Here is a 144179-nt window from a genome sequence, read left to right as displayed (position 1 = left end):
AATTTGTTTGAACAGCTTTTTTTCAACATTTACGCTGAGAACTGGAATTTTCAGAGCGTTGTAAGAGCTATATAACCGTTTTGCTCATCGACCAGAATTGTTAAATGAATCGATCGCACAACCACTCTATTCTATCAATGAAGAGGCTTTGAAAAAGTTCAACTCTATCTGTTGTTCTCGATAGATCCACTATTTTTCTTGTCTTTTCTGCTTTGGCCTGAGAAAGGTTGCTTTTCGAGCTACAAGGTTGATTACTGTTTAATGGAAAGGACATGTTTGTTCATCATAAACCTCCTGGGAATTTCGGTTATTGCGAATTTATAACGCAACTCTTGGTAGATCTCTGGAACGACCGTTGCTGAATTAGCAAAATGGTACAAATATCTGATAAACAAATCGGGGAAAAATAATCAATTCCTAAGACAAATTACTGTAGACGCTTGAAATTTATCGACTGAATGGAAAGGGCAATAGGGTCCTAAAGCCCTGTCCCGATTTTAGTGACAAACGCTTAAGTTTAGGCCAAAAACATATGTTTACTCAATTTTCCAATGTTTTCCGTTGGTTTAAGTCCGAAAAACATTGTTTTATGTTTTTTTAGATTTTGTCACACCCTTTGGCTTAAACTCAAATTTTGGATGAATTTTGTTTTCCGTGTCCCTTCCGAAATGTCAGATAGGAACAACCCCAGTGTTAAAACTAAAACCCCTGTGGTGTTTTTGTCGACTAAGCGAACGTCAAACATGATCTCAATTTTAAAATTAATGTTTAAACATGATATAGCCGTTATTTGAGCGGGAAAAATTGCTAAAGGAGTTGAAGTAACATGCTCTTTCGTGTTGTTGAATAAAAACATTCTATCAAACATTTTAGGACCCAATTGCCGAGCAACGAAGTCAGTGTTCACTCCACAGCACGTTCAACGACTCCACATGTCGTCCACTTGTCCAACATTCTTAGACTGAGAGAGGCCGAAGTTTTGAAGAGTTAGAAAAAAACAGAGGAAATCAAGAAGTGTTAGTTGGAGAGTATTCAGAGAAACTTGAAAAAGTGGAGGCCGTGTCTCGGCAATGAAAACACTGAAGGGCGATCTGGTTACATAACGGGTGATTATACCATTCTGTAATTAAAGTAAAGAGCGTAAAGTTTTTCTATCCAAGAGAATTGCTTACTGGACTCCCCCTGTTTCTTTTCGCTCGGGTGCTGTCAGTTTAACCCCTCTACCAGCAAGTTTCTTTTTTTACCACAGTAAGATTATTCAAATCGCAATATCTTTTTTGTTTCTCAATATTTTTGCACCATTTCTTCACAAGTTATCAAAAAACTCTTCTAATTTAAGAATCCGTGTCGATATTAATCATTGGGGATCTTGAAGATATTCCGATGAACCTTGGGGACCGACATTCTCCGTATAAAATGTCATTGGCGGCCATTTTGTTTTTGATCAACTTATAAAAAAAAATAGAACGTGGACTATACGATACCAGTTAAAAAGGAGCTACTCTGAAAAAAAAAAACATACAAAACGATTAAGAGTCTTGAAGATATCTGAAAATGATCATATGATGTTTTTTGAAGTTTTCAAGATCTTTATTCGGCCAGCATGGTACCTGTAAACTAAATGGTCTTTACTCAAAGAAGTCTGCACCCTTTTTTCTTAGTTTTGCGCATTAATGTATTTTGTGTATTAATGTAAATTAATTCTGTAGCCTGAGAAATTCACGTGGGTTATGGCTACGCGTCGGTCCCCCAAGGAATTTTGGAATATCTCCTGATCCAGATGACCAATGATCAAAACCGATACAGATTCCAAAAATAGTAGAGTTTCTAGCAGGGATGCCAGGTGATTTTTTTCAATTTCTTCCAATAGCACGGAAAAATGTCTTCCAATGTCTTCCACTTTAAACTTTTCAATTATCATGGTAACTTAAGGGCAGCATAAACGGTGGTCAATTTTTTGGTCCAAATTTACTCCAAGTATGTCAAAATTATTTGGACCAGTAAAAATAAAACAAACCGCCCGCGGATGCACCGGTGTTGTTTTTTTTTCTGATCAATTTCAAACGTGATCAAAAAACAAACATGTTGGTGATGCTTGGAAAAGCAAAATTCAAGACAAATTTTCGTAGAAATTAACGTAACCACCGGAGGAATGCGCATTAAATATATCGCGAAATTTACAAAGGAGTTCCTGGCAAAGTTCATTCATCCTGAAATTTCAGGCGGACTTAGGAATTATTGAAGTTTTGTATATTGGAACTCCTGGTGGAACTTCCGGATGAACTATGACCTAGGAGACGAACTTAGGAATTCTTGATGGAACTCCCGATAACATTTTTTGAGGAACTCCTGGGAACGGAAGCCTCAAAAAATTTTGGAGTATCTCCTAGAGAAATTTATGGAAGAACTCCCGGGGAGATTCTGGAAAATTCCTAGAAGTATTCCAGTAGAAACACCTAGCGGAATACCAGCACGCACTTCGGTAGAATTCTTGGTGGAGCTGCCAGTGGGATCATTGGAGCAACTCACAGAGAAATTCCTGATTGAAGTATGGTGGAATTCCTGGAGGAACTCCAGTTTAATTTTGGAAGGAACTTGTTAGAAATTTCCGGTGAAATCCTAAGGAATTTCAAAGGAGTAGCTGGATAAACTCCAAAAACATTCCCGGAAGAATTTCGAGGCAATCGCAGCGGAGCTCCAAAAACATTCCAGGCGGAGTTCTCAACGAAATCCCAGGGGGTATTGCTATTGGAATTCCCCTGAGGAATTCAAGGATAAAATACCCGGAGGAGTTCTTGGATGATATCTTCGAATAAATCTTTGAAATTCCCGGAGGAAATCAGCGGAGGAATTTCTGGAGGGAATGCCGAAGGAATTTCTTAATAAAAGCCCCTGAAGATATGCTGGAGAAAGTCACCGGAGGAGTTCTTGGGGATATCTCTGGAGAAATCTTTGAAATCTCCGGTAGATTTCCTGGACTTGATCCCCGGAAGAATTGCTATTGGAATTCCCCTGAGGAATTCAAGGATAAAATACCCGGAGGAGTTCTTGGGTGATATCTTCGAATAAATCTTTGAAATTCCCGGAGGAAATCAGGGGAGGAATGTCTGGAGGGAATGGCGAAGGAATTTCTTAATAAAAGCCCCTGAAGATATGCTGGAGAAAGTCACCGGAGGAGTTCTTGGGGATATCTCTGGAGAAATCTTTGAAATCTCCGGTAGAATTCCTGGACTTGATCCCCGGAGAAAATGCTATTGAAAATCCATTGATGAGCTATAGGGCTGTATACCCGAACGAATTCCTAGATGCTATCTCTTGAGGAAGTCCCTGGAGAAAATCCCCGGAGAATTCCTTATGCAAATCCCCAGAAATATATCTGGAGGAAATCTCGGGATAAATCTTCTGCAAGAATCTCAGAAGGAATTTTAAGAAATAATCTCCGGAGAAATTTATTAATGAATTGCTGAACAAAATCCCCGAAGGAATTTTTATTGGAAATCCCCTGAAGAATTCCTGGAGAACATCCCCGGAGCAGATCTTGGTGGAAATCCCCGGAGGAAATCTTGGTAGGAATTTCTGGAAAAAATCTCCGGAGAAATTCCTGGTGCTAATCTCCGGAGAAATTCCTGGAGGAAATGCCCGCATAAATTCTCCTTAAAAATTCCCTAAGGGATTCCTGGAAGAATTCCATAATGAAATCCACAGAGAAGAACTTTAAACAAAATCCTGGAGAAACTCCGCAGGAATTACCGTCTAGTGTAATCCACAAAGAAACTCTTGAATTTTTTTTGAGGAACTCTGGAAGATTACCCGGAGGAAATGTAGAGAATTTTCTGAAGTAACTTCAGGATAGTTCGTAGTGAAACTGCGGAGGATTTTCAACGAACAACTAGAGGAGCTCGGAATAATTCCTGTAGAATTGCGAAAAACTATCTAGGAGAAAATACGAAGAAAATCCCGATGGAGCTCCAAAAGAACTTCCGGATGAAATTTGAAGCAACTCTTGGAGGAACTTCAGAGAAATTCAATGAAGAACTCCGAAAAAATTCCATGAGGAACTCTGAAGAAATTTATGGAGGGTCTCCAAAGGAGGAGGAACTGAGGAATAATTTCAAGAGAAACTCCGAAGAAATTCCTAAAGGAACTATGGAGGAAATCCCGGAGGAACTCTGGAGAATACCCTGGAGGATCTCCAAACGAAATCCTGAAGGAGCTCCAAGAAATGTAAGGAGGAAATCCGATAAATTTCTGAAGGAACACTGAAAGAATTCTATGAAAATCCATGGAAAAACCCGTGGGAGTTCTCGGTAAAGCTCCAAAGGAATTCCCGTAGTATATTGAATTCTCGGACAAACTTTGAAGAAATTACAGATGGACCTCCGAAGGAATTTTCCGCAAGTATTCTGAAAAAAAAAAGTCTTGAGGACTCTTAAGGAATTCCTAGAGGAACTGCGAAGTAAATTCTGAAGGAACTACGAAGAAATTCTGAAGACATCTCCGGTGGTGCAAATCCCCAGAGGAATTCCTAGAGGAAATTTCCGGATAAATTCTCTGAAAAAAAAAAACTTGAGGGAGTATCTGGAGAAAGCTCCTGATGAATTGCTTTTGGAATTCATGACAAAAATCGCCGGAGGAATTCTTAAAGAAATCCCCGGAAGAATCCTTGAAATCTCCAGAGGAATCACTGGAGGAAATCCTGGAGATAATTCTCGGAGGAATTCCTGGACGTGATCTCAGCAGGAAAATCTGGAGGAAATATCCGGGGGAATCCTTGGAGGAAATCGCCGGAAGAATTACTGGACGAAATCCCCGGAAAAAATCTCCGGAGGAATTTCTTTTTCTAGAGGAGTTCTTGGGAGAAGTCCCCCGTGGCATTCCTGGAGGAAATCTCTGAAAGGAATTCTCGGAGGAATTCCTGGAGGAAATCCCTAGGGGGTTAATTTATGGAGGAGTTCTCTGGAGGAATTCTTGGAAGAAATCTCCGGAGAAACGCTCTGAAAAAAATATTCTTGACGAAATCCTCAAAGGAAGTCCTAAACAAAATCCCAGGATGTATAAATTGCTGGAGGAAATCTTTGAAAAAAATTCTAAACTGAATCCCCGGAGGAAGTTTTGAAGAAAATTTACAAAGGTTTTTTGGGGGGGAAATCCCTGGACGAATGCTGGGAAAAAATCTCCGGATGAATCTCTGGAGAAAATCCCCGAAGAAATTCCTGGAGGAAATTCCCAGAGGAGTTCTTGAGGGAAAACCCCGTAGAAATTCATGGAAAAAATCCTCAGAGTCAGAGGTCATCTTGGACGAAGTTCTAGGAGAAAATGCTATTGAAAATCCACCGGGGAGTTCTAGCTGGATATCTCCGAAGGAATTCCTGGAGGAGATCCCCTGAGGAAGTCTCTGGAGGAAATTCTCTTAAGAATTCCTGTAAGAATTCCTTGGAGGAATTCCTGGAGAAAATCTCCGGAGAAATTCCAGGTAAAAATGCTCAGGCCTGTGTTGGTAGCAAAGATCAAAGCCTTAAGCCAATCTTACTCCATTAGAGAAGCTAAGTAGAACACAGAACGCTTCGATGCTTACTGACTTTAAAATGGCTTGCTTAATTTTCACCACCTAATAAAATTTCAATCTTGTCGCTCCCTTGCGACGCCTATCCACCTAGTCATTTCCATTATTTGCAAAAATCTGCTATAGGCTCCCTTTACCTTTGAGTCCGGAGGTATGAGTTACTCTAAGAATTTCTTCAGATTTTTTTAGGTTTCTATACTTCTTGATATTTTTCATTGTTTTTTTTTCTCAAGATTTCAAGGATTAGGTAGCCGGATCCTATTCTTGGCACTTTTGATCCACTTCGGCAGTGGGGTTTTTGAAAGCTTCTAATCATGGAAGTGCCCAAGTAGCTCTGTACCCTACTTGGATAATTTGTGCACGAAATGCATGAAATTCATTCAAAAAAATATCAAGCTAGCTCTTTTTATGTTTGGAATTACATGAATGACTTAACTATATTTCATTTTAAAATCTCCCAGTAAATCTTCTACGGATTTTTAAAAGAGTTTGATGGGAATCAGAGCAGGAATTTAATTGAAATTTCTGTCTTTTTTCTATCTTCAGGGGTTTTGTTTTTCAGGAATACCATGATCCAATAAAATCGGTGAAAGATCAAAGATTTTCACCAGACATTTTTCTAAGGACTACTCTTTTCCGAGAATATCTGAGGTAACTAATAAAAGAGCACTTCATGGAAAGTTTCGAGACAAATACACAAAAAGTTACCAGTATTTGAGCATCTTTTTCCTCTGCAAAAAAAAAATGAAAAACAACCTGAAAATTTCGGTTTTAGTAGAAGTCTCTTGAAAAATCGGTGAAGATCTGGTTTTTTATCTAGTGAAATTTCATCACAGAAAATCCAGATAAATGGTTAATATATAAAAACTTATAAGAAATCTGTGCCGATTTTCGGACTTTTATATAAAGCCAAAATTGTATGAATGGGTCGAAAATTCGTGCTCTTCCCCTAATTGTTTAAAATCTGGGTAGAATTTCATAGAAAACTCCATAATTTGCTGGAAAAATTTGTTGGAAATTGGAAGAATTCCAGACAAACAAATCTGAAGAAACTTCTATAAGAATTCATGAAGGTATCGCCAGTGGTATCTCTGGACGGATTTGTGAAGGAATACTTGCCTTTATTTCACTGGAAATTTTCGGTGCAGTGTAAGTCAAATTTTAATACGGTATACCTTTTTTTATTCTGAAAAGTCTTTGGAAGTGATCCTAAACATTCCATAGTGGAATTATGGATAGTATTCCAGGACGGAATGCCCAAAGAATTGTTTTAAGAATCTCTAGTGAAATGTTTAAAGTAATGACTAGTGGAACTCTAGAATGAATAATTGAAGATTATATTTCAACTTTTAGAGAAACTCATGTTTTTGAAAAAATAAATCTTGTTTAGATTTTGAAATAGTTATTTTTTAGAGAAATCTCTGGAATATGAATTATTATTTTGGTGAACTACAAGAAATCTCCAAGAACTCTGTTCCACAGTCAAATTATTCTGTTAAAATGCATGTTGAAGAGAATGTTCAAAAAATTAAGACACTTCTAATTAGCACACTTGTTTATTTTTGCATTGCCCAAGATGTGTGTTTTTTAATCAGCAATAAACTTTATGGAACAAAATTTCAATTTCAAAGTACTTTTTATTACACCTTCACTTCTGGTTGTTCAGGATTTCTCTAGGACTTCCCAAGTGAATATCAGCTATGTACTCTAGGATTTGTTCCCAAGCATCTCGTTCCCAAATTCTCTGTATTCCATTGAGCTGTTTATCCGAGTATTTTGATAAGGATTTCTAGCAAGATGATACTTCCATGATATTTTACAAAATCGATAAAGAAATGATGTACAAATTCTTAAAAAAAAGAAACTTTTAAAAATTTCTCCAGACAGTTTTAAGAACTTGCAAAAAGATTTCTGCGGGTTTTTCACTAAAATTGTTTCAATTAGTTTCAGCCCAAAGTATCTAGAACAATCCACAGACTCCTTTGAAACATACCTAAGAGTATTCTTAAACATATCTGATATAATGTCATTGAAATTTATTAAGGATATTTTTTGCAGATATTGTTTGAAATATTCGTGCCTATTCTGCGCGGCGTGTGAGGTGACACGAGTCGAATGAGGTGACGATTGTCGACTCGCTCCCATTTGATTAACATTAGTCGTCTCACGTCACCCGCGGTGCGAGCGAGTCGTCTCGACTCACACGCCGCGCAGAATAAGCACAATTATCAAACAATTGTTGAAGGATTTCTGAAGAAGTTTCCGGAGGAACCAGTGAAAAAAACCTTGACAGATATCCCGAAAGTCTCTGGGATAATTTTAGAAGCAAATATTGTAGCAATCTCAGGAAAAATCATATATTTTTATGAATTCGTAAAATAAATACACGAGAATCACTGAAACAGATTTAAGAAAAAAAAAAACATTGTAGGAATCCCTGAATACCTTTGATGAATCTCTGGAATAATTTAAAATTGTCAATAATTTAAAATTGTCTTCCAAATGTCTTCACAAATTCTGAAAAGTCTTCCAAAAATCTTCCGTCTTCCAAATGTCTTCCACACTACTCAAATGTCTTCCAATGGAAGACATGTCTTCCAACCTGGCATCCCTGGTTTCTAGAGGAATTGTGAAAAAATCGTGTAAATAAGCATATAGCATAAGCATAAGCATAGATGACCTTACAATTCGTAGTTGCTACTCCGTGATTGACCAGAATAATCGAAGTTGCACAGAGGTGTAATGAATGGGGCTTGGGATTAGCTTACCATTCTCAATGTGCACAAATCGAGAGCTCAAATTTTAGAAGTCAATTACGGCGCCGGACACGTTCTTACGGTCATCGAAGATGGGAAGAAATGTTAGTACGACAACCGTTGTTACTAGAGATCGAGATCACCTCTGCATCTCCACAGTTGCCATGAAAAGGATATGGGGTTAGTGAGATAAGGTAAAGATCTGGGAGTCACCAATGTTTGGTGAAGCGATCCATGATATAATCACGCCTAACCTGATTCGCGAAATAATTTGATAAACGTCGAACAAGTGTTCGTTACTCGCCCACGCAAGAGCATGCGACGCGATCAATAGTTCAAACACTACTAACGATCCGCGGTGTTTTTTCATTCCACTGAGCAAACGACGCGTGACAAATTTGATCCTGCCTACATCGCCCGCCCCCGCAGGAGCAAGCGTCAAGTTCGAAGGATCAAATGCTACTCTTGTGAAAAATTGTTCAGAAACAGGAAAGTTATCGTGATTTAAATATGTTTTTGTGGTGAAAAAATCGAAGATGGCGTCGAGAAAGCAAGCACTCCGCGAGCGTGTTGTACGGTTTTACGAAACGCGTGGTCATCGCGGAAACTGAAGAAACTATTTGCAAAGAAACGAAATGTTCCAATTGCAATTCCAAATGTACTGTCAATGTCATTCGAATCTATGTCCTTTCGACGTTTTGTCTTTCGACCTTTTGTCCATAAACCGTACTGTCAATGTCATTCCAATCGAGTAGCTGACTTGTCAAACACTTTTTACGAGCACTGAAAACAGCTCACACAAAAATGTTACAGGTCGGACTCGATTATCCGGAGTATCGATTTTTTTTTTCACTCCGGATAATTGAATCCTCCGGATAATCGAATCACTAAGAAAAAAAAAAAAATAAAACTTTGATAAAAAAAACTTGAATATAATTTTTTTTCGTTGTTTTATTTTTATGATGCGGTGGCGCAGCCAAACATTTTTTCTTGGGACGGTAGAGGTCTTTACAAGAAAAAAAAATTGACCAGCGTATACAAAAACACTTTTTCAAACCCCCTTTTTCTTAAACACGTTTTAAACTGCAAAACCATTCATATTGTATATTGCAATACCAAATTATCTCAGATTTATGCATGAAAATTGAAAAACAATTTCCGGATAATCTAGTCTAAAATTCCGGATAATCGAATCCCGGATAATCGAGTCCCCGGATAATCGAGTCTCCGGATAATCGAGTCCGACCTGTACCATCTACGAAAATTTTGCTTCTTCTGAAGACGGATTCCATGTCAAATCGATTAGTCACAGAACTCGACCATCTTCGATTTGGATTAAATTTTGCACATATTTTTGGTATGGTAGAATAAGTGCTTTCCATAGAAAAATTGATCATTTTGACTCAAGTGTATGAAGAAATTGTAGTAAACCGATAGGACTATAAGAAAAAAAAATATACACTGAAAAAATATTTTATTTATTTTCATAGAAAAATCTATATAAATAAAAATGGAATGGTGTTTGTATGTCACGAAATGGATCAAGAACAGTCTATCGGATTTTGAAAACTCTCTCATAGTTATGATCCTGAAATGCTCCGACGTGTTTGTGTGCATAAAAATCTCAGGATATTCACCGGAAAAGTTGTAAAAACAAGATTCAACGGAATTACAAGTTTGTATGGGACGTTTCATGACATTTTTCAATAGCCTACTTGATGGCAAGACGAAGTTTGCCGAGACCACTAGTTATAAATAAAATTTGAATTTTAAATTACACAAAAACCCCATTTTTAATATTTTTTAAATTTTCACCGTAGAATCTTGATAGTAAAAAAAATGTTTAGGACAATGTTTCATGATGGAGAAATTTTTAATAAAAAAGTTTTTCTAAGAACAACTTTTGGTCAATTTTCAAAATTTTGATTTTTTGTCAAAATAAATACGTTCTGATGATACAGCAAGCATCTTGAAATGATTGTAAGTCATAATGATTATATGAATAATTTCTCTAGAGGTAGCCATTTTCGAATTATATCGAATTTAATGCAAAAATTATTGTTTAAATATTAGAATAGGCCATTTTCATTATTTATTCGCGTTTCTCCATAATAATCAAGGGTGGAATTGGCGGCTCTTTATTGCTACCCCAACGTGTAGCTGGTTCTAAAATGTAAACAACCATACATAATTACGACCAAACAATGGTTAAGCCTTAAAACTGGTTCTGGACTTAGGTTGGCGGCTTTTCAATTTTGCTCCCATTTGACAGCTACCCTCCACCCTTGATAATAATACGTTTTCGAGAGTAAAGACCACATTTTCTTTCCTCTTACTTATTTTCCTTGATGGAGAATCACGAATAACTAATGAAAATGATAATAAATCTTCGAGCTGTTTAGTAGAATACCTATAAGTAGATGAAAAAAACGAATTTAGTACTATAACTCTAGTGGAATTAAATGGTATAGTACTAAATTCGGTTTTTTCATCTACTTAATGAAAATGGCCTATTCTAATATTTAAACAATATTTTTTGCATTAAACTCGATATAATTCGAAAACGGCTACTTCTAGAGAAATTATTCTTATAATCATTATGGCTTTGAATCATTTCAAAATGTGTACTGTATCATCAGAACGTATTTATTTTGACAAAAAAATCAAAATTTTGAAAATCGATCAAAAGTTGTTCTTAAAAAAACTTTTTTATTAAAAATTTCTCCATCATGAAACTTTGTCCTAAACATCTTTTTACTATCAAGATTATATGGTGAAAATTTAAAGAATATTAAAAATGGGGTTTTTGTGTAATTTTAAATTTAAGTTTTATTTTTGATTTTTCCATGAAAATATATAAAATATTTTTTCGGTGTATATTTTTTTCTTACAGTCCAAATGGTTCACTACAACTTTTTCATAGAACATTTTTCTCTAAAATCAACAGTTTCGGAGTTAGAATTTTTCAAATAAGTTGCATGCAAAAATTTATAGGCCATTTTCAAAAGTTACACTTGAGTCAAAATGATCAATTTTTCTATGGAAAACTCTTATTCTACCATACCAAAAACATGTGTAAAATTTAATCCCAATCGAAGACTATCGAGCACGATTTTTATTTTTTTCGACTCATTCTGGATGGAATTACTTCAAAGTAAAATATTTTCCGAATAGGGTGCCGGTGCCATTAGTGGACTACCTAAGCTATAAAAAATCATAACAAAATAACAAAAAGCCCAAACAGAGATCTTTTGGCGTTAACAGAAAGATTTCAACCTCTACTATATGGGAAAAATGTAAAAAGAGTGATAAAACTGATTTTTTAACATAAAATCGCTTGAGCCACTATTGGTACACGTGTTCCAGTAGTTGCGCTAGTGCTCCAGTAGTAGACGTTCGGGAATGATACAGGGAATTTTAAACAAAATGGTAAATTTATACATAGGTTTAACATTTTTCCCTCGGAACAGCAATTAATATCTTTCGAATGAAGCACAAAGATCATCTCTAGGGCTTTTCTTCATTTTTATACATCCATTTTAAAAACTGCTTCCAACCGTTGATCCACTACTGGAACACGACGGCTACTATTGGTGCAAGGGAGCCAATTTTTTACGTAAACTTAATTATTTATATGACTTTTTGATAAGATAAAAAGCTGAAATTTGACAAATCAACAAAACTAGAGGCGATCTATCCACCAAAAATAGCACATGTCGATTTTATCGAAAAATGTACGTTTTATTCCATAGTCCAATCTACTGGTACATTACAACCATTGGTACCGGCACCCTACACGATGTCGGTTGCAATTTTCTTTAAAGTGTGCTTTACTCATTACATTGGTTTTCCACACATTCAGTCAATTTCGCATTCGTTACCCAAACATGTATAAACTCAACACATGAAATCTGTGAACCTCTTTTAGCGTGGTATTCAACATTGGCAGTGCTGCGTTATAGATTTGACATAGTTCCTAGCTGATTTATTTTCAAAATGATCAGATCAGGCTCAAATAAAAAAACAATCGTCTCTTTATATTTTAGTCTCTTTAGTGAAAATAAGTTTACTTTCGAGACAAAAACGTTCACGTGAGTACAGTTTACCGGATCCTGGCATCCCTGAGCGTGGAGCGGAAGGCCGGTAGCGGTCGTCCGGCGAAGATAATGACGAAGAAGAAGGAAGCGTTGAAAAATCTGTTCGACAACAAAAACTGAACAAGTTTGCGTGACGTCGGCCGAAAATATCACTGCTCCCTTGATTCACCGTACCCTCAAGATGGTGGGCATCATCTGCCGGAAGAAGACTCGGTCCTCCGAGTACACGGACGAGCCACCGTTAAGAGGAAAATAACCATCATCGTTTTTCAAATTTTCAAAACCAGTTTTTTCGCTCAAAATCAAAGCAATGTTCATGAAAATCTATCATTGCATTGCACTTACTATCTGTAATTCAATGATAGATTGTCATGAGGATTTCTTTAAATTTGAACGAAAAAACTGGGTTTTAGTTTTCGATGATTGCTGATGATTGAATGATGGATTCTTGAGCCTTAAATCACAGTGTTGGTGGATGACGAGGAACTACCGCGGGCCGTCGTTCATGTTGGACGACAAAATTAAGGGTTTTGTCGGCTCCCTCAGTGCCCTAGTGTACAAAAATAATTAGCGAACCAAGGATATGAAGCAGTTGACTACGAGGTCTACAAAGCCCATCCCAGGAGAGTACACTATTGAATGCTAGTTCAGCGATCAAGCACTGACAGCTTCCGTTTCGCGTCGTCGCGTAGATCCAGGAAGAAGTAAGATGTTAGAGACCTGATACCAACTAAATGGTGAGCTCTGGCGAAAAGTGAGGAATTGGAGACAGCTTCTTATAAAATCACCTGTGAACTTCTCCATGACATGTTTGCTTGCCTACAGTTCTTCGACTGAAGTGGTCAAAAGTATGAAGAATGGAACTTTTTTGAAGAGTGAGGGAAGCCTAAGGAGATCTAGGGGAGTTAGCTGGATAATGTTTGAAAGAATTTGAAAGAGTGAAGGCGAAGTGAACTACAGGTAATTTCGCTGTCGATTTAGGAAAATTCCGTCAACGAACCCATCAAAGGCTAATCCCACCGCATAACGACAGGGCCATGAAGCATGGGGGTCTACGAAGCCCATCCCCAGAAGACCACGTCATTGGAAATTCTTAGCGTTAATACTACTAGTTTCCGTACCAGTGAACGATCCACGAAGAAGTGAGATCTACCACTTCCACTACTAAAGAAGATCAGATTGGAGGTAAAAACGGAAGAGGTGGCTAGCCAGAGAATGAAGTGTTCAGATGCGAAAATTTCCCGTACGCGAGTTTTAGTGGTGAACAAGCTGGCCCTGAGGTCATTCCGTCTGGCTATATCAGTGACTAACTTACCAATTATGGTTCAGTCATCATCAATAATAGTTGTTATAGATCTAGAAGAACCTTTGTAGGCTCACGACAAGTTTTCTCAACAGGTACCGATTCAATATGACCCCCTACGGACGGAGATAACGCTCCTTGAGCAGCTCAATGCTATCTGACGGAGCGGTGAGTTACCTGCATCGTGTCTACTCCACCATTATAGGAAGTACAAGCTGGATTGATTTGCGTTACTCGAGCGAATCATCAATCGTCACCGTCCCGACGATCTGAACTCGATTGGAGCGCTTTTCCATGCGAGAAGCAGCACTTAATTGGAGAGGTCCCTCTCACCTACAGATGAGCAATGTACTTCAAGCTTCCAGAATAATGAATACCTATACCTTGAACTGCCATGAGAGGTAGCGTGACTAGTCTATTAAGACAATGGAAGGTCGATCACCGAGGAACGAAGTCATGAACCTCATGACTGTCGTTGACTCCATAATTATCCCGCATGCCTATAGAGTTTGTAGACCAATTGTATACAGTGTCATTGTGATATCTAGTGTTGATAAGATTTGTCGTGTGTAGATTCGTAAACAATTTGTAGAGCAAAACGAAAACGCTTGCAAAAATGTAGAAGTAGAATGTCCCAGAAGCTCCCACGAACACAGACAACATTGCTCCACCTTATATCAGAACGACGGTTGTGCCGCTAGCTACCACCAGGGCTGCACTAAATCACATGAATAGCTGGTCATATGAGGCGGATTACACCATAAACGATGATGGGTCAGCGGCCCAAGGTTCGAGGTCAATGATCACCAAAACGACGCTTCATAAGCCTGGTGATGTTTGAAGACGGCAGTTGTGCTTTATCAAGGAGAGTGAAACTGGACATTCAGGTAGACTTCCGACCCCAAATAACCTCAAACCTAGCCGAACCGTAACGCGACTAACTTTCACCATTTTGCGTCCTCGTCATGACCACAGGACCTCACCGTTTTTCGTTCAAATCCATCATTTCGGTTTGTATTTTAAAACACTATCACGGTTTGGCTTGTGACCACAATAGCCTACCTGCGTTGACCCCCTACTCGTCAGTAGTCGAGTGCGCGCGGAAACCCAGGCTTTCAGTGAATCCACGGATCACTGAAGCCTCGCACGAGTCCGTCATCATACTCGAGGAGCGTACGGGACAGGCAGGAGGTCCACGAGAGGCTGCAGCCGAAGGAGGAGAGAAGTGAAGGAAGCATCGTCCGCCCCCGGCTATGAGAGAAGGAGAAGTGTTAGCGGTCGGTGAAGGAGTAGCGGAGAAGGTGCTGCATTGCGCGGGGTCCCGAAGAAGTGAAGAAAGAGTAAGGTAGAAGTAGTGATAAGAAAGTGGAAGGCGTCGTCCGGTGTTGAGGACGGACGCAAAAAAATATTAGAAGTCAGGAGTAGAGGAAGTAGAACGTCAACGTGTCACTAGCGTAGCACCGACCCTGAGTCTTGGAGACGGAAGTCTCATCTAGACAGGGAGTAACACGGCGTGTAAGTTACACAATACAGGCTTGAATTTTAAATAGTGGTTGATAGCAGATTGATAACTAGTAAAAAGCGTACTCCAGAACTTCATCATTTTTGAGTTTAGTCTTTCATCCGTAGGGTTATTACGGACAGTGATTACCCTAGACCCTAGACCCAGGTGAGAGCTTGGGATTTTTTCCTGTTCCAAGCGACACACATTCATACATCCTTATGAAATACCACCTTTGGCACTTCCTCCGGGAGGTGGCCGAGCTTCTGGTCCATCAGAACAGAAGCTCAAGCAGAGTCTGCCTAGGGTGTGTGGGGGTTCAACAGTGGGTTCTGTTGAATCTCTAACAAAAACCACATATCTGCAAGTACTTCTGAACATGCGACCTGGTACCGCTTTCAAAGTGCCTTAGCCCCCTGGAGTGCCAACCGGCACATCAGGATGGATGCCAGTAAAATCCTGATTATGGTATACTGGTCACGGCGTTCAAATAGGACAAGGCAAGGATTTTGGATTGGACAGCGATATTGGGCTGACAGTCGTGTCATTCTACTCCCCGAGTAAGGAAGGGTGACACCTGGGAGGGAGAAACCAATACAAAATTTCTGTACGTCATAGTGAGCCGAGATTCCGCTGTCACGAACTGTCACTGTGAGCCCAGATCTCAAACATTGGACTAACATGAAAAAAGCGCGTAACTGATTAAAACACATTTTCGTATTTCATCAAAAGTGATAAAAATCGAATGAAAATCAATTCATGCACATAACGCAAGTAATGTCACGTGAGCACCATTTAATCTGATTGAACATAAAGCATTGAAAAACGCATCGTTCTACTTTTTACAATGAAAATGAATATTTGGTGCATAGAAAACTGTAGCCCTTTTTTCATGTTTGTCAGGAAAGATCGAAGGTGCACAACAAAAGGAAACTACCGATTTTCTCGAAGCCTGCCTTGATTGTTGTTGGCAAGCTGGAGTTATCTTGTAGTTCAAAATAACGTTGTCTTATATTTCGTGTGTAGTATCGGTGCCTCCCTCCCAGGGTGACACCAACTTGAAACGGCGAGTAGGCTCATGGCGCGACTGCCTCCGTCCCGTTAAAACCTTGGCAGGCCTCTGGATACGTTCAGAACCCGTCCATCTTAAGTGATGAGTACTAGGCTCGGATGACCATTCCCGACCTACGCCGATCCGGCTCTGAACACGATCCTCATAAGGGATCGTGTCAACCCTAGCATGGCCTCCCTGCTCGCATAGATAACCATGGGATCATGAAAGGCGAATAGCGGTCTGGAGGGGGGACCCTGAAGAATGGAGAATATAAATAACATCGGAGAAGGCGCGGCAAATCCGTTTGCCAGAAGCGGGTTGGTAAGATCACCAACGCTTCAAACCCAACAAGCGCATCAGCAGCACGAGGGCGAGCAGGAGCAAATTAACGTGCAGCAACAGCAGCAGTTTTGTATGTGGTCGAAAGTACCAAAACTACCGAAGATAGTTACAGCGAAGAAATTTGTGGAGGAGCTGCACGAGTATGTCGACAAAAGAAGCAATGTGTACAAAGACATCAAACTGTTGGTTACGAAGATCCAAGGAGCCCTTGGAGCGGCCGTCAAAGAATGGAAAACCCTGGAGGCGAGGGCTGATACAGCCGAAAAAGAGATTGCGGTAACCAAGTCCGCGTTAGAAGCAATGCGAGCGTCTGCATCGCGAAAAGTGGAAACGAGTACTGTAACGGGGGAAGCCCCAGTGTCGAACAAAAATATCAGTAGCGTGCAAACAACGCCCTTCTTCACGCCGAAGAGGGCAAGAGCGTCACCAGAAGATGTTAGATCAGGTGGCCCAAAAAAGCACAAGGACACCCCCGGTACTGGGGTATATCCAACAACCGAGGAAGCTACTGAGGAAAACAGCCAAACTCCGTGGCAAGTGGTCGGAAAGAAGAAAGAGAAGACGAGTAAAAAGAACCAATCCGAAAATCGTGTGTCCATTAAGGGGCGGAACAAGGGCGAAGCGCTCATTCTTAAAGCAAGTGACGATTCGTACATGGAGATTTGCGTGCTATGCGGTCGAATCCAGATCTCAAAGAGCTAGGAGAAGACGTTCAAAAAGTCAGGCGTACCCTGAATGGTGAGATGATCCTCGAGTTAAGAAAGGAGTCAAAGGCAAGCAGCTCCTTCTATAAAGAGCTAGCCGAAAAAACCATGGGGGATAAGGTGGAAGTAAGAGCTGTGTGTCCGGAAGCGACTCGCGAATGTAAAAATATGGACGAGATTTCAACGGAGGAAGATCTGAGGTTAGCCATGCAGCAGCAGTGCGCATTGGGTAACGTTCCAATGTCAATTCGCATTAGAAAAGGCCCCAGAGGGATGCAAGTAGCCTCGGTCAGGCTGCCTATTGACGCAGCGAAAAAGGCCCTCAAAACCGGCAAGATCAAAGTCGGCAGGTCGGTTTGTCCGATTAGTGTGTCTGAGCGTTTTCAGCTGGTAGCGTGCTTTAAGTGTCTCGGGTTTGGTCATATTGCACGGTTCTGCAATGGGCCAGACAGAAGCAAACTGTGTAGAAGGTGTGGAGAAGAAGGCCATAAGGCGCAAGACTGCCAGAAATCACCGAAATGTCTGATCTGTGCTAACAACGGAGACAACAAACACGTCACAGGAGGCCCAAGATGTCCGGCCTTTAAACAAGCGTCTGCAAACATGTCACAGTGGAGATAGCACAAATAAACTTGAACCACTGTGAGGTTGCTCAGCATTTGCTGGGGCAGTCCGTAGCGGAAATGAAGTGTGACGTAGCTATCATTTCTGAGCCATATCGAATCCCACCTACAGATGGGAATTGGGTAGCAGATACAAGTAAAACAGCGGCAATTTGGACGGTTGGAAGATACCCCTTTCAGGAAGTGGTGGAATGCACAGAAGAAGGCTTCGTAATCGCCAAAGTTGATGGTGTGTACATCTGTAGTTGCTACGCACCTCCGCGATGGCCGTTAGAAGAATTCAACCGTATGCTAGACAGATTAACGGAAGAGCTTACCGATCGTAGACCATTCGTCATAGCCGGCGACTTCAATGCTTGGGCGATCGAATGGGGAAGCCGCCTCACTAACGCAAGAGGATGCAGTCTTTTAGAAGCATTAGCAAAGCTAGATGTTCATCTAGCCAACGAAGGTACCATCAGCATATTTCGTCGGGAAGGCAGAGAGTCCATCATCGATCTCACTTTCTGCAGCCCGGGGCTAGCAAGACACATGAACTGGAGAATGTGCGAAGAGTATACCGGTAGCGACCATCAGATTATCCGGTACCGCATCGGGGGCAGGTTCCAGCCAGTATATTGCGAAAGTCAGACAGACGTACGAAGGTGGAAAATGGCGAACTTCAAGAAGGACGTGTTCGTCGAAGCGTTTAGACTTGAACACATCACTTTGAACATCAGTGCAGACGAATTAACGGCAGCACTAACTCGTGCGTGCGATGTAACCATGCCGAGAGTTGGGAAACCAGCTAACGGTCGCCGTCCAGCCTACTGGTGGAACTCGACCATTGCCGATCTACGTGGGAGCTGCCTACGAGCCAGAAGAAGGATGCAGCGGGCTTGCAACAACGCTGAAAGAGAGGAACGGAGGTTAATCTACAGAGCAGCAAGATCCGCACTTAAAAGCGAAATCAGGCTTAGCAAAAAAGCTTGTCTTCAAGAACTCTGCGACAAAGCAAACGCGAATCCGTGGGGCGACGCGTACAGAGTAGCCATGGCGAGGTTAAAAGGACCAACCATGCCACCGGAAAAGTGCCCGGAGAGAATGAAAGTTATTATTGACGGACTGTTCCCGCAGCACGATGTCACAACCTGGCCGCCCACTCCTTACGGAGTGCAGGATGGAGACTACGAAGAATCTCGAGTAACAAATGAGGAGTTGATCGGTGTGGCGAAAGCCTTGGACACAAAGAAGGCCCCAGGACCAGACGGAATCCCAAATCTGGCTCTGAAAACAGCGATCCTCGAGAACCCCGATATGTTCAGGACCACACTACAGAACTGCATTGACGATGGCAGCTTTCCAGACTCCTGGAAGCGACAAAAGTTGGTGTTGCTACCAAAGCCGGGTAAACCGCTTGGCGAATCTTCAGCGTATAGGCCGATATGCTTGCTGGATACGTCTAGCAAACTGCTCGAGAGAATAATCCTGAACAGGCTTACGAAGCATGCGGAGAACGAGAACGGGCTGTCGAATATGCAGTTCGGCTTCCGGAAAGGAAGGTCTACTGTGGACGCCATCCAAACTGTTGTGGAAACCATGGAGGCAGCTCAGAAGCAGAAAAGGAGAGGAAACCGTTATTGTGCGGTGATCACACTAGATGTGAAGAACGCTTTCAACTGCGCTAGCTGGAAAGCAATCGCCAATTCGTTGCATAGCATGAGAATACCTGAGTACATATGCCGAATTCTGAAGAGCTATTTTCAGAACCGGTTACTGATATACGAAACAGACCAAGGAGTAAAAAGTATTCAAATTACGGCTGGCGTTCCTCAGGGCTCTATTCTCGGCCCGACTCTGTGGAATATTATGTACGATGGTGTCTTGGAATTGAATCTGCCCAGGGGCGTGAAGATTGTGGGCTTCGCGGACGACGTGGTGCTATTGGTAGTCGGTGAATCAAGAGAGGAGGTGGAGGTACTCGCCACCGAGGCGATCGAGACTGTAGAAGATTGGATGCGGGACAAAAAGCTGACGATAGTTCACCACAAAACTGAAGTGGTTATGATAAGCAATCGTAAGGTTGTGCAGCAGGCAAAAATCACGGTTGGTGATTGCATCATCGAGTCGAAGCGAGAAGTTAAGCATCTGGGGGTGATGATTGATGATCGACTTAACTTCAACAAACATATCGACTACACAGCTAAAAAAATGTTGTAAATTTAAGTTTATTTTCATGCACATATTTGGAGCATCAAAATAAACCTAAATTTCAACGACCAATCCATTATTTTTCAATCGAATTCACATTAAATTTACACGGTCATGTAATATTCAACCATTTCTAGTTGAAAATTGAATGTATATTCATTTAAATTTACATGATACTGTAACAACACACGAATTTGAATTATTTTTACAGTAGACTTCAAATTACATCACATTGAAAATTAAATATTTTTTTCTGTGTATGTATGTGAAAAAGCAGCGAAGGCGATAGGGGCATTATCCCGGATCATGGCAAATGACTCTGCGATTAAAAGCAGCAAGAAGCGGCTGCTAGCGAGCGTCACAACATCGATCATCAGATATGTAGGTCCAGCATGGGTGACTGCACTGAAGACCGAAAGGAATCGATCGCGTCTGAGCAGTACGTATAGGTTGATGGCTATGCGGGTTTCAAGTTCGTACCGCACCATTTCATCGGAGGCAGTCTGTGTGATAGCAGGGGTGATACCTATCAGCCTTCTTCTCGAGGAAGATCGCGAGTGCTACACGGACCGCCACACAAGAGGAGTCCGAGAAAGAGAACGTGCTGACACCATCAGAAAATGGCAACATCAGTGGGATCAAGCTACGACTGGCAGATGGACACATCGTCTTATCCCAAGTCTGTCGATGTGGATAAGAAGACCATATGGTGAAGTAAACTTTCACCTGACGCAGTTTTTGTCTGGACATGGTTGTTTCAGACAATATCTGCACAGATTCGGTCACACAAGTTCGGCATTCTGTCCCGAATGCAGCAACACGGAGGAAACTGCGGAACATATATTTTTTGCATGCCCGCGGTTCGGCCTGGAACGAGAGGAGATGAAAGCCATTCTTGGTGAAGATGTAAACGTTGACAATGTCATCCAACGGATGTGCAACGACGCGGATATGGAATGCGGTGAACAGGATAGTAACGCAGATAATGTCGGCACTACAGCGGAAGCAGCGACATGAAGCGTAAAGATCAGTGCTTGGCTTCGGGTCGTCGGAGCGCCAACGAATCGGAAGCCATTCTCCAACCGGAATCGTCGGACCGACTTCGGCACTTGAATGTCAGCCTGACGAAGAAAGAAGAAGAAGAAGAAGAAGAAGAAGAAGAAGAAGAAGAAATTAGTGCGGTATGGCCTTGGGTCGTCGGGGCGCCGATGAACCGAAAGTTATCCCCCAACCGGAATCGTCGGACCGACCTCGGCACCTGACAAGCCAGCCGACGAAGAATGAAGAGGAGCTTCGGGTATGTAGGGCACCCACAGTGCAGACGTCATCCCCAAACCGGAACTGTCGGACCACCTCTGCAACCCGGAGACGAAGACTGCGCGTGAAATTTCCCCTGCGATATCCGCCGGTAAACGGGGCCCCACAGTGCGGTAGTTTTCCCCCACCGGAACTAGTGGACAACCTCCGTCGCCGGGGGGAGACAGGAGGACCAAAGAGAGCGAGAGGGAGTCAGCCTAAGAAAGCAAGAAACAGAAGCGGAGATCTTAAAGTATGGCGGCGTTAAAAATTTGAAGCCCCCGTTTCCCGAAGTAATACCATGAGGTAGTTCCGGGGGACACATAGGCTTCTTTCCAAAAGCTGATTATATGTGGTGTGATTGAGTTTTTTCCCCTTTTTTTCCTCTTTCACAACAACTCAAGCGAGCCGGAGTAGTTATAAAAGACATACGAATGAGAAACATAGAGCCAAATCCCAATCGGCGTCAAGACAGCCGTGGATGGTGAATGTTTCTAGCTTTTGCTAGAAGTGCGAGAAATCTATAAAAAAATAAAAATTACCCTAGACTTGTAGAACCTAGACACATATAGATGGAAGATTGGGCAGTAGTACCATGAATTACGCATTTACTGCAGAAAGCCTGAACTAGACTTGCTCAATGAAGAAATCAGAAGTAGTAGATTGCTATTAGTCAGATAGAGCACATCGCAATGTAAGAAAACAGGAGTAGAAAGGAAAATAAGCACCTGAAATTTATCGGAAATACATTTTCTACAATATAAAGTGTTGTTCGTTAGAGTGCTTTGAATTGTCTGCTCTAAGTGCGATAATTAAGCCCTTAAATTAAGGAAATCTACTTCCGGCTAATCAGTCCAAAACTGATAAATTGGTGCCCAACATAGGTTAGTAACGTATTCATGCAAATCCAATCCCACTGATTTCGTTGAACATCCTTTTTTTCATTGATCATTACTTTGAAAATTTGACATTTTGAATTCACTCTCAGTACTGACGGCCAAATCGGTATGTTTTTGAGCGACCGATTCTCATCACCAATTTGCACTGCGTCTTACTCTTGTGTTGGAGTTCCTGAAACCGATCTTGAAGATAGCTCGAGTACATTAAATACGGGTGAAATTGATCAACGATATCATTTCTTACCAATAATCAACATAGTCTGCCGTACATGATCGTTGTGTGAAGTAATTATTACAGATCTGAAGTAATTGTGTAAACAATGTTTCATTTATATCTGATATTCCTACACTGCCGAACAATCGGCATAGTAATGACAATAAGACGTGCTTACAGTTTCGGTAGATGCTTTTCTTTGATTTGGAAAAAGTCTACTTTTTTATTCCATTTTAATTTAATTATCAAACATTAGTTTATGAAATCAGTGTTCATGAAGTATTTCCATAAATAATTAATTGGTAACAACGTTTGGTTACCCGAAACTTAGTATATCGTGTTGTTTTTGAAACAAACCATCATCGTACCAGTGATCAATTTCACCCAGTAAGGCATTTACATATTTTATAAGTCAATAGTTAGTTTTTACGCTAAATTCACTTATGATAGACAATTCCGGTACAATAGCCTATGAGATACCGTGCCGCCCTGCCTAACTTTTTTACTTGTATTCAGTTGAAATTGATAGCTTTTTAGAAAACAAAAACTAACAATTTCAACAAAAAATTATGGTCCTGTCAAGACATGTACACATTAACACTTTCAGCCCAAAATGTGTCCTTCTAGTGAAGCACTACAGTATATAAAGGATCCGATTGAGCTGTCGGATAACATGTTCAATGAACAAATCCATGACTGTGCGGTTAGTTCCGCCTGGCATTTGAGCGTATTGTGCTAAAAGTTGTGGATTCGATCCTCGCTTTAGCCCTGGAACTATTCGTCACGTATGTTTTCTGACTATGCTCAAACCGAAATGTGCAGCAAGCGTTTTGTACAATGGACGTAATATGCTTGAAATGTGGAAGCAGTACCTCGGCGAACATTTGAATAGTAGCAAGGATACACAAAAATCTTGCAGAGTACGTCAAAGAGTCCATAGCTTCGAACAATTGTCGACAAAGCTGTCAACAATGAATGTCTTGTATTTTTATCGTTCAATTGTTGAAGTGACTCTTTCATTGAGAAAGTAGTTATCAACTAAAGAATGTATAACTTAAGATGTATTGATTCAATTCACTTCAGATGTTGCTCCACTTAGCACTAGATAATATCAAGATTTCTCGACAAGGCGGATAGTGTTAAGGTTCTTGTACCTTAAACGCGATAGTAGTACTATTCGATCATCTGGAGTGTGCATGAGAGAAACATAGAGTTTCTGTTCTTCATTTCCAACTTGAATACATGTTCCCACGTAAAACTACGCCAATGCAATACTTAACATCGTAATATCACCAAAATACAGCTTCTGTGATGCTTTCATGGTGTCTGTCTCTAAAAGCTAGTATTCTACCTAAGCACTAAAAATGCTCACAACATTCACAATTGGGTTTCAACAGCTCAAACCCCCCAATTAGATCTTCCGTCGCTCGGAAATGATCCTCAGAATCTCGCAGGATTCGGATTTTCGCACAGCATCGTAACTTTCGTCCTGCACCTTCAGAAGATCGTACGAGTGATCGCCACCAGAGCCGGCTGCATTCGATACCGAAGGCAGCAGGAGCGAACTCTCGTTGGTCTCATTATCTTCGTCCAGTGCCACTTGTTTGAACAGTTGCTTTGTGCTGCCTGAACGACTTTTTGGCTGCAGTTTGGGTACGGATAGAAAGGAGGATTTATTGCCACCGAGGTTGTTGAGGGCAGTGGAGGCGTTTGAGAAATTAGAAGAACTAGTGTTGGGCGCAAGCGTAACGTTGTCGTGCTTGGCGTCTTGATCAAGACTTAATTGACGATAGTCGGGTTTGTTGCTTTTCGTCAACGATTTGTTGGACGAAATGATTGTCGACAGTTTGGTATTGCTTTCCGCTTCTTTCGAGGGTTGGTCAGACTGATTGTCTTTCCATTTGTTTGAACCCTTCGTTGAGCTCGGTTTATCGGGTTTTCCCGATTCCTCCACAATTTTGTGCGGTTTGCTAAATTCATCCAATGAAGCTCGCTTATCTTCGTTATTTTTACTAAAGAAAGATTTGTTAATATGGATTTTCTTGTTGGTATTCTTTGTACTAGAGCTTTCATTGACAGAATTGAAAGACTCGTCGTCTTCATTCGGAATATCGTTTTCAGCAGTTTCGTCATACGAATTGCTGTTTGTATAAGAATGTTGTACATTGAGATTCTGATTAATGTATTGAATAGTTTGCCGTCGATGAATGTTTAATTTTTTCTCCGCAACTGGAGTGCTATAAGTAAAGTTAGATGGCAAAGAAGACACTTTAGTGAGAGGCCGTTTTTGCAATTGCTTTTGGTCGTCATTAAGTTGCATACACAATGCTTGTTCCTCCTCAAATTCTTGTTCACGTTCGAATTCCCTTTCCAGCTCTGTTTCAATATCTAACTCATCTTCCATCTGTTTGTGGCTTTCTTCAAGATGCTTCATAAGAACTGCAACCACCACGTTGACCAGTACAAACTGAGCCATCAGTACAAATATAACGAAAAATATGGGAGCTATTATAGTACTAACACAACAATTCTTAACACAATCGGCAGCATCGTCACAGTCGTCTCGAAGTGTGTCCTTCATGATCCCATTCCAGTTATCTCCCGTCGCAACTCTGAACAACGTCAAAAAGGCCATACCGAAGTTTGCGAAGTGGGCATGCTCGCCCAATCCCTGGCATGGCACCTCTTCGGAACATTCCAGTCTGCCGAACAACTCCACTCCCAGTGCCGCAAAAATGAAAAACAACAGGAAGAACAATAGTCCCAAGTTTCCGACCTGCAATACAAAATTAGTATTATACACTTAGTCCTATAAGCTGAACCATAGATAAGTACCTGTGGCAACGCCTGCATCACCGTGTCCAATAATGCTCGTATACCTTTCGCCATTTTGAGCAGTTTCAGAACTCGAGCTATTCGAAGCACTCGCATGACTCGTATGATCGTAGGATTTATGGGGATGATATTGGTCTCGAGCTCCTCCAGCACGATGCCCACAATGGACAGAATCACAATAGCCACGTCCAGTTGGTTCCATTTGTCTTTCATGTAGATCTTCAAGCCCAGCGCCACCAGTTTCATGATGGCTTCCAGTATGAAAACCGCGGTGAAGAAATAGTTGAATATCTTTAGTGCGTATTCCAACGCTCGAGGCATCATGTAGTACTCCATGGCCATCGTCACCACGTTCAAGCCTATGACGGCGGCTATTGCCAGGTCGAAGTACTTCGATGTTACCACGTTGTGCACGAACATCCGCAGTGGCGAGTAGTTGGTGTAGTACGGCGGTTCGTGCATTCCTGTGGGAGGAAATAGCGTTGATTAGAGTAAACAATATAATTTTAAAACTAAAATTTTAAATTTACAAAGCAACATTAAGTTTGAGAGTCGTTTCTACAATAATTTCAACGTCATCCCTTTATTTTTGAAATTGTTATAACAATTTCAATATCGTTACATTCACTCAATTATAATAAAAAATAACCGTTTCTGCAAAATAGGCGAATATGGAGATTTCTGGCAGGATGAAGGAGTTGCTGAACAGAATTCTGTAAGGTTTAGCATCCTCACCTTTATTTTAGAAGATTTTAGTGATGCATAGTGGGACGCGATGGATTCCGAACAACATCCTGAATTTTCCTTGCAAGATTATGTATGTTTCCAGCAGAATATTGTACTGGATCATTTAAATGAATGATTCGAAGTGGCTTCCTATGAATTGCTAACGGACTTTTGAGAGCTTTTATCGGAATCTTGAGCGTTTCAGTGGAATCTTATATCTAGTTGACCATGAACATTTTGAACAGGATTCTGATAATTCTTACTCAGCGGAATCCTTTCAGTCAGTGCGAGGAAATGCGGAAATGTTATTTTGGTTGCGCAGTGATATTTTAGTATTCTAAACGATTTCCTAGGACTGCTAGTGGAATCCTTTGGATCTTAGGATCCATTCACAAATTCCATAACGCTGGAGGGGTGTCCTTGCGTTGTTACGGTTCGTACAAAAACAGAAAAATATCAATACAAAAAGCGCCACAAGGGGGTTGGTGGGTATTCAAAATAACCAATTGGGGGTTGTAAACTTGAGTTTGAAAATGTATTTTTTAATATAATAAAATCGACTTGAAGATTTAAGTAAACTTCACTATTTTAACACGCATAGTATACCATTGTTAAACAAGTTTACAATGCATTGACGTGATACCGTTTGTTCGTCCATATGTGTACTTTAAATGTTTTTTTCAAATTTTTCAAAGATGAGAATCATCTTTAGCGCAAAATTTTGCAATAGAATCATTGCAATTATTGTTACAGCCGGAATTGTTGGAAGCCAACCAGCATAGCAAAACTTAACTTCCAGTGGGAACATAATTATCTAATGTTCAAGAACCGACAATCCAGAAAATCGAGTCTAAAAGTCAAAAACGAGCTTTTCTTTCACTGTGAAGATTTAGATAACCAAATATGTGTGAACATCTTTTTACTTTTTTTCAAGTAGGAACATCAAATTGTGGTTTTGAATGATTTTGCATACTTCGATAGCAAACTATTTTTTCTGTAGGCATGGCTTATACGGGAGTTCATATGCTCTAACAATAGTTGTAAAATTTGGTTAAATACTACGCTAACTGAAATATTTTTGATGCTTCGGATTCTGCATCTTATGTTAATTTTCCGTTGAACACTTCACAAGCACCGCGCTGATGCTGAGTACAAATATAGATCGATGTTGTACAAAATACAAAAGCGCCACTACTGAAGTATCTAAAAGTCCCCAGTATATCTAAATATTGGACAAACTTCCCACACAAAGTTTCCTATAGTGATACCTCCATAAGTCGATGTTCCATGACTCGATATCGACTCATGGAACCATACTACAAACAAAATTTCATGGTTACTACGATGGTCCCTAGAAACAAAATGATTGCTGTTCCATGACTCGATATTTTCATGAGTCGATGGTCCCTTCGATATCGACTCATGGAGGTTTCACTGTATTTCCTATTTTTTTTCCTAGTTTTTTTTAATAAACTCTTCAGAAGATCTGAGAGATATAACTTCGAAGATATAACTGTAAAAATCACTAAAATTTTAGTGCTAATTTGAACCGAACTAAATTACTGCTGCGAAGTTGCATAAGATGTGTAGTGATGAGTTTCAAAAATATACTTGATTTTCCTATTTTTTTCGGCTCTGGGGGGAGGGGGGGGGTGGGTTGACCCCTAAATCCCCCCCCCCCCCCTGGTTGCGCCACTGAAACAAGCCCTTAAGAATTTTCAGCGGAATATTATTTAAAGCAGTGGAATACAGTAATTGCTCGATTATATCACAGATTCAAAAAAAAATGGCATGATTATACCGAAGCGTGATATAATGAACATGTTTTTCTACCATATAATTTTCATGGTTTATGTTGCAGAAATAGAACAATTGAAATGAAAAGCACGTAAAAGATGGTTCAAATAGATATTTGTTGGTTGTTTAGGTTTATTTTTCAATGAAAAATGTATGAAATTCTTACAATTATTGTGGCGTGATAAAAACGAACAGAAAACCGTGCTAAAATCGAGAGTGATATAATGAAGCGATATTAAAACGAGCAGTGATATAATCGAGAAACTATACTGTACTTAGGGCTCTGAGGCTGGCCACCCCGAAAATATTTTTAAAATTACTAAACTCTTGAATTGCATCCAAATTTCAAACTTTTCTAATGGCCATTGGTAACCCATCAACATCAGTGGTGCTTCTAAAACTGCTTAATAGAAATTTTATTAATTTTTATTATTTTATTATTAAGTATTCAGTAAGAATCTCTCTATGATACCCTTAGAATCATCGTTCTAAAATCATGTTTTTGAACCAGTGAGATATTCATCCTAGATTTTATATTAATCCTGTTCAGAATTCGGTTGGAGATCCACCCAGGATTAGGTGGAAACTCGGCCCAGAATTTTGTAAAAAAAAATAATTGAAGATTTTTGTGGGAATCTTGTCCAAGTTTTCCGTTAAATTAATTGACAGGATTATTAAGAATCAACCTTTTCCCATCATATTTTGTTAAAACTTGTTTGGAGTTCTGCTTTTCTGGCTTTTCTCAACAAATAGTGAGGGAAGTAGAAACATACTTCTTTCTAATGTTAATAAAATTATTCTGACTACTAAAAAATATGGCTTCTTATTATGAACCTCAAACGCGTATCGGCTCCAAAGGGTACATTGTTCCGGATGATTGGAGACAAGTGAGTGTTACTGCCATCCAGGAAAGCCTGCGTCGGACTACAACTCTTACCATCCTATTGCGATGTTGTCGTGTCTTTGAAAGTTGTTATCAAATGGCCTTCTCTAAGATACTCAATTTGGATTCCGCAGAGTCAAAGGAACGAGCATTGCTTTCTACTGAAATTCAACTGGCCTACGCTCAAAAAGAACAAATGGGTCTTTCTCGATATTTGTACAATTTGTTGTCTGAGAAGCACACGTTTTTCTCACATTGAAACTTAACAACTTCTCGAATAAGTTACATGGTTCACCACCAGGGCTCATGTTAAAGCCCTTTTCTTTGCAAATTTAACGTAACAGAGATTGATGATTGTCTCATGGGAAATTGTTCGCTAAGCTAGCTTATGGATGACGCCCTTGTTTCTGTTACAGGACCAGAGGCGGACAATCTGCAAGGACCATTGCAAGATACTCTGGACAATTTGTCCGCTTGGGCTGTAAGCTGGGTATCGGAATCTCTCCGAAGAAAACTGAGTTAGTTGTCTTTTCTAGGAACCGTGATCCGTCGGAACTAAAGCTTCAGTTTACGGTTAAGGAACTCACTTACTCTGGTTTGATTCTAAAGGCACCTGGGGTATCTGTATCAGAAGTGCCAGCAACGAATCAACTTCATGCGAACACTCACAGGAACATGGTGGGGAGCCCACCCGGATGATCTGATAAAACTATACCGCACAACGATTTTGTTGGTTCTTGAATACGGTAGTTTTTGCTTCCAATCCGCCCCGAAAACACACATTCTGAAGCTCCAGCGTATTCAGTACCGCTGTCTTCGGATCGCGTTGGGCTGCATGAATTCGCCTCATACCATCGATTTAGAGGTATTGGCAGGAATACTGCCTTTATCAGATCGGTTCGAGGAATTGTCGTTAAGGTTCCTCATCCGCTGTGAAGTGTTGAACCAATTGGTAATTGAAAATTTTAAGAAGCTAATCGAACGAAATTTTCAAACAAGATTTATGACATTGTACTACGCGTGCATGACTGTGGAGGTTAACCCTTCTTTGAATCTTCCCAATCACGGTTGCTTCCCTGATTTCTCAAGTTCCGCTGTAATTTTGATCTGACCATGAGGCAAGACATCCGTGGAATTCTAGATCTGTTTAGTTCAGAGCAAATAACAAAAAAAATGCTAGCAAGTACGGTCACATCATCTGCGATAGAAGGTTTTACACCGACATGTAAACTTCAGAAACCTTGCTCCGTATATTTAGCAGAATAAACTGTTATACAACACGCATTACAGGGACTTGCCTCTTTTCCCTCTGATCAATATTTAATTTTTAGGGATAGCCTTAGCTCCAAAGAGGTTATACGTTCAATGAAACCAGTGAAGCACTCCCCGTATTTTCCCAGTGAAATACGATCTAAATTGAGTGCAATATTGAATGATTCATATACTATACTATACGTTTAGGTCCCTTCACATTGTTTGATTGCGAGCATTGAGAAAGCGGACTCGCTTGCCACGGTGGGCGCTATGGAAGGTGATATTTTTGACCGACAACTCGCCTCCAATGATTTTTTTTTTCAATTGCTCGTCAACATGCATTGGTCTGCTGGCCGAAAAAATGGGGTGTCGGAGAATTAGGCAGGTGGTTACATTCCAATCTCCCGCAGGTATCGAAGAAGCCGTGTTTCAAGGGATTGGACTTACGTCGAGACTTTATTAAGATAATGTGTCGACTTATGTCCAACCACTACTCTCTAGGCTCTTATTTCTATCGAATAGGGCTCACAGATAGCAATCACTGCAACTGCGGTGCAGGTTACCAAGATATCGTAGTTTGGGAGTGCCTCGAATACGGTATTGCCGTATCTAATTTTTGTACATCCCTCAGGGCCCAAGGGAAACCAGAAAAGGAAGACATTAGAGATGTGTTGGGTAACCTTGACCTTATGTACATGAAGCTTTTATACTGTTTTTTTTTTTAAATAAGCTGACATCTGTGTGGGATTCCCCCGTCTAGTCGGTCTACTTGTTCACCTTGTGTCCTTGTCCCGAAAACCGTCTTGTTGTATCGTTACAGATTTTCATTGCCTACTCTGCGTTCGATTCGGAACGACGTAAAAGGAAATATCCCATTATCCTATCCCTCCCTTCAAAAATATTGTTACCCCTAACCTCGACCAAACCGCGAGTGTTAAGGTTCCCCAATATACCTAGTATATTGATTATGATTAAAGAGCCGTGTCCCTCTTATAGGTCTTCAAACTCTTTGCGGGCCACACAAAATGACGCCACGGGCCGGATGCGTACGTTGGGCAACCCTGTTTTAGGGTATAGAGTATTCTTGATGGTACTTGAAAGAAGAAGAAAAAAGAAAGCTCCCAGTTAACCGTTTGTCTGTGTTTTGGGGCCAATTTGATGGGCTGCAACTTTTTTGTTAGTGACCCGATTTGTGAATTATTTTCACACGTTGGTGCATTTCGGCGAGTTTTTTTTTTATTTGCGCATGAAATCTATTAACTTCTTAATTTTAATCTTAATTTAATTCAAATTCAAATGGGGTTTTCAACTTTTCCACAAGCCTTATTAAAACATGCTTAGTAGATTACTGTGAGATATTTTACGGACATACTCAGCAGATTTTCTGGCGACACGGTTGGCGAAATCCTCATGAATACTTGAGCAAAATTCTTACAATGCGGGTTCCTAGAGAGATTTTATGCACAATACAAACAAAATTTCTTTACAAATATTTGTCAGATTCAAAAAGAAATCATTGATGCACGTTTGATGAAATTTTGGCAAAGTGTTTGATCCTTCGACCTTTTCGCTTGCTCCTGCGGGGGCGGGCAAATGGGAGCAGGATCAAACGTTTCGCGCGTTATTTGCGAAGTGGAATGAAAAAGTTCCGCAATTCGTTAGTAGTGCTTGATCATTTGATCTTGTCGCTTGCTCATGTGGATGCAGGCGACGAACACTTGTTGGGCGTTCTATACGTTCACTGAGTAATATCGCGAATCTGGTTAGGCGAATTCATTTCAAATTATACATTTATCGTCTACCAAAACGAATCCTTTACCCAACCCTTTCCCATCTCCATACTCCTTATGTTTACTTGTGGAATTGCAGAGGACTCCTCGGCTTTCAAAAAACAAGTAACACGTCTACATTTCCCTCCGATCCCCGAATTGACCTGCATTCGGACGCAGCCGGCGCCGTGCTGTTAAATGTCAAAATTTTTGGAAAAATTGAAACGCTCATAGAGTTTTTCCATGCAAAATATAGTATCAGCAAATATGGCCAACCGATAGTAATTCAGAAATGGTACCAGGAAAAACAGTTTCAGATAACTTGTAACGTGAAATTCATAACTTTTAACAGCACTGGTTATAATAATGAGAGCACCAGTACTTAAACATTGAGGATGCTAATGGTCCTGAGTAGCGTCTGTTGGTTCCTTGAATAAGTACAGCTATTCTTGCAATACCGGAGTTGCAGTTACTGCTCAACTCATGCTCGATTTTGGTAAGTTATGAGATTCAGTTAATTCATATACTTCATGTTATATAGAACCAGAGTAGTCCGCGGCCACAAAGCAAAGCTATGCTGGAAGTGCTTGGGATTGATACCCGGTTGATCTAGGATTTGTCGTAATGAAAATTGCCTTGATTTGTCTGTGCATATGGTATCATTTTGCCTACCACAAGCAAACGATTGTTGGAGAATTTCTGAATAACTGCTTAACAATTTAAAAAATATATATCCAAAAAATTTGAATTTTGAATGTCACGCAAAACAAATATCGAACAAACAATGTCAAAACTTGCACAAATAATACAAATATGCTTGGACAACTTTTGTAAAATAGCATTAACTTCCAAGTAGTGCTATTTGTGATCAAAGTTGGTATTTGGTTTGTTAGTTATTTTATCCCAAAATCACAAGTGTTGTGTAGTACCTAACACTCATTGTTGATGTCAGCATTGTATATAATATTAGAGTGGTTTAAAAAATCGTTTTTGCTCCACATCGCTCATTCAATTCAAGATCAAATTCTTAGTGTCCTCCCAACACTTAAGCTCATTCGGGTAAAAACTGAGACCGCACAAGCCTTATGTGAGAAGCAAGCAATTCATTCAATCGGTCTTAGTGTTTGCCCATGTGCTCTTGGGGATTAGAGCTACGTTAATACTGTGAGACACATTCGTCAGCTACAACTTTGCCCAAGACCGTTTCCAAATCGAACGCTTCAGTAGTTAGTTATTGGTTTCTGTATGAATTGAAGATCTTTGGCTATAATAATTGAGCTGCTCTGCAGGCATCACTGGATATATGCAGTGAAACATAGTAGCCATGATTAGTGTGTGCTATCTTTCGCTCCAGATTAGACTGGCCCTTAAACAAAAAAGTTGTAAAATTCAACGGGGCACCCCCTAGATATGTGCCTTAGGGTAAGAAAAAAGCTCTCTCAAAATTTCAACTCATTTGGTTGCTCTCCCAGCTGGCGCATTCAATTCAAAGTTTGTATGGAATATTCGTCTCAAATATATTGAAAATTGACCCTTTGTCACTGTTTCGTCTCGTACACTAGTTGATCGCGTTCAATTGAGCCCAGAATGACAAATTCACTAGTTGATACGCTAATGAACATAGTTGCCGAAGGTTGTATCTGGATTTAAGCTCATTTTCATTAAGCTTTCAGTTGTTGAAACTTAGGCTTAGATCAGCACTCCCGTACAATCACACATGTGCATGCACCTTATGCCGCAGCTCGCCCAGCGTCATAGGTGGCTATGATGCGCTTAGTGGCTACCACCCAGCTAAGTTGAAGAAACACTAAGCAATATTGTAAATCTACTTCAGATAGTTAAAACACCAACTTTATCAATTTTAATCATCATACAACCTTCTACAATATTGTTTGCTATAGTATCAAGTAGTATTTTTGACATTCTGGGTTCAATTGAACGCGATCAACAATTTTCTTGACTCAAACAAGAGATGATGTGCTGTTTCCTATATGTTGGAGCTGAAAATCCCATATTAACTTCAATTCAATTGCGCCAGCTCATGGAACGACCAAATGAGCTGAAACTTTCAGGAAGTCTTCCTCTAACCCTAAAGAATAATCCTGGCGGGTGCCCCGTGGAATTATACAACTTTATTTTTCTCCCATACTAAGGTGGGCCAGTCTATTCCAGATGCAGCAATGTTGCCTGTTCAGAAGATAAATTAGCACTGGTGAAGAATTTCCTATTAGATATAAATCAATAACTAATTACTGAGACGTCCGATTCGAAAACGGTATTATTTATTTGAATACTCAGAATTTGTTCTAGAATCGAAAGAGTGGTGCACGGTGTCCCGACAGACCGTTATTATGTAAAAAAAATTGTCCATCAAATCTGAGCACAGGGCTCGATTCCTGAGGTCATTCTGCACCTCTGGGCCAATTTTAAAATCTCAAGAAATCATGATTTTAAGTTTTTTACTTTAAAATTCAATATGATCCATATTTAAATTTTACAATACCGTCGTGCGGGGTGACATTGGGCCACAAGGTTAACTACAAAAACGCTTAAAAAGTTGGCCAAACTGTTCTCAACTAGTATACAATTGTTATTTTTGTTACAATTAGAAATATTTACAACTGGCTTAACTTACCAGAGTGGCTTGAGTATATTTTTACATGGCTTAAACCTGTAACCTTAGTTTAACCCCTCTACCGGCAGCTTCATTTTTTCCGCAAAATTCAAATTCAAATCGTTATAACTTTTTTGTTTTTCAATATTTTTGCACCATTATTTCACAAGCTCTCAAAAAACTCTTCTAGTTTAAGGATCTGTGTCGATATTGATCATTGGTCATCTGTTTTTGAAAATACTCCAAAATTCCTTGGGGGACCTCCCGTTAATTTCTCAGGCTACAGAATTTTTATCGTATTCTGATATTCACTCTACAAAACAATACATTAATGAGAGTATGTTGTGAAAAAATTAAGCAATTTCGTGCAGCCGTCTTTAAGTAATGACCATTTAAGTTTCTGGAACCACGCTGGCCAAATAAAGATCTTGAAAACTTCAAAAAAACATCATATCGTAATTTTCAGATATCTCCAAGAATATCGAACCGATTTGTATGATTTTTTCAGAGAAGCTCCTTATTACCTGGCATTATATAGCCCATATTTTATTTTTTTGATAAATTGATCAAAAACAAAATGGCAACCAAAGACATTTTATATGGAAAATGTCGGTCCCCCAAGGAACATCGGAATAACTTTAAAACCAGATCACCAATAATGAATATCGACACGGATTCCTAAACTAGAAGAGTTGTTTGAGAACTTGTGAAAAAATGGTGCAAAAATATTGAAAAACAAAAAAGTTATAACGATTTGAATTTGAATTTTGCGGTAAAAAATTAAGCTGCCGGTAGAAGGGTTAATAGAATGAAATCTAAGAAATAAATGTCAATATACAATTGATGCCACATTCCATATACGTGAAACATTCATTGCAGAATATTATTAATTAACAGCTTATTTTACGACTTTCATACTAAGTGACCAGCCCACCAAAGTCTGCCGTATTTATTTTGCTTAATTAAAATTGCTTTTTGTACATCTGGTACTACTCTTGATGTTTACGTCCAGTTTTCCACGTTGTTTGTTTGACCCCCAAAACCCCCCCTTGGTTGCGCCACTGTGACTCATAAACTTCAAACAAATTCCCAATAAGTACTATTTAAGCATCAACTTCACTAGAAAGTCCTCTTTAAATCTGCAACCCTTCACTTCGTTTTATTTTTTTTTCGGGATTCATCGTCAATCTTTTTATTGACTTCTAAGTCGCGTTCGACTCAGTAACAAAAAAATAGATGTTACAGGTAATATCAAAGACTTAAAAATAAGACTTAAAGCTGATTAAGCCGACAAATGCAATCAGGTGTAAGAATTATAGACGAGGAACTTTTTTTTTTAATTGCATGGAATAAGAACAGATGAGTTTCTGAATGTGCTGTTCAATATTGCGTTTTGTCGCATATACTCCTTGATTCACTATTTCAAACATGGACAACTAGGATAAGCTTGTAATGCCATTTACTCTACCCAAACGTATATGGTTGCATGTAGAGAAAGAAGCAGGTTCAGATGTGTTGGTGCTGAAGCAGTGCTTGATTGAGATGTGGATGAATTTGTTCAAGAGCCAAATAACAATTGTGACGTATGATAATAATGTTTCCCTTGGAGTAAAAACACGTGTCATGTATAAAACGCTTATTCTTGGCTCCCTTAACACATTTATTTGAGAACAGGAGCGAAAACTATTGAGCGAATAAAATAGGCAAACTTCAGTGAGCTGGTCATTTAGTGCGAATGCCGGAAGAAAAAATTGCATCAATCAGGTGAAGCTCAGCGACCCCGTGAAAGACATCAGCGTATGATCATTCTGTTATTGATTTGAGCGTACCAGAGTAACCAAATCATTCAAAATTTGAAACAACCGGCTCTAATATAAAAGTATTCACATGACTCATCTGCTAACTATTATTGTGCAACATTTATTCTCAGATCCTTTTTTTAATAACAACATTGTTAATTATTGATTTATTTGGTTTACTTTTCAATCGGTTTAATATGGAAAGCAACAATCAATGAAATTTGAACCAGTAAACTATGAAGAAATAAGTTAAATCGAAGCCAAACATTAAGTTTTCAAGATCACGAATCTGGAAAACCAAACATCCGTTTAAGCTGAAAACCTAATCGACTGGTCAATAGCTGGAGGAGACCAATCGATGAAATCCTCTGCTCAAACGAGTATTCGGTTCTCCAGATTTGTGTTTTTGAAATTTGAAGTTTGGCTTCGATTTAACTTATTTTATCATTCATCTTCACCTTAAGGAGTGGATTAAGTTAAGCCAGTTGTAAATATTTCTAATTTTAACAACGGTAACAATTGTATACTAGTTAAGAACAGTTTGGCCAACTTTCTGAGCGTTTTTGTAGGTTTTTTTAGTCCCGACCAGACTGAAGAAACAAGATTATAACAGAATGTGTTCCCCTGATATGATTTTTTTATATCACCAGTTGTTATAAAACATGTACCGTTAGTAGTTAAAATAACAAAAATTCTAACAAAATTTGCACCAAATTAAACTAAAATATAACAAACCTTGTTACAATTATATCAAAATTATTACAGAATGTGTTGCAAGGATGTTACAAAATAACAAAATTATTAAAAACTGTGTTACTGTTTATGACATCGGATGTTATTTGCAACAAACTTTTAAATGCGATGTCAAAAATATAACAAATTTTGTTATAAATTTGTTACTAAAAATATAACAAGTTGAGAACCAAGCCATCTTGATAACAAAATTTTATCAAATTCTGTTATTTTTAACAGCTGCTGATAGAAATGCGTTATAATCTTGTTATTTGGTTCTGGTCGGGGTGCTATTGCAAAATTTTAATTTTTCAAATCAAGATTTCTCGAGATTCCTCCTAGGGATTTTTTAAAAATTGGCCCAGAGGTGCAGAATGACCTCAAGAATCGAGCCCTGTGCTCAGCTTTGATGGACATTTTTCTACATAATAACGGTCTGTCGGGGCACCGCGTACTGTGGAGCAAAACCGATTTTTTGAACAACTCTAATGTTATATATAATCTATTTTTAACAACAGCAACTGTAACCTGTCACCTCACGGTAATAGAGCATGTTACGGTATCTACTTTGAATGGTGCCGTTAAGGTCACCAAGAAAAAGTAATCTCGGAAGATGGATTAGAACGCAGAATTTGCTGGAAAACATTTTGGGTGCTGTCGTTGTTGTTTGATAGACGTTCAACGCTCCGTCATCGTAATCATCGTCATTATCGAAACTTCAAAAGCAGTTCTTCTATTCAAAACTAAACATTATTCGATGAAAATGTGTTGACTGTGTTTCTTTTGAAGAATAGAATACAGTGAACACATTATCCTGTAAATAGTCTTAATTTTGAACGCAAATACTGCTTTCGAAAATTCCGAATACAATGATGGATCCTCCCCCTTTGAAGGGACTTTAACCCAAAGATCTTTCGTGTCGTAAGCTTTGGGTGCGTATTGCAGAACTTTCCTCTGTTTGATATATGATTCAACTTTTCATCGTTTCCTTAGAAGGGAATCCATGGAGACGCGTGGTTGCTCATATGTATGTGTTCTCCAGTAAGAGCATTGAATGATAAATGAATCGTTCTGTTCGTCATGACTTTGGAAAATGAGAAAAATTCATATTAATTTTCTAACCCAGTAGATGCATTGAAACAAGTTCATGTGGTAATTTTTAAGTTCATCATTCCTTTTGGAATAAATCCAATCCGAATACCAACATTTAGGTCTACTTACGTCGCCGTTTCTTCTCCATCTGCAACGCCCGCTTAGCAGCGCGACGTATTTTCTCTTCCTTTTCCTGCTCTTCGCGGCAGCGATGAAAGTTTTCGACCACAACTCCCACAAACATGTTCAACACGAAAAATCCCACCAGCAGGATAAACGCAATAAAGTACAGCAAGCGCCACTCGTTGTAGTTTACGACTGGCTGAAATTCAAAATTTTATTAGTATTTGCGCATAAAATGGTGAAAAGGGGTTTCCGGTTACCTGTTGGTCAACACCGACCGCATCAAGTCCAGTGTACATAATGTTCACCCAGCCATCTCGAGAGGACAGCACAAACAGAGACATCAACGCCTTACCCAGATCGTCAAAGTTGTACTTCCGGTTTACCCAAACATTTCCTTCGATAGACAAGCACTCGGTCTTGTTCTTGACACCTTTGATGTTCTCCCCTTCGCAGTAGTAGAATGTTCCCTTGAACAGCTGGAAATCGATTCAATAGGTTAAGTGATTCCGCATTCAACTATTGGGATTGGATTAAGAACCTGCACTCCAAGAATTCCAAAGATGATGAAAAATGTGCAGCATATCAACACTATGTTTCCGATGGGTCTCAATGATGAAAGCAGTGTTTGAACCACCAACTTCAATCCTGGTGCTCTGTTGATTACCCTTAGAGGTCTAAGCGACCTTAACAATCGAAAGACCTAGTTGTCCAGAAATGCATAGGGTTAATCCAATATTACCTCAAAGAAACCTCTGAATGTTACCCTCAATATGCCGAAAATTCTCGGACTTGACTCGCTGATCAAGGACATCAAAAGATCGACGATGGAAATTATGACAAGCGAACCATCCATAATGTTCCAACCGGAAGTGAAATACGCATCTCGACCGTAGAACATTCCAGTAGCGACAACCTGCAATGGTGAATTATGCGACTATGAGCATCATTTACTAACACAGAACCATTGTAACTCACCTTGATGAACATCTCCACTGCAAATACAACCGTAAAAACATAGTTCGCAGTGGACAGGAAATATCTCTCGGTGCAAGTGGGCGGGATGTTGGGTCTCTCCATGGCAAGCGTTATACAATTCAGCGCTATGAACAGCAATATCACATTGTCGAACCATTTCTGATTCACGAACCAACTGCAAATCTGGCGGAATCTGTAAATTACGTAGTTTATAGTGACTATTCCTTGTAGACAGACCTTTAAAACATACCTGTTATCCTCCGGGAAAATATACAAAGTGTACAAATCACGTTCCTCGACAAAATTCTTCGGGGTGACGTAGCGGAAGAACTGCTTCAGGCGACCCTTGGATTTGTTCTTGATGCGGGTATCAGGTGCATCGGGCAGTACATCCTGGACCGATGTCACCGAAGCGTTGTTCAGCTTGTTTTTCGTTAGTTCTTCTTGGATTTTCCTCAATTCCAGATTGTGCACGCTTACCCTCGAATGTTTGTGATACGTGTGCTCTATGGACGACATTCGCCGGGCGTTGTTCGGAGATTTTATGTCGCTCAACCGAAGGGAACTCTTCCTATCTATGTAATACTTATTCTTGTCGTTGTAGATGTACTTGGAGTACGATGGAGCGCTTATATTGCTGGCGATGCTTCCGGGTCCACTGTCGATCTTGATGGACGACGATCGCCTTACGGAACTTCTTCGGGACGAATTTCGTCTGTCTCTTTGGGTATCATTCTGTATCCTGTTACTCCTCTGCGACAGGGGATCGATTTTGCGGGCATCTAGTGGCGTGATTCCTAAAAATGGATTTTATGAGAGTGTGTAGTTTGTTAGATACGTTATGAAATTTCTTTTGAAATTGTGTCTTAAGAGACGCCCTTATTTAATAAATCTTTTATAAAAATTACCAAATGCGTGACGCATTTAGGCGCCCTTTGCGGGTGCCACTGTGACCAACCCACACTGTTGCACTGCACAGTGGTCCAGGAATCAGTTTTACGCGGAAAGATGCATTTTGCGCTTTAGAATGAAACATTAGACGAAAATGATGTTCTACAAAGTTGTTTGTATTAATAAGGCCCTTTGGTTGATCCTATTGAAAATTAGGGTGGTCCACGTTTCCATAGAAAAGGTGTAACTAACTTTCTTATTTGTACAAATTGTATTATATACGCTTCAGCAAAGTTGTAGACCATTCAATTTCAAGCAACTTTGCAGAAAAAAGTTTTTTTGTATCTCTTAAATTGACCGATTTAGAGCATTTTGACTACGGTGACATAGGGTGGTCCGAGCAAAATTGGTTTTCTGGCTCTAGCGTTTTCGTTTCTAATATCTCATCAAAGTAGTCTATGAAACACTTTTAGAGCTTTGAAAATTTGCATAATTTGGTAAGTAAAGAAACTCGCTATCTGCTTCCGTTTGGGAGTAATTGTTGTTTTTCTCTCAAAAATATGCCTACTTTCATTGTGAATATCTCTGATTGGGGCAAACATAAAAAATATCTTTTGACGGCATTCAAAAGACAAAACAAAAAAACTCTAATAAAATGCCTTGGAAAACAAATATTTTTTATCACAAACATTTTAATAACTTTTGAAATAAAGTCGTCTATAAACGCAAATTTTCATGTTAAAAGATTGTTCATATATCTATTTTATTTCAAAAGTTATTATATGATGTATATCGAAATTATATACTTTGTATAAAAACATTTATGAGTGTATTCAGCACCCCATAAACTATTCAGCAGAAACTGGCAACACTGCTGTCGAACTATATTTACAATAAACAAGCCCAAAGAGGCTCTCTTCAGTTTTACACCTCAAACGTACAAGTCGTGTTTATTCCCAAGTGAGAAAACCCCCAAGTTCCCCCTGAATTAGTTGAGTGATAATCTCCCAGTTTTGGTTTGCCGTTGTCCGTAGAAGTGAGTAAAAGTTACACCCCAATCCGGTCTGGTTCCGGAACTTAAAACATTTTAGTGGCGACGAGGAAAACGGCGTCCGAAAGTTGGATTTTCGGCGCGCGATCAGTGCAACAGCTCGGGCGGCAGCCATCACGGTGAGATTTTTTTCCCATCTCCCGCGGGAAGGAGGATTAGGCTGGTCCAAAATTGACTGGAGCGGTGGTAAGAATAAAGTAAAACTAAATACTCGGAAAAGTGAAATCAAATTCCGCGAGTGGAAATTTTCCTTTTTCGTTGGTATTTTTTGACGGTAAGAAAGCATAATTGTATTTTAACCGCCATTTGCTTTGCTGGCGTCGGTTTTGGTTAAACAATAGTAACACAATTAACATAATTGAAAGCCTTTATTGTTTTCAGGGAACAATTATTTTACAAATTTATTAAGAGTGTTTTTCTTTTACTCCTAGTAGGCATCTGCGCAGTGAATTGTGCGGCGTCGGTAGCTGGCTTTGGCGGGAAATTTCCGGCTGTTCCTTTATCGCTGGGTGGCGAGTTGCAAGCCTTCCTTCCGCTTGTTGGCTGGTGCGTTGGTGAGGTTACGTTGTGATCGGGTGAGTGTAATCATTCTTTTATATCTTTTTCGACTCAGTTGTGAAGATTAGGCCGGTCCAAGTTTATTTTTTTTTTGAATTTGCATTTTAATTTTGTGAACTTTTTGTAAAATTTAATTTTTTTCGTTGTTGCTTAGATATTGGCAAATATGTCATATGTAGTGGCCCCCAATATTGAACCCTACCGTAAGGGACAATCGTTTGCTTCCTGGGTCAGGCGATTAGCTTTCCATTTCCGGGTGAACAGGGTCAACGAAAATGATAAGAAAGACCAAATGTTCTTATTAGGAGGAGATTATTTGTTCAGTATGGCTGAAAAGCTCTAGCCGACAGAGGCACTGATGGACGAAGTGTCCTACGAAGTGCTAATCCAAAAGCTTAAGGAGAGGCTCGATAAAACAGACTCAGTTCTACTCCAGCGGTACAATTTTGGTACTAAGGTACAACAAGCTGGTGAGTCGGCTAGCGATTTTATCTTTTCACTGAAGCTCCAAGCAGAACACTGCGAGTTCGGTGACCAAAAGAATCGACTCATTTTGGATCGCATTCTTGTTGGCTTAACGGATAATAATCTTAAGCATCGTCTTCTCACTGAGGACAGTGCAAAGTTTACGCTGGAGCAAGCGGAGAAGATTATTGCCACCTGGGAAATGGCGGCGACCCATACAAAAGCTTTGGCGAACAACGAAGATGTCGGCTTGGTAGCTTCTTTAAACACAAGATATCCTTTGACTGGAGGAAGAGGCGCGGTCGTTCAGCGAATGAAGGAGGCAGCACAAGGTTTTCGCGGTTCGGGGAAAAGCCGACTTGGTGTGCGACCGGATATTCGACCAGCGGAGGATCGTTATTATAATTCCCGGAAAAACTCAAATTTTCAGCAAGTCAGGTATCGAAATTCATCTGCTGGACCTGCTCATCGGAGGTTCAACCGAGACAACGATCAATGGCCCTTGGATCAGCGCTACTGTGACTTCTGCAAACGCAGTGGACACGTACGCAGAAAATGCTACAAGCTGAAAAATGAGCGAAGTCAATCGTATCGATGCCCAGGAAGGAAGCAGTACAGTCAGTTTGGCCGAACGACTGGATAGGTTGAGGTCGGTGAACTGGGATACGGACGAAAATGATTCAGGTGATTTACAATGTATGCATGTTACTTCAATCAATAAGATAAGCGATCCCTGTTTATTGAATGTGTCTATTGAGAACAATATTGTACAGATGGAGGTGGACAGTGGTTCTTCTGTTACAGTAATGGGCAAAAATTTATTTACTTCCAAATTTGGCCTTCCTCTAGTAAAAAGTTCTAAACAACTGATTGTTATAAATGGTTCCAGATTAAAGGTGTCTGGGGAAGTTGGGGTTAAGGTTAAATACAATGGTAAGGAAGCTAATTTAACACTTTTAGTACTTGATTGTGATTACCAGTTTATTCCTTTGCTGGGCAGACCGTGGTTGGATGAGTTCTTTCCCAACTGGAGATTTTTTTTTGGTAATTTGATGCCAGTGAATAATATTTCAGTGAAGGAACATGATGCACTAATTACAGATATTAAGCTGAATTTTTCTGACGTATTTGTCAAGAATTTCTCTAAGCCTATAAAACATTTTGAAGCCGATTTGGTTCTGAAAAGTGATATTCCTATTTTTAAGAAGGCTTACGACGTTCCTTATCGTTTGAGGGAGAAAGTTTTAAATTATTTGGACAAATTAGAAGCAGAAAAAGTGATAACTCCTATTCAAACCAGTGAGTGGGCATCACCTGTAGTTGTAGTAATGAAGAAAAATAATGACATACGACTAGTAATTGACTGCAAGGTCTCGATTAATAAATTTATCATACCAAATACTTACCCATTACCTGTTGCTCAGGATCTTTTCGCTTAATTGGCGGGATGTACAGTTTTTTGTGCTCTTGATTTAGAGGGCGCTTATACACAGCTATCATTATCTGAACGATCAAGAAAATTCATGGTAATTAACACAATTAAAGGACTTTTTACCTATAATAGATTGCCACAGGGAGCTTCCTCTAGTGCATCTATATTTCAGCAGGTTATGGATCAAGTATTGCATGGTATTGATAACGTTTGCGTCTATTTGGATGATGTGCTTATTGCAGGAAAAGACTTGAAGGATTGCAAGAAAAAACTTTACATGGTGCTAGATAGATTGTCTAAAGCAAATATCAAAATTAATTGGGACAAATGCAGGTTTTTTGTGACTGAACTAGAGTATCTTGGTCATATGATTAGTAGCAAAGGTTTAACTCCTTGCTCAAGCAAAATTGCAACTATAAGAGAAGCTGAAATTCCAACAAATGTGACTGAATTGAAGTCTTATTTGGGACTTATCAATTATTATAACAAATTTATCCCAAATTTGTCTTCAAAATTGTATCATTTGTACAATTTATTGAAAAACAATGTCAAGTTTGAATGGAACAGTAATTGTAATGAAGCATTTGAGAATTCTAAAAAGTTATTACTAGAAACTGATTTTCTTGAATTTTATGACCCGGAGAAACCTATTGTTGTTGTCACAGATGCATCTGGCTATGGTTTGGGAGGAGTAATTGCTCATGTAATTGACGAGGTTGAGAAACCAATATGTTTCACGTCTTTTTCGTTAAATGCAGCACAAAAGAAATACCCCATATTACATTTAGAAGCACTTGCACTTGTTTGCACAATTAAGAAATTCCATAAATATTTGTATGGTCAAAAATTTACAGTTTTTACCGACCACAAACCTTTAGTTGGGATTTTCGGTAAAGAGGGCAAACATTCAATATTTGTGACAAGAATTCAACGCTACATTTTAGAACTTTCGGTGTATGATTTTGACATTCAGTACAGGCCTTCTGCAAAAATGGGTAATGCGGATTTTTGTTCGCGATTTCCATTAGAAGTGTCAGTTCCCAGTGAATATGATCAAGAATTTATTAAAAGCATAAATTTTGGGGACAACTTGCCTATTGATTTTCTGGTTATTGCTAGAGAGACTAAGAAGGATGACTGTTTACAGAAAATCATAGATTGTATACACCATGGTTGGCCAAAGAAGATAGACAGACAATTTGCTGATGTTTATACCAATCGACAGGAAATAGAGATTATTGAAGACTGCTTGTTATTTCAAGATAGAGTCGTAATACCACAGGTAATGCAAGAAGAGATTCTAAAACTTTTACATGGCAACCATGCGGGTATCGTCAAAATGAAAAGACTGGCGAGAAGAACAGTGTACTGGTTTGGAATAAACACACATATTGAAAATTTTGTTGCTGCTTGTGACGTTTGTGCAAGTATGGCAATAGTACCAAAACAAAACATTACTTCAAAATGGATACCTACCACGAGACCATTTAGCAGAATACACATTGATTTCTTCCATTTTGAACATCGTACCTTCTTATTGATGGTGGATAGTTTCTCTAAATGGGTGGAGGTAGAATGGATGAGAAAAGGTACAAACTGTTCAGAGGTATTGACGAAACTCATTGAATTTTTTGCTCGTTTTGGATTACCGGACGTCATAGTGTCGGACAACGGTCCTCCTTTCAACTCACATTCTTTCAAAAGTTTCCTTCAAAGACAAGGTATAAAGGTTTTGAACAGTCCTCCATATAATCCTGCTAGTAATGGCCAGGCGGAGAGACTTGTAAGAACAGTTAAAGACGTACTCAAGAAATTCTTATTAGAACCTGGAATGTTGGAGTTGAGTTTGGAAGATCAGATCAACTTGTTTCTATTCAATTATAGAAATAACAATTTGACGATGGAAGGTAATTTTCCTTCTGAGAAAATCTTTACGTATACTCCTAAGATGTTAATCGATTTGGTTAACCCTAAGAAACATTATAAGCAGATGCTTGTACCACAATCCCCCAATGATGAGGCAAATACTAGTCAAAATGTTGCAAGTTATCGAACAGATCCGTTAGATTCTCTGATACCAGGGGACATTGTGTGGTACAAGCATAACATTCCACGTGTACGCGAAAAATGGATAAAGGCATCCTTTCTAAAACGATTTTCTAAAAACGTATTGCAGATCATGGTTGGAAACGAGGCGACAACTACCGCACATCCAACACAAATCAGGCTCGTTAAGGATGGACGAGGTCTACGGGACCAGCCAAGACGTACAGTGCGAGTAGTTGACACTGGTCGGTCGTTGCCGACTGTAGCCGAACCCGAAAGACCATCTGAGGAGATCGATGTCTGGCAAATACCGGATCAGAGTGTTAGTGAGTTAAGAAAGGATCAAAATGAAATAGTAGAGCGTATGAATAGGAAAAGAAAATTTCCGTCGGAACCGGTAGCGCTTACTGGCCTACCCCGGCGTTCAAAAAGAATTAGGAAGTCTAGAGTAGAAAGTGAATTCGAATATTATTAAAGTTATTGTTATTGAATTACTGTTCAATCTTTTATAAGAAGGAAGAGCTGATGTATATCGAAATTATATACTTTGTATAAAAACATTTATGAGTGTATTCAGCACCCCATAAACTATTCAGCAGAAACTGGCAACACTGCTGTCGAACTATATTTACAATAAACAAGCCCAAAGAGGCTCTCTTCAGTTTTACACCTCAAACGTACAAGTCGTGTTTATTCCCACGTGAGAAAACCCCCAAGTTCCCCCTGAATTAGTTGAGTGATAATCTCCCAGTTTTGGTTTGCCGTTGTCCGTAGAAGTGAGTAAAAGTTACACCCCAATCCGGTCTGGTTCCGGAACTTAAAACATTTTATTATACTCTTTGGGATAAAAAATATTTGTTTTTCAAGGCATTTTATTAGAGTTACAAAAATAACACACATGTAATTTTTTGTTATAATATACAATTTTTTTTTTGTCTTTTGAATGCTGTCAAAAGATATTTTTTTATGTTTGCCCCAATCAAAGATATTCACAATCAAAGTAGGAATGTTTTTGAGAGAAAAACAACAAATACTCCCAAACAGAAGAAGTACTCTCCAAGTTACGCATTTTATAAAGCTCTAAAAGTGTTTCATAGACTACTTTGATGAGATATTAGAAATAAAAACGCTAGAGTCAGAAAACCAATTTTGCTCGGACCACCCTATGTCACCGTAGGCAAGATGCTCTAAATCGGTCAATTTAAGAGATGCAACAAAACTTTTTTCAGCAAAGTTGCTTGAAATTGAATGGTCTACAACTTTTCTGAAACATGTATAATATAATTTCTACAAATAAGAAAGTTAGTTACACCATTTCAATGAAAACGTTGACCACCCTAATTTTCAATAACACCAAACAAAGTGCCTTACTAGTATAAACAACTTTGTAGAAGACCGTTTTCATCTAATGTTTCATTCTAAAGCCTGATTTGCTGCTGAACAGGAATAGCTGAAGAAATTTCTCGCCGATTCCTTGCAAAAATTTTCTACAGCGACTCCCGTTCGAACTGACATCTCTTTTCAACTGCGTACTGCGATCAGAAAAAAAAGCGCATTCTTGATCGATTCCTTGCAGAAATTTTCCATGTATCAAGATAAGCCAAGAAATTAATTGTCAACAGCGAATCAGGCTTAAACGCAAAATGCATCTTTCCGCGTAAAACTGCTTATCAAATAAAACATACCATCCAAACGGCAGTCGGCAGTTGATTACTGACGTTGTTCTGCACCTCTGGGTCGAATTTAAAAAAAAATCCTTAGTCAGAATTTTGAGTTACGCCCTTTTGAAGTTTATATGATAGAAATCACACGAAATATGCCACTTTAACTTGTTTAAACAAAGAGATTATAATAAAATTTTGTAGTTGTAGATATTAAAAAATGTATTCTTCTAAAAAAAATCTCGACCGACATTTGAAAAGGGCCAATGCTATGTTTAGTTATTACTAATAAGCCAATACACGAAAAATGATATCTGCCAAATTAACGCCTGGTAGTGATTTTAGGAAATTGACTAAACCATTCAAATTTGTATGGAAAATTCTTGGCCAGGATATGCAGATACGCCCTTTTGAAATGTATGGAAAGAATATGGAATATGGTGGATTCTGCTCTATCTATAATCAACGGTTTTGAACTTTTGCGGTTCAATTTAGCAAGTTGCACAGAAGGAATGATTCAAATATAATGTAACGCAGAATTTTCCAATTTGACACCCCCACGTTACAGCTTTTGTGTGGAAAATGTATGAACCGTAACACTACCGAACTCCCTCGTTACGTAATATTTGAACGATTCCAAATTTACACGTACACATATTGTCTATACTGACATTGAAAAAGGACCAAAGTATAATTGAGGTATACACATTTCAATATGGCTGAACAATGACTCTATCAAAGTTGACCGAAACACTCGAACATGACTTATCTGTATCTATATTATATAGACCTGTGCGCCGAAATATTTTTGGTCGGCGGCGGCGTCAGAGCATTTTTGTACCGGCGGCGGCGGCGCCATCAGCATCACGCCGTTGACTATTTTCGGCGGCGGTGGCGTACATCGGCGTGGACAAAAATTGAACATTAAAAAAAATGGAACATATAACTTATGAAACCGTATGCGTACAAATGCAATCGACACCAAACTTGAAATTCCATTTCCCATATGTGTCTTACAATCTTATGATTGAAATAGAGTGCAGGAATACTTTCAGTCATTTTGGTAAGAATTCAAAGTTTGGAAGTTTATATAAAAAATCCTTGTTTCAACACTAGTAAAACTATCATATAATATATTATATCCCCGTTGTTGCTACTAAGATATATTATCTGACCCGATCATTAAAACTTTTTATTTAAGAAAATTGAAAAAAAGTAATTTTATTTTGTGCAAAATTTTGTTTGTATTTTTGTAGAAGTTAACTGGACTTTTCGCGTTACTTTTGAATTAACTTATCTGATATCCATATCTATAGAATCGTTCACAATATTCCACAATAAATAATCACAGCTTTGGATATTGTCGGTATTTTATTTTCTCGGAACAGAAAAAATGTACAAATTTCTATCATAGTTTCTTGCGTGCTGTTTAGATTACTCGAGCAAAGTTCAACATCATGAAGAAAGCATATTGAAAACATATCTTGTTTTCAGCAGTAAGATGATATCTTTGTTTGGTATCAATTTATTATTATCTTAAGTTCGATATCATATTTTGTTCTTCTACCATTTTTTTATTATTGTAACAATTTTACATAACTATAACTCAAAAGTGCTACATACTAATAAAAAATAAAGTCTTCATTTTGATGACTTCATTTCAATGCCAGTCAAAAATATGTGTAACCTCAATGAGTTCTCAATGTCCTTAATGCGGAAAAAAAAATCAAATATTTAAACTGCTTTCACTGAGAGCTGTTGAATGTCGAAATTTCGGAAACATTGAAGTGCTTATAGCGTTTTTCTAAGCCAATATATGGCCAACTGCAAGTAGTTCACATATGATCACTAGAGAAAAACATTTTCCAATGACTTTTTCCACGGGGATGGAAGATATTCGCATTATTCAATCGTCAGAGTCACGTGATGTTCATGACATTTAACATCACTGTAACTTATGGCAAAAATCGTTTTTAATTTGATTTTTTAGGAACAGGTTTCTGCTTTCAGTTTTGATATTTTAACTGTTAAAATGATCAAAATGATAAGAAGCTGGGTAATCAAAATCTGCGGCATCACAGTATCAACATTAGCTTCCAATATAACTAATGTTTATTTTGGTGTCATTTCACGTAGTTAAAATGTTGTTTACATTAGAGGCCCAGATTTTGTCAGCCTCTTTTTCAAAACTTTGTGAAGCTCTCCTTCAAAATGTAAACAATTGATCAATATTCTATATTTGCCTTGTTATGAATATTAATAGTAGCTTTAACATGACTAAATAATCAAACAGTTGTTGTTGTCAACAACAAGATTTCTGAAAAAGGGACTAACAAAATCGGGTTAGTACTGTATTCCAAAATTATATGATGAATAATTCTGTACTTCATCAAACATTGATCCAAAGCGGCGGGACGACCGCACTCAAGCGTCTGAAATTGTTATCCCGTATTTGTTCCTGTCATACTAACGGAAGATACCAAAGACACTTATTCGAAGAAAAATCCATGTCCATTAGGCCGTCCCTTATTTTTCGAAAATGCGAAATGTTATAAGTTCGTCATTGTAAAGTGCTCGTTTTGGTAAGAATAAAATCAGGTAAAAATTTGAAGTCCGTACGTGGACGCCAAGTGGTCCCCCAACGGCCCTGAATTCATTAGGTGTAGATGACCCCTTGCGCGTAATCGTGCTCGCTGCTGAGTACGAAATACCACCAGTAACAAATTGTTCTGCGCGCGTTGATAATCAGCATAGAAGTTTGTTTTCTTTGGGATGATTTAAATATTACGTAACGCAAAATTTGTCAATTTTAGACCCCCTCCCTCTACCACATAACAACTTTTGTATGAAAAAAAAAATTGTGTAAGGACCGTAACACTACGGAAGACCCCCTCCCCCTGTTGCGTTACGTAATATTTGAACGATCCCTTTGTAGTTTTGAATTTTATATCAGCGTGCAGTGTTATGAAGATATCCACAATATAAAATATTATTTTACTTAAAAGTCCATGCTGATTATCAATTTGTTACTAGTGGCTTTTCGTACTCATGTTGCGTACACTAGAGCAGGGAGCTCAATTTGTCGCACAGGGTTCATCTCTACCTAATACCTTTAGGGTCGTTGGGGGACCACTTAGCGTCCCCGTACGGACTTCAAATTTTTACCTGATTTTTTTCTTACCAAAACGAGCACTTTACAATGACGAACTTATAACATTTTGCATTTTCGAAAAATAAGGGACGGCCTAATGTCCATCCATTTTTTTAAGGTTTCCAATGAGAATGACAGAATAAATTACCGTCAAGCTACAATTCACCGTGCATTAAAAAAAATATATGCATTTCAATAAATTATATTTTTTTACAAATCATTATAAGCGAACTAGAATACCACTACGAAGCGTGCAATTATACCATAATTCAGGGAAAAATAAAAAATCAGTGATGCAATAAAATACTTAAAAATTATGTTTACAAATATCATGTTAAGATCGCCTCGCACCATTCTATATCACCATTCACCGTGCGTGTTGTTTTTGACATGATTTAATTTTGTACCTTGAAGAAACGTTGTTGGTGGAAAAAATATGTTGCTAGTAGTATGCGCACTCACTTTTAAGGGTACTTAAATCTTATATTAAAATAAAAATCATAAAAAGTTTGAAAAATAACTAAATCACTAATTTTTCATCAAAATCGTTATAGGAGGTTTGACTGTTTTGTTCAAACCATTTCATATTTGCTCAAAAACTAAATATAAAGTAGTTAAATCGCGATATAACGATAAATTCAATATTACCCAATAATTTCAAGCCTTTTATACTAAAGCACGGTAAAAGGAACCATAAATATTGAAAAGGGTCCATTCACCGTGCATTTGTGTTTCGACTGAATCGCAAGAAAAAAAATCTGATTTGCATAAAACCTCATGGCTCACCTCGGCGAGACGTTGATCATACGATGAAATACATCTTACTAGAAGTATCTGCAGCGAAAACTTGTTGAAATAATGAAAAATGTAATACTCTAACGTTGAAATGAAAAATGTTAATTTTTGGCGTTTCTACTAAGAGTATTGAAAAATCGCATTATTAAACGGAATTCACATGATTTTGACTGCATACACTAGGTTTTTCAAAATGTTTTGTGACAAGAACTACCTCATTTCATCAGTTTTATCTTATTTTGCTGCCAAAAGAATAATTTGCGAATATTGTATAAATATTCTGTAGGAATTTGCATATCTTCTTCTTCTTTCTGGCGTTACGTCCTCACTGGGACTGAGCCTGCTACTCAGCTTAGTGTTCTTATGAGCACTTCCACAGTTATTAACTGAGAGCTTACTATGCCAATGACCATTTTTGCATGCGTATATCGTGTGGCAGGTACGAAGATACTCTATGCCCTGGGAAGTCGAGAAAATTTCCAACCCAAAGATCCTCGACTGGTGGGATTTGAACCCACGACCCTCAGCTTGGTCTTGCTGAATAGCTGCGCGTTTACCGCTACGGCTATCTGGGCCCCTGCATCTGGGGAATTTGCATATGTGCACGGTGAATGGAGGCCGCACGGTGACTGGTGACTTAACGGTACTATAGCAAACCCTGAAAAATATTTTTGAGAATTAATAGTAAAATATTTTTTTATAGGAGTTTTCATGAATATTGATGGCATGACACTTTTTTAAAGAGAGAAGAGCAACTCACTGACTTATGGAAATATTCTTCAAATATCAAAGAAACACTGATTTTTTTACGAGATCCCCTGGTGGAATATCTACAAATTTTATTAGAGGATTTCTTGCAAACTTTCTTTATAAATCTCTGAACATGCTCAAGAAATAGTTCCCGTAAAAGACTCTGGAGAAATAATTCAAGGATTATATAGAAAAATCCTTTCAAGCATTCGTGGAGCATTTAGTGAAAAAAATGTAAGGATATATTAAAAGAATTTTCAGAATGAAATTTTGGAAAATAAGTGCATGAAGCTCTGCAGGAATTCGTGTAAGAATATTCAACAAAATTCTGACTGAACCACTGAAGTAATTCAAGCATAATCTAGAAAACATCTCAAGATTACCGTGTAAGAACTTCTGGAGAATAGGATCCTAAAGCCCTGTCCCAATTCTAGTGCCAAACGCTTAAGTTTAGGCTAAAAACAAATGTTTGCTCAATTTTTAAATGTTTTTCGTTTGTTTAAGTCCAAAAAACATTTGTTATGTTTTTTTAGATTTTGTCACACCTCTTGGCTTAAACTCAAATTTTGGGTGTATTTTGTTTTCCGTGTCCATTCCGAAATGTCAGATAGGAACAACCCCAGTTTAAACTACAGCCCCTGTGCTGTTTTTATCGATTAAGCGAACGTCAAACATGATCAAAAATGTCAAGGTTCATTTATGGACCTAATTTTTAAATTAAAATTTAAATATGATATAGCCGTTATTTGAGCTCGAAAAATTGCTAAAGAAGTTGCAGTAACATGCTATTCCGTGTTATTGGATAAAAACAAGATTTCATTAAACATTTAAGGACCCTATTCATCGGAGAAATCCCAGAAGAAACTCCAGGAATAATAAAGAAACATATTGAATAATTCCTGACAAAATGCAATGTGGAATTACTGTTGGAATTCTTGAAGTGACTATTGTACGATTTATTAAAAAAACTCCAAAAATAATCAATGGTAGGGTTCCTTAAAAAACAACTTGGAGGAATAGTTGCACAAATTTTAATGAAATTTCTAGAGGAAATCTCACAGGACTTTTTAACAGAATAAATGTGCCGTAAGTTATTCATTCTCCTAGTTCATTGTAGTTTTTTTTTAAGGCGATATTTTTCTCACACGCTGGTAAGGTGATTGAGATTTTTGAATAAATTTATGCCGCATCGTTAGAACAGTTTTGAAGAAGTGCTAGAAACAACTCCTACAATAGTTAGTTTTGCAATTCTTAGAAAAACTCCAGAAGAAATTTCTTTAAAAAAATCCTAAAGAAATTACTATGAGAATTTCAAGAACTAGGTGTCTCAGCGATTCTTTTCGAAAAAAATAATAGAGAAATCCATTCAAAAATTCTGGACAATCAATCCTTGAACGATTTTACATGAATAAGGGTGAATTCATGATAAAAATTGAGGTGGAAATCTATTGATGTATACATGAGCTCTTGGAAAGTAAGGAATTTTTGGAGAACATTTTTTTGAAGGAAACGCCGAAGAAAATCTTGGTAAAATCACTAGAATAATTTAAATAAAATTTCACGAAAGACTTAAACTTAAAAAATAAAATCCTGGTGGAATCTCAAGAATTATTCACTTCCAGAAGGTATTCTTAAAAGAAACTTTGAAAAGATTATCCATGGGATCCGTAGAAAAAATTCTGAAGGATCCACTGGGCGATTTTCGAACTTTTTGAAAAAAAATCCCTTGAAACATTGATGTACAATTTTTTTTATCCTCAGACGATATCTAAATAACCTTGGTTATTTTTTTATTATTATAAATTATTTGAGTTAATGTATTTATCGGCGTGAAAACGCAAAATCGGCAGCGAGACGTTGATCGGCGTATGGCGCGCCGCCGATGTATCAATCGGCGTCGGCGTTACGTGAAATGGGTCGGCGGCGGCGGCGTGGCGCGGCGGCGCACAGGTCTAATATTATACATCTTAATGTTTTATGGCTATATCGGTCATGCGACTCAAAGGTAAAGGGAGTCTATAGAAGCAAATGATGGAAACGAATAGGTGAATAGGCGTCGCAAGGGAGCGACAAGATTGAAATTTAATTAGGTGGTGAAAATTGAGCAAGCCATTTTAAAGTCAGTAAGCATCGAAGCGTCCTGTATTTTGCCTAGCTTCTCTACTGGAAAAGGGTTGGCTCAAAGCTTTAAGTTTTGCTAACGCTTCGATGCTTACTGACTTTAAAATGGCTTGCTCAATTTTCACCACCTAATTAAATTTCAATCTTGTCGCTCCCTTGCGACGCCTATGCACCTATTCGTTTCCATCATTTGCTTCTATAGACTCCCTTTACCTTTGAGTCGCATGACCGATATAGCCATAAAACAATAATAATTTAAAAAACAATCACGGTCGAAACCTTCTCCTATATTATACATCTGTATTCTATTTTATCTATTTAATTCTTTCCTATTCTAATCTGTTCTATTCTATTCAATTATACTCTACTTAATTTTTTTCTACTCTGATCCACCCTACTTGTTCTCATACATATTTTTACAAATGGACACTGTATGAATTAACAACTGCGCGCAAAAGATTTGTACGGTACACTTTCGATATTTGTACGGTTTTTTAGCGCTCCCAGCTCTGTAAAAAATTGCTATGCACAGATTCTGACTCCTGATGCGTGCTTCTCATATGATCCATATAAATGAAAATTTGGATTATTATATCACAGTAAGTCCAAATAAGGATTCCAACTTATACATGATAATTTTTATGTATTTTCAGGAACTTTTTTTTTTTTTTTTTTTTTTTTTTTTTGTCGGTAGCGATAGGGGTAGTACTGGCACTCTTAATCTGCCCTAAGCTCCTTCCCAGCATTTGCTTTTATAAGCCTCTATTGCGTTCATCACACAGACGTTCCTAAGCAATGTTGCTCAAATGGTCACTGTGTACGCTAGCAGCAATCAGCCCTTGCCGTAGTTTTGCAGTCTAGTAGTTCAGACTACTATCAAACTATGATAAAGCCTGAAATGCTACTAGAGTGGTTAAAGTGAAGAACGAAATAGTTTTATTAAAAGATCCTCATTCCCCATTTCATTTCATCACTCACTATCGTCACTTTTATTTTCGACACTATCACGTATATCACCGATTATCACTCATCAACATTCGTAATACACTTCAGATATACTTTCTATTATATCACTTTTCACATCACACCATTTTCATATAAATCTTTTAGCATTACCATCTGTTAGCATTACTAAGTAATTTAAAGATATTCAATTTAAATGTATCATTATTTTTGTTGCTGTAGAGTCATTACTATTCAAACTACGATTTAGAACTATGATCAAGAAAGTTACATTGAAAAAAAATCACTTCGATCCATTCTTCTGCACTCGCTGTCATTACATATTAACACTTTTATCATGCACTTTTGAAGAACTAGGCAATTGAGTTTATATTCAGAAAAATGATTGCACAATGTATTATGGTCATTATTAAATTAGTAGAGTTTACATCATTATTATTATATTTTTAACAAAACTATCAGAATCACTTCCACCTTAATTTTCAAATTTTCATCACTATAGATTTAATTATAAAATCACTATTAGCACCTTCACAATCACTAAATTTAATAACGACGAGTGTAACGCACAGTTCCACCAAACACCCATTCTTATATTGCATTATAAAACGATTGATCACACGTTGGCTTCGAAACTTAACCACCATTGCTGATTAGTACAAAGGATGCTACAGCTCGTGTAAACGAATTGAAACATCAAACAAACAGCACTGGTTTATAAGTAACTAATGAGCCCTGGCGGTCCCTCCGTTCGAAGAGGACCTGATAATATGCCGAGACATATTAACAGATCCTCCGCCTGAATGCAGCCGTTTCATGATAAATCATGAACCGTTGGAGGTGTGCCAAAGTATTGGGAAGGTGATATGTTTCACAGACGGGTATTATTATGGTGCACCTTCTACTTTGGCACCGTCAAACCCTGTGATCGTGGCCAGGGAATTTTTATGTATTTTCAGGAACTGAAGCTTTTTGTATTAAATGATTTTCATTTGAGCTGGATCCTTGTTTTAAAGGTAATTTGAACAAGTTTGTCGAGAGCTGGGAAGATCTGAGTCTGACAAAATCTTCGAAAAATTTCATATCTCCAAGTTTCATGTAAAAGACTTCTGCAATGCGACTGGTCGATGACTAGGCTGACATAATGAACTGGCGTCGGAGTCTGTGCATAGCGCTGTTTCACAGACCTGTCAGCACTATAAAGTCGAGCAAACATCAAAAGTGCATCGTTCAATTCTTTTGCGCGCAGTTGTTGATTACAACATTGGTATTTGTAAAAATATGTATAAGAACAAGAAGGGTGGATCATAATAGAATAAATTTAAGTAGAGTAGAATTGAATAGAATAGAACGGATTAGAATGGAAAAGAATTAAATTGAATTGAATAGAATATAAAATGTAGAATTATGTAGATACAGTGTACATATGTTATGCTCGAATGTTGCGATCAACTTTGATGATGATGTATGCACCTAACCGTTTCCATACACTTCAGAAGGGCGTATCTGCATATCCTGTGCAAGAATTATTCATTCATATTTGAATGCTTTGGATAATTTCCTAAAATCACTATCAGGCGTTAGATTATTAGATATAATTGTTCGTGTATTGGTTGATAAGTTATAACTAAACATAGCATTGGCCCTTTTCAAATGTCGGTCTAGAATTTTTTTTAGGAAAATGTGTTTTTCAATATCTAAAACCAGATAAAAAATCGTTTTTTTTTTTTGTATAATCTCTTTAAACAAAGAGAAGTAAAAATGGCATATCTTATGTGATTTCTATCATATAAACTTCAAAAGGGCGTAACTCAAAATTCTGACTAAGGATTTTTTTCAAAATCGGCCCTTAGGTGCAGAACAACGACAGGAATCAACTGGTGATTGCTGTTTGAATGGTATATTTTATTTGATAATAACGGTAATTGGAGCACCGTGGGTATATACTGTCAATCATCACAAATCCCTTACCTCCACTACGAGAAACGCATTTGCCGTTGTTGAGTACTTCGCCTTCTCGTGGGGCATCCTTCCTACTCTTCAGACTAGGCTTCCGCGTAGTTTCCGACTTGCGTGATCCGTCTTGCGTCGACTGCTGCATCCGGTCCGCTGATTTACTGTCACCTTGAGAACCGGTACCCTTATCCGACTTTCTGCGCATTTCACTTAGCACCGGCATGCCTTCGAAGTACGTTCGATCGTCCAAAGCTTTCAGAGATCCCAGTATTGGTGGGGGACGAAGTAGCGATGAGCTGGAACTTTTCTCCAGTTGTTCAAAGTCCAGGTTTTCCCAATCTTTGAAACTGGCACCTCCTTCGAGGGTTGCGTTCGGCGAATCTTGAGGAGTTGCGGCAGTTGTCGTTATGATCGGAGGATCCGTCACTTGGATGTTGTACAGTTTAAGGGGTTCGCATTTTTTCTGGATGTGTTGGAAATTGTATTAATCGCGATATATCGGATTTCATGAATTACTGAGAATACCTTTCGGTTGGAATATAGATCTATAGAATTGAGAGCATCTTTCTCCGAGTTTAGCTTTGGAATCGACAGATTTATGTCATCATACCCGGGTTGCAAAAGCCTTTGTTTCTGTATGTTGCACTTTATGTCCCTTATCTGAAATAGTTTCCAATATCAGTGATCTTATGAGTGCTGACCATGAAAATAATCTAACCTTCCGAAGCTCCTCAGCGCTGAACCATTTCCCCTTGGACTCATTATAGCTATCACTAGTGGTTGACTCTGAAAAGCTTTTGGGATCATCGTAGATCTCGCTCCCCTGCTCTTGAGCAGCCAAGGACTCGGCATTGAGTTTGGCCTTCACGAGTTCCCGCTGCTCTCGTTCCCTTCGCTCGTTTCGCTAGGATTTCACGTAAAACGTTCAATATTGAAACCTCCACTTTCTTCAACGAAACTAATTACCTCTGAGCTAAACCCTTCAACCAAAATAGCAACCAACAAATTGAACAACACATAATTCCCGAAGGTCATGAGCGTTACAAAGTACAAGGCGGCCCAATGGCTGGTCTTCTCCATCCCGTTGAACAGGACGACGTTCCAATCTTCTTGCGTAAGGATCTGCATCGGTGAGAAACGATTGAGATTTGTGCAACAAGGTCGATGTACGTGAACAGTGAACACACAGTGGCTGGGCTGGGAAAGTTACAAACGTATACTACTGCATGCAAATTACCGACTCGAAAATGCACATTGATCCGGAACGAATTATATCACAATTGAAGGTAAACAATACAAATAGGTATTAAGTAGAGGCAAATACAGAATATTTATGCACAAGAGAGCAATATTTCCGATAGACACAACTATAGAACATTGATTTGAAAAATATTTTAAAGTTTTCGGATTAGGTTGTGGATAGACAGATATAGACCAGAACAAAGATAGAGGTATTCTTATTTTTGAAAGTGGAAAATCTAATTTATGATATACAAATATGACTTGTCCTTAAAAATGATTCACCTAGAAACAAAATTATGACCTTAATTTTGAAATTGACGATATATTTCAGCAAGAGATAAAACAACTTCATTTCTTAATTTTCGAACAATGTGACTTTTGGGTTTATTCTACGAGTGGCGTGAGGTGAGAATTGTCGGTGTCGTATAGCGAGGTGACAATTCTCGACTCGAGTGAAGTGACTCTCCATTTAATTTGCACTTCACTCGAGTCGAGAATGTCACCTCGCTATACGACACCGACTATTCTCACCTCACGCCACTCGTAGTATAAACCCAATTTACTTTTGCATTAAATGTTTGTTGTACCGTAAAACGGGGTATCTTTGATAATGCGGGTAACTTTGATATTGCGTAACCCACCACATACTAAACGAAATATCATAATTTCTGTTAATCGGTTAAGCAAAACGAATGCAAAACTGAAGAATATAAGTATGACACTCCATATAAGAGCTGTTTTCATTTGAATCGAGACCATTTGAGGCTTTTTACACGAATATTAAAAATTGACACAATTTTAGCATTTTTGAAACGCTTACAAACAATCTGTTCTACGATCACTATTTGATATACTTTTGATTAGTTGGCCACTTATATTTGGCAGCCTAGTTATCATAGAACTTGAATACGGTCTCAAATCTCTTAGCGAAAAGCATTTTCACAAACTGCGACCATTTTTGTAATCTAAGTCAGAAATTTCCATATAACGTTTAACGCCTATAGGTATGCAATGCCCTACAAATGTTCGTAATTCATTCAATTTTGTTCGATACATACTCCATTATCAAAGTTACCCCAAAACAGAAAACCGACTTTCGATTATATGAAAAATTATATATCCATTCAAAATAAATCTTTTGGCAATCTATCAACTGCAATCGATAGGTAGGATGCCAGTACTTGTTTTAAAAATATAAATTATAATTCTTTGAAACAGCATGCATAAATATTCAAGTTTTCTTCGAAAAAACTATCAAAGTTACCCCGTTTTACGGTAACAACTTTAATTCAGCAGTAGGGTGCGGCTTATTTTTCAAACGTTCTCAAAACCAAAAATTCGTGTGCTCTACTGAATTCAAATCACATTAAAAGAGAAACCTCAAAATCTGAGCCAAAAATATTAACCTTTAGAGGTGGCGCAAGCGTCTTGAAGGTGAATTTTCAAGTTATAAAAAATGACCTTCAGTGAAGTAATCAAAACTTTGTTATTTTTCAACCAATTTTTCAACTTTTAGCACCATTGTCTTCATAATTAAATATACAAAAACTTTGTAGAACATCAAACTAGTTTCAGTTAAACATACTTTTATCCAAACTTTTCCTCATTTTTCTAAAAAAAATCATTTTTGTTTGACCATAACTTCATAAATACTTAATAGATTTCGAATCTTTTTACATGTTTTTGAAGAAAATTTAATTTTTCTCAAACTGTTCATACAACACATTTTTCTAAAATATGGTTTAGACTTAGTTATTTAACAAAAACTACCCAAAAACATGATTTTTTTAATGAAAAAATCAATTTTTTTTTGATTATTTAAGTTTTTACGACGGAAATTGCACTTTTTCTGTAAAACTCAAATTTATAAAGCATTTTGCTTTAATTACGAGTTGAAAAGTGCATATAATTTTTAATATATGCAAACATTTTTTTTTTAATTATTTACAAACAAAGTCCTACTCAAATGTTTAACAAATGAGAAAAACCAGTTTCAGCTTTAGAGATAATATATATATGGCAAAAACTTGGAAAAACTGGAATTTTTCGTTAGAAAAACATGTTTTTGTGCAGTTTTTGCTGAATAACTTGGTCAAGACATTTATTTTAGTGAAATGTGATGTATGAAAGGTTTGAAAACAATTGGATTAGCTTTAAAAGCATGCTAAAACATTAAGAATCGGTTGAGTGGGACCCTAACAAATGGCGGAAACACGAAAGGCGGAATCACAAAAGGTAGAAACTCAAAAGTCAGACTGCCTTAAATGTGTAACATAAGGCGGAAAATAACATAAGGCATAATCTGAAAAAGCGGAATCAGCCAAAAACATATTAAAACTATTTACTTAGGCTTCCAAACGATAATTAGAATGAGCTATTTGCGTTTCCTATTCATGACAGCTTTTTCAAAATTTCCAAGAGGACTTAAGACTCCCTTTTTGAAATACGTAGAATTCCTGAAATTTAATAGTTTTTCATCTTATATGTAGGTATTAGCCTATTAATACAAAGGTGATGAGTCCATTACGCTACAGTGCCCCCACTATAACCGAAAAATATCTTCCCACACGAGGTTTATGTTGGGTGAAATAGTCGCGCCTGTTTTTATTTCTATGAGCAATAGGTGTGTTCTAAATGTTCCATGAATCTAGCCAGTTTTATTGCTTTTTGGCATTACGAATTTGATTACCTGTGCACTGACTCACACAAACCGTTTATTTTGAATTATGAATACGAATTTTTCAATTGATTTTTTAAAATGTATTTCAGCTTTAAATGGAATTTCTTATTATTAACACCTTAAAATATAATTTCTAATACTGTATGCAATCTTGAAGTGTCTGGAAGCTATTATATTTGTTGCTTATTGGACGTATTTTTTGTTTGTTTTCTTCGTTTCAATCACTAGTTGTAAGTTTTAAGAATTTTGGATGATTCCAATATACAATGTTTAGGGAAAAGGAAAATTCTCAAAATTTCGCTGATACCAAGGCAATGAAAGAAAAATTTTGCGTATCAATCGCGGTCCCATAGTTTGATAATATTTGACATAAAAATGTATATTTACAGTAAAAATGACCTTTATATGCATAAATTTCAATCATTTTTCGTATTTTGCGAACTGAGATAATAAGTACAATATCATATTATCAAATTTAAAGCAGAAAGAAAGATGCTTTACTTGAAACTAAACGATTGGCACATTTTTTTTAAATGAAACTCGGCTTACAAATAAATAAACCATTCTTATGAGCAAAAATATGAACTTTTCTGAGATTATCATATAAACCGTCAGAATTCAACTATTTACGCGTTATTTTCCAAGTTTCGCGATGAAGGATAAATTCCGTGGATTTCGTGGCTTTCACGAAATTCCGAATCTCCATTATTCCTAACGTTGTTATTCTATATAATAATTCTTATTATTCACAGCTTGTCAATTGTATAACGATATCTTAGCTTTTTGACGATGTCCAGCGCTGGTACATCTCTTTGTATACTTTTGTGGATACATCAAAGCTTTCAAGTGAAATGATGACTGACTGTTGAACGCTGAAACCCACTTTACGCCCACCGCAATTTATTAGTTGTCGGTCTGTTGAGCAAGAAAAACTATATTCACACATAGTTTATGAATCAATTCAAAGCCACATGAATTTTGTGTATTTAATAAGATAAAACATAATCAATTTGGCCAATATGTTTATAACATCTAGTATTGGTTCCAATCAATATAGGGCGCTTGCAGCAAACAAAAGTGTGCTCAACGGCTCCCTTTGATTTTGCTGGGTAACGGTTTGAAACGGAAAACACGTTACGAAACGTTTCCCAGCAAAATCAAAGGGGTCCGTTGGGCACACTAAACAAAGGCTGCAAGTGCCCTATTGCGCCTACTATCGCGCGAAACCTGGAAGCTCCATGCAACATACATACACACAAAGCATGTATGGCGTTGACGCTTTCTCTTCCAACAGCAGACGTCGTGACGCCAGTTGCGCGCGCTTTCTCAATTCTTGCAAACCAATGCGAGCGTCATGGGCAATTTCTCTCTCGGGTGCACAAATTGGAGTGAACCAGATTTTACCTATACAACGCCACTGTTGCTCTAGAAATGTCAATACAAATGCACATTCCTGCTGTGTCCATACACGCTATTTTCGTGCACAAGAAAGAGTGCACGGCTGAAATGAACATTCTCTGCAATACGATGGAGACGCATGGCAGTTTGTCTTGTTTGCTTCGCTGTTTTCGCTTACTGGTTGAGCAAGACCATGGGAGGGAGAATCAAACGGTTTGTTCACTGAGGGCGATGGACCAGTTGAAGGTGAAGAAATCAAACAACATTTTCAAGCAACTACACATTATGAATGTTGGAAGTATTGAGAATATTAATATATATTTTTAATTTGTTAGTTTGAAATCTTTGACTGTGCAGTGCACCAAGTGCACCTTAGGACGAGACGCCACTGCTTATTTGCAAAAGTGACAATTTTTGTCTTCGTATGTCCTGTGATTCTACGTCACTTGCTCAAAAGTAACATTCCCGAATACCACTTGCCCGAATGATCGATAAATAACATTCTACCATTTATGCGAAAAAAAAAATCAATATATTGTCAATGATTTTTCCTTCTTTCAATCATCGGATATTCTTTCTAGGCTTTGGCGCCACGTGCCACTAAAGAGTCAGGTCAGCAGAGCAAACGGCCGGCCGTTCGTTCTGTTGGTTCAAAAATTCCGCCTAATTTAAATTAGCCTTATGTGATTCCGCCTTTCGTGGTTCTGCCTTTTGAGATTCCGCCTTTCGTGATTCCGCCTTTTGTGCGTAGTCGCCTTTTGTTAGTTCTGCCTTTAGAAATTCTGCCTTTTGTTTTTCCACTTTTCGTGTTTCTGCCAAACGTAGGACACCCGGTTGAGTAATCATAAAGTTATGGTCAAACAAAGTTGAATTTTTTAGTAAAATGAGGAAAAATTTTGAGTAAATTACTTTTAACTAAAACTAGTTTTAATTTTAGACAAATTTTGTGTTCTACAAAGTTTTCATAGATTTTAGCATAAAATCTATTTTGAAGGTATTGATGCTAAAAGTTTAAAAATCGGATGAAAAATAACAAAGTTATGTGTACTTTACTGAAAGTCATTTTTTATAATCTGAAAATTTACCTTCAAGACGCTTGTGCCACCTCTAAATGTTAATATTTTTGGCTCAGATTTTGAGGTTTCTCTTTTAATGTGATTTGAATTCAGTAGAATTTTTGGTTTTGAGAACTTTTGAAAAATAAGCCGCACCCTATTCAGCAGTTATTTTTGCTCTAGTACCATTTCAAAGCACCTCAGGTAATTGTAAAACGAATAAACTTTCGACAAAAAATAATTCTCTTGATATGGTAAATATTTTATTTCAGCACAATTTTGAAACATTCTTATAAATCTTCTAAATATTATTTTACTAGCTGAGAGTTTCTCTCACGATCACTCCAGGAATATCTAAACGGTTTTCAGGAATCAATATTTGAATCTCCAGAAAAAAATCTGGATAGATTTCAGAAGAAATCGTTGATTTTTTTTTTCTTCCAATTTCTTTTCTTGGGATTCCTGATGACATGCAGACAAACATTGCTAAGAATGTAGTTGTTTCTCCAGTATATTCTTCCAAAAATTTATCCTGATATTTTCCTATGAATATCTCTTGCAGTGAATTCTTTCAGTGGAATTAATAGAAATGTTCTTAGAAACATTCTTGAAAAAAAAAAACACAAATCAAGTGTTAACTTCAATGGATTACGCGATAATATTTGTGAGTCTCTGAAATTTATCTAGATTATTTTCTGGATGAATTCTTGAATATCCCGGGAATCTCTGTGAGAATCTCTCAACGGTTTTCTAAGCCTAACTGAAATTATTTTGAAATTTAAAGTAAAAAGCAAAAATTCTCGCATCCTGCCCAATGCTTCTCCTTGACATAAAAACTGTTGCATTTGATTTAATACAGCTTTTCCAAGAATTCTCTGGGATAAATTCTTCTAGCCTTTCTTCCAGGAATTGGTCCAAAATTTGTAGGGATCAATGACTTCATGAAGTGTTGCTTACATATATTCATATCGCTTTAAACGTCTGGGAGCCCTAGCTCTTGGTGCGATATAAAAGAATATGGATGAAGATGGAACTCTGGAATGCGTGGAGCGTAAAGTTGACCTAACATTCAAATGACGAAGATAAAACTATCTTTAGGGTGTTTATCTGAAATATCTCAGCAAGTATTAGGAATATTGATGCACAATTGCAAATTACGAGATTTATTTAAAAATCAGCGTTTTTGATCCATTCTAATTAACGGCGATGGTATGATTCGCGTAGAAATGGCATTTGCCCCCTCAGCACCCCCCCAAATCCGAGCCTGCCTTCACCGCATAGAAACCTTTTTCATGCATATTTATGCTTCTAAGCTTTTTGCACACATGCATTAGATAAGCGCTATATTGGCTCTATATTCGTATATACGGCATGTTCCAATGCTATCCAGTGTTTCGACAGATATACCACGAGTTTAGTGTTCATATGTAGTGGTATGAGGGAGCAAAACATAATCTTCTCACTACCACAATCGCAGATTTTATGACGGGAAGAAATTGGTTTCTTCTCTCCACAACAATATTCATCTTCTGTGGTCGTAGGAGTAAATGAGCAGGACTTCTATCCTACATTACTGGTGTCGCAGATTTGAGACGGGAATTTTGATTCGATGTATTACGGTTGTTAAGAAAATTTTCCGGTTTGCGGTAGCCGCAGAGTTGTACCGCAGCTGTCAAAGATCTACCGCAGGCTTCGAAATCATTCCATCATTGCAGCAAACAATTCCATCATAGTATGCTTGAAAGAGAAAACGCTATGAAAAATAGCAACATACAACAATCATCAAGGTGGTATCCAAGGTGTCATTGAAGCCTACTGATGATTTAGCAGTGCAAATCAGTGATGTGACAGCTGCGGTAGCTTTTCGTTGAACCGTAAAACGGAAAGTTTTCTCTAAAATTGCAATACTTTATACGAGTTTACTGAACGAAACAAAATGTACAAATGAACTAAGAAAAAAGCGTTTTATGCAAGGAAACTCATCAATCTGACGATTTTATCCAATATGTTTTGGGGGTTTGATTTAATTTGTTCGAATAAACGAGTTATCACGTGATTATTTTTGCGACTTCTGGTTGGCTTGGAATGAATATATGATATAGCATAGCATAGCATAGCATAGACTGACTGTACATGTCAATGGTTGCTACTCCGTGATTGATTGGAACTGGTAAGAATTGCACTACGATCCAAATGAATAAGGGATGGGAGTTTCCGCTTACTCTCGAAGTGCAATTTTAGCAGATCTAATATTATTGATCAATAACGGCGCCGGCCAAGTCCTTACAGTCAGTTGGGATGGGGAAGGAATGTTAGGGTGTAATGATTGTTGCTTCTAGAGACCGAGAATACCTCTGCATCTCCACAATCACCACGGGAAGGGTGTTTATTAGTGAGGGAGGAAAAGATCTGGGAGTCACCTCTGGTCGGTGATGCGATCCATGGACAAGGGGGAAATATACGACTTGTATTTAAAGCTAGTTTTGTATTTTTGTCTCGAGAAGTTTTTGGAAAAAAATACGTCAACATCTATAATGTCGAACAATTCAAAAGACGTTTTTATTAATAACGAAAACTGAAAATTACATGTATATATTTTAACTTATATGAAACAGGAATAATGCCGACACTTGTAGTGACGAACCATACATAGTTTGTTTGAAAATTACATATGAGTATTACTGTGCATTTTGTCTCGATATGGTAGAAGTTTTAGAAAATACGTCAACATTCACAATGTCGAACAATTCAAAAGATAATTTTTAATAATGTCAAAAAGAGAAATATATATGTATAATCAAATTGTATAAGAAAAGAGCGTAATGCCGACACCTATAGTGACAAACCATACAAAGTCTGTTTTAATATTACATAAAAGTTACGCTTTCAAGAAAATATGTGTTATCATAAGCATGAAACGAACTCACCAGTTGGTAATCCATTCTCGACTGAACACAAAACTGACACTGACAGCAAAACTTCTTGGCGTCCCGTAAATAAACAGTCTTGCTTGGGCCTTCCCAAATACGTACCCAGCAAGACGCTCCAAAACAGGGAAAAAAAAATCTCTGGCGACGAAAACACGCGCGAAACCGTCAGCAAAATCTATCGGACGACGCAAAACCGAACTGTCCTGCTTGGGCTTCACGAAGCACTACCCAGCAAGACGCTCCAAAATAGGGGGAAAAAATTCTCCGGCAACGAAAATACGCGCGAATCTGTCAGCCAAATCAATCGGACGACGCAAAACCGAACTGTCCTGCTTGGGCTTCACGAAGCACTACCCAGCAAGACGCTCCAAAACAGGGGGAAAAAAAATTCTCCGGCAACGAAAACGCGCGAATCCATCAGCAAAATCAATCGGACGACGCAAAACCGAACTGTCCTGCTTGGGCTTCACGAAGCACTACCCAGCAAGACGCTCCAAAATAGGGGGAAAAAATTCTCCGGCAACGAAAATACGCGCGAATCTGTCAGCCAAATCAATCGGTCGACGCAAAACCGAACTGTCCTGCTTGGGCTTCACGAAGCACTACCCAGCAAGACGCTCCAAAATAGGGGGAAAAAAAATTCTCCGGCAACGAAAACGCGCGAATCCATCAGCAAAATCAATCGGACGACGCAAAACCGAACTGTCCTGCTTGGGCTTCACGAAGCACTACCCAGCAAGACGCTCCAAAACAGGGGGAAAAAAATTCTCCGGCAACGAAAACGCGCGAATCCATCAGCAAAATCAATCGGACGACGCAAAACCGAACTGTCCTGCTTGGGCTTCACGAAGCACTACCCAGCAAGACGCTCCAAAACAGGGGGAAAAAAATTCTCCGGCAACGAAAACGCGCGAATCCATCAGCAAAATCAATCGGACGACGCAAAACCGAACTGTCCTGCTTGGGCTTCACGAAGCACTACCCAGCAAGACGCTCCAAAATAGGGGGAAAAAATTCTCCGGCAACGAAAATACGCGCGAATCTGTCAGCCAAATCAATCGGACGACGCAAAACCGAACTGTCCTGCTTGGGCTTCACGAAGCACTACCCAGCAAGACGCTCCAAAATAGGGGGAAAAAAATTCTCCGGCAACGAAAACGCGCGAATCCATCAGCAAAATCAATCGGACGACGCAAAACCGAACTGTCCTGCTTGGGCTTCACGAAGCACTACCGGCTTGGAATGAATATATGATATAGACAAGAACTCTAAATCATTTCATTTGATTTGTTTTTGTTATTTGAGATATCTCTATTCATTATGTTTGGCTGCGTACGCAAAAGCCCGAAAATTTCGCCTTGAAAATCAGGTGAAAACAACTGACGTTTCTCATATGGTATTATATTGACATTAGTGGTGCAGAGAAGCACAGTTATATCTTTGCATTATACTAGCACACTATTTCGCCTTTTCTGACATTAGATTCGTTTATAAAGCTGTCAGGCATCGAATGAATACCCTATATGCGCATATGATGCGGTTATAATCCTATATTTTCGTGCTTACTGATTACTTGGGTAGTATTGTCATCGGGGGTCAGAATGGGTCGAAAACGCATATGTACAAGTTGATAGTTGGGTAACTCTCGTAATTCGACTTGTTTCTGCAGTGCATTTTTAAATGTTGGAAAAATGTTTAAATTCTTTTTTTTCACTAATTTATACTCAAAGGATTGGAAATAGCTTCAATCTCTCTATTTTTTAAAAGCAATTTTTAATGGTAATTTATTTTTTGTTTATGACTGAGACATATTTATGAACTTATTAGCTATTACATTTTATCTGTATGGATTGGACCATAGCTGAGAAATTACGAGTATTACTGAGTATTTACCAATTGCAATTTATATTTGTATACAAATTCAACATAATATTTATCCTCCTAAAAACGTGTGGCAATTAGAGAACTCCAAAAAGCCGTTGCAGTCAAATCTCTATAACTCGATATTGAAGGGACCATCGAGTTAAGCTAAGTATGCTATTTCGCTCAAGAAAAGTAAAGAAATTCCTTGACTGAATGGGTCATGAAATTTCCAACAGGGCTCTCTGCTTTTATTTTAAATGACATTTTTCTCAACTGCATACTGCGATCAAAGAAATGTAATTTTCTTGACCATTTCTGGTACAAAATTTTCGAGATAGACGATTACTTTTCTTGACAACAGCAAATCAGCCTTTAGGGAGGTATTGAGTTACATAATACAAAACCAGTGACACTGTGATCCAAGGGATTATTAAGTTAGCCATGAAAACCAACTTTTACTATGGACCAATGCACGAGTTCACTAATTTGACGTTTGAGCGGTGCCGAATTCACTTGTTGCCATGGTCCCGTAAATAACACGGCACCTCTCAAACGTCAGATAATGAATTTATGCATCGGTCCATGGGGCTCTGCGCAAAAATGTAACTCTCACTTTCACTCTTTCACGAAATTTGTAAACGACAAGGCCAGTAAACGTCAAAATCCCATACAAAATCAAAACAGTGCATAGAGCTATAGTTCTCTAACTCGATATCGAGATACGGAATATCGAATAAAGGAGAGTTGACTGTATTTCCTTTTATTATGGCCTTATTGAAATCTCATATTTTGACGTTCGTAATGAATAAAACTTGTACATCGATATTCCAAATATTTGCTGAGAATAAGTTTTGACTTTTTGACCCATATTGCATGTTTCTTAGCAATCACAGATAATACAAAAGCGGTGATGTTTTTTCGAGCATTTGGCTGGTGAGGGTTTATTGAATAATTTATTTAAAGTTGTTTTGAAATTGAGCACAATTTCCGCAAACTACGCCATGGTGTTATGAGGTTCGTAAGTTGGGTGACAAACAATTTATTTAGTACAGAAACAACTCGTACAAAGGTGGTGTAGCCTCAAATGTCAAACGCTCAGTGGTTCTGATTTGTATGAAAAATTTCCGAAAAATTATGTTCTACACTATGCCTATAGAATTCCAGAAAACCTCTATTGTGAAAAGATCTTCTTCTTCTTTCTGGCGTTACGTCCCAACCGGGACAAATCCTGCTTCTCAGATTAGTGTTCTTATGAGCACTTCCACAGTTATTAACTGAGAGCTTTCTTTGCCGATTGACCATTTTTGCATGTGTATATCGTGTGGCAGGTTCGAAGATACTCTACGCCCTGGGAATCGAGAAAATTTCCTTTACGAAAAGATCCTCGACCAGCGGGATTCGAACCCACGACCCTCAGCATGGTCATACTGAATAGCTGCGCGTTTACCGCTACGGCTTTCTGGGCACCTTGTGAAAAGATCTTCGACCGAGATCAGCCGCCTTCGATTTGGTGGTCGAGTATTCCGGTTGCGTCAACCAGGAATAGTTGTAAATATAATTTTCTGTGTACAATAATTTGATTGTTTTGAATGTTTCTTCGTTGATAAATATTGAGGGCATGACCTAACATCCAAATATGTATAACGCGAAATCATAATATTTATAACAGTATAGTCCATATTTTATTAATATTCAGTATAAATAGAACTACCGTACACTAAACTAAACAGATTTCATCTAATATATATTTTTATGTTTGACGATAAGCACCATCGAATGAATGTTCGCAAATAAAATGAAATGATGACAAAAAAAAGTTATACAAAACCAATACAAAATTATTTCAAAATGAATGGCAGACGCTTGAAATTTCAAATAAACTGATTGTAATCAAAATATCAGTGAGAGAGTATAAATGTTTGGGTCAAACCATGTTTTATCGCATACCTACTTCTTTTATTTTATAAGGTGTTTCTTTTTTCACATTTACGCAATATTTTTACCCATTTTGTTTTTTAATGGATTGTTTGTTGTAGAATGTCAACGTGAATCATTTGAATATGTTCTCCAAAATCACCCAACCCTGATTTCTTTGAATTAACTTTGTAAATAAAATATAAATACATTTCCACCCAGATTGTGTCAACATGGTTTAAACAAGAGGCAACACGTAACTTGGAACGTCAGTAAATTTTGGACTACAATTGATCAAGTTCGAAATTATGCACATAGTGAACAGTCATGCAAAAGCGACGCATTGCTCGAATGTTTTAGCACACTTTGATGACATCGAATTGATTAGAAAGAAGTGGCACAACAATGACGACTTACTACACCTAAATTGTACGTGTGGCCGCAAATAGTACGTGGGACGAGCTTGCCATTCGATACTTACTTGAAACACTGTCACCGTGGCCCAGAGAATGTTGTTGAAATGTTTGCGATCACATTCACACAGAGGATGCTTGGAGACTATTTCGGGACAAGTGCATTCCCTCTCTTGTCCAGTTTCATCGACAAACTTACAGAACTTACCTCCAAACAAGTACATGCCAAGTATGCTATAAATTATTTTGGAATGTAGAATGCTGATTGTATTGTGTATAGGTTTCTATGTTGTGGTAAAATATTGTTGATTTTATGGGTGTTTTTATGGCAGTGGTATTTAATGTCAGAATATTAGCATTGGCTCCTATTTTTTCATTACTAATTTTCGATGTACGAAACTATCCAGAATGTTATTAAACATAATTGTAGGACTGATTTTCCTCAAATATTACATTTCTGCAAAGGGATTAGGCAGATTGTGAATGAGAAAGGAATGCTGTTGTTGGTGACGAAGCCTTCGATGGAAGAAAGCTAAATTGTTTTGGACCTGTACCATCTACTATGAAGCTACTGTATATTTAATTAGGTCTAATTATACCTATAGGGCCATCCATTAAGGGAACATGGGGAGAGGAGGTTTTGAGATTTCTATTAAGAAATTTGTTCTAAGCGTTACGTCTGTTTGTCTGTGGTTATTTGTTCGGAATACATATTTATGGTGGATAGCAATTCCGTCATGTTTGATTGTGTAATAATTATTAGTAGGGATAGCCAATAGCCGCATAGGTGAGATCAAATATTCGTATAAAATCGAAAAATAGCGCTGGCGTCATTATTTTTACATCATCTGAAAGTTTTTTATCTTGGTTTTGTTTGAAAAATATGAAAACTACGAAAACTCATATGTTTGCATTTATTATCGCTTGTGCCATTATAGGAATACATGTGCCTACAGTAGCACTATTTATAATTTCTGTTCCTATAGTAGCACTAGCATCACGGCGTTGGCAAGATACTAATTAAAACCGTATTTTTACAAAGCTTTTATATTTTTCCTTCAAAGTGTGGATCAAAAGCTTTTGTTTGATGTAAATTAAAAGTTCTTAGTTTATTAATTATTTCGTATAATAAAAAATAGTTTCTCTCAGTAGTGCTACTATAGGATCAATAGGTTTAGGCGCAAGGGAGCACAAATTTTAAGCAAAAATAATTATTTCGATCATTTTTTGAACAAAATCAAGCTGTGTATCAATGGTACTTAGATAAATAGCTTTTGACCTTCATGTCAAACAATATTTTGAAAAGATTTATAGCAAAACGGCCGAAAAAACCAACAGGTGCGACTATAGGGGACTGCCCACTAAGGGAACACTGACCCTAGTCATAGAAAACATTATATTCGATGATATTTTGACTTTCATTTTGAGTTTTTCCAACCCATATAATTAAAAACAAAACTCTTCAAGGTGAAGATGCATTGAAGCCAAACCTATAAATTTCAAGAGCACAAATGTAGAGAACCAGACAGCCGTAAGCGCTGAAAATTTGATCGTCAAGTCACTCAATGATGGAGACCAATCAATCAAATTTTCAGTACATACGGTTGTCTAGTTCTCTAGATTTGCGTCTTAGAATTATAGGTTTGGCTTCGATGCATCTTCACCTTAAAGAAGGTTTTCATGTAGTAGTGCACAGTGCACATCAAGTTTTGTTGCAGCAATGAAGAGAATAATTATTGGCTGACGTTTCTTCGTTAAAAGTTTGTTAAGTTCGTTTTGTATGTAGTTTTGATGATTAAATTTTATTTGTTGTTACTTTTTCCACGATACGTCGGTTTTAGAAAGGGTATGTGTTGAAACAAGTGATGTAATTAAATGGGCTTGATCGAAGATAAACAAAGGTATTCAACTCGTGTGGGCCTCGTGGCCGTGCCGTTAGTGTCGTCAGGCAATAAGCGCAATGTGTCATGGGGCGTGGGTTCGATTCCCGCTTCAGCCATCGAAACTTTTCGTCAAGAATGTTTCGATGATGTGCCACTGGAGCATGCTTGTCCGTTGTCTGGTGTAGTTACAGTCTGTGCAGCTAAATGGCTGAAGAAGGTGTCCGTGTCTTTTTTTAAACTCTCTTGTGCAATCTAATTTAAGCCAATGGTTGTGCGACAGGGCTTACTTATTAAATTCTTGATTAGCTCAGATGAGATTATGATGTATTCAACTTAGTTCCCCTATAGGGCTTATGTATGTGTGAGAAAAGTTAGGTGATTTTCTTTTCAAATCGCTATCCAGCAAAAAAAAATGTTTTTGCTTCACACCGCTCATTTGATTCTAGATCGATATCTGAGACTAGGACTGCACAAGCCATACAAAGTTTGTATGGAAATAGTTATGGGAAAAGCTAGCAATTCACTCAAATGATCACAGTGTTTCCTCATGTGACATTAGACTGGCCCAGCTCAGTATGGGAGAAAAATAAAGTTGTATGATTCCACGGGGCACCCCCCAGGATTATTTTGGGGTTAGAGGAAGCCTTTCTGAAAAATTCAGCTCATTTTGTTGTTCCATGAGCTGGCGCATTTGAATTGAAGTTAATATGAGATTTTCAGCTCAAACATATGAGCAACAGCACATCATCTGCTGTTTGGTTCAGGAAAATTGATGATCGCGTTCAATTGGACCCAGAATTTCAAAAACACTACTTGATATAATAGCGAAGAATATTGTAGAAGATTGTACCACGATCAAAATTAATAAAGTTGGTGTTTTAACTATCTGAAGTATATCATGCAACACTGCTTGCATTTCTTCGACATAGCTTGGAGGTAACCACTAAGCGCATCATAGCCATCTATGACGCTGGGCGAGCTGAGGCACATGTCGCATGCATATAAGTGACTGTACGGGAGTGCTGATCTAAGCCTAACTTTCAACAGCTGAAAAAGTAATGAAAATTAGATTAAATCCAGATACAACCTTTTGCAATTATGTTCATTAGGGTATCAACTAGTGTATTTGTCACTCTGGGCGCGAACAATTAGTATACGGAACGAAACAGTGACATAGGGTCAATTTTCAATATATTAGAGACGAATATCCCATACAATCTTCATAACGATTGCGCCAGCTGGTGGAGCAACCAATTGAGTTGAAATTTTGAGAGAGCGTTTTTCTTACCCTAAGGCTCATATCTAGGGGGTGCCCCATTAAGTTTTACAACTTTTTTGTTTAAGGGCCAGTCTAATGTGACATTGACGGTTGGAGCTACGCTGATACTATCAGAAACATTCATCAGTTACAACTTCCCCAAAAACGTTTTCAATTTGGACGCCTCAGTAATTGGTTAGGGTGATGTGCTAGTATCCATCGTATTAAGCATTGATCAGTGAGAACTGCAATTTTCCCAGTATTGCGGTGAATGATGCTGATACAAACCGATGCCAAACAATTCTTTCTCAAAACGGCTTTAGCATTGTACAATAACATTTTGATAAATCTTGATCTCTTTTTGGAAATAATGCAAAGAAAATGCATCTTACCGTATTCTCAGTCCGTCGTATCGTTTTCAACTCCGTCGCAATCAGTTTCCAGATTCGTCTCACAACTTACGGCTCACTGTGTGTATTGAATGGTTAAAACACAACATATCAACGCTATAATAAAAACGGGCATCTCCCTCCATTCCTTCAGCATGATGGAATATACTAATTTCCTTTAAAATTAATTGTTCGTTATCATAATTCAGCCCAAACATATGAACACAATACTTTTTGACCGTACAATTATGGCATTTGCTCACAGTACAGCGAAAATAATACAATCAAAGGAACCGTATTTTTACGTCGAGCGTCGCGCACACATTGATGCGCTCAAGCTTTTTATTTCTCAGTACGACGGATTGAACTTTGTTTACATTCTCAATTATACGCGGCGGTTGAGGAAATTTCGTAAAATTTGGTGATTTATTGAAGTTTTACGGCGTGTGATTGGAATGAAATCCTTCAGTGAAGAAGTACAAAGGTTTTCCATAGTGAAAATAAGTGCCCGGCGAAGTAAGTCACCCACGGGGGCGGGAAGAAACTTGTGTTGGAAAGTGGTGAGGCTCAGTCGATCGCTAAGCATTTCTCTCAAACCGTGTTCGTTCATGCGATTTTGGTGAAAAAGTGCAAAGTGGATAATTGAACTTAAGTTATTTACCGAAATACAGTAGTTTTATTGCATTTTTGGTGTACAAGTGTACAAACCATAACAGCTTTCACAAAATTACACTTGGATAATGAATCTATGTTGCAGGTAAGTTTGAATATCCGCCGTAGTGGAACATTTAAAGTTTGATACGACGAATAGTAGCGCTTACGACGAAGTAGAACAAAACCCTACTGATTTTTGTAAGAATTGGATACCATTGTCTAAAAAAAATTGAGCGGCACTGCAGGCATCACTGGACATGCAATGAACCAGCCATGATTTGTGCGTTCTCTCTTTCGCGTCAGATGGAGCAATGTTGCCTGTTCAGTAGTTAAATGAGCATTGTCGACGAATTTCCGATTGAATATAAATCTATAACTAATTACACAGCGTAACAAAAATGACATTTTTGCGTGTCTCAAGGAGCAAATTATGTGCCTCTAGTAGATTTGGGGTTGCTGAATCTGGTGCCATTCTCAGAAATGTTCCAGCACGTCACAATTTTTAACTACAGGTCGCCAAAGTTGTATAAAACACTGGTTTTATTAATGTTTACATGAAATTTAAAGTACAATTTATCAAACTTTTTTGTAATCTTATCCACCAAACATGCAAAATAGAACTTGAACTTTCATTTCAGACATAATTTGATTGAAATTGCGCGATTAAATTTCGATTCAATCGATTTTTTCAACATGCTTGCAGTCTCCATACAAAATTCTTCGTTTCTTCTATATGGCAAAATACAACAATTCTCTAAACCATCAAAAAATAATTTTTCCGTATTGAAAGTATTACAAACTTTAATGATAAGTATTGTTATACACATAAAGTTTGAATTCTGTGGCAAATTAAGCCAATATATTACCTTACAAGCTGGCAAACTTGCATGCAAGTTGGCTGAAATAGACATTTTTTGCATTTTAAACAGTCGTTATCTCAAAAACTAGACGTGCTATGATATTTCTGACAACGGCAATGGATTCAGCAACCCTTAATTAAGTGAATAGCGGTATTTTGGTGCTGGAGACAAAAACGTGTTCCGCAGTGTTATTGAGATGTCCGATTGAAAACCGGTCTTCAGCAAAGTTGTAGCTGATTTGTATATCAGAATATATCTAATCTTCAAGGGACATGGGCGAACATTATGACCGGTTGAATGGATTGCCTGCTTTTCAAACTTTGAAGGGCTTGTGTAGTCTAAATTTTCATCCAAATGAGCTCAAGACGCACACAGTTTGGTTCAGAATTCAATGAGTGTTGTGGAATAAAACAGATTTTCTGAACCACCTTGCCATATATACCAGTCGTAAGTGCGAAAAAGTATTGCCACATTCAATTAGGCGGCATCCACAAATTACGTAACGCTCTAGGGGGAGGGGGGAGTAGGCTCAATCGTTACGGCTCATACAAAAATTTGAAAATTTTCATACAAAAAGCGTTACGGAGGGGGGGGAGGGGGTCCAAAATTTTCAATTTTAGCGTTACGTAATAAATGGACGCTGCCTTAAATATTTTAAGCGCGCTTCTCCAAATTTGCATCACCACTTATTTAACACTAATTCACTTCCTAAGTGGATCCGCACTGAATCACTTAACCCTTTGGGGCCGGCGCGGTCATATATGACCGCAGTACAAAAAAGGCTGTAAAAAAGAACCAATGAACAAATGTATATACTGTCTTCGGCAAAGTTGTCCCAAATATACTCTTTTATCAGAGAAAAATATGAAGTATATGCCTTAATGACCTAATTGACAACCTAGAACATCCTGAACACCCTGAAGTTTGGATAATTGAACTATTAGTACATACGAAGCGTGAAATGCTGTTTGTGAACATAAATGATGTTCAGGCTAGATAATACAGAATTACTATTTTAACGAAAACACTATTTCACTTGCTTTGCTATGTCCTGGGATGTTCTAGGACGTCCAAACTGTCCTGAAGCACACTCTTTGAAATCTACAACCGTAACAGTAATTGTTTGGGTTAAAAACAATAGCATTAAAAATTCAAATAGAATCTACCAACCTCTGAGAATCTCAAGAGCTATTTCAAGGAACGTTTGGGTATTCCAGGCCCTCCAAATTACCCTGGAGTTCAGAACTTCAGGTCTACACTTGTTCCAGTAGTTATTCTCGCTAAACTGAGTGAAGTTATATAATCTACAATGTTTACTGAACCTTGTCACGGATCAAAAGGCTACTTCAAGAAACGTTTGAGGTATTCCAGGCCCTCCAAATTACCCTGGAAATCTGAATTTCATGTCTACATTTATTCCAGTAGTATTTCTTGCTAAACTGGGTGAAGTTATATAATCTACCATGTTCACTGAACTTTCGCACGTATCAATAGGATGTTTTAAAGAACGTTTGGAGTATTCCAGGCCCTCCAAATTACCCTGGAGTTCAGAACTTCAGGGCTACACTTATTCCAGAAATTTATCTCGCTAAACTGAGTGAATTTATAAAATCTTTCCTGTTCACTAAACCTTCTCATGCATCAATAGGCTGTTTCAAGGAACGTTTGGGATATTATAGGTGCTCCAAATTACCCTGGAGTTCAGAACTTCAGGTCTACACTTATTCCAGTATTTTTTCTTGCTAAACTGAGTAAAGATATATAACTTACCAAGTTTACTGAACCTTGTCACGGATCAATAGGCTAATTCAAGGAACGTTTGGGGTATTCTAGGCCCTCCAAATTACCCTAGTGCTCGTAACTTCAGGTACACATTTGTTTCAGTAATTTATCTTACTAAACTGAGTGAAGTTATATAATCTAACATGCTCACTAAACCATCTCATGGATCAATAAGCTCTTTCAAGGAACGTTTGGGATATTCCAGGCCCTCCAAATTACCCTGGAGTTCAGAACTTCAGGTCTGCACTTGTTCAAGTAATTTATCTCGCTAAACTGAGTGAAGTTATAAAATCTAACATGTTCACTGAATTTTCTCACGGATCAATTAGCTGTTTCAAGGAATGTTTGGGGTATTCCGAGCCACCTAGATTACCCCGGAGTTCAGAAATTCAGATCTACAATTGTTCTAGTAATTTTTCTTACTAAACGATGAAGTTATTTAATGTTCACTGAGCTTTTTCACGAATCAAAAAGATATTTCAAGGAACGTTTGGAGTATTCCAGGCCCTCCAAATTACCCTGGAGTTCAGAACTACAGGTCTTCCCTTGTTCCAGAAATTTTTCTTTCTAAACTGAGTGAAGTTATATAATCTACTATGTTGACTGAACCTTCTCAAGGATCAATATGCTGTTTCAAGGAACGATTGAGGTATTGCAGATCCTTCAAAATTTCCCCAGGACTTCAGAACTTCAGGTCTACTATTTTTCCAGTAATATTTCCTTCTAAACTGAGTGAAGTTATTTAATCTACCATGTTCACTGAACCTTCTCACAGACCAATTGGCTATTTCAAGGAACGTTGGTGATATTCCAGGCCCTCCAATTTACCCTGGAGTTCAGAACTTCAGGTCTACCCTTGTTCCAGTAACTTTTCTCGCAAAAATGATCAAAGTTTTCCCTTTGGGACCGGCACGGTCATTTATGACCGTAGTCGGAAAATGGCTGAACCAATGAACCAATGAACCAATGAATAAAATTTACTGTCTTCGGAAAAGTCCTTGCAAATATACTTCCCTGTCAGGGAAAAATTTTAGGTGTATGCCTTAATGTCCTACTTGGCAACCTAGAACATCCTGAACATGCAGAAGTCTGACAAATAGAATAATTAGTATAAAAGTAGCTTAAAATGCCTTTTGTAAATACAATTGATGTTCGTACTTGGTAATACATACCTATTATGTCAAGAAAAACGCTGCTTCACATGCCTTTTCATGTCATGGCAAAGAGTTTACCAAGTGCTTAACTGACAATAAGGCAATCCATGAGACAGCTGTGATCAGCAAAATTTTTTTGTTTACCATGAATTTTTGACAATCATCGCTTGGTAAGCACTGATGACGCTTAACGAAATTTCGGTAAGTTTATTGTTCACTGTGCTTGCACTTTGAGCTGTCAACCCAATCGCGAAGTGTCCTCATGGATAGTCTTATAGTCCACACTGCCATCTGTTGCAAGAACCGCGCGAAGCACTGTCTGCCATGATGGATTTTTAGTTGACGTTTGCCTAACACGCACACTACTACACGAATTGCCTGTAAGTTTTGTTCGCATCATTCAGCAACGTGTACACTATAAAAAGTCAAAGCGGTCGAACACTAGCGCCTCTGGTGGAACGATCGCGTCGGTCAAATGAAATTCAAATTCATCGTTAAACGCATGTACCATGAGCTTCTCAAGAGTGTTACGTCTGTTTGTCTGTGACAGTACAGTAGTGACGCCTCTACACGGATAGTCGTGTTGCACGATTGCAAAAAAAGAAGTAGAGCTCGAGATTTGTATGACGATTACCGGATCTTTTCGTAAAGGAAAGAGTCTTGACTTTCTTGGGCACAGAGTATGGGCCCATGCAAAAAGGTCATTAGCTGAGAAAGATCTCAGGTAATAAATGTGGAAGTGCTAAACTAACACTAAGCTGAGAAGCCAGCTTCCTCCCAGTGGGAACGATATGCCAAGAAAAAAGAAGAAGATTCGTCGACAAACACATATATTCAAAACGTGTTTCTACTCGTTTACGCATTTAGACTCTACTGACGTTTTCACAAATTGTTCTCAAACAAAAGGTGAAAAGCAGGGGGGTTGAAAATAGTATATTTTTACGTGACATAATTTATGGATGATTCCCAATAGATGTCGCTAATTATGACTGGAAACTTTGTCGGAAGTGCTTCGTTTCGGGGTTATTAATTTATTACCACTAAATCCTGACTCTCATCGCGTTGTAGATCTTATGTACTGAACATCCCGACAAGTTAGATAATCTAGAACATTCGAAATGATCTGATAATATTTGCTGAACACTCAGAAGGTTCAGAATATACGGTAGATTACAGTTCATCACCTTGTATGATGAACAAGGTTGTTATTACAAGCATAAACTTCAAGTTATGAACTCAGGAGCAGTTTGGAAGACCTAGCACCTCCCAAAAAAATATATGTCATCATTTCTTGTTATGTTTAGCATTTTGAGCACCAAAACTATTGAAAGGCGTTCAAAAAACTGTATAATAGTTCTTGGAAAAAATCAGGCCCCAAAGGGTTAATCAATTTTGTAAAACGATTTCAATGAGTAAAGAACATGATGATATGCATTGATATGCATTGATATATCAGCCTACTATATTGTCAGTGAACGTAAAACAGGCCTACTTAAGGTGAAGATCACGGCATAAAAAATAACAAGGCAGGCTCTTTACTCATATAAATAGCAAGTTTGATTGTAAACATGTGTGTCACTCGTATCGTACCATATACCTTCCGGACCACTAGATCATTTTTTTTCGCAAATTTGTTCGAGGTGGATAGGAATGACGTCGTCAAGTAGCTGTCAGTTTTCGGAATATATCACCTTCTTAATATAGTACACCGTGGTGAAGATGAATCGGAGCCAATCCTCAGATCTTCAAGTGCACAAATATGAAGAACCAGACAACCGTTTACTCGCTGGTGAAGAAAAATCGATAAAATTTACAGCATAAATAATCAACAGGTTCACCATATTTGTGCTCTTCAAAATATGAGGTTTGGCTTTAATGCATCTTCACCTTAACTGAAATAGAGAAAAACTGTGTAGGGTATTGGAAATGAACGTATGTGTATATTTGATCAGAATTATGGGTGGAATGCATGTCATTGCACTGTATGACAACTGTTTGAGACTAACAGAATATCTCTAGTGTCAAACAAGTGTTGGTTCTTTGGTCCCATAACTTTCTAATATTTAGAACTGAAATTTGTTTGTACAACTCTTCCTCTTCTATTCTAAGTTTTTCTAAGTATTTGGCTCTGTCTACATTTTACAGAAATTTGCTTGTTTCACTTTTCCCATATTACTGTTGTTTAGCTATGTGGATATCTGTTTGAAGTTGTTTCAGTGGATTGCAAATCCAACACGTCTCTATGTAATATTGAGCAGTTGGTAAAAAGTATGTGAATTGAGACAAGCTTAAACTTATATTGGTTAACGATGGCTGCTTCGATAACTTACCTTTAGAACACATTATTATATGAAACCCTCATTTAATAGGAATTGTATAACAAATTCATAGAGATATTAGTAAACAGTAAATAAGGTTTTAATTTTGAGAAGCCAATTCTGCAATCATATGTCATACGTATGCGCTCCCATTCATTTTAGTCAGATAACAGTAAAAAACGTGACAGTAACAAAGCATTTTCCATATGATAAATATAACAAACAACCGTAAATCATCGAGAAAAAAAATAATTATAAAGAAAAACAAGCACGTGGAACTGAAGATTAAACCATCACAAAACACAAGAAATATGGATATGTGGATCTGAACGTCACGCATTGTATAAAAAACGCAACTTTTCTATGCAGGGGGGGTAATGAATTGAATTTGTTATATATTTCATAGCTACGAATCGAGGACAACAGAAAATCAAATGCATCAAATTAGGGTGGTGGCATACTTGTAAATGATGGGAATTTAACATAACTGTTCAACCACGTAATTGTTTATTGGAACTGGTGCATTTCAATAAGAATTGTTATTATAATACAAGAGGCATGTACAATTGGAAGCGAAACATATCAGGTTAAGGATTGGAAAAGTCATTGTTATACCTGGAAAACTGTCACCAAGGCCCATAATAAGCTGTCAAAATTTTTCCTATCACACTCGACTTCACCACCACTGGCCGCGTCATTTTGTTCGCAGAACTTGCAGCCAAATAGGTTCATTCCAAGGATACTTGGGAAATATCGATATATAGAAATGTTATGTTTGGAAATTTCGTTGTCAATTAAAAACGGGACACTCGTGAAAAATTTATGTGGTGATCTATGTACGCTGATGTTCTATTGGAAATGTACAGAATGTGTACCAATTGGTTGTTTTGTGGTGTTACTTTGCAGTGCAATTTGAACCTAGATTTCCTTCTTTCATATTCTCGTGTTTGTTTAGTGTTTCAAAAGATTATGATCCGATTTATCTGGTTTAGTTTTAGCACGGTATTTAACATTTTAAACAATTGATTGGAATTGACGGTTGATGTAACTTACCTGAATATGAAAATAAACAGTATCAGCAGGGAGAAGAAGATAGCCACATTGTCCATAGTTCTCAACATCACGAACAGTTGACGCCGAAGGTTTGGCATAAATCGTACCAACTTTAGTATACGTAGCAGGCGAAACGTTCTTAGGACACTTAAGCCAGAACTGCCTTGACCTTCACCCAGGTATGCTTGACCAAGTTCAACAACGCTATAAGGGAAGAAACATGCAATATAATAATTATCTATAAGTTGAACCATTTCTTTCACGCACCTAAGAATGACAATTACTCCATCGAACACGTTAAACCCATTAGCGACATATCCGAACGGTCCTTCCGCAATCACCTTAAGAACCATCTCAACAGCAAAGATGCCAGAGAACACAATATTACTCGTCTCGACAATTGCCGTCAACTCTTCCGGTTGATTGTGGTACTCGATGCCCATCGAAAGGGTATTGATCAAAATGGCCAGCAATATACCTTGCTGAAAGTACTTGTGCTCCACTAACTTTTTGATGTACACTCTGATACAGTGTAGTACTCTTTTGAAAAATCTGTATGTTCCCGTTATGCATCTGTAGGGCTTTGAGTGTTTCTTCGGTGGTTCTTCCAATGCCACGTTTTGGTACAGATCGTAGCAACAGGCGAACTCTTCGTTGTTAATATTGTTGATGTTGGATACATTTTGCGATAGATTTTTAGCCACATTGGGCGGGGATTTCTGCTGGACATTATCGCCGCTGTATCCTTGAATGTTGGTAATTGACGCATTTTTATTATTGCTTTGATTCGTGCGATTTCTGGTGAGCGTCGAGTAGAACGATTCCAATGTTGTGTGTCCCGTTGGAAGTGCCGCGGAGAAGGCCACCGAGAAGGCCAATAGCTCTTGACAGGTCATAGCATCTGTCATGCAAAGGTCTGAGTAGTCGTTGAAAACCGTTGCCATGGTTTGGATGGATTGTGGTAGGCTGACCTAAAATGAGTGCGTTTTCGATCAGTATGCCATGAGATTTTAAATGGTATCATAAATTACCTGCCAAATTCCACTATCGCTGGTTTGGGTCATTTTTTCCAAGCAATACACATTTTTATCTGTTGTCGGTGCTGGAATAGTTGGAGGCGTATGATGTATAACATATTCATTAAACATAACAGATGATCTGCGTCTACCTGAGGACGTCGGGCTGAGGGAGTTTGAAGAGGACTGATTCTGAAATTAGTTGCGTTTTATTCAAAGTTTTTGAATTTAAGACCATATTTCTGATTTCAAATCTTAAAATTGGCATGCATTCTTGAAATCACGAATCAGTCGAACCAAATGCACCACTGCATCGCTATCCAGAACTAATCCTTGACAAAATTGACTTATCCTCCACACCTATGTCATCCTCTCTACCACAACTCCCTGAAGAAAGCACTAGTTCTTGAAGCCACCCACCATCTACGTGGCACCAGTACTGAGTAATCAAATTTAGGCTTTGGCCACATCAACCCCGCGCGGCAGCGCCAAATGTCCCATGAGAACAAAAATAACACTACATATTAATAATCGTTGATCATTGTGCCTAATAAAAAGTGCTTAATTATCTTGCAATTACAGAAAAATGGAAAGAGTAATACGCACTTAGCACCAGAAAGATAAGCAAAATACACCCAATTCTGTTTTTGCGCGGTTTTTTTTACGCGGCCGGACAAAAAAAAATTCCAGACTTTTTTTTATCCACCAAAACCTTATTTTTGCATGAAACGTCAAGAAATGGTGTTAGGGTAAGTGATCCATTATTTGTGGGTGATCCTGTGCGGTAGTGCCATTTTCACTGATTTTATTACATTACCCACAGAACCGGCATTGCCAATCGACGTATTGGTGTTGAACGCTGTTTGCGCTGTTGCCTTAAAACTGATGAAATACCACTACAATTGCTAACACTTTTCTTACTTGTACCAATAGTTGCGGTAAAGTATTCCTAAAGTGGAGGATCCCATGAAAATTCACCTACTTTTTTTGCACGGTTTTTGAAATTTTAAACTGAAAACTTTTTTTGCGCGGTACCCATCCCTTGTGCAAAAACCGAATCGGGTGTATGAATGTCGTATTCGAAAACGAGTGTGTTCCGTGCTTAAATCGGTATTTTTGGACGAGCCGTCAAATCAGCACCAAATTTATGGCTTCACTTTCAGCCGTTTCAGTCCTGTGCTCAACCACTGTCAGACACAGTGATATTTTCGGTCTGCAGTAAGTGAGCTAAGCAGCACGGTGACGTCATCAGAAAATCACTCTCTTTCATCCCCTTGAAAAAAAAAAACTTAAAACAAGGATGTCAATACCTGTCAAATTTGACAAGTACTGGTACTAGTAGTTTAATTTTTAACGCGGAAGAAATATAGTTTCGCCGTGAAATGAACTTTTAACCTGCATTCTAAAATAGTTCTTATACACCAAGGGTAATTGCTAGCAGTCGTCAAGCTGATTTTGCCATAAATAAATGTTGTTTTTTTAAAGAGGACTAGAGTGGACTGAGCTTTAAAAGTGTACAAGCAAGCGAATGCAATCAGATTACCAATCAGATGTTAAGAAATGTCTACATTTGAAACAAGTATAGAAAAAGAAGAAAAAAAAAAACTGTAGATATTTAGATTTTTAACAATTTGTTTTGTCTTTTGTGAAATTTTAAAACAAATTTTAAAATCAAACCCCTATTGTACTACTTTTTGGCCATTAAGATTATATGGTGGATTCCCCGAAAGAACAATTTGAGGGTACTTCTTAGAATTGCTTCTGGGATTCTTCCAAGAAGTTTTACAAGTATTTTGCTAACTGTTTTCGGGAGGTTTAATCCGTAAATTAATGTTTTTTTTCCTAAAATTCTTCCAAGGTGTTGTCTGTTATTTTTGCAGAAACTAAGAGACATATTAGGGACTAAAGAATTTAAAATAGAGAAGAACTAAATTTCTTAAAAATTCATTTCAGAATTTATTTAGAAACTCTTCTAGGAGTTATTTCAGGGATTTCTCAAGAATATATGTAGAAAATTTATCAGGATTCTTCCAGAATTTCCATCAGAAGCTTAATTGTTTGAGACATCAGTATTTGATTTTCAAAGTACAGTCACACTGTGGGGTATATGTATATGTACTAGAGTGGTTCAAAAAATCGTTTTTGCTCCACACCGCTCATTCGATTCTAGATCAAATTCTGAGTGTCCTCCCAAAATTTGAGCGCATTCAGATGAAAACTGAGACTGCACAAGCCATTTATAGTTTATATGGGAATAACTATGGGAAAACCAAGCAATTCATTCAATCGGTCATAGTGTTTGCCCATGTGCTCTTGGAGATTAGAACTACGTTGATACTGTGAGATACATTCATCAGCTACAACTTTGCCGAAGACTGTTTTTAAATTGGACGCCCCAGTAATTAGTTATTGATTTTTGAATGAGTTGTAAAACTTTGGCTATAATTATTAGACTGTTCTGCAGGCATCACTGGATATATGCAGTAAAACTTAGTAGCCATGATTTGTGCGTGCTATCTTTCGCGCCAGGTGCAGCAATGTTGCCTGTTCAGAAGTTAAATGAGCACTGCTGAAGAATTTGTGACTGGATATAAATCAATAACTAATTACTGAGGCGTCCGATTTGAAAACGGTCTTCGGCAAAGTTGTAACTGATGAATGTATCTCACAGTATCAACGTAGCTCTAATCACCAAGAGCACATGGGCAAACACTATGACCAATTGAATGAATTGCTTGCTTTTCCCATAGTAATTTCCATACAAACTTTGAAGGGCTTGTGCAGTCTCAGTTTTCGTCCGAATGAGCTCAAATTTCGGGAGGATACCCAGAATTTGATCTAGAATCGAATGAGCGGTGAGGAGCAAAAAAGATTTTTTGAACCACTCTAATATGTACACATATACGGATCAGAGTTGAACTAAACAGAGATTCTCATCAAATAGAGTTGTTATTACGCAGAACACATTTTGCCTCAAATCAATACAGCATCGCAGTCAATTGAAATGGATGTTTACTAGACTGATGCAAATTTTGAAGTTTTTGCTCCCCTATGCTTGAACGGTGTCAATTATGATGAAAATCATTGACCCCAAATTTGAAGTGATTTGGAAGAATTTTGGTTGAGCACACGCCATTTGAAGTTTGTATGGAAATTACTATGGAAAAGGCAAACCTTTTGTGTTCAGTCCTCTATATGCTCGTCATAATAATATATGAAAAATTGAGCACATTCTTCCCATGTAAAACCTTCCCAGCTACAACTTTGCCGAAGACCACCTTTTGTTGGGACGTGAGGATAATTTGTTATTCTTGATTCCAAAGTCTCAATCATGCTGAGATGATCATTCAATTACTTTCAGAGCAACACTGCTTTTTTGCTGTAGAACATAGTAGCCTGGATTACTTTGATCTATGGGCCTCTGCACTGTTTTGATTTTGTATGGGATTTTGACGTTTACTGGCCTTGTTGTTTACTAATATGATGGGGGAGTGAAAGAGCACCACTGTTGCCTGCCGAACAGTTGGTGAAGCTTACTACATGCAAACCCACATACTTCATAACGCTGGGCGGTGTGAGTGGATGTGCTTAAAATTTTACAGATCATACAAAAATTGCAGAATTTTCATACAAAAAATGTAACGCGAGGGTTGGTGACTGTCAAAAATGGTCATGTTTGGCGCTATGAAATTTGTGAATGAAGCCTTGTACAGAGATATTTTAACGTTAATACAAAGTGATTGGATCATTGAAAAAGGGGAAAAGTATATTCTGCGGCAGAATTTCTGCCCATCTACGCCAGCTTGTCCCATATTCTAAGCAACGAATATATTGAGGAAGATTGTTTTTTTTTTTTACAAAAAAAATGATGATATATTGAAAAAACGCAGAATAAAACTGCTGTATTAATCCTGATAATACTGTTATTAGATAAAACTTTTTATATGTCCATTGAATTAATCAATTTATTTGTTTGTTTCAATGCAGCCCTATTTTTAGCATCACAAAACTTTGAGTAGAAATAAATTTTACTGCTTGATTTTAATTTCAATTAGTTTATATTGTATTTTTTTTTGGTTTGGTATTCAGTTGGACCTGCCTGACAGCTTAACTTGTCAAGGCTGAACCATCGGTCTGGCTTTTGCCAAATTTCCCTTCTATCTCAGGCGGACTAGGCTATGGTGCCCACATGAACACTGTTTTTTATTAGTATTGTGACGTGGTAGTTTATGAAAAATACCCTTATTCCCTTGCTTCTGAGAAAAGGAAGCATTGTGAAAATCAGCAGCTCCATCAGAATTTGTTTGAAATAGTAGTGTAGTAGTGTCATTACTTATACTGTCAAGTCGAAATGGTTTTGAATAATTTGTCATTCAAGTGCTATTCTGATTACTCCTGTCTTTAACGTAAGATTAGAGCCTGAAATGTCAATCGTCGTCAAGTCTTAACAAAATTAGGCTTTTTAGTAGTAGTTCAAGTTAATTTCATTTTTCGTTGTTAAAAGTATTTATTGGTCATTACGTTCATAAATCCTTAAAGAAAAAAGTCACTTTCCTTGTTTGTTCAATTTCTCGAAACTAGCAAGTGTACCCTAATGATCGATCTCAGCGTCTTACTTTCCATAGTCATTTTTATAGTGAACATTTAAAGGTAAAGTTACTTCAGGCTTCTATTACAGTCTCCAACAAGATGCACTTTTCGGTGGCAAATGCAATGCTTCACAACGCCTACTTTCTACTTGTAAATTTTGCGAAAATGAAGCTGGAATTAGATTATTTATACCGTTGTTACAAAAGAGGTATTTCTTATTATGGCAATGTAAAACCACACTAAAATAAGATTGTCGTCACTCATTTCTACTCAGTGAATCTATTAGTCATTTTCCTCAGAGTAATCTTCCCTACGTCGTATATGATAACGATGTGTCTAGCTAGCTAATAGTAAGAGTGGCTACAGATCATTCTGGTTAGCAAAAGGCAAACTGATCGTCACCAATAGTATTAATGTCCACTTCGAATAGAATAACTATTTGAAATGTGCATCAATTCTATCAATGAAGCAGAATGTCCGTTGGGTCACTAGAGTGATGCAAATTCCGAAATTTTTGCTCCCCTATGTTTAAACGATTTAAATTATGGTAAAAAGCATCCTCCCAAAATTTGAAATGATTTGGAAGAAATTTGACTGTGCACACGCCATTTGAAGTTTATATGGAGATTACTATGGAAAACGCCAACCTTTTGTGTTCAGCCCTATATCTCTTCGTCATAATATTTTATGGAAAAGTGAACACACGCTTCTCATGCGAAATTCTTTCAGCTACAACTTTGCCGAAGACCACATTTTGATTGGACGTCAGGAAACATTGTTATTCATCATCATAAAGTGGGTTTGCATTTTACATGCTTCACCAACTATTCGGCAGGCAACAGTGGTGCTCCTGGCGGGAAGAATAGATCAAAGTAATCCAGGCTACTATGTTCTACAGCAAAAAAAAAACAGTGTTGCTCTGAAAGTAATTGAATGATCATCTCAGCATAGTTTAGACTTTGGAATCAAGAATAACAAATTATCCTTACGTCCCAACGAAATGTGGTCTCCGGCAAAGTTGTAGCTGAGAATATTTTACATGAGAAGAGTGTGTTCGCTTTCTCATATATTATTATGACGAGCAGATAGAGGACTGAACACAAAAGGTTTGGCTTTTCCATAGTGATTTCCATACAAACTTCAAATGGTGTGTGCACAACCAAATCTCTTCCAAATCACTTCATATTTTGGGAGAATGATTTTCCTCATAATTGACATCGCAAACATTGCAAATATAAAACAATCTGCTATTCAATTCAGAATGATTAAGAACTTCACATAAATAATATGTACTATACAGACACTTGTACATATACTAAAGTAGGTGGTTAGTATATGTACAAGTGTCTGTATAGTATTGCTGTGTGTGTTTGAAACGCAAATATCAAATGCGGGAATACCAAACGCGGTAAGACTTTTCACAAGGGAGGCGAAGCCAAAGATTGATTTTCTTTGCTAGGTTGGCGGTGATATCGATCATGGATGCTAAGTGTCCTTTGACTAGATTGTGTTCCCGCGTTTGAAGCTCAGTTGGACATAATTTTCACCTCAAACGCAAACAAAAATACATATTATTTATGTGAAGTGCTGTTCGTAGGTGAAAATTATTTTGTACTTAGATTTGTTATTAACCCCTCTACCGGTAGTTTCATTTTTTACCACAATAAAAATGTTTAAGCCTTGTAAACATTTTCATGTCTCGATTTTTTGCACCATTTTTTCACTACACACTAAGCTCTTACGGTGAGTTTCGCCGTAATCTCAACAGCTGAACAGTTCGGTGAAATAAAACACCGTAATTCCGTCGAAATTTTACGGATTCCGGTGATTTTTCGCCGAATACTGTAAAAAATTACCGTACTCCGTTAATTTATTTCACCGAACTGTTCAGCTGTTGAGATTTTACAGGAATCCGTAAAATAATTTAAGTGTGTAGTTCTCAATAAACTCTTCGAATTTGAGTATACTTGTGGATATCTGTCACTGGTGGTCTGGTTTTAAAGATATTCCGATGTTCCTTGGGGGACCGACTTTCACCATATAAAATGTCTTTGGCGGCAATTTTATTTACGTCAATTTATCAAAAATAAAATATTATGCTTCTCGAGAATTTTTAGCATTTCGATCACTTTCTCATTACTTTCTGTGTTGCGCGCCAGGGTCTGGTACCAGTTGGGCACTTTGCGAATCTTTTCTGAAAACCGCAGACCCTCGAAAAAGTTGCGCGCCGATCGATCATGTGCCGAGTTGTGATCAATCTAAACCATTTAAAACGCTTGCAACTTGGTACGAACATTTTTGTTCCATATGTTTTTTAACGATTAAACAATTATGCTCGTTGTCCAGTTTAGGACTGAAGCCCTAAAAGTGATTCACTTCCTCGGCGAGATATTTTGACATTTCTTTATTTACTTTTTGGCTGGCGCACAACTCGGCGCATGGGCCACCGGCGCGCAACTTGTTGGACAGTCTGCGGATTAAAGTAAAGATTCGCAATAAAATGTGGACTACACAAACCTAGGTGAAAAGAAGCTACTTTGAAAAAATCATACAAATCGGTTAAGTAGTTAGGTTTATATCTGTTCATCCAAACGATTTTTGATCAACCATTACTAAATAATCTTTCGACAAAACGTTCTAAAACCATTCGACCATACGTCCATTCGACCAAAAGTCCCTACGACCAAATTTCATTCGTCCATACGTCATTTCGTCATTTCCTAAAGCTCAAATACATCAGGAACTCCCGTGAGGATAACTTCAGGGATGTTTGAAGAAATATCTTAGGAATATCTCCTGGTACTCTCTTGGAAGATATTCCATTGATTTTACTGGACTTCTTCCAGGGTTTCGCCCATTGGATATCTAAAATACTTTTATGGGAGGGGAGTTGCTGGATTTATTAGAGCAATTACCCATTGCCGAATTTTATATATCTTTTAAAGCTTCCTGAATAAATTTTACAACGATTTTGCTAAACATACTTTTAGCCATTGCATGGGCACTATTTATTGGTTTCGTCCAAATATTTTCGCTCGAATTTTTATATAAGAAAGAGGGTTTTTCAAAGAAATATTATACCTTTGTGTTTCTTCAAAGATTTATCCAGAAAATTTTTCAACATTTTTTTACTTGGAACTTTAAAGGACTTTAAAAAAAAATGAAGGTGTTAGCAAGAATTCCATCAAGATTTCGACCATTATTTTTTTAAAGGATTTCTCCAAGATTCCCTTTTGCAACTTTTAAAAGTATCTCCAGATGTTCTTCCAAAAAAACTTCCAGAAACTCCTCTAGTATTAACTTAAGGGATTTTTCAACGGATTTCCCAAAAATATCCTCGGAGTTTCTTCTAAGGATTTCCATAGGTTTTCCTAAATGAATTTCTCAAAGAATAAAGTTCAAGAACTGCACTTGAGATTTTTCAGAAATATCTTTGGGAATTCTTCCAGTGATTCCCCCAGGAATGATACAAGAATTTTTTTCAAAAAAGTTTATGGGATGAAAAGTACGCTCGAAATTTTTCCATGACTTCAAAGGGTTTCTTCAGAGTCTCCTTCCCAGGCGACATACGTGCATATTTTATGTAGAGTAAAGTGGGGCAAATTTCAAGTGGGGTAAGAGTTTCTTTTTAAGATTTCCAGCTCAATTCAAAACAAATCTTATAAATGTCATGGTGGTTCGAAGGCTATTCAAGTAAGAGACTTTCAATCCAAATATCATAAAAATCGATTGAGATTTGGAAAAGTTATAGCTATTTGTTGTTTTTCGACGTGAATATTGTAATTTTTGGTCAAACTTTCGTTGCATGGAACCAATTGAAGATAAAATCTTTTTCAATATTTTATGTAAGGGCGTTTCTAGGCCTATCATAAGGTTGCTTTGAGGTGTATTAGTTTTTGCATAGATACTTGAAAACAATTTTTGGCCCATAGTGGGGCAAAAGTTCGACCCATGTATAAAATCATGGAAAAATTTGCAAATTGCCTAAAATCCACATAATATCTTCAAATTCAGTTAAATTTGTTTGATCGTGTGAAAATTTTCACCAAAATTTTACATTTCCACGTAGTTTTGTGAAAAACTGCTATTTTTGAGTATATTACAATTAACCCGGTTTTGGGCAATTTTTTGATGAAAATTTAGTGTGTATTTTTCGTCAAACTTAAGTTTACGGCTGGTGTAAAGTATGCCTATCATAATAGGATCGATATTTTGTGTTTTAGCCAGCGAACTTTTGCCCCACACTTGATTCGAACTCTTGCCCCACCGGTGGGGTAAAAGTTCGAATAAGGCAATTAATTTTGAAACTGTTATAACTAAAAATGGGTAAATATTTTGACACAAGTTTGTTCAGCAAAATTATAGCCAATATGTTGACGGTATGGTATTTGTTTTGTTTTAACTGCTATTGTTTTCCTGGAAACTTTGATTATACCACTAAGGTCGAACTTTTGCCCCACCTTACTCTAATAAAAAATGGCATAGAATGCGAGACTATAAATTTTCTTGCGAACTAATCTGTAATCTTATGCGATTCAACATATGATAACTAATATTGATTCAACAGCTACTGCGGATTGATTCGACTTACTTTGTACGAGTATACGGGATCAAACCGAAATGTACAAACGTACTCTCATAGTAGTAGCATTTTATGCGAGGATGATCAATCGGACGATTTAATCGACCGTGTAGTGCGGATATGATGAAATAAACGAGTAATTACGTAAACTGTTATGCGATTTCTCCCAGACAACCAGAAGTCGCATCAAAGTTCACGTAATAACTCGTTTATTCATACACATTACATCAAACCCGCAAAACACGATGGTTAAAATCGTCAGATTGGTGAGTTTCCTCGCATTAAACGTTTTTTTCTGAGTTCATTTGTACATTTTGTTTCGTCCCGTACACTCGTACAAAGTAAGTCGAAGCAATCCGTAGCAGCTGTCAAATCAACATTTGTTATCATAAGTTTAGTCGCATAAGAACACAGGTTAGTTCGGTAGAAAATTTATACACTCGCATTGTATGCTATTATTCATCACATAATATATACACGTATATCGCCTCCACTTTTGTACGTAGAAGGCCTTTTCACGGCATCTTATAAGGGAAATGTTGCACGCACAAAGCCTCCAGGTAATTTCGTTATGCGTACATTTTGGTTGCCTGGGCTGGTTGTCTGGGTTAGTTGCAGGACTCTTAAAGTGCTTTCTCTAGATACAGATATGCAAAGAATTTTACAATTATTTTACAAAAAAATCCAAGAATTTTTCAAAAATTCCGGGAATTTAAAAAAAAATGGCACATGAATTATTCAAGGTTTTCTTCAAAAATATTTTTTAAAATAGGAATTAATCCCAAGTCTTTTCTAGGATCGAAGAAGATCACTTTTCTGATTTATCTATAAACTATCTCAGAAATAGTTCTCTCCCCTGGAAGTTCTTTAAGGATTATTGCATGGAATTCTTTCAAAGAGTTTCAAAGCTCTTTTTCTGGAATTATTCAATAATTTCTGTAACCTCAAAACGGAGAATTTGCACGATTTCATCTGTAAACTCTTTCAAGAATGCCTCTAGTCCTTTCAACAAAACATCCACGAATTATTATACGAATTTTTCAAAGGGATTACTCAGGACCAGGACCTCCGAATTTTTTTTCAGGGATTCTCCCAGAAATTCTTCCAGGAATTGATTCTGAAACATTCAAAGATATGTTTGAATTTTGTTCAGCAATTTTCTAAGAATTTCTTCAGGAGTTGTTCTTTAATATGTCTAATGATTTATTTTCTTATTTTGTCAATCAATTGTTCCATTATCAATTATACCGGCAGATCTTTCTCTATTTCAATAACAACTTAAAGGATTCGTTTAGAGATTTATCCACGGGCCTTCCTTAGCCGATTGGTTAGAGTCCGCAGTTACAAAGGAAAGCCATGCTGAAGGTGTCTGGGTTCGATTCCCGGTCGGTCCAGAATATTTTTGTAATAAGGAAATTTCCTTGATTTCCTAGGGCATAGGGTATCATCGTACTTGCCATACGATATACGAATTTAAAAAAAGGCAACTTTGGTAACGAAAGTTAGTGGAATTGCCCATAAGAACACTAAGCTGAGAAACAGGTTCTGTCCAAGTAAGGAGGTAAAGCTAAAAAAAATTGTTTGCAGAATTTCTAACAAGACTTCCAGAATTTCCTCTAAGAAATCCTTGAAAAACTTAGAACGGTGTTTTTTTTTCAGTTCTTTTGTAATTCCTCCAAAGATCATGCCTGACATTTTTTCAAGAATACTATGAAACCTAGAACGCGATAATAGAGATTGAAGATCTCTATCTTAAGAGGGCTTCTGAAGATTTCTTTCAAGAATACCTTCCAGGATCCAGAAGGTCGCTTTTCGCTAAGTTATGGCTTCTGTGCACTGAATGACAATTGGTTCGCTAGTATCGTGCATCCGAGAAATTCGAAATAATAAAAATCCTCAACCCAAATCACTTACGTTCTCACTATTTGGAATCTTCAGCAGGACTATTTTCTGTTTGTCATCCAAGTTCGAATAGCTCGTGCAATTGTTCAGAGCATTGTTCTTGATGTTCTCCACGGAAACCATTTCCGAAATGTCCGGTGAGGACATTTGCTTCTCGGTGCCAACAGCGCTCGGGGCGTTCCTAGGGATGATGGCACAGGGCGTGTTGGAACCCTGATTATTCCTGTGGACAGTGCTCACAGCTAGGGCGTGCATTTTCGGACACTTTGGATGGTGGACTTTGATCTTGTTCGGTGACAATGTTAGGGTTTCCGGAGTTTGCGGTAGCAACCCTTCCTTCCGGTGTTGGTATTGATATCTATAGGTAAATTATTGAATTGGAACTTTTAGTTAGTGCGGACGTTTGATAAACTGAACAGTGCAGATAAGAGGTGTAGGAATAACGGTAAATATTATTAACGTTTGCATGACATGATTTAAGCAAGTGATAAACTGTAACAACGTGCTTCAACTCGACAACATGAACTAAGAAACTTCAAATAACTATTGAATGCAGCATGATTAAAGAGTGTTATGCAAAAACTTCATAACTGTTAGAGGTATGTTATCCCAAATAATTTTATCAACAATTGTTTTATGAAAATATTATTTAGAAGCGCTAAGATAATGCTCCAGTTTTATTATTGGTTTTGTCATGGTTTTATGACTGACTTTAAACCAGAAATTGGCCTGTAAAACCATTTTAGGCCCAAAATTGTTACTGGAATGGGAACGCGTTGATCGAAAATGTCATGCTAAGCCAAATGATTTCTTAGATACGAGGAACGAGGTGCAATGAAGGGATTATGGGAAGTGCGTCAAAGAGAATAACAACGAGACATTCATACTTATACTGTCGTAACTTCTTAATGATGCGGCGCTTGAGCCTTCGGTACAGATGTGCGATATACTTGACGATTTCTGCGTAGCAAGTCGTTGGTTCGGAGTTGTTCGTACTGGAAGCCAAAGTCGAGGTCGACGTAAAGCGAGCCCTCTCCTGGCGCATACGCTCCATTTCCCGTTTCTTGGTTTCCGAAAACTGTGTGGCAATTACGACTAGGCAAAGGTTGATCATAAAGAATGATCCGATCTGCGAAAGATGAAGTATTTCAGGATGATTTTGTGAATTGGATGGTACGGAGAACCATTTCCGGTACTCACCACAATCAGCAGCACAAAATATATCCAATCCCAAAAACTGTGTGCGTCTTGAACATAATACATAATGTCAGTCCATCCCTCGAGTGATATGACCTGGTTTATGAAAAAACTCTTAAAATCACTTCAATCAATTTGAGTTCTTCCGCTACTTACCAAAAATATAGCGACCCAGGCCAATCCGATGTTGTCGAAAGATATCGTCCCTTGGAAGGGATTGTTCCCAAGCTGAGTACAGTTGGTGTAATACTGATTCCAGTTGACGCAGGACCGAGCTGTGGGTACATTGTTCGAAAATGGCATGGCAGAAGCTGAAATATAAATCGTTTAAAAGTCGAACTTAAAAGCAGGAAATATATATTCTACCATTGCAAACCAATGGCCCTATCCGGTAGGGTGGAAGGTTGTTACACAGATGCATTCCCGAGTCGTCCGGCTTCGAGCAGATGTAGTCCTGCTCCTTTGAAAACTCGTAGTAAAATGATATGCTGTCGATGGACAAATCGAGAGTTTAACATTCCCATAAAATATACTTCTACTCAGCTCGACACAGAATTAGGCGAAAGTTATCTTGGCACATGCTCTTGAGATTTGGATTATAGATAGATGATAGAGGCTTCTGTAAGGCGGTTGGAGCTTAGCTCAGAAAGCATTGAATAACAATTAGTAACGACAATAAGTTGTAAGTCATTAATTTCACAGGAGATTAGTTTGGCCACAAAAAGATCGTAAATTTGCAAATCAATAATAGCATGACTAAAGAAGAGATTCGTTTGATAAGGAAGAATATGACTAATACTAAGACAGAAATACTAGGTTATTGAAATATACAACCCGAATGTAAATTTCAGGGTAATTATCATGTTTATTCACTCAAAAATTTGATGTAAACGGTCAATTATCTTCTGTAGATCGGGACGGGAAAGACGCAGCATTGATTACTTTTTATATTCTTCATAGATTTCTTCAGATATTTCTTCGTGATTTTAAACACAAAATTCCGCAGTGATTTTTCATAGGGCACTAATTAATTTCTTTGTTTTCATCAGAAGATGAGCCATGCCGTTGAATATATTGGGTTTCGACACAGTTCAGTATCTTTTGGATTGAGATTATTTTTTACTTGCGATCCAAATTAAGATTTGGTTACAGGGTTACAGCGTTAAGAAACATTTGAAATGTGTCTATGAAATTGTCAAAAAGAGAATATCTGGCAACATTGTCTGCTCTGTAGTTATCCAATTCAATCGTTTCTCAAAAAGTTTATACTGATGCAATTTTCTTAAAATTCCTTGATATAGTGGCCACATTATGACCGATTCCAGAAATAATGTGTGACTTGAAATTTGTCTACTTCCAGGGGCACACACGCAGAATACCCCTTTCACCTTTGACCCAGTGATCCACCGGAATAACTCCGGACACATGAATATTTCCAAGTACCTCTGGCCACTTCTAGAAACTAGATATGTGTGCCAGTATACTGACAAAAAAACGTTTGAATCCGTTAAGAACTCGCTGAGCGGTGAGGGTTTTAGTATTTTTGCTTTCACTCAGGCCGGATCAAAAAAGGTCTTTTTTAAAAATAACGACTGGATCACATATAAAATGAATACATTATATGAGAAATCGACAATCTGGCAATACCGTTGGTAATTTTTTTTATTGCCTGCATACCTCGTTTGGATTTTGATCCGAATAAGCCGATCGAACCATTATCAGAGAGTGTAATAGTTCATGAATCATAACAGTTCGTGGCACATCGCATTCGGAGAGCCCTATGAATAATGATATTCATTTTTTCGCATGGTACGTGACGAGAGAGCTTTCAAGAGCATTAACTCTCTTAGACAACAACATCGAGATATTAGAGAGATTTTTGTTTTGCTCAACGTCTTTTCTGAGCACACGTTTTCTCAGTGATTAAAATCTTCAAATTTAAAATTTGACATTTAAAAAATAGAAATTATAATACTGGTCGGGTATTTAGCGCTAACTTCAGAATAAATAAAGTACCGTCAAACGGGGTGACTTGCAACACTTTTCAACTTCAATCAACCAAAACCATGATCTAAACGTAATCTTAAAATCTAAATTCTTTATAGAACTTTGAATGGCCGGCTCGCCTACAGAATGAGATGATAACAAATTGAATCGAATTATTTTGTCATATCAAAAGTCATCAAAAAGGGGAAATTTTTTAAATGTCCTTGTGCGGGGTGACTTGCAACACTCACTGCTAATTTAGTTTTTTCCAACAAAATGTTGATATATTTTATTAGTCACACTTGTTAAGTATTGTTATTCATATATTCAAAGCATTCGAACCAGTACAAGAACATTTAGAATACATTTTTGTAAGAAAATAATTGAGCTATTTTTGTATGGGAAAAAGAGGCGTTAAATCATCAAGGTCCAATATCTTAACTGAACAATATTTTTAACGAGTGTTTGTAGTTGATTGATGAATTATTACTCTTTTGATTATAAAGTAGACCTAACACAAAAGTTTTTAACTTTTATAAAACTTTAAATTGCTTAGAAATAAAGTGTTGCAAGTCACCCCGCATAGGCACATGTGTATAAAAATTATTTTTATTCAAAAGTTGTTGCTACAATTTCGTAAAATAAAGTTCGTCATATTATCACTTATTAGTTATAGAAACAACATGTAGAGTATTACTTTTGAACATTAAATCTATCTCATGTTTTTAGGTCACGATTTCGAACCTCCATCAAGTATCAGTTTTCTAGACATTTAAAAGAATTATGTTTATTGTATGAACATATTTATAATAACAGTTTTAATCGTGGCCCCTACTTGAATTGTGAGTCACACGTATTGAAGCACCGATTTAAATCGAATTTTCTTTTGAAAATTGTGTTTTATAGTGAAATTTAGTTGTGAATTACAATGTGTTGCAAGTCACCCCGCCGTTGCAAGTCACCCCGTTTGACGGTATTTACAGGACAGCTTTTTTCTTATGATTAACTAAACTGAAGACGCCTCGACTAAATCAGAATTTTGTGATACAGACATTCAAAATAATAATTCAAACTATTAGCATTATCTAGCGAGTATCTTCAGAATTTATCTAATGATCACCTAATAGACCTTGGTGTTCTATTCAAGTTTGCTGAAGACATTATTTAACACCTTGAGGAAGATTTTCAAGTTCTTCAATATACAGTTAACAGTCCCTTACTCGATATTCCGTATCTCGATATCGAGTTAAAGAACCATAGTAAAAGTTGGTTTTATGGGAAACTCGATGGTCCCTTGGAACGCAGTTGCACTGCTTTTGTGTTCTGTAACTCGATACCTCCCTAACTCGATGGTCCCTTCAATATCGAGTAAGGGAGAGATGCCTGTACCACTGGACAGCCTTTGTACAATTCCGCTGAAGATATCATCCTGTTAATAGCTCGTGTATTTCGACGTAACTATATTCACGGATGCAAGTGATCTCGTAATTGATTACTGGCTTTTATTTACTCCTGTTTGGCGAACGAGAGAAAGAAAAAAACTGTCTGCAATACGAGTAGAATAAAATCTATATTTATGTTTCGAAGGACTAGGAAGGATGTTTATATACGAATTGGAGGCCAATGCTTCTGACAGTCAAAAAATAGATTTCAGTAGTCAATTTTGCAAGTTGAGGTAGGGTTTTGTTCTACTTCGTCGTGAGCGCTACTATTCGTCGTAGCAAACTTTAAATGTTCCACTACGGCGGATATTCAAACTTACCTACAACATATACTCATTATCCAAGTGTAATTTTGTGAAAGCTGTTGTGGTTCGTACAATTGTACACCAAAAATGCAATAAAACTACTGTATTTCGGTAAATAACTTAAGTTCAATTATCCACTTTGCACTTATTCACCGAAATCGCATGGACGAATACGATTTGAGAGAAATGCTTAGCGATCGACTGAGCCACACCACTTTCCAACACAAGTTTCTTCCCGCCCCGGTGGGTGACTTACTTCGCCGGGCACTTATTTTCACTATGGAAAACCTTCATACTTCTTCACTGAAGGATTTCATTTCAATCACACGCCGTAAAACTTCGATAATTCACGAAATTTTATGAAATTTCCTCAACCACCGCGTATAATTGAGAATGTAAACAAAGTTCAATCCGTCGTACTGAGAAAAAAAAAGCTTGTGCGCATCAATGTGTGCGGGATGCTCGACGTAAAAATACGGTTACTTTGATTGTGTTGTTTTCGCTGTACTGTGAGCAAATGCCATAATTGTACGGTCAAAAGGAATTGTGTTCATATGTTTGAGCTGAATTTTGATGACGAACAATTAATTTTAAAGGAAATTAGAATATTCCATCATGCTGGAGGAATAGAGGGACATGCCCGTAGATCTATATATTCTAGTAAAACATTTAATTATAGCGTTGATATGTTGTGTTTTAACCACTCAATACACACAGTGAGCCGTAAGTTGTGAGACGAATCTGGAAACTGATTGCGACGGAGTTGAAAACGATACGACGGATTGAGAATACGGTAAGATGCATTTTCTTTGCATTATTTCCAAAAACAGATCAAGATTTATCAAAATGTTATTGTACAATGCTAAAGCCGTTTTGAGAAAGAATTGTTTGGCATCGGTTTGTATAAGCATCATTCACTGCAATACTGGGAACATTGCAGTTCTCACTGACCAATGCTTAATACGATGGATACTAGTATATCACCCTATCATTTTTGAATTCGAACAGTGATAGCCAAATCACCGTCCATCACATTTGGAACATTTATTTTCGAATCTATGACATTTGGTCGAATGACGTATGGTCGAAAGTACGTTTGGTCGAACGGACATTTCGTCGAATGGATATTTGGTCAAAAAGCGTTTAATTGTAATAGAAAGCATATGATATTTGGTCTACCTGAAGCTTCGTTGAAAGGACATTTGATTGAATATAAATAGGATGAAAACCAAGTTTAGTCGGATTATTGTCGAGAGTAGCATTTTGTCACTAATACACTGAGTGGTTGAATAATTGAAAGCATTATAAGCCATCTTGTCCACAATAAATATGACACTATCAGCAAATTGTTATTCAACTTGATGAACCATACCCTCATAGCAGACTTTAGTTTAATTACTTTAAGGCTTTATTTAATGTTTTCCATCCTACTATTACCAGTCCACTCCTAACCATTCAAAGCTAGCACCGCAAACACTTTTATCCACCTGAAGTCATCAACACTGTCATCAAAGCCATCTATTTACTTAAGGGCTAGCCGGAAGTCACAATAACCCGATTGACCATAAGTACCGAAACGTATCCTACTCCCGGCACTTTAGATACACTTCGCTATTGAGGTTTTCCTTTCCATACCATTTTAAGTCGCTATCCATAATTTTACCTATCGCCATATGCTTTATAACTCGGAATAAAAAAAATCACTAGTATTCTCTGCGATTGCTTCCATCGTATGAAGATCAGCAATATATTACGAAAAACAATAACATTTTGACAGAACAACAAATTCAACAGATAAGTGTGTACATTGGGTAACACAACAAGGATTTTCAAAGAATGGTGATAATTTATAAGAACAATGTATATACTAAAACTAAATATTTCAGTCAATTCACAAAAAAAAAAAACTCGTTATGTTCACATCGATGAGTAATTATATTTCGAAGAATTATGATATTGTGAAAGAATAATTAACTCACTGCACACTGTAGCCGTCTCTGAAAAAACGTGATCGAAATTGTTTTGACCTTGAAAACATGATTTTAGTACTATAGTATCTTCGGGAAAGTTTTTCCATAAAATAATCGCTATTTTATGAAAGTGTCAATTTGGTGATTAATCCACCTAAAAGTGAGAACGAAATTTTATTTTTCGTATTTATGAATTTAAAAATAAACTTTATTCGGGAAAGTTGTAGGTAATATTAAAAGAAACAACTTTGCTGAAGACACCGTATGCATATTTTTTATTTTCATGTACATTTGTGGAGTTTTTTGTGGAACGCCCCTAAAAATCACTTTTTTCATCATAACTTGGTTGGATGATTTTGTACAATTTTCAATTGTTCTAGTGTTATTTGTTACTTGCAAAAACGCATAACTTTCTCCAAAAGAGCATATTTTTATCTCTCATACTTTTCGAGTTATTGAAGGTTTTATATAAAAATTTCGCACCTTTTTGACACTAAAAATCATTAGGTCGCGCACATTTCCGCAGTTTGAAACATGCTCATCCAATGGTTTGAAACTAATACTGTGAAATGCAGAGAAAGCCGCTTTTAGCCTGCTTTAGCCTGACGGTCAAAAGAAAGTCTGAAAAAATGTTTACTTACATGCAGATATAATTTACACTTATTCACTACACTCTATATTGGCTTAACTTGAATATCTGGCATCACTGTATCGAATTTTATGCAATAAAGTCAACAATATAATCAATCAACAAAAGGTTGGAATAATCTGTTCAGACAAGTTTATCACAGACAAACAGACAACATATCCAACACACTTTTCGTCGTTCACTTTTCAATCATGTTTTCAAGGTCAAAACAATTTCGATCACATTTTTTCAGCGACGGCTACAGTGTGCACTGTAGCTAAACATTTCAGTCAATTTGCAGAAAAAAACACTATTGAAGAGTTTTTGTTTTGTAAGGGAGGTAAAGCCACTGAGTCCAATGGTAAACTGTTGAAGAGTTCACTGAAATAACCATTGATATCAAATCACAAACCAATTAATGTTTGAAGTTCAAAAACATGATAACATAAAATTCCCTTTTTTCATTTACAGTTGATTATTGAGATTATTCAAAAGAATACGAGAAATAGTCATTAAAGCTAGAAGACAATTGATTATTGTCATACAGCGAATTATTGTTGACCTTTGATGAAATGTAAGTTTCCTAAAATACACTTCTGATAAAATGTCATAAAGTTCATACGATGCATTGCGCAAAAGTTGCAATTCTGCTGTGTGTTTATCTCTCAAATATTTTTTCCAATAAAACATTTCATAATAAGCTTTCGACAAAATTAACTTTTGGTCGATCAAATATCATTCCATTTCGCGGAATAGATTAAATGTTCATTCGACCAAATGTACTTTCGATAAAGTCTCCTTTCGACCAAATGTACATTCGACCAAACGGCCTAAAGCCTTTATTTTTAAATGTGCTAGAAATTTAAACAGAAAAGAAGAGAAAACAAATTTTTGCCCACCTTATCTTACTAACCTAAAATCGCTAAAACAATGTTACAAAGAATTGAGTACAAATCACACAAAATCGTTCTCTTCTGGGCCGTTCTACTTATTGCTCGTGTGTTCCGTTGTGACTGTATTCACAAATGTAACTAATCCCATAATTGATTACTGATTACTTTTTTTACCTACAGGTATATTCTACTGAATAACTCGAAGATTTATTATCATGAAAAATTAATGTAGAGTAAGGTGGGGCAAAAGTTCGACCTTAGTGGTATAATCAAAGTTTCCAGGAAAACAATAGCAGTTAAAACAAAACAAATACCATACAGTGAACCTTCAACATATTGTCTATAATTTTGCCAAACAAACTTGTGTCAAAATATTTACCCATTTTTAGTTATAACAGTTTCAAAAAATGATTGTCTTATTGAAATTTTGGCCCACCGGTGGGGCAAGAGTTCAAATCTAGTGTGGGGCTAAAGTTCGCTGGCTAAAACACAAAATATCGATCCTTTTATGACAAGCATACCTTACACCAGCCGTAAACTTAAGTTTAACGAAAAATACATACTAAATTTTCATCAAAAAATTACCAAAAACCGAGTTAATTGTAATATATTCAAAAATAGCAGTTTTTCGCAAAACTAAGTGGAAATGTAAAATTTTGGTGACAATTTTCACACGATCGGACAAATTAAACTAAATTTTAAGATAATGTGTGGATTTTAAGAAATTTTCAAATTTTTCCGTGATTTTATACATTCGAACCACCATGACATTTATAAGATTTATTTTGAACTGAGCTAGAAATCTTAAAAAGAAACTCTTACCCCACACGGTGTGCTGGAACACACATATTATCGAACTTGCATGAACCTCCGATCTTTTTTTCACTAAAAGTTAACCTTGATAGTCAAGAAAAGCTTACGGAGTATTAAAAAATCTTTCATCGGCAAAAAATTGAAAAAAGTCGATTTTTGTATTTTTACCCTTCTCCCATATATGAGTTCATAGGAGAATATTAGAGTTACACTAATTTTGATGCATTGCAGTAGCTCAAAGACTTATTTAATATATCTAGATCACGAATCGATTACAAGACGTTTCAAATTGATCATAATTTATACCTACATTCACACAATGTGACCAGCCCATGGTGGTATGCCGTTTATTAACGACATCGCATTTTTACATAAATTTACTAAGGTAAACATACTACAACTTATCAAGTTTCAATCAATGTTTCCTATTCTACTGAATAATTGAAATCATTGGAGTTCGTTATTGAACATAAAGCTTTTTTAAGATTACAGACAATTGTTTAATTACATGCAACCATTAAAATAAACCGCCATACAATTATATAGGGCAATGTACTGTTTCAATTTTGTATGGTATGTTCACTCTAGCTGATCTTGTTATTCACATTTGTTTTGATTGAAAGATGGAGGAAGATTTTACGCAAACCTGTATACGGTATGTCTACATCCAAAACTAGAACGCATACAAATATTGTAAAATATCGTAACATATACAGGGTTTATACAGAAAATGTAAGATGTGAAAATAAAAAAAAAAATCTATGATAGTCTTATACTGCCCATAAAAGCATAACTGTCCCATATGGATTTTCGAACCAACACCTTTCTTCGTCGCCACATTCATGTTTTTATGTATACTTTACTATGCATATAAAATTTAACACACTTTGTTCGGAAAAGTTGCGGAAAAATATGAAGCGTGTGCAGTCCCATATTGAAAAATAAAGGCATAACAGTCTCCATATAGACTTTCAATGCGAATAACAATTGCAAAACGTGCGTTGTGCAAGATTATATTTTTTGCTGATCAATAGAAGCAAAATGAGTTATGTGTGCGGTGGTGCTAATTAAATATGGCATGCAGAAATGCACTAGAAAATTATGAACATTTAGATGGGAAGACGAAACTCAAACTTTGAGCGCAATTTTCTCAATGCCTATTATTTCCATATGGGACAGTTATGCCTTTATGGGCAGTATATTCCTTGTATGAGTAACAATATTATAAAATATTTGAAAAGTTGTCATGCCGATTTATATTGAAATCTTGCAGCCGCTGGTTGGGTGCGTTTGCTAAAACCTCACATCATTAACGTATCCTTAGTTACCTTCACATACTTAAGCTTAATACATACCATAAAACGGGGTAACTTTGATAGTTTTTTGAGAGAAAATCGAAATATTTTATTTTTTATTTGTAAAACAAGCACTGATTTGTTAGTTATCGATTGTACATGAAAGATTGCATAACGGTTCGATCTTAATGAATCTATAGTTTTTCATATAATCGAAAGTCAGTTTTTTAGTAATGGGGTAACATTGATAATGAGTAGATAAGCACATGAAAATCCAAACCAAACTATTGTTTGACATCATCACAGTTCGAATTGGATTGGAGAATGTTAATAGAGAAACTGGATTAGATTTTATCAATTAAAGTACAGAATTTATTGAACAAAAAACATCTTTAAAAAGGTTTTCAGTCAAAACAAACATGATAAACACCATTATAAGTTGATAATAATGGGTATAAAAATATATCTCTGAATAGATATCTATCGATAATCATGTTTCGACATTGAATTCACCATAAATCAATCGTGGAACATGAATGAGTATAAATCGACTGAATCCCGTAAAGTACATGAGGTGTTGCATACCTCTAGGTTTTTAATGTTATGTGGGAATTTGTGACTCTGATTACAAAAATGATCCCAAATTGTAAAACTGTTTTTCGCTATGAGATTTGATACCGGATTCATGTTCTACTATAGCTAGGCCATCAAGCATACGTACCGAACTCATTATAGTTTCATGAAATAGTGATAGTAAAACAGATTGTTTGTGAGCGTTTTGAAAGTACCAAAATCTCATCATTTTTTAATATTCGAATATAAAGCCTCATATACTCTTGATTGGCACGAAAACAGCTCAGGGTGAAGTGTCACACTGATACTCCTTAGTTTCGCATTCGTTTTGCTTAACTGAATAACATAAATTTTGTTTAGTACGTTGCGGATCCCGCACTATCAAAGTTATCCGCATTTTCAAAGATACCTCGTTTTGCGATACTAAAATTTATGTGTCCATGTTGGTTATTGAAATTGTTGTGTCTATTTCTCAAAATGTGCCCTCCATAAGTGCGAAGTCATGAATAAAAGGGCTGGATTACGTTGGATCGATTTGATACCGTCGCCACATTTATCCGAAGTAATCCAGCCCTTTTACTCAAAATCAGGCACTTCAAACCCCAAATATAATGTGTGCATTGCATATGAGTAGATTAGTGACTGCATAAAACTTGTATCATGATGAGCTTGAGACCACCTTAAGGCTATATAAGCCATTTACTGTTAATCATGTTATAGTGAACCCGCTTTCAAAACTTTTGCGCGTATAAGCACATGAATACAGCCTATACTGCCATGTGTATCAATTTCTGGGAATTCCTATTATTAGAAAACTATACCGCATACGTAAAATATTACTGATTTGATTCAGAAAGAAGAAAACAAAGCGTTCGTATGAGCTTTTCTGAAGTGAAAAGTGAAATTTCCATTATATAAAATACGGCATATCACCATGGGCTGGTCATATTGTGTTAGTGTATGTAGGAAATTATGCTTAAATCTAACAATTCATTCATGTTAAAGATATGTCAAATTGGTCATTAAGTCGTTAAAAGTCATCATATTAGTGTATCTCTAATATTCTCCTATGAACTCATATACACCCGATTCTGTTTTTGCACGGGGGATGCGTACCGTGCAAAAAAAGTTTTTGATTCAAAATTTCAAAAACCGTGCAAAAAAAGTAACACCATTTCTCGACGTTTCATGCAAAAATAAGGTTTTGACGGAAAAAAATGTATGGAAACTTTTTTTGCACGGCCGTGTAAAAAAAATCCGTGCAAAAACAGAATCGGGTGTATGGAAAAAGGGTAAAAATACAAAAATCGTCTTTTTTCAATTTTTTGCCGATGAAAGATTTTTTAATATTCAGCAAGTTTTTTTTGACTTCCAAGGCTAACTTTTAGTGAAAAAAGATCGGAGGTTCATGCAAGTCCGATAATATGTGTGTTCCAGCACACCGTGCCCCACTCGAACTTTTGCCCCACTTTACTCTAAGTGTAGCGACCAATATTAATCGCCTAATATGCATTATAAGTAACAAAAGTCATTATTTTTCGATAAACTTCATTGTTTTTCTCGAAAACCTTTTTTTCAAATTAAATATAATGTGCTCTAGTCTTGTAAGAATTTTCAATAGGGATGGTTAGTAATGTCAAGGTTAATTTAAGATATTCTGTATCGACGTTACGAAATTGATCAGAATCCATGTTTTCATCATTTTTCGAACAGTGAGACGTCAGGGCAAACTCTGGGAGCAAAAAGTAGTCTCAGAAAACGAAAAACCTAATGCTCTTAAGTAGATGAAAAAAACTGAATTTGATACTATACCATTTAATTCCACTAGAGTTTGTATCCTTTGACAGATACGCGTATTTCGACCTCAACTGTAAGGCCGTCTTCAGTGTCGTGTACTAGACTCGAAGTCGAGTCTAGTGGAATTAAATGGTATAGTACTAAATTCGGTTTTTTCATCTACTTATAGGTATTCTACTAAACAGCTTGAAGATTTATTATCATCTAATGCTCTTATTTCTCTGATCTTTCATCTAAGAGGCATAGCTGAATGGGTAGCGCTTCTGTGTATGGATCTGAAGGTCGATGGTTCGATCCTGCGTGCCGGCTTTTTGATTATTTTTATTCTTCGCCATCTGTCAGATCATTTTTTGATATTGATTTGTTGATCAATCACTAAACTTGCCAGATATTGTTTTGATCTTATAATATCTTAACAAGATATTGTTCAACACTTCTCTATATTAATTTTTGATAATATTGTTGATGTTTTATCTCTTATCTCCAACAAACTAATAGCTGATTATGATCGTCAGTAATTACTTTGAATCAAAAATTACGTAACGCTCGAAGTTAATATTTTTTTTGTTGATCAATAGAAGCAGGATGAGTAATTTGTGCGATGTTGCTAAGTGAACACTTTATAATATATTATATAAGAGATAAACTTTGAGCGTTACTTTATCAATGCCGAAATCATCTAAATGGGACAGTTATGCTTTCATGGACAGTCTACTTCAACGACTAAAGATACCCAAAAAGAAAACTCACCAGATTTTCAAATTTTAATTATGGTGCTTTGTGAAAATGGCTAGAATAAGTTTATTACATGTTAAGCTTTTATAGCATGTGGTTTTTGTACGACCATCTTGATGAGCCTTCGAAGACGATACAATAAATAATGCGAACAACTCACTCGCGACGTTCTTCAACTCACACAACGTAATTTCCAACATGATATTACTGCGTCAAATCTAATTGTTTGACTAAACTGAGCAGTTAGATCATGATTTAGACCTAAAATGTTTGTAGAATACACATTCAATACGAATAATGTTTAATTGGGAACGAGATCTGACAGGGTGTCCCGCGTTTTGCGGGACATATATGGTCGCTTTACTTAAGGGTGCTCAGAATCGTCGCATACTGGAGCCTGGATGAATTCTGGGAAATAGTATCCAATGGACCGATACACTAGTTCATTATTTGACGTTTTAGCGGTGCCAAGTTATTTATGTGACCATGGAAACGAGTGAATTTTGCGCCGCTCAAACGTCAAATTCGTGAACTCGTGTATCGGTTCATGCACGAATTTACTAATTTGACGTTTGAGAGGTGCCGAATTCACTGGTTTCCATGGCTATATAAATAACACGACACCGCTAAAACGTCAAATAATGAACCCGTGCATAGGTCCATCGCCAGAATTCATCTTTCTGGTGACAACCTGGGAGGGAAGCACAACTACACACGAAATATAGAACCATAGGCGTAAATAGCCATCAGACTTCAGGGGGGCCAAGGCCCCTTAGTGTTGTAGGTGTTGGATTGTTAAAGATTTACATAACTATCCAATGCTTGTTGCTATAATATTTGTGAATCAATTATAATAGCACATCATCATACAAAGGTAGATCATAACCTCAAAAGTGTCACAAACCGATTCATAGTTATTTGTAGTGTGCATTATTTAAATATAATAATTTAGGTATATTTGCAAGACTGTTTTTTTAACAATCAGATGATGTAGCATAGAAGTCAATGATTTAAACTAAAACTAAAATTTGAACTCATTTTACACATTAACTATGTTTGAACTAGAGTTTTAACCCTTTCTCCCCACGACTTTAATCGAAAATTTCTCTACGAAAAAAGTGTTTTTATGGAGAGTACAAACAATGTTCAAAACTGATCAGATTTTTCGAAATCAGTTTAAAATAAAAATAAAGTAATTTTCAATAGTAAATTCATTGTTTAATAATAGTTTTACTAGTGGATTAATCTCAATTTATCCCAATTTCTCAACGGACAAGATGGAATATTAATTTTCTGTTAAAGTTAAAGTCTACGTGGCCATCATCAAATTGAAGGATTGAAATGTGCTTTTTTTTCAATAGCTGTTCGAAGTAAGCAAAACGGATGGTACCTTGTTCATGAATATAATAGTGTTATTGATAAAATGATAACATTTGAATTACTACACAAAATGGAAAAATACTAACATTGAAGTAAACATAACGGCTGAGCAAAACATATTAAATCATTAGTTCATGAGATAAACCCATCAGTTTTCAATTAGGAACTAGAATAGATGTAGAAGGATGCTCACTTCACGCAAGTTTAACCGAACTCGGTAAAATAAAAAAAAATAATCGAGCTTGAAATCAACAACAATTTTTAACTATTTATTGATTTAACATGTATATTTCTTCATAAACTATTGAGACTTCCTTTGTATTTAGTCTTTGAAGATTTTCTCAAACTTGCATCACAAGCACAGAGAGAAATGTGAGAATTTTCAACCTAAATTGTGGTGTTAAAAAAATAATTATAAAAATGATTCCAAATATCTACCAACCTATACATCATCGATAACTCGTTATCGATAGAAGCAAGTTTTATCTCTTTTTTTTCTCAAATAACGTCATGTTTTTGAATAACATGCAGTTTACAAAAATGCAGAACTATCGGTAATGATAAGACAGTTCGTTTGAATCAAATATTTGAACAGAATTGATATAAATTGTATAAAATTCTTATACACAACATTTTCCAGTAACAATGATGCATATTATCATTCAAGATCATTGCTTAAGCCTGGTTTGCTACTGACAAGAAAAGGAATCGCCTATCTCGATGCGTGGGAAATTTCTTCCCAGAAATGGTCCAGAAAATAACATTTTTCTGATCGCAGTATGCAGTTCAGAAGAAATGTCATTTCAAATGGGGCTCTCTGTAGGAAATTTCTTGACTTATTTAGTCAAGAAATTTCTTTACTTTTCTTGAGCGGAACAGCATACATAGCTTTAAACAACAAAACTATAGATATAAGAATCGATAAAATGTTAAGAATTTCGATATTAAGCGCCAAACTTCTTCAGCTGATTCAACTGGTTTTACACTTGGTGATCAATAAGAAGAAAGGGAAGAAAACATTGTACATTGAAAATTATTTTATCACGGGAGCTAACATTCATGTTTGAGGAAGAGAACGCTTTGAATTCATTGCAACAAACAGCAATCCTCAGGAAAGTATCCAAGGTATCATTGAAGTCAACTGATATTTCGCTAGTTGCAAATCAATGCTAATTAGCTTTTAGTCGAACCGTAGAGCAAAGTGTGCTGTTTTCCACAAGAAAAGTAAAGAAATTCCTTGACCAAAGGGGTCAACAAATTTTCTATAGCGAGCTCCATTTGAAATTACATTTCTTCTCAACTGCGAACTGCGATTAAAACAAATGATTTTCTTGACCATTTTAGACAAGTAATTCCCCACGTATCATGAGGCCCCCCTGCATTGCTATAGTAGGCATTGAATTAACAAGTCAAGGTTTTTCAACGTCTAACTTTTTTCTCCCTTTTCAGGAGGAGAAAATTTTCGGAACCATAGAAGCTGTTCGAGGTTTCGGTTTCCGTGTGTGCTGTGGCGTTTCGAATACAAGTTCCAGGAGATTGTGGCGAGCGTTTGGAAGTGATCTGTTTTTCTAGATTTGGAGCTCGTGACGAGCGTTTGGAAGTGATCCGTTTCCAGATTAATCCGTTCTGGAGACGAACTTTTGGATCTGTTGGATGCAAAATATTCAAGAGGTCGTTTTTTGATGTTCATTTCATGTTTCTAACTGGTTGACTTTCAAGCTTGAAATACTTTCCCGGACGTTGTTTTTGAGTTTATTTGGATTAAGCTGAGTATAATTTTTAATTTCTTTATTTCTATAATTTAACGGTAAGATACTTTAATAACACTATGTATGATATATTACTATATATTGGGTATTGGGGAGGGGTAGCCTAAGGGAGTTAATTGAATTGTTGACTGGATGAAAGTGCGTGGGGTCGCCAGCCTTTTGTCATGAGAAAACAGCCTTAGTGTTGTCTTCCAAAGGTCTTCAAAGATATTGACTAGCCCTGCTACAACAAACCATCAGGTAGATCATACCATCCCGGTATGATTCTGCAGCCATAGGTAATCCTTGCGCTGATGGTGGCTAAATAATCATCATCATCATCATCATCACGTATCATGAGGCCCCCCTGGCCCCTCCCTATTTACGCCAATGTATAGAACAACGTTTGTTTGAACTGCAAGATAACTCCAGCTTGCTAGATATGGAGTTGCTACTTTTCTTTTGTTGTGTACTTTCGATCTTTCCTGACAAACATGGAAAAAGGGCCGCAGTTTTCTATGCATTAAATATTCATTTTCATTGGAAAAAGTAAAACGATGCGTTTTTCAATGCTTTATATTCAATCAGATTGAAAGGTGCTCACGTAAGTGTAGAACTAGCCCTCGTGCGTTAAAATACACTCAAATAAAGATTTAAAAAAAAAAAAAAAAAAGGTGCTCACGTGACATTACTTGCATTGTGCGTATGAATTGATTTTCATTCGATTTGTGTCACTTTTGATGAAATGCGAAAATGTGTTTTAATCAGTTACGCGCTTTTTCCATATTAGTTCAATGTTTGAGATCTGGGCTCACAGTGACAGTTCGTGACAGCGGAATTCCGGCTCACTATGACGTACATAAATTTTGTATTGGTTTCTCCCTCCCAGGTGACAACAACTCTTCTTTCAATTTGACTTCTTCGATGGCAATGTCATAATGCTGGTTACCACGGCAACCGCAAACCACACTGGATTGGATCTCCAATGATTCCAGACCGAAGATAGTTAGCCACTGGCTTGCAACTCAGTTAATAGTAAAGATTCAAACGCGAAAATGCCAAACTTATTCGATTTACGGAGAGCACATTCGAGGAACTCAGTAATCCAGGTATGGTAATCAATTGACTTGCTTCAGTAAAATGTAGGTATTCCATTCGCCTTTATTCTTTTAGGGTTTTTAGTTCTAGATATCATGTAGAGTCTGATACTTAAAAATCGTAGAATTGTTTTTTTCATTTAGAACCTTTTTGTATTGTTTATGATATTGAGTGAAGTTGTATTTTCGAAGTATAAAATATGGATTGACAGTGTCTCTTGAAAGTGTTACCATGCGTGAGCCATCCTTGTTGTACCTTGAAACAAGATATAGAAGATGAATTCCACATAAAAAAGTCGAAAACGAAAAGAGGAAAACATAATATGCAACCAAATTTTATGTTATGGCCATATGATGGTTGGAAGTAATGTAGACAACGAAATTTGCTTCACAATACGACGACATTTACTGTACTCTACTCTAGTTGAGTGCTTTTAGCCAAATTTCGAATCGAGAAACAAAAAAAAAACTATTTCATAGATGGGTCTTAAGATGTGTACAAAAAGAATATTATGATAGCTGGTAGAAGACATCTAAACACTGTATCTAGGAAGACACCGTTACAAAGAAAAATGTCACCGACGAATGATATATGAAATTCTTACGAATTAACACGAACTCGAACTCTGTATTCATCTGGAATAATCCTGGAATAGATGGCAATTATTGGGATCGTTTGGTGAATTTTGATGACACTACATTTCTTTGTTCAATCCTGATAGTAATATCAAATGAAAGGTAAGAATTAGATTCCGAAAACAAACAGAATAATGAAAAAACATAGGATATTCATCAAATCAAGGGAATTGAAATTAAAGGAATAAGGAAGGTTATTACTTTAGGTCATATCATCGCCTGTCCGAATCTTGTCTATCCACGGATCATCGTTAGAGAATAAAGGTTCAACAAGTTTCATTTCGAGTATGGCTTTCTGTAGTTGATAAGTATGTGCTGTAGGTGTTGCATGTTGGATTATCATATTACTCATGGAGGCTGTTTCAGTGTAATCGCTTACCATGTGTTTGCCAAAATGCATAATGTTGCGCAGTGATTGACTTGAAATTATTATTGAACATTATGTAAACCGTTGGAAATTGTGCATTACTGCAATGTTCCTGCAACTTAAATCTATAAACATAAATTATGAGTTCTTAAGACACAAATTACTTTTAACCATTCTCGTTAAAACGGAATTACATTGAACAATTTACAGATTTTCGATATCTGTTTCAATATTGTGAGTAGGTCATTACTCTGTAGAAATGCTGTAATTTTGAAAAGGAATATATTCCCTACATTGAATAGACATATCCCGGCAGACCGAACTTTTGTAGCTTTGTATTTTTGTTTGGAAAACACATTATACCACATGGACAGTTTGATAGCGAAACAATTATTTAAATTTCTGAATATCTTAAAAATATTCCGACTCTTTTAATTCAAAAAACTTGTTAAATTAATTATTTCAAGCAATTGTATAAAAAGTAGAATCAAATTTGGAACGATGTAACATTAACAATGACAGCAAACCCTATTGTTTTCCCAAACAAAATTATGAAGCATTCGAGTTAGGTCTGACAGAAATATTGTTTCGTCAACAAATAGCACACCAGCAGTGAAGAAACAGAAAGCCTGGTTAAACGATTGGTAGCACATTTCAACTAGGAGCCCGATCTCTAATGCTAATGTTAATGCTATGCTTCATTCGCTGCCTGAGTTAGTTTCGTTAGAAAACTAAGCTTTTGCCAGAGCTATTAGGCTAGAAACGAATCGTTACTCAGATTTCCTTTGCTTTTGGGTCACAATTCTATAGTAAAGGTTACGTTGTGTAAATGTGCTACAAAGAAATTTCAAGAATACAAACTATGTACAAAATTTAATGAAATAAGGAAAGAAGTTCAGCGTTGACTATGTTTTAGCCGAGCGTAAATATGTTATAATTGCTTGTTTCCTATTAGAAATGCTATTAGTCTTCAACACAGTTTCATCAACATAAAATAATGTCCTAACGGATTTACATTGAATGTTTATAAATTTTGCTTTGGAAATTAAAGTTTAACATCCATCTCTGGTATAGTACAGAGTGAGCTACATTGAAAAAAAAAAACTTTGACTTACTCTACTTTTGATTTTTTGAACTTTGACAACTACATACAGATCTTAGATTGTGAGTTGCTACCTTTGTCTAGTCTGTCGTTTAGAGTTCAAACATACTTGAAGAAAACGACCGAAACCTGACTAAGCTATTTGTCTCTACAACGCCTCGAGCGTGGATCACAATACTCAAATGAGGGAAACAAGCATAAACAGTATAATACATCTCGGGAGTTTAGAGTTTGGTTCTGCTTTGATGGAGTACAGATTTAATTGTGGAAGCAAAAATGTACAGTACTGAACCAGAAAAAAAGGGAAGAAAACATCGACTAACGTTCTATGGTGGGTTTCTGGGAATAGAGCTAAAACAAGGCCTCTACTTACTCTGGAGCCGACACGTTGTCCGGAAGCTTTATGACGCAACGCTGCCGCAAGATGCCCTCCCAAAGCTGTACACCCACTATCCCGAAGATGAAGAACACGAAAAAGCACAACAGCAATACATTACCGAGCATGGGCAGCGTGTCTAGCAATAGCATGACAAGAATTCGCATACCTGTGGGAGAAGTTTAAGGAAAAAGTTATTTGTTGTTTAAAACCATCTGACTAACTTTGATATCTTTGAATTTGATCTAACTTCTTCTTCTTCTTCACAAGCATATTCGAAGTGCTGAATAAAATTTAAATAATTTATTCTTCCACATCAGTTATTTTCCATAAGTTTTTTGAATAGAAGTGATTTTTTTGTATTTGTGTTGGTTTTACAAAAAAAAAGAAAGAGTTCCATTATCAGGGGTCGCTACAAAAGTCAACGATTTTTCATTCGATTTCACCTAACAGAATGTCAAATTTCAGACGAATCCGAGAATATTAGTTACACATTTACATCAATAGTTACTTTTTTGAAGGAAAAGATGAACGATAATCATCACGTGTAATTAAATAAAATCAGTGAATCAAATAGCCATTAAAACAGACGCAAAAGAAACAACATGGGGCAAGCGCGCTGACAATTGTTTGTCCCAATTTACGGGACAATCGTTTTTCCCATTGGATTGGGATACAACCTCAAGAAAATTTGTCTTGACAAACACAGGGGGCAACATCGTTGCAATATTTTAAACACAAAATCAAATTTGTTTTATGGTTGTTATTCTCATTTATTGCAATGTTTGCCAACACGGAGAAACGTCTTGAAAATTGCAATGCAAAGTTTAAAAACCCGCTACGCACGCGGTGAGCGATTATTGTCATATTACTTTCAAGTTGTGATAAACTTACTTACTTATTTGGCTTTACATCAATTATCTTGATAAAGCCTCGCCAACAATATTTCGCCAATTCCCTCGGTTCATGGCCGCTTCTCTCCATCCTCGACTGTGACCCACGCTCTCCAGGTCCTGGTGTACCTGGTCAATACACATAGCTCGCTGCGCCCCACGCCTTCTTGTTCCGACCGGATTCGTGGCGAACACCATCTTTACAGGGTTGTTGTCCGGCATTCTTGCAACATGCCCTGCCCAGCGTATCCTTCCAGCTTTAGCTACCTTCACGATACTGGGTTCGCCGTAGAGTTGAGCGAGCTCGTGGTTCATCCTTCGCCACCACACGCCGTTCTCCTGCACGCCGCCGAAGATCGTCCTTAGCACTCGGCGTTCGAAAACCCCAAGAGCTTGCAAGTCCTCCTCGAGCATAGTCCACGCCTCATGCCCATAGAGGACTACCGGTCATATGAGCGTTTTGTACATCGTGCATTTGGTGCGGGGGTGAATCTTTCTTGACCGCAGTTTCTTCTGGAGCCCATAGTAGGCACGACTTCCGCTGATGATGCGCCTTCGTATTTCCCGACTAACATTGTTGTCAGCCGTCAACAAGGATCCGAGGTAGACGAACTCGTCCACCACCTCGAAGGTATCCCCGTCTATCGTAACACTGCTTCCTAGGCGGGCCCTGTCGCGCTCAGTTCCGCCAACCAGCATGTACTTTGTTTTCGACGCATTCACCATTAGCCCGACTCTTGTTGCTTCGCGTTTCAGGCGGGTGAACAAATCTGCCACCGTTTCAAATTTTCTCCCAATAATATCCATGTCGTCCGCGAAGCAAACAAATTGTCCGGATCTCGTGAAAATCGTGCCTCGACTGTTAAGTCCGGCTCTCCGCATGACACCTTCAAGCGCAATATTGAACAACAGGCACGAAAGTCCGTCGCCCTGTCGTAGTCCCCGCCGAGACTCGAACGAACTGGAGTGTTCGCCAGAGATCTTCACGCAGTTTTGCACACCGTACATCGTTGCTCTGATCAATCTTGTGAGCTTCCCGGGAAAGCTGTTCTCGTCCATGATTTTCCATAGCTCTATGCGGTCGATACTATCGTATGCCGCCTTGAAATCGATGAACAAATGGTGCGTAGGGACCTGGTACTCACGGCATTTCTGGAGGATTTGCCGCACGGAAAAGATCTGGTCCGTTGTCGAGCGGCCGTCGATGAAACCTGCTTGATAACTTCCCACGAACTCGTTTGCTATAGGTGATAGACGACGGAAGAGAATCTGGGATAGCACTTTATAGGCGGCGTTTAGGATGGTGATTGCACGATAATTTTCACACTCCAGTTTGTCGCCCTTTTTGTAGATAGGGCATATAACGCCTTGCTTCCACTCCTCCGGTAGCTGTTCCGTTTCCCAGATTCTGACTATCAGCCGATGCAGACAAGCGGCCAACCTATCCGGGCCCATCTTGATGAGTTCGGCTCCGATACCATCCTTGCCAGCGGCTTTGTTGTTCTTGAGCTGTTGAATGGCATCCTTAAATTCCCCCATCGTGGGAGCTGGTTGATTTCCGCTATCCGCTGTGCTGACGTAGCCATCGCCTTCGCTGTCCTGACCTTCTGTGCCTGTGTTCTCTGCGCCATTCAGGTGTTCATCGTAGTGCTGCTTCCACCTTTCGATCACCTCGCGTCCGTCCGTCAAGATGCTCCCATCCTTATCCCGGCACATCTCAGCTCGCGGCACGAAGCCTTTGCGGGATGTGTTGAGCTTCTGATAGAACTTCCGCGTTTCTTGAGAACGGTACAGCAACTCCATCTCTTGGCATTCCACCTCTTCCAGGCGGCGCTTTTTGTCCCGGAATAGGCGGGTTTGCTGTTTCCGCTTCAGTCTGTATCGTTCCACGTTTTGCCGCGTACCATGCTGCAGCATTGCAGCCCGCGCTGCATTCTTCTCCTCTAAAACCTCCTGGCACTCCTCGTCGAACCAATCGTTTCTTGAGCTCCGTTCCACATATCCGACAACGTTTTCGGCAGCGTCGTTAATGGCTGCTTTGACTGTCCTCCAGCAGTCCTCAAGAGGGGCCCTATCGAGCTCGCCCTCATCCGGCAACGCTGCCTCAAGATGCTGCGCGTACGCATTGGCGACATCCGGTTGTTTCAGCCGCTCGAGATTGTACCGGGGCGGGCGTCGGTACCGTACATTGTTGATGACGGATAGTTTGGCGCCACGATAGGTTCTGACGTCGGTTATGTCGGTTAAGGTGAAGATAAATCGAAGCCAAATCTCAAATTTTCAAAAGCACAAATCTGAAGAACTGAACACCCGTTTGAGCTGAAAACTTAATCGATTAGTCACCACCAGCTACCAACCATTCGATTACGTTTTCAGCTTAAATGGATGTTTGGTTCTTCAGATTTGTACTCTTGAAAATTTAAGTTTTGGCTTCGATTCATCTTCATCTTAAGTGCCGTCCATCGATCAAAACGTGGTCGATTTGCGATTCTGTCTGCTGAGGTGATCTCCAGGTGTACCGATACGGGAGGCTGTGCTGGAAATAGGTGCTACGAATGGCCATGTTCTTGGAGGCGGCAAAATCTATCAGTCGTAGGCCGTTCTCGTTCGTTAGCCGGTGGGCGCTGAACTTTCCAATCGTCGGTCTGAACTCCTCCTCCTGGCCAACCTGAGCGTTCAAATCTCCTATGATGATCTTGACGTCGTGGCTTAGGCAGCGGTCGTACTCGCGTTCGAGCTGCGCGTAAAATGCGTCCTTGTCATCATCAGTGCTTTCGGAGTGTGGGCTATGCACGTTGATTATGCTGAAGTTAAAGAATCGGCCTTTGATTCTTAACTTGCACATTCGTTCATTGATCAGCCACCACCCGATCACGCGCCTTTGCATATCACCCATCACTATGAAAGCTGTTCCCAGCTCGCGTGTGTTGCCGCAGCTCTGGTAGATGGTATAATTACCTCTAAACGTTCGCACCAATGCTCCTGTCCAGCACACCTCCTGCAGCGCTACGATGTCGAAACCGCGGGTCTTCAGTACATCGGAGAGTATGCGAGTACTTCCAATGAAGTTGAGAGATTTGCAGTTCCACGTACCGAGTTTCCAATCGCTAGTCCATTTTCGTCGCTGTGGTCTTTGCCGATTGTTCCGGTCCGTATTCTCTCGTTGACGTTCCTGTGCTGATGTGTTTTTACGGCTGGCTCGCAGGGCCTGACAACAACCCCCTAGATTTCCGGAGGACCATTCCCCCTAAATGTTCGGAGGGCCATAGTGCGCAGTTTAGCTTAGAGTCCTTCTCTGGCACTCGGACGATGATCAGCCGCCCCTGACATGGGGAACAGACGCTGTTGTGAGCCGCTCCTAACGTGGAGTACAGACGCTCCAGGTTTGCAAAAGCAAACCCCCCCCTTCCCTGTCAGCATACGACCAAAGTTCCCACCGGGGGTTGGTTACCCGATCTTCCCCAAGGTTACTCGTACCCCGGCCAGTACCACGAGGAGGTAGGGATAGGAGTTGCTGGGCAAGAGGCTAAGGACCGCACAAAGGGGTCTATTTTATTCCTGCAGGTACGCGAGGTACCAATGGTACGCCATTCCCAGTCATTTACCGCGCCATTGTGATAAACTATTGTTGTGAAATAAGATTGTTACAACAATAATAAGGCTATCCATGAGGACTTTCCGCGATAGGACTGACAACCAGAAGTGTGTATGCAACCGAAATGGAAAGGCAAACAAAACTAGAGTGCCTGTAAACAAGAGTGACGTCATGTTCAAGTTTTGAAAGGTCTCTTGCTCGATTGGAACGCGGATTTGTATGGAAATGACAGTTCGCCGCTGTTGTTTACAGGCACTCTAGCTCAAACCACCGGTGGGCGGAGCCAAATGTTCGACGAACTGATCGTACCGTCTGTAGGGATGTCGCACGAAGATCGACATCAGCATGTCAAATTGAAGCTTCGACGTCTCATGAGCTGCCGATGCAGTCAAAATGCGTGAATTTACACAGTGTCGAATATATTCCATCAAAAGTTCAATACGGATTTTTTTTCCAGGGTGTGTTCCAGCAATTCCTACAAGGAATCCAATAGCAATTCATCCAGGTTGTAGGATTCCTTCAAAAGTTCTTCCAGGGATTGCATCAGGAGAGTTTCTATATGACGTTGTTGTGAGAGTTACACCAGAATTTTCAAAAGTTCCTTCTGAGATTTCATCTGGAATGCCTCAAGGAATTTCATCAGGATAACATAAGGCGTTCAAAAGATTCTATCAGGAATTTCATCAGGAATTCCTTCAGGGATTTAAGCAGGAGTTTCTATGGGAATTTCAACAGGAGTTCTGCTAGGGAATACATCAGGAGTTCCTCCAATGAATCCATCAGGAGTTCCTTCAAGAATATTTTTAGGAATTCCTCTAAGAATTTCATTAGGAGTTCCTCTATGGATTCCATCAGGAGTTCCTTTAGGGATTCTATCAGGAGTACCTCTGAGAGTTCTCCTGAGGATTTCATCAGGAGTTCCTCCAGGGATTCCATAAATAGTTCCTTCAGAGATTTTACCTGGATTTCCTCCAGAGATTCTATCAGGAGTTCCTCCTGAGATTACATCAGGAGTTCCTCGAGGAATTCAGGATTATTTCTAGGGACATCATCAGGAGTGCCTTCAAAAATATGTTTACGCATTCCTTCAAGGATTTCATCAGGAGTTTCTATAGGAATTCCATCAGGAATTCTTCTAGGGAATTCCAATGAGTTCATCAGGAGTTCCTGCAAGTATATTTTTAGGAATTCCTACAAGGATTCCATCAGATCGATCCATCGATTGTTTCAGATTCCATCAGATTCTTCGAAAAATTCTATCAAGATTTCTTCTATGTGTATCATAAGGAATTCCTCTAGGGATTCTATCAGGAGCTCCATCAGGAATCTTATCAGGAATTCATCCAGGGATTTTATCAGGAGTTTATAGGAGTCCCATCAGAAGCTCTTCAAGGAATTTCATCAGGAGTTGCTACAATCATTCCATCTGGAGTTCCTTCAATAATATCTTTATAAATTCCGCCAGGGATTCCATCAAGAGTTTCTATAAGGAATCTATCAAGAGAACCCTCACCAATATTTTTACGGTGATGTTAACAGGAATTTTAAAAAATCGTCTAAAGGATCTTCCAAAACATTCTGGAAAAAATCCTCTAAGGGTTCCGCCAAGATGATCTCCAAGGATCCCATAACGAATTTCTTATGCGATTCGACTCCAATTTTCTATAAAGATTCCATCAGTAATTTCTTCAGATAATTCACCAGTTTTTCCTCTAACTATTTCACCAGTAATTTTTCGAGAAAGGATTTTTTTAAAGATTTTCACCAGGAGCTCTTCTAGGGTTAATGCTGGGAATATCACCAGAGTTTCGCTAGGATTTGCACCAAAAACATCTACCAGAGTTTCGCAATACTTCAATGGTTCTACATACTAGGTTTTCCCTTTTGAGAATTTTTCAGGGTTATCATGAATAACCAGGAAAATTTTACAAGACTTTTATCTGAAAAACCACAATTTTTTTTCCGCGAGAGAGTCGACCAAGAATTCAGCGAAAGATTGAACTAGAAATTCTTCCTTTTTCTACTCTAGGTATTTCACCAGGAAAGCATCTCCGAAATTCAATAAGAAATATTCCTCCAGGGATTCCACTAATATTTACTCAGAGGATTAAACAAAGCAGTTTTCTGAATGTCATCAGGTTGAATCCCTGGAAGGTTTTTTGGAAAATTTCTGGAAAATTCATGGAACAATCTATTGTGAAATCCTCGAAAGAATCACCAAAGAAATCAATGGAGAAATTCCTAGAGAATTTCCTGAAGAAATTCCTTATTATATCTCTGGAAGAACTTTTAAAGCAATCTCTGAAGAAGTTCCTACAGGATTCTCTAAGGTAATTCCTGGTTGATTTCTCTTAAAAAATTGCAAGTGAAATCTTTGGAAGATTTTTGATAGTAGCAATTCCTGGTGGAAATTTCTGGTAGAATTTTCATTGAGCAATCTCTTGAAGAATTTCTAGAGGAATTCCTGGTTGAATCGCAGAAATCCTTGTAGAATCTGTATAGAAATTCCTAAGTAAATCCTAAATAATTTGGAGCATTTTTTGGAGGTATTCTTAAAGAAAGCATTGGATGAATCACTGAAGAAGGGGACGGACTTGGTGTAGTGGTTAGAACATACCGAGGACCTGGAATCGAATCCCATCCCTGAGATAGTCACTAAAAACAATTTCAGTGATGACTTCCTTTAGAATGGAAGTAAAGTCATTGGTTTTGAGGTGAAATAGCCCAGGGATTAAAATCTCGTCAGAAAAAAAAATCACTGAAGAAATCCTTTGGGAAGTTTTTGGATAAATTCTTGAGGGTTTGAGGCGAATGAACTGGCTAATCAAGTTTAAAGCCTCATAAATAAATACAAAAAAAATCACTTGAAAACTCTGTAAAAATTAGAAGAAAGAATCATTGAAGAAATTGCTTTTGGAATTTCTGAAGCAACTCCTGATGGAATTTAAGGAGGAGCCCTAGTAGGAAGCCCTGAAAAAAGTTCTTGTGAAATCCTTGAATCTTTATGAATCTTGAATCCTGAATAATGCATGATGGAACCCTTAGAATTAACTTCTAGAGAAATTCCTGAAGGAATCTTTGAAGAAATTGTTATAACAATCTCTGGAAGAATTTTTGAAGGCAGCCTTCCAGTAAGCTCTGAAAAATTACTGAAAAAATCACTTGAGGATTTTTGAGGAATCCCTGGTATAACCCATGGGATCCAGGAAAAACTTCATTGTAGAATAACTGGAGGAAACCACTAAAGGTTTTGGATCGATTCTTTGAATAAATTACCATAGCCATTCCCATACCGATAACTGTTCAGAATAATCCCCGACAGAGACCCCTCATAATTTAAGAGCTTTGCCGAAATACTTCGTGCGAATTATAACTGGAATTCCTCAACAATACCATTTTTTTACGGTACCTAAATTTTGAAAGTTCTTCTCTACCTCACTATGATTATTGTCCAAAAATCAAAGAAATATTCCCCCAACAGTCACACAATTCGAAAACATATCAATCACATATTCACTAGACTTGCCCAGATCATTCAAAACATGCGAAGATATATAGTGTTGCGACAACGAACTTTGACCGTCGGTCAAACGGTTGCAGTAACATGAATCGGTTTTACTAACTTGGGGGCGGAGTCAATGTTGGTCAAACCGTCTGAGCGTCTGTGGGCTGCATTATGATAGGCTCAACAATGCCCTCACATAAAAAATCGAATACGATTTCATTAAAAACCATTTTGTTACATGCAATGAAAGTTTGACCAATTTTCACGTTTAAGAACAACAAATAGTCATAACTTTTCCAAATCTAAATTGATTTTCATAATATTTGAAGTGAAAGTCTCTTATTTGAATAGCATTCGAACCACCATGACATTCAAAACATTTGTATTAAATAAAGCTAGAAATAAAAAAAGGAACTCTTGCCTCACTTTACTCTACATATCAACCCATAAAAATATTTATTATGGTGGCCAACATATTGAAGTCACTTGTTTGCCGTTCAACACTTAATACTCACTCGGTATCCGATTGATTGCCCTCAGTGGTCTAAGTACACGGATGGTTCTGATTGCGGTTAGGTTAAGGTTTTCCACCTGAAGGCAGTACTCCAAAGCTCCGGCCAGCACAATGAAGAAGTCCAGCCGGTTCCACGAATCCGCCAGATAGGTTCCCTTCCCCCAGGCACCCATCGCCACTATCTTGATTGTCATTTCGAGGGAAAAGAAAGCGAATATGATATCGTCGAATATCTGAAAATGTTGGAAGAAAAAAATAGTTAGGAAAATTATGAGGGAGTAGTAAAGAATCAAAGATCTTACTTGTAATATTTTACAGCGGTTCGTCACACAGGCGTCATCAACACATGGTTGATACATTCCCAATGTAACACAATTCAGCAAAATCACCAACATTGAGACTCGCTCGAACCATGTATTTCAAATTATTAAGGAAAATTTCATGAATAAGAAAACTAAAAAGAATAAAATATTCATAAACCACATATTGGTATTAATTTGATCTTTTGAAAAGGATATGGATTGGTTATCAACTGCAAGCACCATATTCTCGGTTTCGTGTCCTGGCTGAGATACTTGAGCGAATACTCTGCAAACCCCGGATATGGAAGATTCGGTTCCCCGTAGGACGACGAGGTGTCGCCATCGCTGCAGCTGCTTCCGGACGAGTCCATCGTGGTGCCGCTCGTGGATGAAACAGACCCGACGGATTTGTTAGGTTTCTTTCGCATGCTGCACGATTCGCTGAACTGGCCCTCGTTGTAGACGCTGTTGATGCTCGGCCGTCTATTGCTCTTTGCCGAGACACTACGTTTGACCAACGAGCTGCGTCTGTCCTGGCATTGACGGTTGACGGATGGGCGTGGTTTCTGTTTGGCTCCAAAGTTTTGCTCATTTTCTAAATCGGATTGTGATTCCGAATAGGCGTTCAACATTCTGATAAACTTTCACTACTTGGTAAGAAGATCACATAGTCGAGAAAAATTCGGCTGGAATGAGAAATCGAAGTGTTCGGATTAGTTGCAATAGGCATAGGTCTCAGAGCATAGATAGTAAGGATGTAATGAAAATCTCAAACATATCGAGGGCTGCTTAAAATTGAAAATATATGGGCATAGAGTATCATCGTACCTGCCACGATACACGAATGCGAAAATGGCAAGTTTGGCAAAGAAAGCTCTCCGTTAATAACTGTGGAAGTGCTCATAAGAACACTAAGCTGAGAAGCAGGCTCTGTCCCAGTGGGGACGTAATCAGCATGGCTTTGCTTTGTAGTCGCGGACTCTAAGGAAGGCCCCAGATTTCACTTCATAAGGTCGAAAATTAAAAAATATCCTTCCGGGACTTAGCACTCCGATACGGGTTTCTTAAAATCCCGTTCTAGGATTCCAGAAGATTCACGTTCCAAGACTCCTTTGCGGGTTTCGAACAGAATACCGAACCAGGATTTGTGGAGAATCCTGTTCCAGCATTCCAGGATAATCCTGTTCCAAGATTCGAGAAGAACCCCATTCTATGATTCCAGAAAAATCCTGTTCCTAGATTCCAGAATGGGGGCCTTTCTTAGCCGAGTGGTTAGCGTCCGCGGCTACAAAGCAAAGCCATGCTGAAGGTGTCTGGGTTCGATTCCCGGTTGGTCCAGGGTTTTTTCGTAATGGAAAATTCCTTGACTTCCCTGGGCATAGAGTATCATCGTACCTGCCACACGATATACGAATGCAAAAATGGCAACTTTGGCAAAGAAAGCTCCAAGAAAAGCTCTCAGTTACTAACTGTGGAAGTGTTCATAAGAACACTGAGCTGAGAAGCAGGCTCTGTCCCAGTAAGAACGTAATGCCAAGAAAAAGAAGAAGAAGATGACTACGCGTTGGTCCCCCAAAGAATTTCAGGTTATCTCCGGATCTAAGAGATCAATGATCAATATCGACACAGGTTCTAGAAAAAAGAGTTCTTTGAGAACTTGTGAAAACATAAACAAAAAAGTTATTGCGATTTAGCCCCTCTACCGGCAGCTTCATTTTTTACCGCAGGAAAAAAATTCAAATCGCGATAACTTTTTTGTTTCTCGGTATTTTTGCACCATTTTTTCACAAGTTCTCAAAAAACTCTTCTAGTTTGAGGATCCATGTCGATATTGATCATTGGTCATCTGGATCCCGAGATATTCCGAAATTCCTTGGGGGACCGACGCTTAATCATAACCCACGTATATATCTTAGGCTACAGATTTTTTAACGTATTCAGATGTTTACTCTTTGGAACAATACATTTATGAGAGTATGTTGTGAAAATATGAAGCAATTTGGTGCAGCTGTCTTTGAGTAATGAGCATTCATGTTGTTGGTACCAAGCTGATCAAATAAAGATCTTGAAAACTTCAAAAAACCTCATATCGTAATTTTCAGATATCTCTAAGAATTCATAGCCAATTTGTATGATTTTTTCAGAGTAGCTCCTTATTACATAGCATTGTATAGCCCACATTTTACTTTTTCGATAAGTTGACGTAAAACGAAATGGCCGCCTAAGACATTTTGTATGGAAAATGTCGGTCCCCCAAGGAACATTGGAATATCTTTAAAACCAGATCACCAATCATCAATATCGACACGGATCCTCAAACTAGAAGAGTTTTTTGAGAACTTGTGAAAAAATGGTGCAAAAATACCGAGAAACAAAAAAGATATCGCGATTTGAATTTTTTTCTTGCGGTAAAAAATGAAGCTGCCGGTAGAGGGGTTAAATATGTTTTGTCCCTGCAGCAGACTTCATCATACAAAAAATGCATGAGTTCATTCATTTTATTAAAAGTTTTGTTTTTCTGTGAGATACTTTGTAGTTCTACAGCCATGGGCGTAGCTAGGATTTCCGTTAGAGGGGGCAAGCGGCTTTAACCCGTATAGGCCTGAGTAAAAGCAAAAGTACTGAAACACACACCGCTCAGCAAATACTTAATGGATTCAAATAAAATTTCCAAACTCGAGAAATTTCCTGTGGCCGGAGTCATTTCGGTCAGTCACTGGGTCAAGTCGGGTGCAAAAGGTGCTCTACCCCTGGAGGTAGGCAAATTTCAAATTTGGATGTTCCTGGAATCAGATATTATGTGGCCACTATACTGCCCATAGCTGCATATTTGTAACATTCGATATTGGGATATTTGGCTGACGCATCCCAAACAGTATTGAAAAGTGCTATTTTTCAGCACCGAAAACAGTGATGAAAAGTAGAACTTTTCAGCATTGTTTTTTTTTTGGTAGGAAAAGTAGGCCATTATGTGGTGAAAATTTTCAATGAAAAGTTGATTAATTTACAACGGAATCGCAAAAAAATATTTTTTGATGGTTTAAGAAAGTATTGTATTTTCCCATACGAAGGAACGAAGAATTTTGTATGGAGACAGCAAGCATGTCGAAAAAACCGATTTAATTTAAATTTAATCGTGCAATTTCAACCAAATCATATATAAAATGAAAGTTTAAGTGCAAAATAGCATGCTTGGTGGACTAGATCGCAAAAAGTTTGATAAATTATACTTTGAATTTCATGTAAACATCAATAAAACCAGTGTTTCATACAACTTTAGCGACCTGTAGTTAAAAATTGTGAAACATTTCTGAAAATGACATCAGATTCAGCAACCCCAAATCTACTCGAGACACATAATTTGATCCTTGAGACACTCAAAAATGTAATATTTGTTATGCTGTGGTATTTGCTGAGCGGAGAGAATTTTAACTTATTTTCTATCACTCAGGCCTAAACGGGTTGGAAGTGCATTTCACACAAAACTTATTATTGTCTATACAACCTCAACAACCTTTTTGTATCAAACCTTAAACTATGAACGACATTCAATTTGCTTTCCAAGCAAGCAAGTCCTATAACGGTATGGATAATTCCAGATTGGAAAATGTGAAAAAATAACACAGCGCAACAAAAATGACATTTTTGCGATTCCGTTTCAAATCAATCAACTTTTCATTGAGAAGTTGATCAACATAACGGCCTACTTTTCCTACTGAAAAAACAGTGCTGAAAAGTGCTACTTTTCAGCACTCTTTTTGGTGCTGAAAATAGCACTTTTCAGTACTGTTTTGGTAGGCATCAGCCGAACAACCCAGTCTCTTCATGCCATTTGTGCTTATTTGCGCGGCGTGTGAGTCGAGACGAGTCATTCTCACCTCGGGTGATGTGAGGCGACTAATGTTAATCCAATGGGAACGAGTCGACAATTGTCCCTCATTCGACTCGTCTCGCCTCACATGCCGCGCAAAATAAGCATAATTGCATCTGATTCTAGATCCGTTGTGCGATCTGATTCCGACAGGGGCTGTCCATTAATCACGTGATCAGTTTTTTGGGATTCCATGCCACCCCCTCCCCCCTCGTGGTCATTTGTACATACACAAATTTTTAAAATTTGTATGAACCGTGATCATTGGCCAGACCCTCCCTCTCCCCATGAATGACCATGTGATTTATGGACGACCCACACAGGCTGGCGATTTTGATTTAAAATCGAATAGTCCAACATTTGTGCTGTGCTGTCTTACCTGATATCGATGAGAGCGTGAAAACTTGTGACATTCATGGTTAGGCACTACTGTATCACAGCCTACGTGATTGAAAATTACTGAATTGATACAATGCATGGATGTGTGCCCACGTGGGTTCTCTTGAAATGTTTGTTTGTGCTTTTAGAGTTCATCCAGCTGAAATAGCATTATTCGAAATAGCAAAAAATGTTGTAGGCAACTCGTTGCAAAACTCAAAAAAATCATCATTTTGCAACTTGTTGCCTAAACAACTATTTTGCGTGTCTCAAGGATCAAATTATGTGTCTCTAGTAGATTTGGGGTTGCTGAATCTGATGCCGTTCTCAGAAATTTCCCAGCACGTCACAATTTTTAGCTACAGGTCGCCAAAGTTGTATATAACATTGGTTTTATTGATGTTTACCTAAAATTTGAAGTATATTTTATCAAACTTTTTTGTGATCTTATCCACCAAGCATGCAAAAGAGGACTTAAACTTTCGTTTTAGATATATTTTGGTTGAAATTTCACGATTAAATTGAGATTAAACCGATCGTTTTGAACATGCTTGCAGTCTTCATACAAAATTCTTCGTTTCGGAAAATACAATACTTTTCTGAACCATCAAAACATAACTTTTCCGTATCAAAAATGTTATAAACTTTGATGATAAGTATTGTTATACACATAAAGTTTGAATTCTGTGGCATATTGAGTAAATAAATTGCCATACAAGCTGGCAAACTTGCATGCAAGTTGGCTGAAATAGTATTTTTTTGCATTTTCAACAATCAATATCTCAAAAACTAGACGTGCTATGATATTTCTGTAAACAGCAATGGATTCAGCAACCCTGAATTAAGTAAATATAGGTATTTTGATGCTGGAGGCAAAAACGTGTTCCGTAGTGTAATTGGTAAATATCCTATTGCAGTTCTTATAGTTTCTTCAAGGAATTCAAAGATAAATTCTCCAACTTTCCGTCAAAAAAACCGAATTTCCGCAGGCATCCGTGAAATAGTTTTTCGAAAAACTTCTTTGATAAATCCATCGTCATGAAATTTTTTAAGACAATTCAAATATTTTTCTGGGTCTTTGCCATTCCAGAATTCTATCTATGAATCTTTCACCAATTGCTTTGCAGAAATTTCTTTAGAAATTCATATAAAAACATCTACGGATTTCTCCTAAAGTTTTATTCCAACGAATATCTTTGAACAGCCATTCCATGAAAAACCGATCTAGTGGGTCTCCGAATTCCATGAAAATTTGCTATTTTGTTCCTCATCCGAAATAAGGATACACGTATTTTTGGATTTTTTGATTAGGGTGACCATTTCCGAAATAGGGTGACCAGAAAAATCGCGATTTTGCAAAATTTTTATTTTTGAAAAAAATATGAATTTTGAACCGTTTGACCGATTTTCAATCGTTTTGGACGAAATGAAGGCTAAAGATTTTGACTTTTCAGGAAAATTATAAAATTTCACAAAAATTGTGTTTTTTACGTGAAAAAACTCAATAGTTTCCGTTTTTCCGTGTTCTGAAGGCCTCGGGACCCAAGGGGCTATCGCTGTTCTCATTTTTTCTTAAAAGTTCAGAAAAAATTACGTAAACTGTCAAATTTTCAGCGATGTATGTTTTTTAGTTTTTGAGATATATTTTTTTGAAAATAAAAAATCTGTCATTTTTTATCGGCACACACTGTAGGTTAGTGTGGGACAAAATTCAGATTCTCACTCCAGTCGACTTTTTGGATTGCATTTAGGTCCCATAGCAACTATGCAAAATTTCAGCCCGATCGGAGAAACTATATTTTAGCGCCAGCCGTTCAAAGTTTGTATGGGATTTACTATGGGAAAACTTACCTTTGCAAATAAAAATCGCCAGACTTCGCCCATTGGCCTCTATAAAAATTCTGACCACATATCTTTCCACATATAGGTATTTCTACGATGAACAACATTGCCGAAGACCGCAAAGCAATCCGACACTTGTGAAAAAAGTTATTTAATGAAAACCTATTGGTAAGGCGACGTTGATTAACACGTAAAGGAATAACAATAATAACAAAATCGGGCAAAATTTCAGAATATTCTATGCTTAATAACTTTTTTCACAAGCATCGGATTGCTTTGCGGTCTTCGGCAATGTTGTTCATCGTAGAAATACCTATCAAGATATGTGTTGAGAATTTTTATAGAGGCCAATGGGCGAACTCTGGCGATTTTTATTTGCAAAGGTAAGTTTTCCCATAGTAAATCCCACACAAACTTTGAACGGCTGGCGCTAAAATATAGTTTCTCCGATCGGGTTGAAATTTTGCACAGTTTTTACGGGACCTAAATGCAATCCAAAAAGTGGACTGGAGCGAGATCCTAAATTTTTCATATAACCGTGTCCCAGCCTACTGTAGGTCTCTGCGCATTAGATTTGTAATGTTTTAAAAAAAATATATAACTTTTGAACAGCTTAACCGATTTCCAATCTTTTTGTATGGAATGAAAGCTTAAAATTTCAACTATTCAGACAAAATTGAAAAATCTGATAAAAATATGTTTAAACGTGAAAAAATATAAATATTTCTAGTTTTTTTTTAGAAATTTTCATATATTTTAATGTGAAAATTTTTTTTTTCAAAGTTTTTTATATTTTTCTATTTTTTTTTTTTGGAAAAGTTGAGACCTTAAGCTTTCATTCCATAAAAAAAGATTGGAAAGCGGTTGAGCTGTTCAAAAGTTATGATTTTTTTTAAACATTACAAATCTAATGCGCTGAGATCTACAGTATGTGCCGATGAAAAATGACTGTTTTTTTATTTTCAAAAAAATATATCTCAAAAACTAAAAAACATACATTTCTGAAAATTTGACAGTTGACGTAAAATTTTCTGTACTTTTAAGAAAAAATGAGAGCAGCAATAGCCCCTTTGGTCCCGAGGCCTTCAAAACACGAAAAAATGGAAACTATTGAGTTTTTTCAAGTAAAAAACACAATTTTTGTGAAATTTTATATTTTACCCGAAAAGTCAAAATCTTTAGCCTTCATTTCGTCCAAAACGATTGAAAATCGGTCAAACTATTCAAAAGTTATAATTTTTTTAAAAATAAAAATTTTGAAAAATCACGATTTTTCTGGTCACCCTATTTCGGAAATGGTCACCCTAATCAAAAAATCCAAAAATACGTGTATCCTTATTTCGGATGAGGAACAAAATAGCTAATTTGCACGGAATTCGGAGACCCACTAGATCGGTTTTTCATGGAATGGCTGTGAAAAAGTATGCAAATTCTAAAAATATTTTTTTCTGGTATACTTTTTAGGAAGCTTCAACAACAACATCATCAACAATTACTCCAAAAATCCACAAATTCTTCAGGATTTTTTTTAAATACTAATTAATCCTCTCGTTCTAATGGTAGCTCCAGAGCTAAATTGATTTTCAATGAATTTGAGACACATCAAATCAGTTAAATATTATGCAATAGTTACTAGAATATGATTCCGCACTTATCAGATTTCTCCAATAGGATTCAGCAGATTTATTTTTGTTAGTCTAAGAACACTGAGTCTAAAGTTTTTTTTCTGTGGATAACAAATGACGGACTAATATACATCAAATCATTGATTTTTTTTCTATTTTTCTGATTGTTATGTATTGAGTATGAGGGACTTGAAAATTTGCGCCAAATGATCCACTTGCCCCACTATGGTGGGGTAAGTGGATCACCATTAGACAAAATCTGTTCTCAAAACAAATGTGATGTAATTATGTATAGTAAGAATGATATTACACTCGTTTTTGTTATTAGTGCTAGTGATGGTACCGTGATGAATCAAAATCCGGACGGTACCAATATCCGGACACTTAATCAATATTCATATTAATTTAACGATGAAAATCCACAATAATCTGGTTATATTTTCACGTATTCTTAGATTTAATTTAATTACATCATTTAACTATAATTTGCAATCTAGTAAGCTTTGCCAAAATATATTGAAAACAAAAATAAATCCGCAACTTCAGTTTGTCACTTTTCCTTCGTCGTGCAAGTTTTAGTTGTGTAGTTACGGACTGGCTTACCAGCATTGGTTAATTCGCGGAAGTGTAGATAAATGTTACTTTGTTGCTTGTTTCATCCAGAATAGTGAATGAGACGATACATTGTTAAGTTTAATGGGTGAATATGGTGATTTCATGTGCAATTTATTTGATTTGAGGACAGCATCGAGCCAAAAAGATAATGTGAGCCTGGGAGGGAGGCACAGATACTACACACGAAATATAGAACAAAGTTTGTTTGAACTGCAAGATAACTCCAGCTTGCCAACAACAATCAAGGCAGGCTTGGGGAAAATCGCTAGTTTTCCTTTGTTGTGTACTTTCAATCTTTCCTGACAAACATGGAAAAAGGGCCACAGTTTTCTATGCACTAAATATTCATTTTGAGGGGCCCATATAGCCGTAGCGGTAAACGCGCAGCTATTCAGCAAGACCAAGCTGAGGGTCGTGGGTTCGAATCCCACCGGTCGAGGATCTTTTCGGGTTGGAAATTTTCTCGACTTCCCAGGGCATAGAGTATCTTCGTTCCTGCCACACGATATACGCATGCAAAAATGGTCATTGGCACAGTAAGCTCTCAGTTAATAACTGTGGAAGTGCTCATAAGAACACTAAGCTGAGATGCAGGCTCTGTCCCAGTTGGGACGTAATGCCAGAAAGAAGAAGAAATATTCATTTTCATTGGAAAAAGTAAAACGATGCGTTTTTCAATGCTTTATATTCAATCAGGTTGAAAGGTGCTCACGTGACATTACTTGCATTGTGTGCATGAATTGATTTTCATTCGATTTTTTTTCACTTTTGATGAAATGCAAAAATGTGTTTTAATCAGTTACGCGCTTTTTCCATGTTAGTCCAATGTTTGAGATCTGGGCTCACATAGACAGTTCGTGACAGCGGAATCCCGGCTCACTATGACGTACAGAAATTTTGTATTGGTTTCTCCCTCCCAGATGTGAGCCAGTGGTTCAATAGCCGGACATAAAGTGATGTCGTCATATATCTGCAGTTTAAACCAATATTTTTTCAAACATATTTGCAGAAAAGTGAAAGTTACAGTTGAAAATCAATATATCCAGTGATATGGCAATGATTCTTTGCAGAAAAAATGATAAAAACGTGATTATTCCAGTAGCGCCACAACACAATTTCCGAATCCAGCTGCAAGCAAGGAATGGTGGTAAAAAATTTAAATTACATACAAATTTATGCCTGCATAGTATATTATTTCGCAAGTGCAAGTACAATGTTCCCATAAAAACCATTTCCTAAAGTACAAAGTTGATTTTAATGAGTTTCGTATAGATACGATCAATTTCAATGACGCTGTCCGGATTTTGATTCTTCAATGTCCGGCATATCGATTTATGTGTCCGAGTTTAAGGACACGATATAGTTTATTATTTCAGCGATTTTCATGGTATTTTTAAAATTTTTGCTTAAATATTCGCTGGTTTCATAAAGATGTGAGTCTAAATTAATTGTTTGAAAAGCACATTATAATATGAAGAGACTATACAGTGAAGAAAATAGAGATGGAACATTTGGTGCCTCATAAGCGTCCGGATATTGATGCAGCACGGTACATATTAATACTTAAAATTCAAAAAGTATCTTTATCTAATCAAAATATATTGAAAAATATGTATAAATTAGTTTATACTCATTCGAACAACAAAAAAAAAACATTGAAACTAGAATAATTTGGAGAAAATTCATCCATTCATACACATTAGTTATACAGAAGTATTGTATGATTATTCCTAACGATGTTTTTGAAAAACACTCGTAGCTTAAAAATACTAGTTACATTTACTTTTGTATAACAAACTAAAATCCTTCTATTCTATTTTTGAATATATTTATATAATCTATCTAGAATAATTTATATGGTCAAATAAGGAAAGAAAATTTACTTTCAATTGGAGAATTAGTATATTCTGCTCTCTTGCAACTCAGCTTAGATAAATCACGAAAAGTTACGTGTAAGTTTTGAAATTATTAATTTTTTATATTTTTTATGCCTAAAGGTTAAAAAAACTTTTAGATGGAATAATTCAAATTCTCTATGGTCAATTTGACAAAATTAAGCTGGAAATGAAATAAAATAAAGAAAAACAACATTTGCATATATTAAAACTTATTAAAATTCTCGTAAGCAGTCTGCCAATAAATGATAATAATACTTGATCCACTTACCCCACCCCATTCAAAAGCGGGGGTAAGTGTACCATGTACAATATATCTGTATTTATTTATACAAACCAAATTTTTTCATTGTATTTCATTCAATTAGAACTGAAATGCTCACAATGTATCGAAAAAACTAATAGTATTCGATTTAAGACAGAGATTCAATGGAGTTTTGATTGATGGAAAACAATTTTGAAATTAATTATTTTTTGCAGCTAACAAGTTTGCTTGTGTTAGTGTACGTGTAGTAACAGTTTTGCAAAAGTATCAGTGCGGACGTAAAAATATAACATAAAACGAAGCAATGGTGCGAAAACATTCACCATAATCAAGTATTAATGCTTAATACAGGTCGGACTCGATTATCCGGAGTATCGTTTTTTTTTCACTCCGGATAATCGAATCCTCCGGATAATCGAATCACCAAGAAAAAAATTGAAATCTTCGATAAAAGAACATAAATATTATCTCTTTTCGTTGTTTTATCTATATGACGCGTTGGCGTAGCCAGAAATTTTTTTCTAGGAACAGTAGGGGTCATTACAAGAAAAAAACAAATTTTTATCAGTATGCACAAAAAACCACTTTTTCAAACCCTCCTTTTCTTAAATACGTTCAAAACTGCAAAACCATTCATATTGTATATTGCAATATCAAATTATCTCAGATTTATGCATAAAAATTGAAAAACAAGATCATCAAAAAACAAATTCCGGATAATCGAGTCTAAAATTCCGGATAATCGAATCCCGGATAATCGAGTCCCCGGATAATCGAGTCTCCGGATAATCGAGTCCGACCTGTATTAACGAATGATCCACTTACCCCACTGTACCTTACTTCTGATTAAATCCTTGTAAATTTCCACATTCCAGAAATATATATATGAGTTATGAATTTTGAAGAACTTTTCAAGAAATTTATGAGATAACTCCATGGAGAATTCATAAGAATACTGTTATGTTCTATAACAGTGTTAGTCCTTCTAAATTGAATTCGTATAACGACATAAAATAAACAATTCAAAAGGCGTTATTTTCAAGCTTGTTTAGATAATTTATTGATGATTGCTTTATACATGTAGAAAAAATAGACTGTATATCAATACTTCAAATATTTGCTGAGATATTTCAAATTATATTTTGACCCCTTGTCATCCCCATCGACGGTGTTTAAAAAGAACTAATTTTGTTTAAATTCCATAGACAAATTCGTAAAGGTGATTTGAGAGAAATCTTTTGTGATAATTTTGTAGAATTTCTCGGATGAAATTAAAGTTACGCTTTCGGAATAATTTTGAGAAGCAGAAAGCTATCTTGAGATATTGATTTCTAAAATAAAAAAATATTGGAATGGTTATCGAAAAAATCCCTTCAAGAAGGATCTAAAGAAAAATATATGGTGGAAAATAAATAGAAATTCAATGAGGCATTGCTAGTGAATTTGTGGAGATATCCTTAATCGGATTCCTTGACGAACTCTTGGGAGAATACTTGGATGAATTCATTTCATCCAGGAACTTAACAGATACTTGACAAGCTTCATAACATTTTTTTGTCAGATCTCCCGCAAAATCCATAGCGAATTGTTGTTAAAAAAACGTATTGTTTCTGGTAAGATCTTTGGCAGGAGAGTTTTAGTTGGACACCAATCATTCAAAAGTTTACTCTGACTTAATTAAACATAAGACATGAAATGCAGGACACAGATAGCCGTAGAGGTAAACGCGCACCTGTTCAGCAAGACCAAACTGAGGGTCGTGGGTTCGAGTCCCACCGGTCGAGAATTTTTCCGTAAAGGAGATTTTCTCGAATTCCATGGGCATAGAGTATCTTCGTACCTTCCACACGATATACACACTCTTCTCTGACTAGGCTACACCGATGAACCATCATGTTAGAAAAAAGATGTTCCAGTGTATTAATAATATTGAAATTAGCATGATTCCCATCATTTTCTAAAGTTTCAATGTTTATCTGGGTCATAGTCAGGGAAAATTTGGATATATAAAATAGATGCAAAATTCATGAAAATATAAGGATATTTTTAAGTAAGAGTGTATGAAATTTTCTAAAGAAATGGAACGTTTAATTTAATGAATTTTACGATTTGCGTTGTAAATTCTTGTAGTGTACTAAAAAGAAACAGGGCAATCAGAATTGATTAGGAACCAACATGATTTGAGTTTGATTGAGAACAAACAACACATTTTTGTTCCTTATTCAAATATTTATGAGGATATACTTTACTATCGGACTTAACTTAGTCTAAATCTGTGTTCAATTTTTACTATAGTCATTGTTTAAAAGTGTAATTATATATTCAAAAATCGAGAAAGTGAATAACATAAATTGCCCCATAAAAAAAGAGGAAATCACTTTTTCCCCAATAGTTCACATCTGAAAGAATATATCCTTGCATATCGACTTGAATTCAACACTACCACTTACAGCTTTAATTCAATTTTCATGCTCAATGTATCGTTGTATATGCAATGCGTGCTATTGCAGCTTCACCTTGAAAAAGCTGCAGCTTATCACTTTTTATTAATTCACTGCACCAGTGCTCTTCCAGGCATGATTGGTCCATTTGATAATCCATCGCATGATTCCATCACACGCATGGACCGACAAGCATCGATTAGTTTTTTAATTGAGTTTCAAAGTCCACTCGCTCTATACCTTCTCATGCAAACGCTCGACTCATCCCAGATGGCAGCACCGTGCCCCATCAAGGTTGCCCGTATGATTGCAGTGCAAAATCAATTCCAATTGTTGATCCTGGCTGAGATATGATTGATTCCCATGGCTCAGCCGCGGATGTATCAAGAGTCCGAGCCCCATTCATTCTGCAATTTCACCTGACACAGTTTTTCCTCCCGTTGATTGCTGCACGAAAAGTCATTTCCTGAATCAATGCATGTTTTGCACCTAGATTTTCACCTGCGAAAGATAATCCTCACTTGTACCCTTGGAGATAATTGAGAAAAAATTGAACTTGATTGGGAAAACCAAGATGGCTCACGGTGGGCGTTGAACATCAATTTTCTTTTTCGGATTTCGCGTGTTTTTAACGGTTTTCGTGCCCGTTTTCACGATTTCTCACCTTTTTAGAGAATAAAGTTTCGTTAGAACACTATAAAATGTATTTCTGGTACACAAAATTGATCAATTTTGTGGTTCAATTTTTGGATTTGGTTTCTGATGCTGCATAAAACTTGAACACTGAAAGTAGACTGGAAAATGCAAAAGACGAATCCAAGACGAATTATTCCGATTGATTCGGAACGCATGCGTAATAAATGTAAACAAACGTGTTTTTTGCCGATCGGAAGCAACAGCTGAATGCCGCGAATGCCGAAGCGGGTGGTTCGAAAGATTCGCGGGATTTGTTTACATGTGCCCGACCGTTATTACTAGTGGCCAGATGATACACGCGGCCTATGTATTACCTATCATCTGGAGAGCATGCCACCCGAAGCACGTGGCTTGGGTTGTTTGTTTGGACACCCACCACTTATATACTGCACAAGGAGAATCCCAAACATGCAAGGTTGGCATGTATTCTGTATCCTTCATGCCATTGCGAGGCCAAATATGGGTGGTGCAAAACATGTATTTTGAATGACTATCTATAAAACCTTATTGTTTCACGTGTACAAATAGACCCTAATAAATATTGCTCAATGTATCAAATGTTTTGAATTTCTCGTACCTACATCGTTCCTTATTTATTCAGTACCACTAATATATGAATCATTATTCGGTACATTATGCAACTATTGAATAGCGAATGTTTTCCTGACATGATAGGAAAATGCAGGGGAACCTGGTAGAATTCGGACCATAAAACATTTCTCAAACCTGGCGCAACTGTGAAAATAGTATGAATCTATTTTTTCATCTATCGTCCGACTTGCACATAATGCAAAAAAACTGACGCCTTCCAGTTATGGCGTTCGTTTTTAATATTGATTTGTTAAGACGGGTTTACTTTTGAAAAGAATACACCCGATTCTGTTTTTGCACGGGGGATGCGTACCGTGCAAAAAAAGTTTTCAGTTCAAAATTTCAAAAACCGTGCAAAAAAAGTAACACCATTTCTCGACGTTTCATGCAAAAATAAGGTTTTGGCGGAAAAAAATATATGGAAACTTTTTTTGCACGGCCGTGTAAAAAAAATCCGTGCAAAAACAGAATCGGGTGTAATCACCTATCTCGATGCGTGGAAAATTACTTAGCAGAAATGGTCACGAACAGTGCTGGGAATGGTAATAGTAGTAGGCTTGAATTTCGCGAAAATCACGTGGCTCTCTCACTACAGTAGCTTAAAATCGTGAATCTCATCGAGTAGCCTATATTATGTACATGATTTACTCTAAATCAGTAGTGTCATTGAAGGCTCTAAATGCGGGAAATACAGCGGGAAATAGAACATTTTTCTACAGTAATTTTGGGTTGCCCTTAGCAACGGGTGTTTTGCAATTTTCAAGGCTCTTTGCCTACAGCAGCGATGGGCGTGAGTTTCACTGGCTTCGCTGACTGTGATTGGCTTTGTTTGACTACTGTAGAGTGAATTTCAGATTTTTTCCCAACCCTGGTCACGAAAATCAGTTTTCTTTGATCGCAGTATGCATTTGAAAAAAAAGTCATTTAAAATGGAGCTCTCTGTAGAAACCTAGGGAAGGTACCGGTACTCGGTAATAGCTATAAATCATTTAGTGGTCATTCAACCGCTTTAAAACGATATAGCAACCATAAAATTTGCTGAGAACACACTCAATCACGATATGCTTGTTCGGTAATTTTTAATACAGGGTACGAATTGTAAATCATAAAAAATACCGAACTTTCAGCTTTTTGATTGAAAACTTCTGATGTTCAGTAATAATTTTTACTTTTTACTGAACTACGGTAGCTGTCAGACCCAATTTTGCTACATTACCGAACAGGCCGAAAAGTCAGTAAAAACAATTACCGACTATTCAGTAGTTGATGTTTTTTACTGACTTGTCGTTAAAATCAAATCAAAACAAACAGATGCGCATGCGGGAAAGTGTCAAATGAGAATCTCCTGCTGTAAAATCGTCCGGCACCGGGAGACACGGCTATGGCAACCAAACTATTCCTGCACCTATTTTGCGCTTTCTCGTGGTAAGTAGTCGAAATTTAGTGAGAAACTGAATCATTTTAAGCAACCAAAAGGCTCCGCTAAGAACGATTACTGCTTACGTTTTCGGTTGGTTTCCATACAAGATGTAAATTCATCTGCATTATTGAGTTTGCCTCTTGTATGCAAACCAACCAAATAATGATTTTATCACACATTTTTCGATTACTTCCACTGAGATATGAGCATACCGTAGATGTTTATTCGCACGGAAAATGCATGTCGATGTCCATGTTCATGTCGGTTGGGTTTTAATTTGTATTGATTTCTGAAAAAACAGAAGCTGGAGAAGCAAAGCATGAAGCATTGGAAACTGGAAAGCCAGTAAAAACGCTCTTCAATTTTACTGACTAAAGGCCGGTTTGCTACTGACAAGAAAAGGAATCGCCTATCTCGATGAGTGGAAAATTTCTCCCAAGAAATGGTCAAGAAAATCACATTTTTCTGATCGCAGTACGCAGTTGAGAAGAAATGTCACTTCAAAGGGGGCTCTCTGTAGGAAATTTCTTGACCCTTTCAATCAAGGAATTTCTTTACTTTTCTTGAGCGAAACAGCATACTTAGCTTAAGTCAGTAATTTCAATCAATCAAAACATATTTTGGTTTAGGGTGCCGGTACCAATGGTTGTAATGTACCAGTAGATTGGACTATGTAATAAAACGTACATTTTTTGATAAAAACGACATGTGCTATTTTTGCTGGATAGATCGCCTCTAGTTTAGTCGATTTGCCAAATTTCAGCTTTTTATTTCATCAAAAAGTCATATAAATAATTAAGTTTACGCAAAAAATTTGCCCCCTTGCACCAATAGTTGCCGTCGTGTTCCAGTAGTGGATCAACGGATGGAAGCAGTTTTTAAAATGGATGTATAAAAATGAAGAACAGTCCCAGAGATGGTCTTAATGCTTCATTCGAAAGATATTAGTTGCTGTTTGAAGGGAAAAATGTTAAACCTGTGTAAAAATTTGCCTTTTTGTTTAAAATTCCTTGTATAATTCCCAAACGTCTACTACTGGAGCACTAGCGCAACTACTGGAACACGTGTACCAATAGTGGCTCAAGCGATTTTATGTTAAAAAATTAGTTTTATCACTCTTTTTATATTTTTCCCATATAGTAGAGGTTGAAATCTTTCTGTTGACGCCAAAAGATCTCTGCTAAGGTTTTCGTTATTTTGTTATGATTTTTTATAGCTTAGGTAGTCCACTAATGGCACCGGCACCCTACTGGGTTTTTTCGGTAATCGTAAAAATTACCGAAAAAACCGTAGTTCCAAAACCCAGTAAAATTTTACTGGGGTCGGTAATCTGAATTGACTGTGTACACACTATCGTTACTATTGTCGAATTGTGTGTTGTGAAGTTTTTTGCGTTAAAGAATGTTTATTACTATGAAAATAATGTAAAATTTAAAAATCATGCACGGTGCAGTATTGACAAACACCTATAAACTTCTATTTCTAAGCAAGGATTTGAACATAGTATAAACCTGAAAGTTTGTGAGGATGCTTGAGATATACAGGTCGGACTCGATTATCCGGAGACTCGATTATCCGGGGACTCGATTATCCGGGATTCGATTATCCGGAATTTTAGACTCGATTATCCGGAATTTGTTTTTTGATGATCTTGTTTTTCAATTTTTATGCATAAATCTGAGATAATTTGATATTGCAATATACAATATGAATGGTTTTGCAGTTTTGAACGTATTTAAGAAAAGGAGGGTTTGAAAAAGTGGTTTTTTGTGCATACTGATAAAAATTTGTTTTTTTCTTGTAATGACCCCTACTGTTCCTAGAAAAAAATTTCTGGCTACGCCAACGCGTCATATAGATAAAACAACGAAAAGAGATAATATTTATGTTCTTTTATCGAAGATTTCAATTTTTTTCTTGGTGATTCGATTATCCGGAGGATTCGATTATCCGGAGTGAAAAAAAAAACGATACTCCGGATAATCGAGTCCGACCTGTATTCGCAAACCAGATTTCATCACCAAAACTCGTACCAATAGGGTAACGACTGTTTATTTCGTTCATAACCACTAACAGTTGGCGCCAGCGGCAAAAATTGCAGACAACAACCTTTCGAACATTCAGTTTCTCTTACCGGCCGCCGAGCGGCGACACTGATGTTTGTATTCCTCTCACTGATCGCGCTACGCTGGATTCTCAAATTTCTCAAACTTTCAACACAAGCGCATGGAAGAATGGTAGTCGGAGAGCTGTCAAAACGTATGGAAAATAATGAAAATCGTAAATTGCTCGCAATTAGGAAACTGAATCAAAAAAGTAGTGATTAGAAATCAAGTGTAAAGTGAAAACATAACTTTTTGTGTTTAGTTCATCTTCCGAGGTGCTTTCTTTGCTTCAGGATTTCGTTTTTACTACCATTGAAAAAGAGCCATCTATTGCATTTTCAGTTTTGAATATCGCCCTATTAGCTCAAATGGTTGAAATAATTGAATTTCTGTTAGATATCATTGATTTCCTTAGGAAATTGCATACATTTAGGCGTTTTCCACGTAATTATTGAAATTTAACTATTCGTTATTTATATAAATAGTGCATTGTTAAGATTTTGACAAGCATATTCGGATTCAAGGAGCTCAAGTTTATCATGTAGAGTTGTTTTTAAAACTAACAATAAAGGCATTGACAAGTGATCAATTTCACCCCGAAATGAGATCCCCTATTTTTTTTATTTTAGAGATATTTCTTAACACTAAAATGACATTCGTTAGAAAATTTCGGTACATGAGTCGATGAGGCTCACCTTCGTACTTGTTTTCCTGCATTTAGTTGTTTGGAATTGTTAACATTATAGAAAACAGACTAGAAAAACCGTGAAAAATTATCAATTTCACCCGAAATTACGGTACTCTTTTTTGCCTTAAAAAATTGTGTATTATTCTTTTTTGCTAAACGGGCTCAAGTGTACTTTTTTCAGTAAATTACTGACGATAATCGTCAAATAAAATAACCTGTTGAAGAAATCATATCAACTTTTTTCCCAGGATAATACAGATAATTCACCGATTTTTGACAAAAACTGGCACACAATCAACCTACTAATTATTTTCAATAACAAAAAGTCAACCAAAATTCAAAATCACATTGTTTCGAATAATTTAATCTTATTGAAGCAACTTGTTTTGTCAAACGCTTTTTATAAAAACGTCATTTTGGCGATGCAATTTTTGATGAACAAAGATGTGGGAATGAAAAGATTTCAGTTTGAAGTGTAGTATGGGAATCATTTAAAAAAACTGTTAAATCAATCAAGTTCCTTGTTTTATAACGTCCTTAATAAAACTAAAGTCGAAAACAATGCTTGAGGTTATTTTTACACATTTCACTCTTCTTAGTTCTTTTGGTTCCTTCACAAACTCAAATTGTTCTACATTTTCTTAAGAATTTTTTCAACAAATCTCATTTGAAAGACAGTATTAATTTAAAAAAATCGAACGACTTTTGGGATATTAAATATAATAAAAAAATTGATAGAAAAAATCGATTCACTTAGGGTCAATGTTCAATATAGTAAGAGAGTATGGCATGTAACAAATAAGAGTTAAATTTCGAAAAATATTTGATAAAAAGTTGAGAATAGTGTCTCCCTGAAAAACTTAATTTTAATTTATATGTAGGAAAAGTGTCAGTGCCCAAACGCAACGATAGCGGAACGGCAACGGACAGCGGAACCGGTTCGCCAGCATGAACTATAGCATGTTTGTCGACTCAGACTTGGTTCACTTTCGTTCGTTCAGGACGGTGTGTTTCATGCTGGCGAACCGGTTCCGCTTTCATTACGTTTGGGCCTTAAGAACCAAACTTTTTTTTTTGCAAAAAAAATGTCGAAATCAATAATTAGTAGTACATTTAAAATTTTTCAAGGTTAGCCTATTTTAAGTACTCTTAAGTACTCTTTTACAGAGATGAAAAAATGTAATCTTTTCAGTAAGAGCAAATATGGTAACCCTAGACACGATGCGTTCTTAACCCAACCTCTTTTTTGTCGGTTCTTCTACTAAACACCAGATATCGGGTCGATCGTTTAGCTTTGAAAACATTTGCCTATTGGTGCAAGTGTTAGCCGTATTTTCAATACGAAAACAATGTTTCTGACGAGTGCTTATATTTTTCCTGTAAAACTTAGATTGAAAGCTTTCGTTCATGAGCATGAGCATGAGCATGATTGACCGCCCGCAGATGCTACTCCGATATTGCAAGAACAGCTGTACTTACACAGGGACCAACAGACAATACTCGGGATCAGTAGTGTCGCCGGCTGCGTCCGAATGCAGGTCAATTTAGGGATGGGAGGGAAATGTTAACGTGTCACTTGCTTTACGGAAGCCGAGGAGTCCTCTGCACTTCCACAAGTAGACTGGGAGTTTGGATATGGGAAAGGTTTGGGTAAAGGATTCGTTTTGGTAAACGATAAATATATAATTTGAAATTAATGCGCCTAACCGGATTCGCGATATTACTCGATAAAAGCATTGAACGCCGAACAAGTGTTCGTCGCTCGCCCTACAGGAGCAAGCGACAAGGTCAAAGGATCAAACACTACTAATGCGATCCGCGATACTATTCCACCGTGGTTCGCGAACGACGCGCGACATGTTTGATCCTGCCCTCGTCACTCGCCCCCGCAGGAGCAAGCAACCAGGTCGAAGGATCAAACAATACTAACACCCGCGGCGCTTTTCCACTTCTTCCCGAACGACGCGCGACATGTTTGATCCTCACTTAGATTGAAAGCTTTCGCTCAATGCATAAACAACATCCAAAACTCTTTTGAATAGTTTATAAAATATATATTTCCTTAGGGAGGCGAATACTGGTAAGTCTACCCTATTCGTTCAAGGAATGATTTTACTTTTCTTAAGGGGGCAGGATCCGTCATTGATTTCTGAATTTTCAAAAGCAGTTTTTTTCGTTCAAAATCAAGAAAATTTACAGGAAAATGTGTTCACTGTATTCCATTCTCCAACCGAAACACAGTGAACACATTTTCATCGAATAATTTTAAGTTATGAACAGAAAAACTGCTTTTGAAGTTTCGATGATGACGATGATTACGATGACGTAGCGTTGATCGTTAACGAAAACCAAACTTAGTCTTATTTTGGAGTGCTGTAGGGGTAGTATTGATACTCTAAGAAATATGACAATTTTCATACTCTGACTAGCTCATATTCTGAGAAGTGAAGAATATCACACGGGAGGGATGTTATCTGTTTAGGGTGACCATATCCTGGAGAATCAAAATCAGGGCATTTTGCAATTTTCACAATTTTTCTGTGCAATTTCCATTCCAAATTCTGAATATGACTCATATTCCTAACAGAAGCGATAACAAAGATTTTTTTTTTTTTCAATTTTTAACATTGAGGACTTGTAATGTATGATCTCGAAAACTTCAAGTTAGCAGGTACGAG

At 37.5% G+C, this 144179-nt stretch overlaps 1 protein-coding gene across 5 annotated transcripts; it reads right to left on the bottom strand.

Annotated features, from left to right (window-relative positions):
• Positions 1-23542: 23542 nt before the first annotated feature.
• Positions 23543-136777, bottom strand: LOC5568434 (voltage-dependent T-type calcium channel subunit alpha-1G). 5 transcript variants are annotated; one of them, XM_021850466.1, is made up of 28 exons: positions 136666-136777; positions 123286-123755; positions 123070-123181; positions 122769-123000; positions 114258-114429; positions 113557-113616; positions 95484-95605; positions 95274-95428; positions 95121-95213; positions 94808-95049; positions 93933-94278; positions 82999-83038; positions 82862-82932; positions 82098-82801; positions 81831-82034; positions 70548-70713; positions 57951-58106; positions 57703-57888; positions 57510-57644; positions 57000-57447; positions 39395-39941; positions 39145-39337; positions 38933-39082; positions 38708-38869; positions 38427-38645; positions 38173-38365; positions 25378-25841; positions 23543-25318 (listed from the first exon to the last, which is right to left on the bottom strand). In XM_021850466.1, exons 2-28 carry the CDS (start codon positions 123699-123701, stop codon positions 23954-23956), a joined length of 7353 nt encoding a protein of 2450 aa, XP_021706158.1. In that variant the 5' UTR covers positions 123702-123755; positions 136666-136777; the 3' UTR covers positions 23543-23953. The 5 variants fall into 5 exon arrangements, with proteins under 5 accessions (XP_021706158.1, XP_021706155.1, XP_021706156.1 ...); XM_021850463.1 differs by having other exon boundaries at positions 82862-83038; XM_021850464.1 differs by having other exon boundaries at positions 82862-83038; positions 94823-95049.
• Between the last annotated feature and the right edge of the window lie 7402 nt (positions 136778-144179).

The sequence above is a fragment of the Aedes aegypti genome, chromosome 3, assembly GCF_002204515.2.
Source record: "Aedes aegypti strain LVP_AGWG chromosome 3, AaegL5.0 Primary Assembly, whole genome shotgun sequence".
NCBI classification, from domain to species: Eukaryota; Metazoa; Arthropoda; class Insecta; order Diptera; family Culicidae; genus Aedes; species Aedes aegypti.
The sequence above is the reverse complement of the archived record's forward strand: the minus strand, read 5'-3'. Positions and strand labels throughout refer to the sequence as shown.

What these genes read in the sequence shown, in the direction of transcription:
- LOC5568434 (XM_021850463.1), bottom strand. Translation starts at nt 123,701, where the DNA reads ATGTTGAACGCCTATTCGGAATCACAATCCGATTTAGAAAATGAGCAA. An exon ending in AGATTCCAAATAGTGAGAAC is followed by an intron (nt 83,039 to 93,932) that starts GTAAGTGATTTG and finishes AACTAATTTCAG; the next exon opens with AATCAGTCCTCTTCAAACTC. An exon ending in GGAGTAATTGTCATTCTTAG is followed by an intron (nt 82,035 to 82,097) that starts GTGCGTGAAAGA and finishes CTTCCCTTATAG; the next exon opens with CGTTGTTGAACTTGGTCAAG.